Below are 144,179 nucleotides of genomic sequence, written 5' to 3' on the forward strand. Positions count from 1 at the left end.
CCAGAATGGTCTAACACTCCAGTGTAACGCTGTATTTGGGTTGTGGGTTTAGACCACTCTGACACTAGAATCTAGACCAGAAAATATTACAGAAACTATATGAAACTCGGTTGTTTTTTTCTAGGTTAGACCACTCTGCTTCTAACCCTCTCAACTGTCACCAACGACTTCCTCTTATTTACCATCTCACATTGTTTTCTATTGTTTTATGAAGTGTATTCACTGCTCTGAGCTTGGTCTTTTTAGATGCTAATTAGCTGCTTGCTAACTCTGGCACAATTACTTTTAATTGTGTGCAGTCCCTGCAAAATAAACAAATAGTGAATGAAAGAAACAAGCAGGCCGATTCAACGGAGGTGGCCATATGATGCATTTTCATCTGATTACACTATTATTGTGGTTATTACTGGAATACTGAAGTAAATATAAGCGCAGCTGCTGTCTCCATTAGGCTGTTAGTGTTTGTTGTGGAATTAGGACACCATGTCTCTGCAGAGCAACAACAAAACTGTCTTCTGTCTCCTGTGACTGATGACGAAGGTCGTCTCAATAATTTGTGTATCTGCAGTCAAATCACACACAGACGCAGGATTTCTATTCAAAAGCATCATTAATTCATCACCAGAAGTGGAATATGCTGTAAAACGGGAGCAGAGGAAATAAAAAGGAACATTTCAGTCAAATGACACAGCAGCACTCGGGGAGTACATTAAAAAAACATTTTTTTATTTTGTCCGAGACCAAAAGTAGCCTCTCAGCGTCTACATGCAGAATATTAACATGTCAAACACATTCTAGTCACATTTAGAGAAGTCACGGCTGCGATGGTCGACAACAAGTAGAAACACGTCGCTCGGGTTTGGGTGAAGGTTCAACTACGACCTGCAAATGTCCAGACTAAAGACGAACAGAAAATCAAAGTTACAAACATACGGAGACGACAAACCTCCCTGAACTCGCAGTTTGGACCTCAGCACGGCCTCAAAGGTTTCACAAATCTGGTGTCGCTCGTTGGTAGTTCCTCTCTAACCTCCCCTTCCACTGCACAACTAACTATTAGAGATTAATCTGCAATTAAGCCAAATTACAGGAACTTCCCCTGAAGGTTAAGAGTTATTTTAGTGCCCTTCTACCTCTGTTAGCGGGCTAGCTAGCATAGGTAACGTTAGCTCAACAGCTCTGAGCAGCACAATTAGTTTATGATCACATCAAAATACTTTCAACTGCTAATTTATTCATGTGGAATGTGTGGTTGGACATCGAGCTAAAATTGGACACATGAAAACAGCAGCTAGCTTGAATCTGGCTGGCTAACTGTTGAATAAGTTACACATTGTACTGAAGAGTTTTACACCAATTTAAGCTTGAGGACGCCTCCACGTTTATCTGTACCGTGTGTTTGAGGACGTGGGTCAGGGTTTGTTTGTGATTGACTGAAACAGATTGATTCATTCGCTGTAAAATCATTTAAACCTGTTAGCAGTGAATGTGAAAAAGCCAAAAAGAGTCCAGTTTCAGATCGCCAAAGTTAAATTTTGGATAAGAAGGCAGTAAGTTACGTTCAAACTTTCTTACAATTTGTGGCAAAACAGTTGAATGTGGACCACAACCTGATTTTTAGCTTTGGTTATCTGTGGAACTGTTTTGAAAACAATACGTGCAACCGCTTCACAACAATCTGACCCCAATTTGGAGTAGAAATATTCAGAAACGGAAACAAAATGAGCCTCCAAGACTTTGTAAATGTGGAAACCAAGAACTGGCCTCAAGGCTTCCAAATACTGGCACACAAATAGACTTAAATTACTGAAACGTGTTTTTAAATCTGAATTACATTAGCTAGCATGTAGCTTTGGGGCTAAATTAACCAGGTTCTGTATGGTAACCAGAAGGGGGCGCTGTTGCCTACAAACTAGTTAACAAAACTAGTTGAAGAGGAAACAACAGAAAATTGGAACAATGTCTTGAGGAATTATTCTTATTTCGTAAAGTTGTACATATTGTTTCATGTCAGCTGGTATCGATCGTGTTTTATGATGTCCGGAGACAAAGACAACAAAAGAAGTCAACAACAAAACAAAAGTCACAACCTTTTCAGAAAACGTCTCCATTTCCCATGAAGTGCATTAAACTGAAAAACCAACCAGAGCAACAGTTTTTCTGGGGAAATTGTGGTACTTTTTTAATATTTGACTTTTTTAAAGGATTTTTTGTAACGTAACTGTACTAAAAATGTTATGGAAATACATCTAGTACTTGTAAGACCTTTATCTCATCTTCATACTAGAAGACAAAGGGGTTGGGATTGTGTTTTAAATGCACTATACTGGATCACTGTTGGTTTTCTTGTGGGATTCTGAGTGCCGAAAACTCCAGCTGAGGCCCAAATGCAAAACAAACAAAAAAGACAAAATTATTCTCTCACATTCAAAGAAAAGTCCTTAATCACAACCATCACCAGCAACCAAGACTTCTTCCAATTAAAAAACATGACAGAGAGTTGATTTGCAGTCCTTCCAAACCCCCAAACAGCCGACTTGAGATTTACAAACGAAGATGCTGAAACATTCCTGCCTCTAAGTCTTACAATCGACACTAATCTGCTCCTGATCGAAGCGCCAGTGGCTCCACTCCAGAGTTAAAGCCTGCAGACTGGTTTCCAAAGCCTTATACATTCCATTTTTAAACACTGAATAACACCTTCCCTCCCTCAGAGTCCTCGGTTGATCCGTCCGTCCGAGGAGGCGTCGACGGCCTTTCCTTTAAAAAGTTTAAACTACAACCACAGTACACAGTTTTCACAAGTCATGCGAATATACAGGAACTAGAATTCAGAACGGAAGTTAAACATAAAGACCTCGAGTAAAAACTACCCTCAAGAAAAGAATAATAAATTATTAGCTCGTTTTAAACCACAGTGAAGTCTTTACATGGAATTTCATAGCAAAGGATAAACGACTGGCTGGCCCCGACACTCCTTCAACAGAACATTAAAAACAAACTGCATTTGGTGATCAGCTGCACATTAGTAGTTAAAAAACAAATAAAAAAACAGCGGGAGGCAAAGAAATTTCAATAAATACACATTCCACGGGGGCCAATGTTACTCTGTTAGCCAGTTTAGCAAAACCTCTAAAGAAGCAGTTAAAAGGAATTAAGACGGCAGACGTGGTTCTGTTGATCCGGCTCCTTGTTCTTTGAAATTGGAAAAAAAATTAAAAATAATCGCGCAAAATAAATGCGCAGAAATTCCATCCGAAACAAAAAAAGAGGGAAAATAAGGCCCCTTAAATAAATATTCTTCTTTTTAAATGGTTTTCCCAGGAGACAAAAAACAAAAATGAAATTATTACCACACCTACGGTTAAAAAAATGGTATTTCCCCGCGCCGTAAGAAAAAACTTATCAAAAGAACCAGCAGCCAACGTGGCGGCTATACCATCCGGGAGTTAGTGTCCGAAGAAAAGTGTCCGAGGTTCTGTTTTTGCCGGCGGCCTCTGTTGTTTTTTGGACATTTCCTGAAGAGAAACACAGCGAGAGAATACTGCCGTTAGTAAATTGATTAACACAGGAGTGGGAATACCGGCAGAAACTTAACAGACTAGAGGATATTGTTGAGATTATTGTCAGACGGAGCAGAGTTGATGGGGAATCAAATGGAAACAGAATGGAGACGGCGGTGCAACAACTTGTTTTAGTGCTAACGATACTTTAAAAAAGGATTCTGGATGACAAAATGTTTGAAGAAATGTAAAGTTTGCTCTTTGAAAAGAACTGGAGGTGAGATTTGAACCATCACTTTTAATACATGTATGCTAGCTAATGTTAGCATCAGTCCCTGGAGCTACTCCGAACATTAGTGTGATGATGCTAAACTCATGTCGTCCAGTTCTACAAAATCAAACTTGTTTCCAGCAGATTTGCAGCAAAGACATTAGTTTGCAAAAAAAAAAAAAAGTAGTCACAGATTTGCCATGTTAGCTACTAGCAACAAACGTTCTGTTACTAATAGATTAGCATGACTAGCTAACATGTTCACTGGGGGTTTGCTAAAAGCAGTTAGCATAGTTGAGTATATTTGTATAAAACATATTGTTGGGTCTAAAATGTAACAATGAAGTTAGTGAGGTGACTTTGAATAAAACAATATTGTAGGTTCTTAACTTTAATATTTAAATTAGTTAGGTATCTTTGAATAAAACATAATATTGTAGAGTCTTAACGTCAATATTTAGTGAGATAACTGTAGAAAACAATACTGTAGGGTCTTAACTTTAATATTTAATCAGGTACCTTTATGTAAAACATGTTATTGTCGGGTCTTAGCTATTTAAATTAGTCAGGTAAATTGTATAAAACATGATATTCTAGGGTCTTAACTTTAATATTAAATTTAGTCAGGTATCTTTGTGTAAAACAATATTAAAACATGATATTGACTAATGTTTATAAGTGATTAATTTTTAAGTCAAGTAACTTTTTAAGTATCTTCTTATCTTAAATCTTAAACACTTGATAATAAAAATGTGTACTTTTTAGCGGCTACTTCCTCACCTTGTGATGCACATCACCACGGCGACGATGATGGCGATCTGCACGGCGCCGATGATGGCGGCGATGAGGACGTAGTGCAGCTTCTGACCGCTGGGAACCACGTAGAGGATGTTGAAGTCCTGCGGCTCGTCGCACTGAGAACCTTTGTATCCGGCATCGCATCTGGAATACGAAGAACGATTTAACAGGACGACAAGAGAAACCTAAAATCTACGCAAATATGAGGAACGATTCAACAGGACGTCTATGAAACCTGGAATCTACTGGATCGACTTCACATAACCGACTCCTTCAGACCAGAAAACCTGCTGTACCTGTACAATCGTAGGCAGTAGTACTCGCTGTTCCACTGAAAACTACATTGATTTGATTTCATGCAGTTGAACATATTAAAATGTGGACTACATCCAGAGCGATACCGTCAAAAGGATTCTCAATAATTTACATGAAAGAAGCACTATGGAAGCCTGTTGCTCCAGGATAAAGTTGGTTTATTCGTCACTGTTTCTCATAATAAGAACAATCTTACTGTAACATCAAATGTGTCACGCTATAATGTAAAATATTAGCTGTAGGATGTTTTTCATCATTTTACCAAGACATATTCAGGATATTCTGAAAAATACATAAACTTTAAGCTGTTCTGAAAAACAATTTTACGTCACTTTAAACAAGTTGTGTTGCATTTTAGACAGTTTCTGACTCATTTTGGACGTGATTTTGACATCTTTGACAATTTTCAAGTCATTTTTTCCATTTTGATCCAATTTTGAGTAATTCTTGCAAATTCATGTTTAATTGTTTTACAAATTTTAAGTGTTTTTGACAAGTTTTGGGTCATATTAGATTGTTTTTGCTCACTTTACTCATTTCAGACATTTTCTTTGATGTCTTGGACAATTTTTACGTCACTTTAAACAAGTTGTGACGCATTTTAGATCATTTTATTTGAGTCAAATGTAATCCTTTCTGCATCACTTTAGACAGGATTTAAATCATTTTCAGTGAGTTTTTGAGTCATTTTGGACTATTTTTTTTTACATTTTGGACAAGTTTGAAGTCATTTTGTGTCACTTCAGACAAGATTCAATTATTTTAGAGACGTTTCTTTTTCTTGTTGAGTAATTTTGGCATTTTTCAAAATAATTTGGGCAATTTTAAATTTTGTTGACAGATTTTGAGTCATATTAGATCGTTTTTGCTCACTTTACTCATTTAGACACCTTCTTTGACGTCTTGGACAAATTTTCTGTCATTCTGGACAAATTTTGCATCACTTTGACGAGGTTTTAATGTATTTTAGATAGCAAGAGTTGTTTATTCGTCTTACTCTGACTCTGTAATCACAGTAAAACTAGAAGAACAGAAGATTTTCCTAGTAGTCCACTGACCTGCAGGTCGCCATGTTGTATTTGATCTCACATTTTCCGTGAACACAGAATCCGGCGTAGCTGTCGGCGCAGGGGATCGGCATGCCGGCGTAGAATCCGTCTCCGTGGTCCAGACCGGTGGTTTCTGGAAATAAAACACAAAATATACGACGAGGACTAACGATGTTAACATCTTTATTTTTGTTCTGGAGCTAAATCAGGATTCAGTAAATATACGGAAAAAATCACAAGAAACATTCAGATGTAGTTTTAGATCAAATTTATTAAACACTGTATTAATACATTTATTTATTAAACGTATATTTAATGTGGAACACTGTATAGTCCACCTTCTAATGCAGTGATCTTTTACATTTATTTGACAAATGAACTTATTCTTATATTTACAAGTGACAAATCATTTATACCATGTTGATTCATTTTAGACAAATTTTCATTTCTGACACATTTTGAGCCATTTTGAAATGAATTCCGTCATTTTTAACAACTTTTACATCACTGGTGTATCAACCAAGTTTTGGTTTAACTTTAGACAAATCTGGATTCATTTTGTACATGGCTGTGACATTATGGACGTGTTTTAAGTCATTTAAAAAGAATTTTGTGTCACTTTGGAGAATTTTTGCCTCGTTTAGACAAGTTTCAACTTATTTTAGACACATTTAGTTTAATTTTGGACTGATTTTGAGTAATTCTGGGTAACTTTTAACTCATTTTGAAGTCTTCAGTGGTCTAAAGGGTGAGCCGTCGTTATATTTAGCTGCTGAGTTTCCAAAAAAACAGAAATGAAATCAGGCTGATGGATGAAGATGAAGGAGATTAGTTCAGACAGAAAACATCCTGGATAGAGATCGCTGATGCTGTTTGAAAAATGGCTGTCACAGACGGCTAATTTCTGTTCCCTTTCAGTGAAAACTAAAGTCTAGAAACAGATTCATTTCTGTGCCGATTTCCATTTCGCTAAAAGCAGCAGAACGGCGTCATTAAAACGGACAGAAATGAAGGACGAAGTGACATTAAGGAGCCTCATAGTAACGGATGTGTTTCTTACCCAGGACTTTTACTTTGAAAGGGCTGCTGTCGTCTTTCTTCCCCAGTTTTTCTTTATCGGCTGTGAAGGAAAAACACAAAATCTGAGTTTCTCTAAACAACAACAAACAGATTTCACATCCATGTTTGTTTCCTGCAACTGTCACCGTCCGACTTCCTGTTTGTCATCTGTCCGGATCGACTGTGTGTGTGTTTGTTTGTTGTCTATGTGTGTATTTGTTGTGTTGTTTATGCATGTGTTTGTTGTGTTGTTTATGTGTTTGTGTTGTTTATTCCTGAGGACAGACTAAAGGAAGTGGAAGACGTCGGTGGATGTTTGAGTCTCGCTCTGTTTGTCGGAGTCGAGGTTTTGAAGAGTCAAAATCTGACCTGACAGGTGTGTGTGTGTGTGTGTGTGTGTGTGTGTGTGTGTGTGTGTGTGTGTGTGTGTGTGTGTGTGTGTGTGTGTCGGTGAACAAACAAACAAAGCAGCTGAATGGTAAACAGCACAAACACACACATATCTGTACTCGTTTGTTTCCATGGATGATTATTAAAGTGTCTTAAGTCGGATTCTGGTTTCTTTTCTCTTTTATGTTGAAAATCTTTGCTTGTTTTGTCATTTTGGTCTTCAGGAAACACTTACCAGCATATTTCACCGTTTTATAAACCAACTAATGTAGAAAATTATCAACTATTCAACAAAAATACAAAAAACCACAAGAATGCAGCGTCTACAAAGTTCATATAAAGGTACCAAACATGATAGAAATACAATAATTTAGCTGAAATAAGGCTGGAATTGGACAATAAAAGCAATGCAGGTAATTATACTGAGGTAATATCACATATTATAGTGAAATAATGAAATATTGCACCTGGAAAATGAAGTTTAGATTCATTTTAGTCGATTTTTGAGTCAATTTCTGACTCATTTTGGACATTCTACTCTCATCTTTGACAAGTTTCCAGTCATTTTGGATGAACTTTAGGTCATTTTGGATTATTTTTGCATCACTGTTTCAAGGTTTTCAATTCATTTCAATCAATTTTCGGATCTTGAGCAATTTTTAGGCCATTGTGGACCATTTTTGAGTCATTTTACACCATTTTGTGTCGCTTTGGACAGCTTTTCAATTATTTTGGACATTTATTTTGACATCTTAGGCATTTTTTCAGGCATTTCTGACAGACTTGATGATAAATAATAATCAGCAGATCATTTAACGGCATAAAAGTATGACACATAACAGAAACACAGTAATTATACTGAAGTAATATCACATATTATAGTGAAATAATGAAATATTGCGCCTGAAAATTGAAATATTGTCTTTTACACTGATAATGTTGTAGATTGAAGTGAATTACTGTGAAATCTACTAAAGGAAAGTCTGAGTTTACGTCTTAAATGAGGTCAAATATTAAAACCTCGGGTCAGATTTGGGGTTTTTCAGTAAAATAAGTGAGTATTTGACGCTGTGGGTTTGGTTTGTGGTGTTCGTTGAGGCGAATCGTTGGCCTGACGCCCTGAGGAGGCGGTGGATCGAGGAGGGGCAGCTGCTCTTCACCTCAGGGCTTCAGACTCCCACCGACCACCGCCTCCTCGACCAATCAGACACCTCGAAGCCACAACCGGTGACGAGAAAGCCATAAATCCTGCCGGGATACGGCCTCCAGCAGCGAGACGCTCTGTGATTCAAGGTGAGTCCGTCGACATAAATCTGAGAAACATCAGACGAGCCTCGTATCTCAGCTCCTCCATTAAAACCCACTCTGCATATTTACTCAACCAAACCAGGGACTAAGCATCCGTCAGGAGGCACAAATAAAGACCAACTGAAAGGAACTCCTGAACCCTAAAACCTGTTGGAGGGGTTGAAAGAAAAAACATGAAATCTGTAAAAGATAAAGCCTTTAAAACGACAGAAACTGGACGAATCATGACTGATGTACTGGTTCCACTAATGGGAAATAACAAAAACAAAGCTATAAACTGTGATGTTTCAGCAAAATCACTTTTTTCTCATTTAAAAATTTGCTAGAAACACACAAAAAACTGATTCTGTTCACAAAACTAAGAACAATTCTAACACAACTTATCAGAAAAAAAGAGGAAAAATACACTAAAATCACACCTTTTATCAGAGTCTGAAATTGTAAAAACTGAAAAAAACATCAGATTTTCAACTTTTTCTTGAAATCATGTGTAATGTTCTGTTTCCATTGCAAAAAAAAACAAACAAACAAAAAAATTATCCTTAAAATTGTGATATTTCACCAAAAATCACTTTTTTCCCTGCTTGTCTCATTTAAAATTTTGCCAAAAATAAGCTGGATTTTCTCAAAAATCTAAAAATTTTGAGCTCCTCTGCACAACTAAAAAGCCATGACTGACTCAGATAGGACCAATAGTCGAAAATGAACCTTCCGGTTCGTCCAGAACTGCTGGAAATAAGCAGCTATTTGCTTCCAAGTTTGCAATATATGTTCTGCTGCCCTCGAGTGGACAGAAAAGCTTGTTGTAAACCTGCATTCTCTTTAACAACCAGCAGGGGGAGACTCCTCTGGTTGCAAGTCTGAGAAAACTACTGACTTCCAACTTGATTTATTACCTCAGAGAGCAGTTTAGCTTTGGGTTTATGGACTCAATCAAAGGTTTAAAGCTTCCGACAACACAGCATGATGTTAGTTTTGTAAATGAAAGTCGTTTTTAAAGGAAAATGATCGATGAAGCAGGATATGTTTGACATGTTGGATGTGTTGGAGGATTTCTTACATTGTCCCGAACTCGAAGCTTCAAAACAGCAGAATACCAATGAGTGGGTTGCTGCATCCATCATTTATATGCAACTTTTGACATCAAATGAACTATCCGGTTAGTCCAGAACTGCTGCTAAACCTGCATTCTTTCTGACAACCAGCAGAGGGCGACTCCTCTGCTTCCAAATCTATGAGAAAAATACCGACTCCCAAGTTGATTTATTACCTCAGAGAGCAGCTTAGCTTTGGGTTTATGGACTCAATCAAAGGTTTAAAGCTTCAAACAACACAGCATGATGTTAATTTTGTAAATGAAAGTCATTTTTAAAGGAAAATGAACGATGAAGCAGGATGTGGTTGAGGATTTCTTGCATTGTATCAAACTCAAAGCTTCAAAACGACAGAAAACCAGCTGATGTGTCGCTACGTCCATCGTTTATAACCAACTTTTGACTCCAGAACTGCTAAAAATAAGCAGCTCTTTGCATCCAACTGTGCAATATATTTCAGATTTCTGCTGCCTACACGTGGACAGGAAAGTCTTTTTTTTCCAGACTTAAGTGACGTTTCTGAATATTTTCCACCGGTGGAACACGACCAGACGTGACTGAAGGTAAAACCTTCATTTTCAGCTGCACTCGGCGTCCCTGAGTGTCAGATTATGGCGGACGGTAACGAGATGAGGATTAATTTCCAGAGGAATCAAAGCGGCGTTCCTCCACGCTCGGTTTGAGTCGTAATTGAAAACACTGGTGATTAGACGCATTAATTTGTCAGACACGGTTTCAATAACGAGGCTGATTTATGAATCGGTCACAGTCAGCAGAGCTCAGCCAAGCCCAAACGCCATCAGTCCTGAGTTTCACTGCGTCAGCGACTTAATGTGGAATAATGAGCCGAGAGTTAAACATCGCTGGAGGTGAAGATTTAAACCCAAACAGAGGAGCAGTTCTACCAGTCCAGCAGAAAACATACTTTTAAAGGTCTGACAGGAAAAAAGGGGAAGAAAGATGAACTGAAAGATAGAAATCAATGAAAAATGAAGTACTAAAGGAGACGAGGAAGGAAAGAAACAAGTAAAAACAGAAATTACCGTAGGAATGATGGAAAAGAAAAACAGATCATTACCAGACATTCAAAGAGAAAGCAAGGACATGGAAAAGAGGTAAAAACTCTAAAGAAATAAGAGCTGAAATAAAGAAATAAAGCAAAAGAATGACGCAGAAAAGAAGAAAGACAAATGAAAGTAAACAGAAAGCAAAAATGGGAGCAAAAAAAGAAAAATGAAGAAAAAACATAGAAAAAAGGACAGAAAAGTAAGAAAAAGAAAAACAAGCAAATAAACAAAAACAAAGAAAAACTCAGAAAGAAAACTGGAAAGAAAAAACTGAAAGACTGAAAAAGGAAAAAAGACAAAGAAAGAAATAAAGAAATGAACAAAAGAAAGGCTGAAAGAAAAGAACTGCACAAAAAATTTAAAAAAAAGAAGAAATAACAGATGGAAGGAAACATAAAAGTCCAAAGAATGAAAAGAATGCTGAAAGAAAAACAACATAAAAAGATAAAACTGGAGAAATATTGGAGAAAATTACTAAAAAATGAAGAGACCTAAAAGAAAGAAGCCAAGAAAGAAAACAGCAAAGAAGTAAAATTAAAAATATAAGCACAAAAAGAATCAAAGGTGGAAAGAAAACAAGTAAAAACAGAAATCTGGAATGATGGAAAAGAGACCGAACGCAAGTAGAAATGAGGATGGACAAGAAAAACAGAAAATTATTCAAAGAAGTAAAAACTGAAATAAAGAAATAAAGAAAAACATTGACGTGAAGAAGAAGAAAAATAAAGGAAAGTAAAATAAGGTGGCAGAAAAAGAAAGAAATATGGAAATAAAGACAGAAGAAAGAAGAAGACAAGGTAAGAAGAAAGAAATGACAAGAAAGACGAAAAGAATAAAACAAATGACAAAAAGACTAAAAGAAAAAAACAAGAAAATAAGAAAGAAAAAAGAAAAACTAAAAGATGGAAGAACAGATGCAAAGAAACAAAGTAAGAAACGACAGAAGAAAAACACAAAGACATAAAAAGAGAAAACTTGAAGAGACAAGAGAAGGAAGCTGAAAAACAAAAGATGGAAATTCAAAAAGGAGGAAAGAGAAAAAAGAATAACCTAAGACGCAAAGAAAGAATGAATAATATAAATAACAAAAATAAATATAAAAACAAAGGAAGGTCTAAAGAAGGAAAGCAACCGTGAGTAAGAAATGAGGGAAACAAATCAAAGAAACCAGGAGGTGGAGAAAAAACAGAGGAAGAAGGAGGAAAATATGATGAAATATGAAGTAAAAACAGAGTAAAAGAGTGAAAGAAACCAAAACTAAATAACAAACGCTGGGGAGCAAAATGAATTCGAAATAAACCTCCTGTTTTTGTCCACCGGTTGAATATCGAGCTGCTTTTAAACCTCTCCAGTGAAGCTTTCTGAAGCTCTGGCAGTCGACGATGACGGTCGGATTTTCCAATTTAGACTCAATCAAACAGCGATGGAAGCAGATTTATCTGTCGGAGCTGAGAGGTCGGAGGTGGACCAAACTGTTTACTGAGCAGCAGAAAATGAATTTAGTCTCAGATTCACTAAAGCTCCTCTGGTCTGACTCCATCTTTTATATTGTTCAGTCTAGATCCACTCATGAAGCAGACGTCAGCAGACAGATTCTAGGAAACTTGTTCCTGTAAACGAGCTGATTAATTGATCTGAGACGCTAATTTGGGCGACGTTTTGTAACATTACAGAAAATTCCAGAGGTTTGGTGACATGAGGTAAGAGGGAGTAGAAGGTAAATTTAGAGTCTAAAATATCAGTTATAACGCAGACAAATCAGGCACAAAAGCAAGCAGCAACCTAAAGGGTTTTTTAAAAACTGCAGTTCCTCAAATGGCCACTAGAGGCTGCTTCTAAAAGTGAGTCGTCCCCAAGTGAGGTGAAAGGGAGTGGAAGGTAAATGTAGGGTCAAAAATATCAGTTATAACTCAAACAAACCAGACACAAAACTAATTAGCAACCAGCAGGGCTAAAATTAGCTGCAATTCCTCATATGGCCACTAGTGGCTGGTTCTAAAAGTGAGTCAGTCCCCATAGACTCCTATGTTAAAATGTCCAACGTTACAGAAGAAATAATCATGTTTAAAGCCTTAAAACTAAAATTGTTTTGGTCTCTACAGCTCATTTCACCTTTTATGACAACTGTACTTAATGTAATTTCTATAAAATTCTTCTGTTTAAATTATAATTTTAAAAAAACTGCAGTTTTGGTTCTAAATGTGAGTCAGTTATCATAGACCTCCATGTTAAAATGTTCAACTTTACAACAAAAACAAACATTTTGAATACTTTAAACAACACATGTTTTGGTTTCTACAGCTAATTTTGCTGTTAATAATGACTGGTTTAATTTTTAAACAATTCTTCTGTTTAAACTCTAATTAAAACAAATAAATAAAATGCAGTTCCTCTGATGGCCACTGGAGGCTAGGTCTAAAAGCGAGATTCAGAATCAGATTCATTTATTAATGGCCACACATCAAAGTTGTCACCTTTCTTGACTACAGTGCCACCTTCTGACAATACTTCACTTCATTGTAGTTTAATTTTATGTGGAAAAACACACAGGCGGTAACCTCTAACCCAGAAAACAAAGAGAAAGACGTGAACTTCAAACACAAAACTGAGCTCCCATGTCTCAGTAAATCGTCTTTATTCCACTCAGGAGGGACGCCTGCTCATTAAAATCAGCCACGATTATCTAAATATTCCTTTTTCCTCACTGGATGAACAACATGTCGGCTCAGATTTGCCTGCAGTGCTTTAAATCCTCCGCCTCCATGCGATCGCTGAGGCACGTCGTCAGTAGCAGCGTGACGAACAGATAATTCAGAAACCTTAAAATGAAGCTCATGTGCAGGAACCAGACAGGAAGTGCTGATGATGTTTACATGTGTGCAGCCTCACTGTGATCAGAAATGATTCTTTACAACAGCTCCACCAGACTGAAGCCAGGTTTCTGCTGTGCGTGTGATTTATCAGCTGTTTCCTACATCTGCAGCCTGATTTGTACCTCTCCTGTATTCACATCACATCCAGACAAACACTCACTCCCAGCCGCCGTCTACCTGACATGAAAATATTTCAGTGAAGCAGATCCACAGCTACGCCTGAACAAACTGACAGGACTCTGAGCCATGAAAACTCAGTCTGAGTCGAGTTTCATCTGGAGCTAAATAAGTCGTGTTTGAATCGGCAGCTGCTCCAGAAGTTCAGCACTGAAGCAGAAATACTCTAAATGTAAAGAGTTTTGTGAATAAATCAGGAAACCACAAGAACAAATCCAAGTAATGTAGTAAAAAGTGCGTTTATCCGGCTAAATGATCTGCGTTTATAGCCCGACATGCTAATATTTAATGCTACTTCATTAGCCAGCTGTGCTATCGATGCTAAAGTCAGCATACGGCTAGCTTCATCCACTCCTCATCTTGGAAGCTTATTTTGATATAAACGTAAACCTTATTATTGTATTTACTTACCACACAATAAAACGGATCATATTCTATTCAGTTTTATTCTATATCTAAGCTAACAAAAAGCAGCTAAACATCTCCTACATGTCTTACACCTCATTTCTATGTAAAACATAATGACTTGTTAGCTGCACTAGCATCAACCTTTTGGCATGGAAAATAAAACACCCACAGACGTTGGCCATTTCCCAATATGTGTTCTTGTCTGTACTAACGGTCTAACGTTCTCGTGAAACGTCATCAGTCAGAGACCAAGTACTGTTCCAATTCAAAGAACGCATCTGACCGAGAACGGCAGTCATACCCGGAAACGTTCTCGCTCCACTCACATTTATCGAGACTGCATCGGACCAGACTTTTGTGGACTTGGATCTCTCACAATGCATTTGCACCAACCAGCGGTCAAACTCTGAGGAGGAAACTTTCAGTCGTAACAGAAGTATTTTTACTGTTATTATGATACAAAATGTAGTTTTCAGATTATTTCAGACGAGAAAGTAGTTGTGTAAACGTCAAACATGTGGCCAGTTTATCCAGATAAAGCCTGATTAAAAATGAGCTCCAACGGTTTGGGAGATGTGAGGCTCCAGTATAAACGGCTGTGAGCGGCCGGTCAGAGAGAGCAGCCTGATGTCGGCAAGACTTTTAGAAATCTGCTGCTGGCTCTGACGGTTCAAAAGTGGTTAAACGGGGCTTATAAGTTGTTTTACGTTTTTCTAATGGTCACACTTTGGCCTCATGGTGTATTTTTTATTGTTCAGAGAAAAATGGACTTGAAAGAAGTTAAAGTTAATGTTCATAACATCATATTTTTAAAGTTTTACTCCATCGCTGTCTGTGTGCTACTGAATTATTGTCGTCTTCATTACCTGTAGTACGACTTTGTTCTATTCTTATGATTGTTACTGTGCATTAAAAATAACATTTAATAATATTTATCGGAGGAACATCTGAAGAAACCCAGATCCTCACTGAGTGCTGGGAGATTCCACAGACGGAACATCAGCAGCTCCATCTTCAGTATCTGGACCAGCAGGATGCTGTTCATGGAGACTGAATCATAGAAAATGCTGAAATGTGTTGAAGCATTTTGCAAGGAACTATTATTAAACTTTGTTCAAAATATGAAATGAACTGTTGAAACCAGAAGTAAATAATCTGTGTATGGTTCACTCATTCGTTTTTACGTTTCAAAATAAAATGAGAAAAAACAAACAATCGGTTTGTTTTTTTGTTTTTTGTTTTAAAAATGGAATTCGAAAAACAAAAAAATAGAGAAAGAAAAAAAATACTGCGTTTTTACCAGTTTTAAGGTTTGAACAAACATAAAAAGCCTTTTCCCATTTAGAAGCGACTGGCAGAACCGGAAGTCAAAGTGAGAACTCGTGGTGACTTGACTTCACTTCTCTGTCAAACTCCGCACCACTTACTGTGAAAACATGTTTGTCTTATTTAGAGCGAGTAGACGCATCACTCTGAGAACTCATGATCTCAGTGTGAACAAAATTGCTTTAATGGTCCAAGTAAGTATTTTTAAGTACTAAAATGTCAAGAACTCTGGTGACCGCTCTTCTAGTTTAACTGACAATCAGGTTGATTGGTGATAGTTTCCGTCTCCAGATGTTTCGCTGGCTACAATAAGATGTTTAAATAATTTATGTGAAATGTTGTGAGATGAACGAGTTTCAGGAGAGCTTTTACTCGATTAATCCATCCATTCAGTTTATATCCTCGACTTATGTTGGAGGTTCTACGGATTGATGTAAGTCGGGTCTCGCTGTAAGTCGGAACTCTGGTGAATGTAGGGCTAGACCCGAATATTCGGTGGTGACGGTGGTATCCGAATAGTTGTTTTGAGATCTGAATATTTTCCCCCCATCCCCCTTCGGACGATGTTGCACGATCGGTATTCGACCAGTCAATTCGTCAGTTCCCTCGTCGGACGCTATGATACGAACATATCCAGATATTCAGCCCATTCCTTTGTCGACCCGCCCCTTTTCTAGTTCTTATTATCCATTGTTGGGAAGTACTGACAAAAATGGGGTATAAATGTGAATAAATGTGCATTTAGTAGCATTTGTATTGGGTTTCCTTCATGTTTATGATACAATACGCCTTTATTAATCTTAAAGTGGAAAAATTTCCAGTGTTTAAGGGTTAGAGACTTTAAAAAGGTGAACAATGCATTTTACTGCGCATTCTGCGATGTATAATTGTGTTTGTGATAAATAAAGGTCTTGAATCTTGGTGACACCACTGCAAAAAACTCTGCCTTACCGGGACACCTGCCCAGGTGCTTGACGTCGATCTGCTCCTGCTTCATGCACGACGCCTCTCGGACCAGACAGGGGTTGTTGTAGGAGTTCCCATCGGTGGCGCAGACCGGGTTCTCGTTGTGGCCACTGCAGTCGATGTTACATATGCACCTGAGGAGGAAAAACCAATGCTGTAGCCTGAAAACCTGAACATGTTTCTGTCATCACCAGCTGAAGAACATCCAGAGGAACGAAGCTCAATGAACCGACACTAGGAGCTCATTTGGATCCTTCTGAAGAACTCTCTCAGACACAATCAACGGTTTCACACAGATTCCAGTTCTGGTACTTCTATTTTTTACTGTTTAATACTTCTATGCCGCTATGTTCCATAAGGAAGGTCTGTTTTATTTAAATGGTCCAATATAACACATTTTCCTGAAAAGGTTTTACAATCTATACATTAATAAACACTCAGCCAACCTTCCAGCTTTTATTAAAAAAAAAAACACTAAAAAAAAAGAAAGACTCACTGATCCCTCTTCTTGGACAGCCATAAATAAAATATTGCATTTTATACTACGCTACCAGCGTTTGAAGGCCACACTTAACAGCTGAACATAAAAAAATCATACATTCATAAAATAAAATGCACTGTTTCATAAAACCGCAGACGTTCATATTTTCAGCTTTTATTCTCACCTTAAACCATCAGTTTCTCCTGTTTTTTTCAAGAGCAACTTTAGAACTTTAAAATGGCGTCTATCTTGAACAAAGTTAAATTAATATTATGTCTATGTGTTTGTATTATTATATATTTAACTGTATTATAGAAGCTGATGTTTTCATTAGAATGCAGGTTATTAGCTGTTGTACAGACGAAGCTACGATGAATTTTTGATTTCATACAACATCAGGTAAGAAGACTGATCTCCCTTTTTGGCTGACTCGGGTACATTTCCATTGATTTGAATGCTGATTAATGTAAATTGGTCTTTATTTTTATATTTTTATTTTTATCCAAAAGCGATTATGTGCATCTCACCTCCTCCACAATAGCCAGTGTTAAATGTTGAAAAATGCAACTGACTAGCCTAGGAATGCTAGCTGTTAGCCTATATGTGCTAGAAAGCAGCATAGGAATGCTACTTGCTAGCCTTGGGATGCTAATGGCTAGCCTATGGATGATAGACACTAGCCTAAAGATGCTAGGTGCTACCTGAGAAACACTACTGACTGTCCAGGAAAGCAAGTGGCTAGCCGAGGGATGCTATTCACTATTCTAGGCTTGCTACTTGCAAGCCTAAAAATTGTAGCGGCTAACCTATTGATGCTAGTGACTAGCCTGAGGGATGCAAGTGGATAAAGATAAAAAGATAAGGATAAAGAGACTTTACTGTCATTGTGTAAAAGTACAATGAAATTTGTCTGGAAGAACACGACAATTAGCAGCTGTGCAAATAGGGATAAAAATAGTTCTTGTCTTTGGAAGCGAGTGGCTAGCCTAGGGTTGCTACTTGCTAGGCGAGAGGTAGCAGCGACTAACATAGTGATGTTAGTCGCTGTAGCTAGCCTTGGGATGCTAATCACTAGCCTCGGGATGCTAGTCACGAGCCAAGGGATGCTAGTTACTAGCCTAGTAACAACAGGGATTTTAGAGACTAACCTGTGGATGCTAGTGGCTAGCTTATGGATGCTGATTGCTAATGCAGGGATGGAAATAACTAGTGCAGGGATGCTAATGGCCAGTACATTTAGTTGCACATCCAGTAAGTTGTTGAAGGAAACTTTCAAATGACTTGTTGAATGAGTGACACAACTTAAAGAGCTAAGAAATCAATTCTTCTGGTCATGTATTAGCGAAATCAGTCACTGGTTTTGACACAAACACAAGCTAAGACCTTTCAACAGTCATATTTTCCTGCACCACTGTGACCTCATGGAAGAAAGTCAGTATTTGGTTCTCGTTGTTGTACTTATTGTGATACTGTATCTCATTTCCAGTAAAGCAGGATCCATAAATATGTTTATAGATTATCGTGTATTTTAGCACACTGAGCATTCCAGGCTCTGTCCACCATCCGTAAACTCACCAGACGTCCTCCGAGTCTTCGTCGCACTCGGCTCCATATTTACATGTGCTGCACTTGGTGAACTTCTTCCCAGCGTCAGAGCCTGAACCTTCGTCATCTGTGAGTCACAACAAACAAACTGCATCATTTACTGTCTGCTGCTCGTTTTTACAATTCTGATCAGTCTGCAGCCGGTCGTGTCCTTTAACCGCTGCTGAAGTGAATATTTCATTTCATGGAATGTTTATGGAGGTCCCTCATCAGTTTCATCATTTCCACGTAATTAACTTTTGAAATATTTGCCAGTCAGCAGCGACAATTAAAGAAAACACAACCTTCAGGTGTTCGTTAATCTGCAAATGAACGTAACCCAGCGAGATTCAAAAACCTGCACAGTAACCTCAGTGTGTTTGAACACTTCATGCTTCTAGTGTATTTCAGAGGAATATTATAATTCTTTTTCCGCTTCACTGCAGCTAATCTTTAAAGAAACCTTTTAGACATAAAAGAAGTCATCAGTCGGACCAAATATGCATCCTTGTACTAACAGTAGAGCAAAATGCTTTTCTACTTCATGCATTTAAATTCAACATCAAAACATTGTCTAGCATGTATATCATGTAATTTATATGTAAATGTGGTAGAAATACATCTTTTATATGGATATCCTGATGTTATGCATACAGTGGGGGTCAAAAAGTCTGAAAGCTCATTAGTAATATGCATTTCTTTACATGTAAACCTGGAAATAATCAGAAAGTAATAGACATGAAAACTAAAGAATAAATGTTTTGGTTCAGTTTTTACCCAAGCTGGATGTTGGTTTAAGTTTAAAACCTTTACAAATTTGTTAAAATGTTTAGATTCCACTGTGGATTTTTATTTAAAAGCATATATGCTAAAGTATGTCCCTTTTCAAATTAATAAACAGAAATTCAATTTAGTTTTTTATCCAAAAACAGTGATGTGCATCTCACCTCCACGTTATGCAGCATTAAATGTTAGAAATGCAACTGACTAGCCTAGGAATGCTAGTTGTTAGCTTATGCGGGCTAGCAAACAGCGTAGGAATGCTACTTGCTAGCCCTAGGGTTCAGTTCAGTTCAGATTTGTTTGTATAGCATCAATTCATGCTAGTGGTTCAATTCAATCCAATTTTATTTATATAGCGCCAATTACATGTTAAATTGTTTCAAGATGCTTTACAGAACCCACAAGTACAGGGATGCACTGTGGATTTTTATTTAAAGGTATGTTAACAGTGCATCAAAGTTATAATCTGCTGTTAAAACATTTTCAGATGAGTCTGCAGATTTAAATAATAGAATATACAGTTATTTAAAACTAAATGTGTCCAAATACCAGTAGTGTGTGTTTGTGATATTATCCTATTTTATTATTATTGTTATATATTTCAGTATTTTTCAGTGGTCCTTGAACAACTATCTTATTGGAAAACTTAGGCCCAGCATGGTAATATTTTATGAAAATTGCATTTGAAAAATTTTAAAAATTTGTCAAAAATATACCATTTGCACAAAACAAGTTCTGTTAGTAAGAATAAAATACGTGTTTTGTAGAGAAAACATGAACTCTTAGCAACTCATCTGCGACTGACAGTCATATAACAAACAGACTTTTCACCTGAACTGCAGATACACAAGTATGGAAACATTTTAAAAAGTAATTAGGAAAACAGATCTATTTTGTTTACATTTATACATACACTTTTCATGCATTTATTCCTGTATTGGTTCTTCTTTCTTTATTCTTGGGCACTTGGAAAAATATTGGACATATTGATTCTGTTTTTTTAAATTGTAATATTATTAAATAGATCTTCCGCCTCCAGTAAATTGTGAAAATTTTTACTGTGTAATTTTCAACCTCAAAACCCTGCTGGAGACTTTGACATGCAAGTTGTCTTTTAAAAAAATGCCAAACATGACATGAATTTAAAAACTGAAAAAAAGGAAGAATATTACTTTATTCACTGGTCCTTGAACTACTCATCAGTGATATGACATTTATTGGAAAAGTCAGGCCCAACGTGGTGATATTACAACAAAATCACTTTATGCTCCACTGAAAAATTTGTCAAAAATACATCGTTTGTGCAAACCGAATTCTATAAATAAGAAAATTCTGTTTTGTGGAAAAATCGTGAAGTCTTTAGTGACTTGATGCTAGTTGCTAGCCTAGGGATAGTAGTGACCAGCATATTGATGCTAAAGATTAGCCTATGGATAGTAGTGACCAGCATATTGATGCTAAAGATTAGCCTATGGATAGTAGTGACCAGCATACTGATGCTAAAGATTAGCCTATCGATAGTAGTGACCAGCATATTGATGCTAAAGATTAGCCTATCGATAGTAGTGACCAGCATATTGATGCTAAAGATTAGCCTAAGGATAGTAGTGACTAGCATACTGATGCTAAAGATTAGCCTATGGATAGTAGTGACTAGCATACTGATGCTAAAGATGAGCCTAGGAATGCAGAGTGGATAGCTTAAAAATGCTAGACACTCACCAAGGGATACTCTTGTCTAGGGATGCAGGTGGCCAGCCTAGGGTTGGTACTTGCTAGCCAAGGGGTAGCAGTGACCAGCCTATTGATGCTAATGAGTAGCCTAGCAACCACAATTTGCCAGACCTAGCCTAGAAATGTAAATTGCTTGCCTAGGCAAAGTCAAGGAAAGAGTTCGTAGGCTAGTGACTAGCCACGGCATGCAAGTCGCTAGCATGGGGAATGTTACTACTTGCTAGTCTAGGGGTAGTGACTAGCCTTTTGATACTAAAGATTAGCATAGGGATGCAAGTGGTTAGCATAGGGATTGTGGTCATTAGCCTAGAGATGCTAGTCAGTAGCCTAGGAAAGGTAGTTGCTAGCCTAATGCTGCTACTTGCTAGCCTATTGGTAGCAGTGGCTTTAGTGACTTGACTGCGACCGACAGTCACATGACAAAATTGAATGGACTTTTTGGCTGAACTGCAGGAAGTGTAGGAAAATAGATCTATTCTTACACTTGCACATACATTTTTCATGCATTTATTCCTTAATTAGTAACACTTCTGGGAATTTGAAAAAATATTGGACATATTGACTCCATTTTTTAAAAGATTCTTAACATAAAAATGGATTTTTAATGATTTGTGTCATTCAAACTGGACAGAAGACATTTCTGAGTTCTTCTTCGTGGTTGTTCTGCTTCTATAGAGGTGCAGGACTTTGAAAACTGAGCCTACAGTGAAGAAACATGTGACAGCAGTAAAGAAAACTCACAGAAATTAGAGGGTTAATGTGTTTATTGTGTCTCTATGGGTCGTGTTAACTCTATTCTCTCAACCTCCGTCGTGGAGATTCAAATAAAAGAGGACAAAACAGCTTGTATCAGGGCAAAAAAAAATGCGATTTATGTAGGCTTAAACAGAGCAAAGAAAAGTCCAGAAGCTGTTTGGGGTTCAGAGGGTTAATAAGGAGAGGAGCATTTTATGGTTAAAACATGTTGCTGTAGAGAAGAGACTTTTATTGTGGAGCTCAGATGTTCCTTCAGAGACTAATCGAAGCCTTGAAAGCTGAAATGTACGTCATTATTCACCTGTGACACTTTCCTTGTTGCATCTGGTTCCACTGTAATCAGGCCTTTCTCCTCCAAAACTCTTTTCTAATTTAAGCTTGTTGTTGCTCCGTCGACTGTGAAACTCTTTCTATTCGTATCTCTCATCCTTGAACGACATAATCAACTTTTATTATTATTATTTGTGCACCTCTTTCCAGAACGTCGACTTGATTTCATTCCCAAAAACCAACGTTGACAGCGACGGCGGCATTTTTCCCACCGCCGACACGCCTCAGACGCTTTTTCTATCAGACACAGCTGAGTGTTGGAGCCTCCTGAAGCCCGTCGGCCAAATGAAAACACAGACGACGCATTATCACCTCATGATATTATTATTACCATTATGGGGGATGCGTTTAATACCACCTCGCATGGCGGCGTCCGTTTTTCAGCAGAGAGTTGGGAGCAGATGAAGCGGCAACAGCCTCAGCAGCAAATATCGAAGAGCTGCAGGGATTATTCTGGGCTTCCTTTCATCCAGGGAGCCGTTTCCGTGATTCATCGGCAGCAATTTTGTCGCGTAATGGAGGAAAAGCTCAGCGATATCAAGGAGACGGAATTAATCCACGGGGAGAGTGATCCTGAAGTCATTAAAATTCCTATTGAAGCTAAAAATCTGCAGGAAAGAGGAAACTACAAGTCGAATGATCTCAAACTGTCAATATTCCATTCCAGGTGGCTAACTTCTGTTTACTTCCAGTTGACTGAAAGATGCATTTTATCAGCATAAAGTCAAACACATTTTCAGTTGGACTCTGTTGGTGTAAATGACTAGCCTAGGGATGCTAAAGATTAGCCTAGGAATGTAAGTGGATAGGCTATGGATGCTAGTTGCTCACCAAGAGATGCTACTGACTAGCCTAAAAGTGCTGCTGCTTGTCTAGGGACACATGGCTAGTCTAAGGATGGTAGTTGCTAGTCTACTTGATAGCCGAAGAGTAGTAGTGACTGGCCTATTGATGCTAAAGTTTAGCCTAGGGATGAAAGTGGACAGCCTACAGATGCTAGTTTCTTGCCAAGGGATTTTACTGACTATCCTAAAAGTGACAGGGCTTGTCTACAGGTGCAAGTAGCTAGCCTAGGGGTAGCAGTGACTAGCCTATTGATGCTAGGGGCCAACCTGCTAGCCTAGCCTAGAAATGTTGGTTGCTTGTGTAGGGATGGCAAGGAAAGTGTCCCTACGCTAGAAATCAGCCTAGACATGCAAATGGATAGCCTAAGGATGCTAGTCGCTGGCCTAGGGATGGCAGTCATTAGCCTAGGGTTGCTACTTGCTAGCCTAGAGGTAGCAGTGAGTAGCCTATTGATGCAAGTGACTAGCCTAGTAATCACAGTGACTGACCTTTCTCAAGCTGTTTGCTAGACTAGCCTAGAAATGCTAATCGCTTGCCTAGGGATGGCACAGAAAGTGTTTCTGGGCTAGTGAATTGCCTAGGCATGCAAGTGGCTAGCCTTAGGGATGCTAGTCACTAGCCTAGAGATGGTAGTTGCTCGATTAGGGTTGCCTCTTGCTAGCCTGGGGGTAGAGCTGGGCGATATTTCGAATTAATTCGATTTTATTTTGTCAATCGATGTGTAAAAAAATTAAATCTCAACATCGAGTTTAATGTTAATGTCCCTCCGTTATTTTTACCCGATGCGTGTAATACACACAGTCGCCATACCAGGAGGACTGGCGCTGTGGCACAGTCTACAGTCAACATTCTCTTACAATTGAGCAATAGACGAAGAACACACAAACAGATATGACAGGGATACGCATGAGAAGTGGAGGTGGAGAAAGGAGAAGAAAATGAGGACGATATTGTGCAAAAAAAAGGGTACCGTGACTTCAGTGGTATGGACTTGGTTTGGATATGCGAGGTCGGACACGGAACAGACCGAGGTGTTGTGCAGAGTTTGTTTAAAGACGGTGAAAACAAAGGGAAGTAGCACAACAAATCTCTTTCAGCACCTTAAGCAGAAGCACCCGGCAGAGTGGGAGCAATGTGTCAGGCGTCGCCTTACATGCACCGAGGCCAGCTCCAAGAGCGAAGCTCCAAAAAAAAACAGCAAAGTGTAGCTGCAGTGTTTTCTTTCTTTACACAGAAAAAAAATCGATTAAAATTGTTTATCGGATTTCAAGCCAAAAAAAAAATCGAGATTTAACTTTTTGGCTATATCGCCCAGCCCTACCTGGGGGTATTAGTGACTAGCTTATTGATGCTAGTAGAGTGTAGGGATGAAAGTGGAAAGCTCAGGGATGCTATACACTCGCCAAAGGATGCGAGGGCTAGTGCTTGTCTAAGACAAATAATCTCGAGCCAAAGGTTGCTATTCACTATCCTAGGGATAGTAGTGACTAGCCTATTGATGCTAAAGATTAGCCCTGTTTTACACTTTTGTAGAAGCAGCTGCAGTTTTTCTTTGCATCTTGTTTTGAAAGGCACGGACAGGAACATTCAGTATGAGCGGCTATAAAATGTCATGAAAATATCCTGCTGTCTAAATAATACCAATAATATTTAATATTAATTAGAACCACAACTTTAAACTCTGTAACACAGTCCTGGACAACAACACAAACAGATGAAGCATTAAACTAGAGTTAAATGGATGTCTGTTCATATTATTGTGTCCACCTCCTCTGGACTCACAGAACTGATCTGATCATTTCTCACTTATTGTGGGAGAAAGACGACTTTAGGAGCGACGACAACATTAAAAATTGCTGTTGGTGTGTTCCTGCCGGCCGACAGACCGGCTCGCTGTGTGTGGATCTATTGAACATGGAGAGCTCAGCTGGGCCTCGGAGGCTGCCGATCGATCGACGAGGATCTGCAGCAGAGAGGTTTCTTTGTTTCTGTCGGACTGAGCTGCCAGCAGGACGCCGCTACAAACCGACTCCACCCGCAACCAGACGCTCTGCAACCAAGCACCACTCGTATCCGATTCTTCACCTTTGACTGTTAAATGCATGTACTGTATACTATATCTGTCAAAAATAAAACAAAATTAACAATAAAAAATCCCCAAACGTATGCAAATGCGTCCAAAATGACTGTCACAAATGTTCAAAATGACTAAAGGTTTGTCCAACGTTGACAAAAATGCTACCCTAAATGACTCAAAAATTGTTCTACGATGAAAACAATGTTTAAAAGGAGTCAGACTTTGTCAAAACTACCCAAAATGTGTCCAAAATGACACAAAATGTCCAAAGTGGCTTAAAAATAGACCCAAATTACACAAAAATGGACCAAAATGTCAAAAATTTTGTCCATGGCGACAGAAGAAAACATCCAAAATGACTTGAAATTTGTCCAAAATTACTCAAATCTTCTCAAAATTACAAAAAAATGGTCCAAAGTGACAAAAACGACACAAAATTTACAAATGAAAACACTGAAAATCATACAAAATGTGTCCAAAATGACTCAAAATCTGTCCCAAGTGATGCACGAATGTTTAAAATGACTGAAAGTTTATCTAACATTCACATAAGACTTGTCCAAAGTGACTCAAAAATTGTTCTACAATGAAAACAATGTTTAAAATGTCTCCTTTGACTTTGTCAAAACTACAAAATCTTCTTTTGTCCAAAATGACAAAAGAAAACATTCACAATTACTAAACATCCATCCATTCTCTATACACCGCTTCATCCTCACTAGGGTCATGGGGGGTGCTGGAGTCTATCCCAGCTGACTCGGGTGAAGGCAGGGGACACCCTGGACAGGTCACCAGTCTGTCACAGGGCTACATATACAGACACACAATCACACTCACATGCACACCTACGGACAATTTAGAGTAACCAATTAACCTCAGCATGTTTTTGGACTGTGGGAGGAAGCCGGAGTACCCGGAGAAAACCCATGCATGCACAGGGAGAACATGCAAACTCCATGCAGAAAGATCCCAGGCCGGGATTTGAACCAGGGATCTTCTTGCAGCAAGGTGAAAGTGCTAACCGCTACGTGACTGTGCAGCCCCCCAATTACTAAACATTTGTTCAAAATCACTCAAATTTTGTCAAAATTACTAACAACTGGTCCAAAGTAGCAAGGATCTCCAAAATGACAAAAACTTGTTGAAACTGACAAAACAAAGCTTCCAAAATGACTCAAATCTTGTCGAAATTACTCAAAAATAGTCCATACCCAGATAGCAAACTATGGGTGAATCAATGTTGAATCTATGTTGAGACCTAACGTCGAAATTATACAGAAAGCGCAAGGTTGATAAAATGTTGAGTCAACGTTTGCTTACATAGATTACATGTTTGCAAACATAGATTCAACATTAATTAAACATTGACCTGTCAAACATTTTAATTAAACCAAAATACAACGTAGATTCAATGGTATCTTTTAAACACAAACTTCAATGTTGACAAAATGTTGTTGAATCAACATTGATCCAACCATCAGTCTTCAACCGTAACCACAATTCAACCTTCTTAACCCTAATTCAACATTGATTTAACATCTTTTGCTATCTGGGTAAAGTGTGATTTATGGTTGAAAAGCAAACATTGACTCAACATTTTATCAACCTTGCGCTTTCTGTATAATTTCTACGTTAGGTCTCAACATAGATTCAACATTGATTCACCCATAGTTTGCTCTCTGGGTAGTGACAAAAATGTGCACAATTGCAGACAAAGCCAAAAAAGACACAAAAATAACAAATGAAAACACCAAAAAATATACAAAGCATGTCTAAAATGGCTCAAAATCTGTCCAGAGTAATACACAAACGTTTAAAATGACTAAAAGTTTGGCAATATTGACAAAAAAAACCTGTGAAGAGTGACTCAGAAAATGTTCTACGATGAAAATTATGTTTAAAATGACTCAGAGTTTGTCAAAATTACTCAAAACATGTCCGTAATGGCTCAAATGAATCATCTGAAAGTTGTCCAAAATGACACAAAATGTCCAAAATGACTGTTACTCTGTTTATAATGCATGTGGATAAAAATGTCCTCACAAGGATACTAAAGTCCCTTTTATCTCATGTTTATATACTTAGAAAACACCAGAATGCAAACCTGTTAAAGGATTTATTTAAACCTGCTCCATTTTCCATTAATGTGTCTCTATGGGTCATATAAGGTTTGCAATATTTGCCTCAGTGGAGGTCCCTGCAATGGAAACACCTTCAGTGACATTAGATGATTATATTCTAAAATAATCCAGTGTTTAGCTTCGTCCAGACAATAAGAATGCATGCGGCTGCTGGTGGAAACACGAAGCAGAGGGTCGCTCGCTCAGCTGCAGTAAATACCACAGAGGAAGAACAGAAACGGTGAAAAGTAACACCGAAGATTTCCTGATCTGCCCAGCAGCTGTTAGCAAAGACAACAAGGTCAAGAAATGTATGTAATGTGTACTATCTGTTACTGCAAATGTCTTCCAGAGCTGATAAAGTCATGAGTATGTTAAGTTTATACTTTAAAAACCCCAGAATGGAAACCTGTTGGCTTTTAGCTAAATCCCCATTTAAAGGATTTAGTTAAATCTGCTATATTTTCTGTTAATGTGTCTCTTTGGGTCTTACAAGGTTTGTGATATCCACCATCGTTGTAGGATTCAAGGAAATGAGTTGCATATTGGACCAAAAGCACTAAATCAGATTAAAGCTTTGGTTTTAGTCTGTTTCCGTGTCTTTCAGAAGCTCTGCAGCCAAATTTAACAGTGGATCACCTCATGATCCTTAAAGTTTGATGGTCAGTTGTCTGAAATGACTTAAAATGGTACAAACCCGTCCAAAAAACTGAAAATGTTGTCCATGGCGACAAAAGAAAACATCCGCAAGGACTTGAAATTTGTCCAAAATCATTAAAATCTGTCAAAATACAAAAAAATGGTTCAAATTGACAATCCATGTCCACAATGAATGGTCCAGAATCCTATGAAACTTGCCCAAAATTACACAAAATGTCTAAAATGGATTAAAAACAGCCCCAAACTACTCAAGAAACGGTCCAAAGTGACAAAAATTTTGTCAATGGCGACAAAAGTAAACATTCAAAATGACCTGAATTTTGTCCAAAATCACTCAAATTTAGTCAAAATTACAAGAAAAATGGTCCGAATTGACCAAAAAAGTCCACAATGACACAAGATTATCAGATGAAAACACAAAAAATGATGCAAAATGTGTTCAAAATGTTATATGATGAAATCGTCCAAAATAAATCTAGAATTGTCAAAATGGTTCAAAATGACCAGAAAGAAATCAAAAATTAGGCAAAAACTTGTCCAGCGTGAAGCAAAGTGATCCAAATTACTATAAAATGACTTAAAAATAGCCCAGAATTTCTCAAAAATGATCCAATGTGACAAGTTTGTCCAAAATGACTCAAAAATCGTCCAGAATTATTCACTATTTGTGCAGCGCAGCAGCTCAGTGTTTGAATTTGATGAGCTAAAATTTCTCCCTTTGGGTTTTTTTTTACGTTTACAGACGTTTAAATGCACAAAAAACGTCTTTTAGAATCCACATGAGATGGATTTCACTGTCAGCGCAGCTTTAAGATGGTTGAGAACCGGATGATGGAGGCTTCATTGTTGTTCTCTGGGAGGCGACATTACGGAGGCAGGAGGAAGCTAATTAGACGTCGAGCGAAAAGGTTAAAGGATCAAAGTGACAGCTGAGGACGGAGGAATCCATCAGAACCCTGAATGAGAACCTCGGAGGTCTGACACGGTTAATCCAGACGGGTTCAGTCTGATCACACATCCTCCTGTGGCTCTAAAGATCAGGTGTGATGTGATAAAACCAGGGATAACATGCCCCATCAGAAAGGAAACAAACATTAGAATCAGATGCTGGGGAATTTACGGAATCTTTGCTTCGTGTTCGGTGGCAAAAGAAAAAGTCCTTAAAAAGTAAATCAGGTCGCTAAATGTTCTGTAATCAGCTCACAGCTATTTCTGCTACAACAGACATTATTGGATGAATTATTCACTACTCTGATTTGTTTGTTGCTGTTTGTGAATGTCAGGCCTCATTTTATCAGCCGCCAACAGATGCTCTTCCTCGTCTGTGAAACGATGTGAAAGCTGCAGCTACCTGCTGCTCCAGAACTTTAAACAGGAAAACATTTGTTTGTGGTGTTTGGGAAGTTTGTTTTCCAGCTGCTTCACTAGAAACTAGTTTTCTATTTAAAAAGCTGCTAAATATAGCCGTATATCATAGGATTTTTCTGAGAAAACTCCTGAGTTATCAGGTCTGCTCTTGGTGTCATCAAATTTTCAAGACAGAAGGAAAGTGGATTCTTGTAATTATCCAGAATTTGTCTAAAATGACTTGAAACTTGTAAGAAATGATGCAATAAATGGTCAAAAATGACTCCAAAGTGGTCCAAATGAACCGAGGAATGTCTACAAAGAAGGTAAAACATGACAATAACGATAAAAACTTGTCCAAAATGACTCAATAATTGTTAGAATGGTCCAAAATGATCAGAAAAAATCTAAAATTATGCAAAAACATGTCAAAAATCACCCAAAAAAGCCCAAATGGACAAAAAGAGAACAGACAAAAAAATTGTCCAAAAATCATCCAAAATGACTCAAATCTCAAAATTACTAAGAATGGTCTATAGCAGGGGTCGGCAACCCGCGGCTCCGGAGCCGCATGCGGCTCTTTCAGCCCTCTGTTGTGGCTCCCTGTAACTTTGGAAAATAAATTGTTCTGCCTTTCAGGCGCGTTTCAATGCGTTTTAATATAGAGAGTTTTATTGTGAAATTACCGCTCTTATTTTGACGTGTCACTTCACCGGATGTGCTGCTGGGGTTTTCCCCTGGCTGGGACATGAGAGCGCAAGGTTGATGCGGAGGAGATGGAGAAGCAACGCCTGTAGTTTCACATCGTTTTGTACTCAAGAATGACAAGCCTGTATATTAAAGCTCCACTCCAAGAAAGACACGTCTTTGAGTCAAAAGTACTCATGATAGGGTAATACACGTTACACGCAAGAACACGGCAGCAGGTCAGAGAGTCAGAGGAGTGACGTCTTGGAAAATAGGGCAGCGACTTACCGGAGAAAAGTTATTAGCTTAAGATAAATAGATAAATAGATTTTACAAGTTAAATAGACATTCGCAAAATATTGATTTCCAGCTAACATTATGTAACATTTGAGGTTCAGGAGCAAAAATGACATTAACCAGGTAAGATAAATATTAGTGGAAGGACACAATTTAAAAAATGAATCTAATTAGAGGCTTTGTAATTAATTAATCACGACTGATTAACAAGGGCATAGAAGTAAAAAAAAAGCAATATATGCAGTGTTGTCTTCATTTTAAATGCCAAAAGGATTTTGCGGCTCCCGGTGTTTTCTTTTCTGTGGGAAACGGGTCGAAATGGCTCTTTGAGTGTTAAAGGTTGCCGACCCCTGGTCTATAGTGACAAAAAATGTCTACTGTTACAAAAATGTCCAAACTGACACAAAATGTCAAAAAAACCCAAATTATGCAAATGATACAAAAACGTGTAAAAAAAATAATTACCCAAAACCTGTCCGAATTTACAAAAGAGAACAGACAAAATTATGCAAAATGTGTCTGAAGTGATGTAAAAAATTGTCCAAAATGGCTCAAATCTTCTCAAAATTACAAAGAATGGCCCATAGTGACAAAAGATGTCCAAAATGAACTGTCAAAAAACACCCAAATTCATGCTAAATGTGTCCAAAACGATGCATAAATGCTTAAAAGGACTAAAAGTTTGAGGCATTCAGGGAAATTTGTTTTCCAGCTGCTTTTTCTTAAAAATTCCTGTGGAGAAGACGGTCTTGTCATCTTCTTGTATCACCAGCAAAGTCCAAATTACTGCAAAGGATGATCTGTGAGGGAGTAAAATCCCTAAATAACAGTTTTAAATCAGTTGCCACCCAGACGTTTATCAGGTAGGAAGATGTGTTTGAAGCTGAAGTCAGTTTTAATAATTAATCTCTGAGGTCCGACCACCGGCCCGTCGACTCCGCCCTCATACAGATGGCGGCGGTACTGTCCCTCCAATTAAAACCCCTCCAGCAGCCAAATTAAACAACAAACTCTGCGGTTGGCGCTCACAGATGGTTGCAAAATGTCTCTGTTGCCAAATTTGGCAACAGCGAGGCTTTGAGCTCGACTCCCACCGGATGGAAAATATCAGCGTGTTCCTCAGGGAGGAGGTAATGCAGCGACCAAAACCCCCACAGCCTTTATCACAGGAGCCCATGTACGACGGAGACGCTAAAAGACACACCGAGGCGGAATAATAGATCCTGAACCGCTGTGTCGAGCCACGATTCGACCTCAGCGGTGATTAGTTTGTGCACATCAGAGAGGATTCAGAAAACAAGCAGCTAATGTTTGTGCAGGGCGGAAAAAGACTCCGCCGTAATTGATTTGTGTTTGACTTTCAGTCGCAGCAGAAGTGAAGCAGGAAATGAAATCTTTAAATAGCCCAAAGGAAAAAAATAAATAATAATGAAACACTCACCGTCTCCGTCTCCTGAACCAGAACCGGGATCTGCAAAGACACAAGAGACACAACAACTGTCAGTCTGAGAGCTGTTAGCAAACACCCAAACACAGAGTCAAGCTGCGTTTCTGAAGCTTCTCCTGTCGAGTTTGTTGTGTTTATGTTTGTGTTTACACGTAGGTTTCTGCAAGTCAGTCATCTAGTCGGAGCAGAGTGAATCACAGACGACACAGAAGATTCATGAGAGAGCAGACGCTGCAAACTGCTTTATGTTTGAGTAGAACTTCATGATGAGTAAGAATCGAAACATCTGAAAGACCTGAAACCTCTGCTGTATGTAGGCCACGATACGGAACACAACAAAGCTGAACAGAACGGAGTATCTCCTCTTATGACGCATCAAAAACAAGTACTGCAAAAAGGCTACATTGAAAATTTAGCTAGAAGCTGTGGTTTCAGATTAGCCAAACTGCACGAAGTCTAGTCTAAAATGAGCTGCGAACACCAGAACATGAACAGTGTCTGTTTATGTCTACATCATGGCTCCACATGGACAAGAAGTGAACAGAGGAAGTAAAAAATCTGATTGTGAGGCTTCACAAAGATGGAAAAGGACCCAGGAAGATCAACTAAAAACCGGTGAAACACAGTGTCAGCAGTCATCAGGGGGTATCAGGAGGTATGGAAGGAGTCATAGTACCACTAATTAGGAGGTTTACAAGGAGTCATAGTACCGCTAATCAGGAGGTCTGGAAGGAGTCATAGTACCACTAATTAGGAGGTTTACAAGGAGTCATAGTACCGCTAATCAGAAGGTCTGGAAGGAGTCATAGTTCCACTAATCAGGAGGTCTAGAAGGAGTCACAGTACCACTAATCAGAAGGTCTAGAAGGAGTCATAGTACCACTAATCAGGAGGTCTAGAAGGAGTCATAGTTCCACTAATCAGGAGGTTGAGAAGGAGTCATAGTTCCACTGATCAGGAGGTCTAGAAGGAGTCATAGTACCACTAATCAGGAGGTCTAGAAGGAGTCATAGTACCACTAATCAGGAGGTCTAGAAGGAGTCATAGTACCACTAATCAGGAGGTCTAGAAGGAGTCATAGTACCACTAATCAGGAGGTCTAGAAGGAGTCACAGTACCACTGATCAGGAGGTCTAGAAGGAGTCATCGTACCGCGAATCAGAAGGTCTAGAAGGAGTCATAGTTCCACTAATCAGGAGGTCTAGAAGGAGTCACAGTACCACTGATCAGGAGGTCTAGAAGGAGTCATAGTACCACTAATCAGGAGGTCTAGAAGGAGTCACAGTACCACTGATCAGGAGGTCTAGAAGGAGTCATAGTACCACTAATCAGAAGGTCTAGAAGGAGTCATAGTACCACTAATCAGGAGGTCTAGAAGGAGTCATAGTACCACTAATCAGGAGGTCTAGAAGGAGTCATAGTACCACTAATCAGGAGGTCTAGAAGGAGTCATAGTACCACTAATCAGGAGGTCTAGAAGGAGTCATAGTACCACTAATCAGGAGGTCTAGAAGGAGTCACAGTACCACTGATCAGGAGGTCTAGAAGGAGTCAACGTACCACTAATCAGAAGGTCTAGAAGGAGTCATAGTTCCACTAATCAGGAGGTCTAGAAGGAGTCACAGTACCACTGATCAGGAGGTCTAGAAGGAGTCATAGTACCACTAATCAGGAGGTCTAGAAGGAGTCACAGTACCACTGATCAGGAGGTCTAGAAGGAGTCATAGTACCACTAATCAGAAGGTCTAGAAGGAGTCATAGTACCACTAATCAGGAGGTCTAGAAGGAGTCATAGTTCCACTAATCAGGAGGTTGAGAAGGAGTCATAGTTCCACTGATCAGGAGGTCTAGAAGGAGTCATAGTACCACTAATCAGGAGGTCTAGAAGGAGTCATAGTACCACTAATCAGGAGGTCTAGAAGGAGTCATAGTACCACTAATCAGGAGGTCTAGAAGGAGTCATAGTACCACTAATCAGGAGGTCTAGAAGGAGTCACAGTACCACTGATCAGGAGGTCTAGAAGGAGTCATTGTACCGCTAATTAGAAGGTCTAGAAGGAGTCATAGTTCCACTAATCAGGAGGTCTAGAAGGAGTCACAGTACCACTGATCAGGAGGTCTAGAAGGAGTCATAGTACCACTAATCAGAAGGTCTAGAAGGAGTCATAGTACCATTGATCAGGAGGTCTAGAAAGAGTCATAGTACCACTAATCAGGAGGTACAGAAGGAGTCATAGTACATGGGCTGTATCTATGATGCAGCGCGGACGTCCACGGTTAGATATAGCTGTATAGTAAACGCTGACATCCGCGCTTACGATAGATCGCGGATGTCCGCGCTGCATCGTGCATACATAATATATGCACGATGCAGCGCCGACATCCGTCTGTGTTCCGCGCTCGTACGATGATTTCTGTTGCATTGTACGCTCACTTCCGCTTTTGATGATGTATCGTGCTCAGACGATTACTCGAGGCTTCGTTAGCTGCAGCCCTACATAGTACAACTAATCAGGAGGTCTAGAAGGAGTCATAGTACCACTAATCAAGAGGTACAGGAGGAGTCATAGCACTAATCAGGAGGTCTAGAAGGAGTCATAGTTCCACTAATCAGGAGGTTGAGAAGGAGTCATAGTTCCACTGATCAGGAGGTCTAGAAGGAGTCATAGTACCACTAATCAGGAGGTCTAGAAGGAGTCATAGTACCACTAATCAGGAGGTCTAGAAGGAGTCATAGTACCACTAATCAGGAGGTCTAGAAGGAGTCACAGTACCACTGATCAGGAGGTCTAGAAGGAGTCATCGTACCGCTAATCAGAAGGTCTAGAAGGAGTCATAGTACCACTAATCAGGAGGTCTAGAAGGAGTCACAGTACCACTGATCAGGAGGTCTAGAAGGAGTCATCGTACCGCTAATCAGAAGGTCTAGAAGGAGTCATAGTTCCACTAATCAGGAGGTCTAGAAGGAGTCACAGTACCACTGATCAGGAGGTCTAGAAGGAGTCATAGTACCACTAATCAGGAGGTCTAGAAGGAGTCACAGTACCACTGATCAGGAGGTCTAGAAGGAGTCATAGTACCACTAATCAGAAGGTCTAGAAGGAGTCATAGTACCACTAATCAGGAGGTACAGAAGGAGTCATAGTTCCACTAATCAGGAGGTTGAGAAGGAGTCATAGTACATGGGCTGTATCTATGATGCAGCGCGGACGTCCACGGTTAGATATAGCTGTATAGTAAACGCTGACATCCGCGCTTACGATAGATCGCGGATGTCCGCGCTGCATCGTGCATACATAATATATGCACGATGCAGCGCCGACATCCGTCTGTGTTCCGCGCTCGGACGATGATTTCTGTTGCATTGTACGCTCACTTCCGCTTTTGATGATGTATCGTGCTCAGACGATTACTCGAGGCTTCGTTAGCTGCAGCCCTACATAGTACAACTAATCAGGAGGTCTAGAAGGAGTCATAGTACCACTAATCAAGAGGTACAGGAGGAGTCATAGCACTAATCAGGAGGTCTATAAGGAGTCATAGTACCACTAATCAGGAGGTACAGAAGGATTTGGTTCAGGGGTTATCAGTGGAAACCAGAGTTTCTGTGAAGCTCGGAGAAGGCAAGGGACACATCAGAACATCAACCTTAACATTTATGTTTGACTTTCAGCAGAAAACTTCAGAAACAAAATGCTTCTAAAGAGCCTTAAAAGAAGCCTGATAGATGTTGGAGAACATTGTTTGATCAGATGAAGACACATTTATTTGGTCAGATGGAGTCCAGATGTTTGGTGTGAACCTGACCAGGACTACCACAGTGGATGCATGGTCCTGACAGTGAAGAACGGAGGTGAGAGTGTGATAATATGGGCCGTCTGAGTGTAAAAGTTGACATTTATTGATGAATGTCTGAGGATAAACCAAAACACTGGCTGACCGGATTGAAGAATAAGAACCATTCACAGAACATCATGCAGGAGTTTCTACTGAAGAAAAAAGCCTCACTTGAATGCAACAGAACACCTTTGGGATATTTTAAAGCGAAAGGCAAACCAACAAAAACCTTCCAACAAAGAACAGGTGCAGAAAGAAGTGTGCTGTCTCATTACTGAGAACTGTAGTTCTCTGTGTAATACTTGAATTCTGTTCATCTGTTGGTGCTGGATTGAAATAGATAGTATAGATATTCTAAATTTGGTGCAGGGGCCACGACAATTTTAGATATTTTTGTCGCCTCACACTTAACACAGACGATGAGATATGACTCCGGTAATAAAATGTAGAATTAAGAGGATGTTGCCCTCCAAAATAAAATGATTAAGAGTGAGTACAAAGCCCATTTTACAGAGTTTGACAGCTTTAAGATCCCAAATGGAGCTTTTAGTGATCTTGGATCAAATGTAAAACAATGAACAGAAGACAGGTTTAATGTAATGTCTTATTCACCCTTATGTGTAAACTTTATCCACCGGGCCTCATCTCTTGGTAATTTATGGTACATTTTTCTGTATATTTACTTTCTTTAAACAGCCTGGTCATAAAAAGCAACAAAAAAATGAAAAAAACAAGTGCTGTTGCTAAAATATAAATACAGTTTTGATTCATTATCATTTAAAAGTGTGTACAAATGGCACCAGACCAGTGATATTTTGTTGCACATATATATACATACATATGGACACACATTCCTTTTTTTTTGGACACACATTCCTGTATTGCAGTCGGTCTAAATAAAAGAGCTTGTCGTCGCGCCGCCTTTTGGCTCTGATCTGCGACTCGATCAGGAAATGGATTGACAGTATGAAACTTGGCGTGGCAACCTTGAATTAGCAAATGGACGCTGTATTTGGAGTTCCTGGCACGACGCTGCTGCATTAAGAAATGGACACCGGCTGCTTTGTTCAATTAAATTTCACCTTTAGCTGCCGCACTTCTTTACAAAGTCATGATGGGATTGTTTTTCATGGAAAAGGAGGCAGAAACGGTCCGAGAGTGAGCGCCGGTATTAATGGTCCTGTCACCGTCTTATTGACTAAACGCTAAGAGTTTGGTTTCCAACTACAGGTGGAACTCTGCGTTAACGTCCTTAAAGATAAAAAGTCTTCCTGGGTGTGGATAATGTTCGTTTGCTGATGAGAAAATCGTTTAATGTTGGGGTGAAAAGAGTTTCGGTTCTTTCCTCGGAATCTGCAAGCGATGGGGTCGCACATGAACGAACAGTTTTAATTAACTAGATGTTATCTGAACTTCTGCCCACTGAGTGTTGATGTAGACACGGTTACGTTGGAAAGAAGTTGATGTCATGCGTTGCCACTGACCAATCTTAACAAAATGAGGTAAGAAAATATTATGGAAAGTATGTCAGCATAGAGAGAAAACACAAAGCAAAGAATGTAGGTAAACAAAAAGGTTAAAGACAGAAATAAGGAGGAAAAGATGGCAGGTGAAGGTGGGAAAGAAGGAAGGGAAAGGGAGGAAAGAACCGAGAAAAGAAAGAAACGTAGTAAGAAAGAAGGTAGGAATAGGTGAGGAATAAAGGTAAGGAAGTATTAAGATATAAATGCAGGTATAGGTGGGAAAAGTAATGAGTGAAGAAGGTAGAAAAGCACTAAGAAGACTCTGTATGAAGGTACAGATAGGACGGTAAAAAGAAAAAGATTCTAGATATAGGCAAGAAATAAGGAAATTATAGGTAGAAAATAAAAAGATCAGTAAACAATAAGAAACAAAGTTAGGTGTAGGTAGGAAAACAATGAGGAAAAAAAGCTGGTATAGGCATTAAAGTATTAAGAAATAAAGGCAGGTTTAGGTGGGAAAGGTAATGAGGAAATAAGGTAAGGAAGAACTTATAGAATAAATATGAAAGTAGAAAGAAAGGAAGGCAGGTATAGATAGGATATTAATAAGATTCAGGAAAAAATGTAGATCTGGTGAGTAATAAGGAAAGAAAGATTGGTATAGTAACAAAGAATGTCAGGAGGTATTAGCAAATAACAGCAGGTAAAGGTAGGAAGGGTAATGAGGAAAGAAGGCTGGTAAGTACAAAGACGAATAGGCATGAAAGCATGAAGGAATGATGGACTGTATAGGTAGAAAAGTAAGAGAAAAAGCAAAAATAGGAAGCAAAGAATAATGAAAGGTGGGAGGTAAAGGATGGAAAGTATTAAGGACAGAAAGTAGACATAGACAGGAAGGTAATAAGGAAAGATGGAGGAATAGGTATAATAAGTAAAAGGGTAGGTGTGGGTAGGAAAACATTAAGAAAAGATGGAAGGAAAAAGGAGGAAAGAACTAAACAAAGAAGGAAGACAAAGTTAGAAAGTTAGAATGAAAGAAGGCAGATATAGGTAGGAAGGTAATAAGGGAACTAGAAAAAGGCTAGAAAGAATGTAGGTATAGATGGGAAGGAATTAAGGAGAGAGGAAGGAAAGATTAAACAAATAAGAGGAGAGTATTGGGGAAAGAAGGAAGACAGGTAAGAAAGTATTAAAGAAGACAGAAAAGTGACAAGGACGGAAGGTCGGTATAGACAGGAACTTTACGAAGGAAATGGGGTAGATACAGATAGGAAAGTAAGGAAAATGAGGAAAGATGGTTGGTACAGGCAAGAGAAGTAAAGAAAGAAGATGTAGGCATAAATATTAAAACATAAAGGTAAAATACTGATATAGGTAGGAAAGAAATAAGGACAATATTAGGTATAGATAAGAAGGAAATAAGGAAAGAAGACGGGTATACAGAGGAAGTTATTAAGGGAAATGGGCAGGTATATGTAGATAATTAACGCTGAAATAAAGCAATTATAGGTAGGAAGATAATAAGCTGGATGGATGCCAGCATCTACATTTTGCTTACACATGAAACAAGTCGTTTAGGAACTACACTCAGAGAAAAGACCCAAATCAGACGTCTACGGTTCAGGCAGACAGGAACGAAGAAAAAGGTGGAAAATATGAAAAGTAAAAGGCTCAGGAGGTTTGAATTCAATCCATGAATGAGACCGAGCTGCAAAAAAGAAGCTGGAACTTAGATGTTAAACACAGACTCTTTCTGATCGATAAAACTTCAGAGTTCGTAAATTTAAAAAGCGCTTCAACTCCGAGAACAGAAAACTGACAGAACAGCCTTCAGTCAAAATGAGGAAAAACACCTGCAGCAGCATCGTCGTTTCTGTTTTACCTTGAACACTGAAAGATAAAATTACTGCTATTGAAGCCTCAGACTACAGTTTGTGGTCCCATTAAACCCACAGTCTTTGACGAAGCCGAACAATCTCGACTCGGAGCAGAAATCAGCCTAAATGGATGCAGGTGTGAACATTTACAACAACGAAGCACAAAAAACTGTTCAAAGCAAACACAAAGGCTCCTTGTAGCTCGATGCCAGGTTCAGAGTTCTGTTCAGCTCACAGACAGCCACAAAACACTTCTTTGAAAGGTCTTTCAGAAAGAAAAAGAGCCAAATAAGGAAGTATCTTTTCACCACGCTGTCAATGGCTGACAATGGAGGAAGGAAATTAGTTTTGTTACAGCAACTTTAAACATGTTTCAGTTGAGAAGAAAAGTTCCGTCTGGGCGTCTGCGAGAACAGGGACTCAAAAAACCAAAGTGTGAAAAAGTGGAGTAGTTTGGGTGGGAATGTCATGAACCTGAAGAGAATCCATCCAACAGTTACATCAAGATATTTCCATAAAAACCATGAACTTTGTGGTGGCACCTTCAGGTAAAGTCTTAGTGGCAGTTAAGTTGTCCTTTTCTTTCTGATGTTGTTTAAACCTCACTCTGACCTGATGAGAAGCACAAAGAGACTTTTTGTATTTCTAAATTCTGTCAGGTAGAAATTTACCAAAAACAGCCAGAAGTTTAAAGAGTTGATGCGCCAAAGCAACGACTTCCACAACACCTCAGACGACATTCAAAAACATTCTAAGAAACAAACTCTAGACGCGAGTAAAAAAATCATTCATATGTTTTAGAATTCTCAATTAACTCACAAAAGTCAATAATATGTTTTTGTTGTAACATTAGCTAATGAAGAAATCCATTTTATTAAAAAATGTGAAATAAAATGCAGACCTTATTTGGTATTAATGATTCTTTACTCATTATTATAAGAATAGAATATTTCATTTTGGGAACATGGTACTTTTCTGAAAGTTTTTAGGTTTGTGTTGATGAAACTAAGCCATGATGTCAGTGCATCTTTGAACATTAGGTGGCGTTTCACTTCAGGAAGTAGAATAAGATGCAAATTGGTGCAAAGTTTTACAGGACGAACCACGAGCCAGCCTTTCTATTTCCATTCTGATGCTGAGCTGACAGTTTTTACCTCAATGCTAACTTTAAATGGTCCAAAACGCCAAAAAAATGGTAGCTCCAGGACTGACTCCAGTTCTGGGTGCACATATGTCTATTGTCTTAGTCTATATGGCAAATTGTATGCTGTTTATGCTGAGATTTGAGACGTCAAACATGCCAAAAAAATCGCATTTGTTGTCATTTCCGGGTTTAGAAATCAAGACCCACAAGCAGTTTACCGGGTCGTCTCGGGGTAAGTCCTTTTGTCCTGACTTGAAAAAGGCTTCTTAATGATGTTCTTCAGCTTGGAACACACTCAAAGGTTCAACAAAAATGGCTTAAAGTCGTATCTTTTAGCTTTTCCACAGAAATGGCAGCATTTGGACACATTTTGGATTTAATAAGTAGCTTTGCGAGACAAAAGTAAAGAGTTTTGATAATGTTTCCCATCAGCTGCAGATGTTCATGAACTTCAACAAACTCTTCGTACAACAAGTCCAAACCTGAGGGGAGTTTTCTTCTATGGATTTGAGAATTGACACGACTGGAAGTCTGTATTATAAGTCCTCTAGAAAGGACTCTGACTGCTTTATCCTTGAATGCTTCAGATACAAACTGTGAAATGTGGGATTAGATGTAATTCTTGTGGATGCTGGTTTGTCTGTCGACTGTTTCTGCATCTATAAACATGAAAGAACTTCTGTAAACTTGATGTCCTTCTGTGAGAAACAGTTAAAATCAGATGGTTTCGGGGGTTTTTTTCTAAACGGTGTAAATCTGAGTCGCTGAACAGATAAATGGAGGTTGGTTATAGTTCAGGTTACGAGCGTCTCAAAGGTCTGTAAAGTGGCATCATTTCCTTCTAATCCAGCAGAGTCAAATCTGCACTCTGAGCCAGTAAAGCCAAAACGCCAACGAGCAGAGTTTTACAGAGTAATAACTGGCCCGAGGCTGCTGTGGAAGTTCAGCTCTGCGGTTTATACTGAGCAGCCGCCTCCAGAGAGGATGCTGGGAGGTCGGACGACAAAGATCTCCCAGCATCCTCTCTGGAGGCAGCGGCATTTCCTCATCCTCTGCTGCCGCTCGGGGAAATAAACCGAGCCGAGTGTTTTGCGCCGTCGCCTCCAAAACGCTCCAATTACAGGAGGCATAAATCTCTGACGGAGGGCAACCAGCGGCGCCGGATCCCCGGTGTAACGCCCAATAAGAGCGGAGCGCCGAGCCTCCTGGGAAATCAGGTCGCTGCCCTGCAGATGGAGCTGACCGACGCCGAGGCGTGACTGAGAATAGAAACCCTGAGAGGCCACCGGTCATCCAGGCGAGGAACACGAGGAAATAAACCTGCTTCATCTCGTTACTCACAACATTTATGGCTTCTAGGGAAACGGAAGGCGGCCAAAAGCCATCATACGGACGAAACACTCCAGTCTGATCAGAGCTTAGAGTGTCTGAGGTGGTGATCACAGCAGGTCTTTTAAATTAGCTTTTAGGTCAAGGAAAAATCACATATGCATCATAAAAAATGTTGTGTTTTACACTTATCTCTCCATAAAATGCTGGTATTAAAGATATATTTTGGAACTGGAGAAGAGATTGTTTAGGAATCTGGTAAAATCAGAACAACTGCAAAGAGACACAAAAAGGCACAAAACAACCACACAGACTCAAAATGACCACAAAGAGACTCAAACGGTAACCAAAGAGACACAAAACACCTAAACAGAGACGGCAACTGAAACAAAGCCACACACAACAATGACAGAGAATCACAAAATGACCACAAAACAATCACAAAGATACACCGAATCACCGCACAGAAACAGAAAGTAAACCGAAGGAGACACAAAATTATGACCAAGTTACACCAAATAGCACAATGTGACGAAATGACCACAAACAGACTCAAACCCACTGAAAACAGACACAACATGATAATAAAGAGACACAAAATGACTACAGGGAGATGCAAAACAGCATGAAAGAGACAAAATGATTGAAAAGAGACTAAAACCATCCACAAAATAACCACAAATAAACAAAGAATGACCAAAGGCAGAGACTCAAAATATCAAGAGACAGAAGTATTACTTGGAGACACAAACTCAAAGAAAAGCAAAATGACTAAATAGAGATGCAAAACAGCTTGAAAGAGACACAAAATGACAGTGAAAAGACTCAAACTGTCCACACAAAAGTCACAAATACACACAAAAAGACCACAGACACTCACAAAGACTACAAATATACACAAGATGACAATAAAGAGACACAAAATAACTACATACAGACACAAACTGAAAAAACGCAGCACAAAATAGCCATAAAGAGATGCGAAACAGCTTGAAAGAGATGCAAAATAACAGCAAAAAGACTCAAATCATCAACGAAATGACCTCAATTAGACACAAAATGGCCACCAAGAAAACAAAATGACCTTAAAGAGACACAAAATGACGACACGAAGATGCAAAACTTGGGGAAAAAAAGCTTGAGACTAACAAAATGACTGTATAGAGACTAAAACCACCCACAAAATGGCCACAAATAAACACAAAACAACCACAAAGAGACACAAAATGTCAACAAAGAGACAAAGGTACTACTTAGAGATACAAACTGAATAAAAGTGACGCAAAATGACTACATAAAGATACAAAACAGCATGAAAGACACACAAAATGACAATGAAAAGACTCAAACTGTCCACAAAAAGACCACAAAGAGACACAAAATGACCATAAACAAACTCAAAATGACAATAAAGGACACAAAAAACTACATAGAGACTCAACCTGAAAACAAAACAACACAAAAATAGCCAAAAAGAGATGCAAAATGACAGTGAAAAGATTGAAATCATTCATAAATGACCTCAAATAGACACAAAACGCCACCAAGAGACAGAAAAAGACCATAAAGAGGCTCAAAATTGACTGTAAAGAGACTAAAACCGTCCATAAAATGGCCTCAAACAGACTTAAGCTCAATAAAAAGACACAAACCACCAACAAAAAGACACAAAATTACCATGATGAGATCTAAAACTGTCACAAAGACACATAAAACAGCAATTTAATCAAAATGACCACAAAGAGACACAAACCAACCACAAAATGCTACAAGGCAACAACGAGGCCCAAAACAATGGCAAAGAGGCTCAAAACAACCTCAAACACTCAAAATGACCACAAAATATCTAATCTAGTCAGAGTTTTCGTCTTTTAATATGATAATATCTGTTGTTTTTTAAAGGACCAAAGGTAGAACCGTTCTGTTTCCTTTCATGTACCATAAATCTGCAGCGTTAAAGACTTCGAAGGCGTACGTTTAGATGCTAAATGCACCAGTTGGTCTCTGAGGGTTAAACACTGCCCATGGACTTGTGTTTACAGAAATGGTTTCCCAGTTTGGTGTCGAGTCTTTCAGCTCCATTTATCACAGCAGCCTGAACTCCCTAATGCGAATAGAATCCCTGCAGCAGCTGCGACATCTGGAGGAAGCACAGCAAGTTCAGGGTTAGTTTGTTCTAACTGGATACCAGATGGTTCAGATCTGGCTCTGAGGAGAAAAGCAAACTGGGATCCTTTTCCGTGGTGGAATTATTGTCCCCGTGCCTCCATCTGTTTGGCTTCTTAAGGGGCTTAAAACAACCTAAAACTCTGAGTGATCAGGTTTCTGTCGGCAGTAATCAGATTGTCTTCGAAGGAGCTCAGAACAGAAACAGACGACGTGAGAAGAAGCTGCTCCAGGAACGAACTAGAACAAAACCAGCAGATCTGGTCTCAGAAACGTTTCTCCAGCAGAAAAAACTGAACCAGAAACACAAACCAGGACAGTAGCTTCTCTCACGGTGGCTAAAGCTAAGCTAACGACTACCGGCTCAGTCGATCTGACATCACGGAGAAGATGTTTAATGTAATCACTCCTGTTCATATTCTACAGAATTTGGAGAAATCTGACGCACTTTGGAAAAGATTTGAGTCATTATTTTTGACAAATTTTACGTCATTTTGGACTTTATTTAAAACATTTTGGAGAATTTGGAATCATTTCATCTAATTTCAAGTTCTTTGGAAACTTTGAGTGATTGTAGTCAGATTTTAAGATATTTTGGAGAACTTTTTGAAGATTTTTTGACCCACTTCGAAAAGTGTTGTCATTTTGGTCAGATTTTATAAAGCCATCTTTGAGAATTGTTCACCCATTTTGAAAAATATTAAGTCTCTTTAGAGAATTTTAATTCATTTCGTTGAATTTCAAGTCCATTTGGAAATATTTTTGTCAGTCGATCCTTTAACAGAAGAGATCATTTAAGAACTTTTATTTCTATTGCAAATATTCACTTATAGTCACCTTATTAATGATTTCACATGCTGATAAAATATTACATTTGATGCATGTTGGTTCTTAAATCTGCTATCGGATTTTCTGGATTACCAACAATCCTCATCAGCAGCAATAGCTCCCTAAGAAAAGCTGTTAAATCCTGTATTTTGCTGACTGCATACAAGCTTTTACTCAACTTATCAGTACAAATCAGCTTTCTGTACGGATTTCTGGTGCAGCTTCTGGTTCATGTTAGAGGAAGACGTTGGTCTGATTTAATACAATAAAATTCATATTTATTATAATTTAATCCCAACAGCCATCACTCCTGATCCTTAACCACACTTCAGACTGCAGCTCCTTTAAATGTCACAGAAACACCACGAACGCCTGCTCTTTAACTGCAGATCTGCTAATAAAAATGGATGTTGTTGTGTAAATGTGAACACAGCGATCCGTGACCACGTTAATCCATCATCACCTGACGCTCCGGAGACGATAAAACAGGTGAGCTGTGGTTTATAAGACGCAGTGAACAGGCTTTTATTTAAACAAACTCATATCAGTTTCCTGCTTGACCCACTTTCAGTAGATTTCTTCCTCACACTGAAATTTGAAGCTCTTTGAACAACAGTATCTCAGAAATTATTAAAGATAAAAACCTGAAATTTTTACTGCCAGAGAACTAACCGTTAATTTAACAATACTTATTTTTCTATATAGACACAGCATGACTTATGTCTGTTTTGATGTCTATTACAGAACATAACTAATATTTTTTGACAGCACCAGTTTAATTAGTCAACAAATCAACAAGGGATATAATATTATCAATAAATTCCAACAATTGGAACAACTTTGTTCCCAAAACCTAATATTAGAAGAAAATAACAAAAAAAATGCAGTACTTTCACAACCGAATTTGGTAAGAATAACAAAATGACACCAAACTCTTTTGATGTTTTTTTTAAATATGAAACTTAATATAGTTCTCAGGAGTTGTGTACTGTATTGTAAGTGACAATTTTGTGGTATTTTCTAAGATTCACAAGCGTCATGGTACTTGTGTCCAAACTTTTGGCCATGGCTGTACAATAAGGGCTATTTCCACATATAATTTCCTCTTACGTACAATCTGTGTAACATTAATACCTTCTGAGTATTTCTATTCATCAAATAATGTGAGCAGTACCACTAATATGTGCAGAAATGTTTTTTCTAGAAGTAGTTTTTATGTATATTTTGGTTTATTTTTTAATTTCTACTACATTCCTTGAATGTTTGCATCTTTGCTACTGTAATAATGAAAATGTCCTTACTGTGGGCTTAATAAAGACTCATCTCATGTCTTCTCATCTTATCGTATTTCATCGTATCTCATTTTCTCTAATGTCAGATTATCTCAGCTCATCTTATCTCATTTGATCATCTCAGGATCATCTCCTATCTTATGGTGTCTTATGGCGATTCATCTCATCTCTTGTGTTATCTCATTTCATCTCCCATGTTATTTCATCTCATTTTATCTCATCAAATTTTCTTTAGTCTCATCTTATTGTATCTCATCTTATCTGACGTTATCCCATGTCATCTTATCTTTTATCTAAGTTATTTCATGTCATCTCATCTTATCTCTTATCTCATGTTATTTCATCTAATTGTGTCTCATGTCATCTCATATTATCTCATTTTATCTATGTAATTTTATTTTACCTCATGGTATCTCATTGAATTTTATTTTGTCTCATCTCATCTGAGTTGATCTCATATCATCTTATCTCATCGCACCGTATGTCATCTCAACTTGTCTTATTTCATCTTGTCTCGTTTCATCTAACTTCATTTTATCTCATGTCATCTTATCTCATATCTTCGCTCATCTCATCTTTTCTCACTTTTTCTCACCTTGTGTCGTCTCATCTCATCGTATCTAACCTCATCTCATCTTGGTAACTTTTGCTTGTTGTTTACTTTCATTTTCAGTCATTTTCTGGTTTGTTTAGTAGAAAACATTGCTTTGTGTTTGACACTTTATTAAATAAATACATAAATACATCAAATGTCTGACTCTTTCACTGCTAATGTCTGAACTTCGCCTCCATTTTCTGGTTTCCATGGCAACGAGATGAAAACAAGATGAAAAGGACGCAGTGAAACAGTTTTTAAGAGAACAATGATGGTGCTTATGTGCACAGGAAGGTGGTTTTGTGTGGCTGTGTTGTATTACAAAGTAAAGAACTGCTCCTGCTCCTGCGTTTGGATCTTTAAATGGTTTAAAGCTCCTGAATCGAGAGGCTTTGTGTTTTTAAAACATGTCAAATGAGGCAGTCGCTGTTCAAAAAGCAGCGATTAACCTTCTAAATCTGCAGCGAACACACAGGAGATGAAGTCTCAGTGATGCTCAGAACGTTCTCAGACGGATTCATTTCACTCGCAGGTTGTTTAGTCCCAGCGATGCTCCTGGAGGGCCTCTGAAGGGCCCCGGACCGCGGCTTGAGGAGCAGGAGGACTTTAACGACTCTCCTAATTAAAATTGATCTGCGGCTGATTAAGCGGCTCTGAAATCAATCTGACTGATGACGCCTCTCAGAAAGAAGAAAATGGAGGACGAGCTCTCAGCGTCTGATGTTCAGTCAATTAAAAAGTGAAGCAACGGTGAACTGAAAGCTGCAGCCGTGATTAAAAACAGCAGAGAGCCACTTAGAGGCGCATTACACGGAGCTGCGGCCTGAATTATTACTTCTGAGATACTTTAAATAACACAGTTTAACCATGAAAGCCTTCATAAATACTGACATGAGCAGGTTTATTCTGGAATATGTTGCTATTTTCAGATAAAATGAACCCTCCCTTTTGTTTTTATGTCCGTATATATAACCAGGTTTGAGTTTTTCAGGGATAAAAGAAGACATTTTCAGCTCCAGTGACAATAAAAAAAGCACATTTTCTTGCGTTTTCATCCTGTTTTTGCTTTGCGTGAAGTAAACAGGAAGTAGAATGTTCCAGCTCAGAATCTTAATGTTTCACTACATTTTGGTGTCAGTTAGCGGTGACGTCTGTTTAGATTTAAATATTTCATCGACTACATGTTGGATTTACAAAAACAACCTGAGGAAAATGAATCCTTCACACTTTATTTCAAAATGTCACCATGAAGCTGAAAGTTTTTGCGTTAATAAAGTGAAACATCTCAACACCTTTGCTGTTGTTGTTTTTAGTGATGTTACCCGTTTAGTTAAATTTTAGCTGTGCAGCAGTAAAATCACAGACGATAGCATAAATTTTCATGTTGAATGCAAAACAACTAAACTGTCCACATCAAAAATCTGAATTTTCAGTCAATCTTTTAAAGTGCTTAACTATAAAATTGCACAGTTTTTACAGCAAACATAGTGCAATTTTATAGATATCAAATATCTATAATATTATTGTTACTCAAAGGAAAAAAATGTGTATTCAGGAAAAAAAAGGTAAATGTTTTCTAAATGTTACTTTACAGATTTTCTTAGTTTTGTTAAATTTACAGAAAAAAGTTGTAAAATCTTTAAAAAGGTCAACTTTCACTGCATTTAAATAATTAAAAATAGATTTTGTTGATACTTCCTGCTATTTGAAAGAAAAATGATGTTATTAAGGACTGAGAAATGGTGAATAATATTTTTAACTGACGTTTCACAGACTTTTCCAGTTCAGTGAAACTACAAAAAGTATTCCTAAAATAACAGAACAAAGTATTAACTTATAATTAACTATAAATAAAAAACAAAACCGTAAATAAAGTCCAGAACAAAATATGTATTTTTTGTAATTTTTTAAAAATTGTATATCTATCTATCACCTATCTATCTATTTTTTTTACTGCATTTAAATCAGTTTAATAAATTGTTTGTTGATATTTGCTGCCAGAAAATAATATTTTTCGTTGATGTTTCACAGTTTTTCCTACTATAATTAAATAATAATATTTGTAAAATTATACAACAAAGTATTAATTTATATTTAACTGTAAAAAAAATACAAATTTAATTAAGCCAAAACTGTAAAAAATGTCAACAACAAAAATATGTATTTCTACAATAATTAATCATTTGATTGTAAAAAATATACATAGTTTTTAATGTGTGTAAATCAGTTAAAAAAATTAAATATTGTAGATATGTGCAGTTATTTAAAAGAGAAGTTATGTTATTAAGGTTTGAAAACAACATTTTTAGTCGATGTTTCACAGATTTTCCTTATTTTGTTAAGTTATAAACAGTTTTTGTAAAATCACAGAAAAAAAGCATTTATTTTACAGGTTGAAATTTTTTAAATATCATTTTGTAGATAATTTGTGTTATTTTCAGGCTTTCCATGTTTGTTTAAATACCTCCGCATTACCATATTTTAATATTTTTTAAACATATTTCCCCTCCTGCTGGAAGATTTCTATGAATCTTTCTCCCATGTGCATTCAAACACGACCTGACTACTGATCCCTCCATGACATCTGGCTTCAATCCAAACTTCATGTTTTAAAACCTCCATTAGAAGATGACTGAATTATTTCCTCCATTAACCGTCTGGAACCTTCAAACATCCACTGACGTTCGGTATCAACAAACAAAGCGTTAAGATTCAGTTTTCTGATGAAGCAGGTTTCCGTGGCAACGACTCACCGGCTGAACACGGTCCGTCCGACACCCTGGAGATGAGGCGCTGCTGTTTGCAGGACGCCTGCCGCCGGTAGCACTCGTTCTGGTAGGTGTCTCCATTAGAGCCGCACACCGGGATGTAGTTTTTGTGGCACTGAAAGTAAAAAAACACAAACAAGTTAATGAAGTTTCCATGAGACCGACATCATAAAGGTACAACATGAAGCAAAGTTGTGTTTTGTTAACCGTATTTCAGTCTAATTTCACTCCTGTTAGAAGCTTTTAGTTGTTTATTATAAGGTTGAGTCATAGACGCTGCATTTTGTATTTTTCAGACCAGTTTGTTCAGAAGGAGACACAAAAAAACAACAAGCTGTGAAATGTTCACAATGCTATCAAATTAAGTTATAATTTACTGGTTGACTGTCAAAAAAACACCAAAACTAAATATTCTCCACATCAAAAATATGTATTTTACTAGAAGGAAGTAGTTTTGTTGCGATGTGTGGTCATATTGTATCATAGGATCATCACCACAACCCTTCAGAGGATCATCAACACCATCCAGAGGATCATCAACACCACCTAGAGGATCATCAACACCATCCAGAAGATCATTAACACCACCTAGAGGATCATCAACACCATCCAGAAGATCATTAACACCACCTGAAGGATCATCAACACCATCCAGAAGATCATTAACACCATCCAGAAGATCATTAACACCACCTAAAGGATCATCAACACCACCTAGAGGATCATCAACACCATCCAGAAGATCATTAACACCACCTAAAGGATCATCAACACCACCTAGAGGATCATCAACACCACCTAAAGGATCGTCAACACCATCTAGAGTAGGGATGGGAATTTCGACTAATTTCCGAACCGACTAGTCGCTAATTTTATTGGCGACTAGTCGGTTCGGAAAACTTGCAACCCTTTAAGCGCCAAAGTCGCAATATTGCGACAAGCAACATTGCTGAACATAACAAGCCATAGCTTCAAATATACTACCTCGTGTCCCTCATGTACTGTACACCAGGAGATGGCGGACATCTGGAACTTCAATCTGAGCATTAGTTGTGGGCGTGTTTTCATTCAAAGTTTTGGAGAACGGACAGGCGGTGTAGGTTTGGAGAAATGAACGTGTCATCCAGAGGTCGACCGCCCCTGCTACAAAGAAACCGATGCAGAGGCGCGAAGAACAAGGTGCGTGATGCTTAATGCAACGTTTAACCGACTAGTAAAATACTAAATGTTTAATAAATGAGTAGGCGGTTAAACGATTAAAAGACTAGTCGCACACATCCCTAATCTAGAGGATCATCAACACCACCTAAAGGATCGTCAACACCAAAAAAAGGATCATCTCCACCAAGATGATCCTCAACACCACCCAGAAGATAAACAACAACACCTAAAGGATCATCACCACCAAGATCATCAACAATGACTAGAGGATCATTGCGACACCTAGAAGACCATTACACCACCGAGAGGATCATCACCACCACCTAGAGGATCATCAACACCACCTAGAGGATCATCAACACCACCTAGAGGATCATCAACACCACCTAGAGGATCATCAACACCACCTAGAGGATCATCAACACCATCCAGTGGATTATTGACACCACCAAGAAGATAAACAACACCACTGTATTCTACAAAAGTTCACTGAATTCAAAACTGCCTGAATTTCACTATTTTCTAAATGCTTTCAGTTTATAAACAGTAATTTAATTTATTTTAACATTTTTAAAGATGTCCTGAATATTTTATGGCTTTTTTTCTGGCAGTCTTGCTGCTAAATTTATTATTAAGAGCTTTTTTTTTTTTTTTTTACAGTACGGTGATAGAAAATAGTTTTTAAAAAGCCGATGTAAGATAAACTAGCTTGGTCACGTCTCTAATGGGAGCGTTTGGTTCGTTCTGGTTCTGCATAAAGCAGCTGGATCCATATTCTATTAACTCTCAGCCATCAATCATTAGCAGGAACCCCAGAAGATCTGACCTCAGCGACCTGCAGCTCCAACCATTCAGCAAACAGATCCACCAAAACCAAAACCCACAGATCAGTCTGAGAGGCCAGCTTTAACTCACATCCAGCTGAGAACATTTTCTGTCCCGTCAGGATTCCTTCCAGCTCGCTTCGTCAGCGCTTTGCTTCACTAAAAACTACCAGACGTGATGTTTTCTTCTCCTGCAGGAGGAAAATGTTGGTATTTGTTGTGAAATGAACATGCTTTAGCTCTTTATCAGCACTTATCGACCAGCTGGACGTTTCTTTTTCTGTTTGGAGAAGTTTTAATGACCAGGAAGTAGACGGATCCCTGCTGGTTCCAGCTGAGCAGGTGCTGGTTTGATATCCTGACCTGCTGCAGCTGTAATGAGACTCAAACATGGAAACACAAACACCTGCAGCAGACGGCGTGAGGTTCTAATAGCTTCTCGTTATTTCATTCTCAACGGGAGATAAATCTGCTGAGAAGAGCTGAGTCAGGTTAAAGATCTGCTCAGCCGAAAACGCTGCGAAGAAAATCACCATCATCATCATCACAGAGGACGGTTTAAGACGAAGGAAATATCCTCACATCAGAGCACCACTTTCTGTCAGTTCTGTGTCTCATTTTTGTGCCATTTTGTGTCATTTAGGTTGTTTCATGTCTTTTTTTGTTGTTCTCTGTCTCAATTCTGTCATCTTGTGTCTGTTTTTTGCCACTTTGTGTAATTTTTTTGTCTCGTTTTGGTCATTTTTTGTGTCATTTGGGTTGTTTTGTGTCTTTTTTGCTGTTTTGTGTCATTTTTTTTCTAATTTTTGTCATTTTTTTTACCTCACTTTAGTGTTTTGTGTCTGTTTTTTTGCGGTTTTGTGTAATTTTTCTTGTCTCATTTTTCATCTCATTTGGGTTGTTTTGTTTGGGTTTTTTGCCGTGTTGTGACATTTTTTGTCTCATTTTTGTCATTTTTTGTCTCATTTTTGTAATTTTGCATCTCATTTGGGTTGTTTTGTGTGTTTTTTGCCATTTTGTGTCTTTTTTTTGTCTAATTCTTGTCATTTTTTGCTCATTTTTGTCATTTTGTGTCTCATTTGGGTTATTTTGTGTCTGTTTTTTGTCACTTTCTGTCTCAATTCATGTCTTGTTTGTCATTTTGTGTACATTTGCGTCTTGTTTTATGTCGTTTTGTGTCCTGTTTTTGTCATTTCTAGAGTCGTTGGGACAGCTTTGTCTTCTTGTGTTCATTCTGTGTCTTCTTTCTGGTGGTTTCCTCTCCACATACTGGAAATATTTCCATGTTTCCAGCCTCTCCACACTCGTTTTAGCCCATAAAATGAGGAAAAACACCACAAAGCTCCATCTGACGCGTCAGAAAGACTGAATTTAATCACTCCACAGTCGGCTCCGGTGTGTTTGTTGCTTATTTGGCCGACCGTCGTGGCGAATAAAAGCAGCTGCAGCGTGAAGGGCAGCGTCTGGGAGACAAATCCACCGCCGAGCTGCAGCTTCACCGCAACAACAGAACAGCCGTCACGCTCTGAGACCTGAAAGCAAAACCTGCATTCATCAGCAGACAAAGACGAGCCGAGCCGGTCGACATAATCACCGAGTTTCACAGCCGCCTGAGCAACGGTGGGGAGGCTTCAGCTGCACGGAAACAGCAACAGGTTTACAGTACAGCCAGATTACAGGAAACACAACGAGACGAGGGCTTCATGCGCCCACCATCCACCCCAACCTCCTCCTGATGACTGGACCCAGCCAGCGCTGAACCTGCACCGACGTCATTTAGGAATTCTGCAACTTCTCAAAGACAGGTTTCAGCTTCATTGACCCAGATTCCCCACAATGACTCAAACTTGTCAGGTTAAACAAAATTTCAGTCATTTTGAGCTAGCTTTCAGTCATTTTGGTAGGATTTTGAGTCATTGTAGACAATTTTGTGTAAATTTGGACAATTTTTTGAGTAATTCTGGACAATTCTGAGACAGTTTTTTTACATTTTTAGAATTATTTTGGGCAATTTTGCATTATTTTTGAGCAAATTTAGGTAATTTTGCATAATTTTGGGCAATTTCTTAGTAATTTTAGAGCAATTTTGGACAATTTTGAGTCATTTTTTGAGTCATTTTGGACAAGTAGACAGAGTAAAATGCAGCACGGCTCAGAAACAGTGAACAGAGGAGCAGGTTGTTGAAGATCCATTCAGCATGGAGAAACATCTTTCTACAGAAGATGAACAGAGTAGAGAGGGAAAGTTTGGAGAGGCTAAAAATTCTCCAGAATGACCCAGATTGTCCACAATTGCTCAAAATTGTCATTTTAAGCAAAATTTCACTCATTTTGAGATAGTTTTCAGTGATTTGGGGGAAATTTTGAGTCATTTTGGACACTTTTTGAGTTATTTTTGACAATTCTTGAGTATATTTGGACAATTTTAAGGAATGTTTTTGACAGTTTTGAGTTATTTTGGAAGTTTTTTGAGTCATTTTGGACAATTAGACTGACAGTGAAGTGCAGCATGGCTCAGAAACAGGGAACAGAAGAGCAGGTTGCTGGAGATCCATTCAGCATGGAGAAACATCTTTGTACTGATGATGAGCAGAGCAGAGATGACAGACGTTCATAGAGGATGGAAACATGCAGATAGTTAAATATCTGTAGCATGAGGAGACAAAACCACCACAATGAGACACAAAACAACAAAGACAGAAAAAAAAAAGACGTTTCTGATTTTCTCTGTTTTCACATAAAAGCTGGATTTCACGCCAAGTTGAAAAGTTCACAGAAAAAACCTGCAAGATTTATTTTAAAAAGCCTCATGGTGGTTCAAAAATAAGTGTCTAATTTAACCTAAATGTAAATAGTTGAAAATTATCTCATCTTAGAAGAGAAAAACTAAATTTAAAAAAAGCAAAATGACTGAAAAACTGGCCTAAATATCTAAATATTTGTTCCAAACGTAACCTAAAGCAAATCAAACACTGTCGTCTAAAGGGCTTTTCCTAAAATGAAGTGGAATTTGTCAAAAAAGAAAAAATACTAAACAATTGTTTAAAAAATGCCAAAATAGCTCAAAATGACTCAAAAATGTCCCAAAAAATAGAAAAATGACCAATTAATGGCCCAGTGTGAATAATGAAAATATTCTAAATGGTGAAAAATTGTCCAAAATAACAACAAAGTGAACATGGGAGCAGCTAAACCCTCGTCTTTTCAGAGGGAACCGATGAGTTTGAAGTCAGAAAATGTTCAGAAACAGCAAGTCGTTTGGTTTGAAGCCGGCAGAAGAAGGATGAAGTGATTTTTTCCTACCTGGAACTGACAAACACACTTGAGTTGAGCTCCGTCGTCTCTGCAGACGCCTCCGAACCTGCAGGTGGAGTCGTCACAGACCCTCAGGTCGCTCTTCTTCTCCGACAGATCTGCAGCAGAAACGCAAACGGAGGTGAAATAAAAGAGCTGCAGGGAGGAAACATGAACAGGAAGGACAACAGGGAGGTTTCTGAGGAAAGTTAAACAAATCCAGACTCCAGTAAATGAGTCGTTTGATATCGATCCGTATATAAACTGGATAAGCAGAAGGAATCACTGGATTGTGAATTCTCTGACAGTCCTTGAACTCATCACCACAGATGCAGCATCTCACAGGAAAACCTAACACAAACTTAAAAGTGTGGCCAATAATACAACTTCTGCTGCAACCAAATGACATTAAAACTATTCATTTCAGGTTGAACTGCAGGAAGTGTTTTCATAGAGAGACAGAGAGGAAAATCAAACCTACTGGAAACACGGAAATAGTAAAAAATGAAATAAGATCGTAGTAAATAAAAAAGTAACTCTACGATATGTGGACACAAAACTGTCACAAAACAACACGACACAGCAAAAAGACAGACACAAAATGAGGCAAAAAATGACAGAAATGAGACACAAAATGACAAAAACAAGACACAAAATGACACAAAATGAGACGTAAAATGAACAAATTGATCACAAAATGACAAACAAGACACAAACTGAGACGACCTAAATGACACAAAATGACCAAAAGAAGACGCAGAGCTCTATAAAACATGACAAAACAACACACAAAGATCTGTCTACAGCTGATGAGTGGAATAGAGAGAAGAAACATGAAGACAGATAAATATCTGTAATATGAGGACAAAACAAAACCACCAGAAAGAGACACGAGTGAGACAAGACATCACAAACATTAAAAAAAACAGACACAAAGCAGTAAAAACAAGACAAAAGGAAACACAAAACGAACATAAAAAGACAAAACTGTTCAAAGTCTCATAAAACGACCAAAACAAGACACGAAACAACAGAAACGGGACACAAAATGACAAAAACAACATACAAACAACATAAAACGAGGCGCAAAACGCCAAAAATCGAACACGAAACGACCAAAATGAGACAAAAAAATGACACAATGTGGCAAAAAACAGGACACACAACATATAAAACATGACAAAACGACAAATTTGACACAAAACAACAAAAAGCAGGCACAAAGTGAACACAAAAAGACAAAACTGGCCACAAAGACTCAGAAAACGACAAGAAGGGGACACAAAATGACAAAAATAAGATGCGAAAAGATGCGAGTAGGCAAACTAAAATGAACGATACACAAATAGAGACAGAAAACGAAAAAAACCCGACACGAAACGACCCGAATGAGACAAATGACAAAAAAGAGACAAAAAAACACGACACAGGGCACTATAAAACATTACAAAACAACACAAATTTGACACAAAACAACAAAAAGCAGGCACAAAGTGAACACAAAAAGACAAAACGTCCACAAAGACTCATAAAACGACAAAAGTGTAGATAAAATAAAGTGGAGGATAAAACTATGAGGCTAACAGTAAATAAACAACCTAATCTTTAAATGAGGAATAAAATGACCGGAGAACAGCTGATTAACGAGGATCCTGCTGACGTTTCCTTTGATCACTTGTTCCTGCATCAGTTTTCAGGTTTTTACTTCTGATCGCTTCTTAACCTGTTTCCTCGTCCTGCAGGTGGGACGTCTGTCTGATAATAACACGCCGTCGTCTCTTAAATTATCCACGTTTCCTCGGAGATAAAAGCCTCAGATTCCCGCCCTCAGAGCGGCTTTGAAGAGGAACGGCCTCTAATTACCCTTTACTAAAAATGGACACGGCATCAGCGAGGAGACGAGAAGCAGCCGAGGAACCAGAAGAACTGACCCTCAGAGTCAGAAAACTACAACATAAAAATCACCAGAAGACAGATCAGAGTTACAGCAGAACTTTAAATTATTAATGCAACTAAAAATATGAGGCAAAAACAGTAAATAATGACATACGAGGTCAAAATAATGAGAAAAAAAGTCTTAATATGAAATAAAAAGCCAAAATTATGATGTGAAGTCCAAAATACGAAACAAAAACATGCATTAAAATAGTAAATAATGACATAAAAAGTCAAAATAATGACAAAAAAGTCTGAATATTTAAATATATAATGAGACAATTAACATATATTATGATGAAAAGTGTAAATATGAAATAAAAAGCTAACATGATGATTGAAAGTCCAAAAAACAAGAAAAAATATGTATTCAAAATAGTAAATTATGAGATAAAAATAAAATTATCAGAGAAAAAATCAAAACGCAGAGTTAAAAAATATAATAAATGAGGAAAAATATTAAATTAAATTAAATATTGAAATATATTCTGAGATAATGCATCTAAATTATAATAAAAATGTAAAAATAAGAGATGGAAAGCCAAAATAATGATAAAAAATCCAAAATATGACAGAAAAAGTTAAAATGTAGAGTAAAAAAATAAGAAAATTCAAAAATATTAAAATACATTATGGCATAATTCATCCAAATTCTAATTACAATTCAAAATATGTCAGAAAGTATAAATATGCAATAAAGAGCCACAATTAGGAAAAGATGTTTAAAATATGGCTCAAAAAGAACATTGATGTAATAAAAATAAAAAATGTAGAATAAAAAATCAAATAAGCGAGGAAAAATCTAAAATATTAAAATATATTATGAGATAATGAATCTAAATTATGACAAACATTCAAAAATATGACATGAAAAGTGTGAAATATGAATTGAAATATGAGTGAAACAGAAAAGCGATGGCATAAAAAGTAAAAATTAATAAACAAGAAGTTAAAAATGTGATAGAAAAAGAGAATAATCATAAATAATAAATATCTCTACAGCTGTGAAGCAAGAAAAATATTATTAATAATGATCAGTTTCCGCCCTAAAAGATAAATATCGATCGATTTTTCGGTAGTTGTGATTAATGTTTAAATAAGTCGTTTAAAATGACGGACTTTAAGTTTGTTTTTGTTTATTATTATCCTGATTCTCTGAGGGTTTTTTTCTGTCTACCTGATCAGGAATTACAGAGGTAAGAATGTGTAAAAACAACTAAAATAAATGGAATCATTGCTGTCGATAACTCCCTGACCTTCAGTCTTTGGATCCACAGGAGAGTCTGACTTCTGTTGGATTTGTGATTTTATTTCAGTGTGTTTTCTTTGTTTTCGTCCCTGAAGCTTTTATTTTTAGACAGCAAAGCTAAAATAACCAGATGTCTGATATTTGTCATCTAATTTGATGCTACTCTGATCACTTCAGACCAGTTTATGAGATAATTGGGGCTTCATCCAGGATTTAAGGTGGAAAGTTTCCCAGTTTGATGCAAAAAAAATGAGTGGATCTGGTTCAGTTTCATCTTGTATTTATTGATTCTATAAATTATCTCCCACTGATGGGCTTTATGGTTTTAAGTTGTGTTTTTACTGTTTTTAAACCATTCAGATTGTTCTGTGGGTGGTTTTCTGTCTACCTGCTCAGGAACCAGCAGACGTAAAGGAATTACTTTGATTCTGTATTTATTTTTAGACCAGAACCCTGATAAAAAAACTTCATTTAGTTTTATGTTACTTTAGAGACCAGTTTATGGTTGTAATATCATGTTTTGAGGGTTCGTATGTGACATAAAGTGGCTAATTTCTCAGTTTGACAAGAAAAAAGAACAAAAATGAGTGGATCTGGTTCAACTTGTCAATAAAAATCTCATTTTGTGTTTGTTGTCTTTTGATTTCAGGACTGTTCTCTTTCTTTGGTCCCTGATGTTTTATCCAAGCTTTTATTTTCACTGGGAGGCTGCAATAACCAGGTTTCTAATATTCTTCTTCTAGTTTTATGTCAGTCTAATGACCTCAGGACCAATTTATGAGATCATTTGGGGGCTCATCTGGGATATAAGGTGGAAAATTTCCCAGTTTGAAAGCCAAATTGAGTGGATCAGTTTCAGTTTAAACAATAAAATCTCACCTCAATGTGTGCAGAGCTGCTATTTCTATTGGTTCATGAGGTGAACTGTGGTAAATGTATAATTATATTGTGATTTAATCTATTAATTATCTCATATTGATGGACTTTTAGGTTTTGCGTTGTGCTTTTTTAACCGTACTGATTGTTCTGTGGTTGTTTTTCCATCCATCTGCTCAGGAACTGCAGATGTAAGAATGTTGAAGCCTTAAAAAAAAGATTTCTAATATCCTTCATCTAGTTTTATGTTACTTTAGAGACCCGTTTATGGTTGTAATATCATGGTTTGGGGGCTCGTCCGGGATATCAGGCGGCTAATTTCCCAGTTTGACAAGAAAAAAGAACAAAAATGAGAGGATCTGGTTGATTTTTATCGGTAAAATCTCACCAGAATGTGTGCAGAGCTGCTATTTCTTTTGGTTTATGATGTTCTCGAGGTGACCTGCTGTGATCATAATTCCTCCTGAGCAGTGAGGATTAATATGTGAAACGCACATTTCCTGCTCAACAACCGGCTAATAAGACGAAGCCTCAGCAGGGAAGCAGCTGAACCTGCCGTCTAACTACAGACCCTCCTCACTGCGTCTAATTCGTCCAGGTTTGTGTGTTTTTCCTCCTCGTTTGGCTTCATCAGCTGCAGACTGATGTTCACCTGGAAGCAGCGAGTGCAGCGTGGAGATAACGGCTCGGATGTTTTATTCATGTCGGACCCAGACTCCCTCCGGCTCCGAGGCCCGGCAGGAAGTAATTGACCTCCGAGGGAAGACTGTCCAACCAGTGGGGTCGCCGAGGCCTCGGTTTGTCGCTAACGAGACAATTAGGCGTCACGACGGCAGCAAAAGAGACGCAAGTTTACAACGTCGGTGTTAGAGATTCTCAGCGAGTCCTGGAGTTTTAACACAGCGAGGAACAAAAAAGATCCTTCTGGGGAAACTCTCAGATCTTCTGACACCTCTGGGTTTAATGTTAGATGAGTGTCGACACAAATCATCACAGGAACACGTTTATGAACTAGAATCTCAGGGGTTTAAGCTGCAGGTCCTGGTCTTCTGAAGGGTTCTTTTTCTTTTTGAATCGATTTAAGATTTCACTACTGAAGAAGAGGAGGAGGAAGAAGAAGATTTAGAATAAAATAAGAAATGATCCCATCTTATTTTATACGCTGAATCACTAAATTCTTTTAAATCATTTCTTAAAACCAACTTTTAAAGACTCGCCTTCCAGTAAAGTTCTCTAGTATTTCTTTTTATCACTATATTCTACCTGTCAGTGTGTGAATGTTCTTCTGAAAGGTGCTATATAAATAAAGGTATTAGGAGTATTATCTCTTCTTTTTATTTTTTAAATGTCATTTTATTTTATTTCGTTTCATTTTATTTCATCTAATTTGATTTAATCTCATTTTATTTTATCTCAGATTATTTTATTTTATCTTGTCTTAATTTATTTTTATTCTATTTACTTTCTCATTTTATTTTCTTGTAAGGTATTTAATCTTATTTTTATTTTATTTTAACTGTATTTTTATTCTCATTTTATTTTATTTTATCTCATCTTATCTTATTTCATTGTCTCTTTTCTTCACTTTATACTCTAATATTCTGTCTTATTTTTTACCCCTTAACTCAACATCCATGCAGCTGCAACAACTTAACTTCCCTCCAGTGATTAATAAAGTTATCTAAGTCTACACTGTTGCTATATAATTATTGTTATTATTATTATTATTGAGTGTAAATAGAGTGTTGGAGTTCTTGTGTTCATCTAAATGTCAGAAAATGATAAAGATCAAACCCTAAAGTCATAGAAATATAATTAAATTAAAATGAATAGGCAGAAACTGCATTATGTCCACTAAAAACTAAATTAAAAAAATTCAGTATATTTACAAACAATAATTAGTTCTTCAAGTGTGTGTGAGCCTTAAAAAAAATACTGTTTTATTGTATTTAAATGAGCTAAAAATCTTATTTTTCAGATATTTTCTGGTATTTTCTCTGTATTTGAAGTCTTCCTCCATGTTTAAATGCATGTTATTGTTCAGCTCTCTTCTTCCAGACCTTCTTTGTGTTTTTCCAGATTATTTTCCTGGTTTTGTGTGTTCCTGACATTTCTCGGTGGATCTGCTGTTTGTTTCTGCAGCTGCATCCATCGACCTGCTTCATCGTTTCCTCCTCTTCGTCACGTCGCTGTGAATCAGCTCTTAAACTGCCGCCGCCTCCACACGGCAAACCGCCGAGTCATTTGCATAATTACAGCCCCACAGCTTCATAATCTGTCTCCATACGCTGACAGAATGAACACGGAGCAGCTACAGTTCCTGTTCCTCAGCTGGAAAATACATAAATATATAGGTTTCAATTTCAGGCAAAGAGGAAACATCAGCCGTGTTTCGGTCACACAAACAGAAACTAACAGTGATGTGACTTTAATTTGTCACTTTGAAAAATGAAGTAAATGTCCAGTTTAAACATTCTGACTCAAACACTAAATCCTACAATTCCCATAATGCAGCTGGAAGCGTCACATAAAGTGGAAAACATCGCTGGACCTTAATGAGATTCTACGACACACAGGCAGCTACACAAGAGATAGATGCTAACATTAGCATGCTAACAAATTTTCCCTGTCTTGTATATTATAATCAGAGAAAAAAAAATAAGAATTTGCATATATTAATTGTTAAAGAATAACACTATATTATATTACAGGATAACATACCATAGTATAGCATAATATAGTATACAATAGAATAGTTTAGTATCGTATAGTATAGCACACTATTGCAGAGCATATTATAGCAATGTATAGTATAGTATAGTATAGTACAGCAAGCTATAGCTTAGCATGGTATAGCATAGCATAGTAGCATTCTATAGCTTAGCATGGTATAGCATAGCATAGTACAGTACAGCATTCTATAGCTTCGCATGGTATAGCATAGCATAGTATAGTGTAGCATACTATAAAATTTCAGAGCATATTATAGTATAGCAAAGTAAAGTACAGCATAAAATACTATATCGTAGCATAGTATGACAAAATAGTATCATATAGTATAAAATACCACAGCATAGCATGGCATAGTACACCATTGCATAGTATAGTATATAGTATATCGTAGTATATCGTAGTATATCATAGTATAGCATAGTATAGCATAGCATAGTATACCACTGCATAGCATGGTATAGTATAACAGCATATTATAGTAGAGCGTATTAGAACTGATTCTTGAAGCCCAACCCTGCTGCAGAGAGGCTCATTGTTAGCGTGTTAGCATGCTAACATTAGCATGCAGGTCTCTTGTAGCTGCCTGTGTGTCTATAGAATCTCTGTAACGTTCAACAAAGTCCAACCAGTGACAATGAACTCATCGTTTAGTTTCCACTTTATGCGAAACTCTCACAGATCATCTGCAGGAAACAATTACATGAAGGTTGGGTTTGATGGAATGAAACGCTGCAGTCTGACTTTTATTTGCTTGTTATGATTGAAGGTGGCGGACGTGTTTGTCCTCTGCAGGCGGGTCTGTTGTGGCTGCAGTAAATCTGTGTTGTTTTTGTGGTGAAGAGCTGCTTTTACTGAGGAAAGCTCTTCAGAGGCGCTGCAGGCGGAGCCAAGCGGAGCCTCAGAGCAGCTTTTGTCCTGCAGGCGTTTCCCACCGACTGTTTACGGCCTCCCTGCATGTCGGGACTGTTTATGAGCTCCAAACCAGCCCAACCTGCCGCGACCTCCCAACGAAGAGTCGCTCAGAACATTCAGAATAATCACACCATCGGTTTGTTTAAAGCAGCTGGGTTTTCTGCATCGTCCTGCATTCTCAATTTCCAGCTCTCAGGTTGCTTCTGTCCCGCAGCTTTCCCCTTTTCAACCGTCTGTCAGGATCCTCATCCTCTCCAAACCTCGCCAATCACATAAATCTCACAGTCGGCGTCCTCGCTAGGATGGAAAATCTCTTCCAGAGCGACGTGAGCTTCGGTTTGAGACTTCGCTTCGACACAAAGGAGAGATTTAGCCGAGAGATGCTGGCGACAGAAACTCTCCTGCTGGGAAGAAAACATTCAGCGAGGAGATAAACAAGCTGCAAGATGCAAAACCACAGACGGGAAGAAGCCTGGCGAAAAGATTCACAGCTTCAGCATCAGGAGAAGCTTCTACCGTAATTTAGCAGAGAAAAGCTGAGCTGAGGTCAGATTTAAAAGACCACAGCAGCATTTATTCAGTTTGGTTTCTACAAATCAGCCACATTTTATTACATTTTGTTGGTTTCTTTTCTCTTCCAGAACTGAAACATGCAACATCACTTAAATAGTAATCAATAACTGCATTATTTTTACGTTGAGCAGGAGATTATTTCCTTTTAAAAACAATCAAATAACCATCAAAAGGCTAGATTAAAAATTCAGAGCCAGACAACCAAACTTTATGAACGTGGTTCTAAAATCTTAACTTCGTTTTATGGACTGTGACTATTTGTGTCTGCATCATGGCTCCACATGGAAAGACCTGAAACATCCAAAGTATTTTAAAAATGTGTCCAAACTGACTCAAAATATGTCCAAAACAAGAAAAAATGGTCCAAATATCACTTAAAAGTATCTCAAAATCACGCAAACTTCCTCCAACATGACTTGAGATTTGTCGAAAATAACAAAAAAACAATTTAAAGTAGCTCAAAATTTGTCTAAAACAACTCCGAATGTTCCCAAATTTACTCAGAACGTGTCCAAAATGACTTCACAGAGTAGAACTGCAAGAGGAACTGAAAAATCCGATTGATAGACTTCACAAAAATGGAAAAAGATTCAACAGATCAATTAAAAATCAGTGAAACACAGAGTCAGCAACAATCAGGAGGTCAAGAAGGAGTCATAGTTCCACTGATCAGAGGTCTAGAAGGAGTCATAGTACCACTAATCAGAGGTATAGAAGGAGTCATAGTTCCACTAATCAGGAGGTCTAGAAGGAGTCATAGTTCCACTAATCAGAGGTCTAGAAGGAGTCATAGTACCACTAATGAGGAGGTCTAGAAGGAGTCACAGTTCCACTGATCAGAGGTCTAGAAGGAGTCATAGTACCACTAATCAGAGGTATAGAAGGAGTCATAGTTCCACTGATCAGGAGGTATAGAAGGAGTCATAGTTCCACTAATCAGGAGGTCTAGAAGGAGTCATAGTTCCACTGATCAGAGGTCTAGAAGGAGTCATAGTTCCACTAATCAGAGGTATAGAAGGAGTCATAGTTCCACTAATCAGAGGTCTAGAAGGAGTCATAGTACCACTAATCAGAGGTCTAGAAGGAGTCACAGTTCCACTAATCAGAGGTATAGAAGGAGTCATAGTTCCACTAATCAGGAGGTCTAGAAGGAGTCATAGTTCCACTAATCAGGAGGTCTAGAAGGAGTCATAGTTCCACTAATCAGGAGGTCTAGAAGGAGTCATAGTTCCACTAATCAGGAGGTCTAGAAGGAGTCATAGTTCCACTAATCAGGAGGTCGAGAAGGAGTCATCGTATCACTAATCAGGAGGTCTAGAAGGAGTCATAGTTCCACTAATCAGGAGGTCTAGAAGGAGTCATCGTATCACTAATCAGGAGGTCGAGAAGGAGTCATCGTATCACTAATCAGGAGGTCTAGAAGGAGTCATAGTTCCACTGATCAGGATAGTACCATAGTATCATGGCTGCAGTGTATTGTCCATATTTCCAGTCTTCTTTGTCTTTACATATCTTGGACTATTTCAGACAATAAATAAAAAATAGCTTTGATTGAAGATAGAAAACTAATTCTCTGAACTCACTGTAGTTCATTGGTTGAACATAATGTTATTTTAAGTTGTAGTAACTCAATAAACTGCTGCGTTCAGAGTCCAGTGTTTGGCCTCAGCTGCTCACTGATGAAACCGAGGACATTTTATTAGGTGGAAATGTGAAGATTTTAGGGATTTAAAGGGTTTAGCTGGAACCAAACAGCGACCTGGAAGGACAACCACCCTGAAAACTCTTATTTCCCTGTTTTTCTTCCAGGCTTGGTCGGACTTGAGCCTCTCCATCGTGTGGATTCAGAGCTGTGAGCCAAAGCGGCGACAGATTTATATTTCTCCAGCCTCCCGGCGGCTCCTCCCCCCGCCCGCCACTCTGAATGGATTCGCCCAAAGAGTCGGCGATGCGAGACTAATCAGGTCCCATTCCAGTCCTGGGCACCGCCGAGGACGCCGGGCCCCGAGACCAACCAGAACCAGCAGGTGATCCACACTGGATGCATTTTAATTGGAGCACAAAGCAGAGCTGAGCAAGCCTTTTCTTTGGGGGGTTGTGAAATGCATCAACCTTCCTCCTCCTCCTCTGCAGGTTCGGAGGTAACAGCAGCCTTCAGACGCTGCTCAGGGTTTAGAACTCTCTGTGAAACTAGTGAAAGCTGCAACAAACACCAACAGTTTGACGCTCAGTGGCTCTGAATTATGAATTCTGCCGTGGAAATGTTGCTCCAGTCACTTCCTGCAGGTTAAATAAAAGCACCAACGGCTTAATTTCATCAAGCTGCTTGGTGTCTTCCAGCTCAGGCATCTCATTTCCAATCATTTTCAGTAGAAAGTCTGCAGGATTGAACCCTAACCTGCTGGAAAACCCTCAGAAACAGACTAAAGGGCATCTTCTGAACTAACTTGTGTTTAAATTAATCTAATTTAGGTATAAAATCTCAAATATGGAGGAAAATTATTACAAATTATGGTGTTATTATGAGAAACAAAGAAGTTAATTGGCTAAAAATGCATTTTAGCTGGGGTTTTGGGGCATTTTAAGGCATTTTAAGTAAAGCTCTGACATTAGTTATCAGAATAATAAATATTCTCTGAAATAAGGCTGCAAGTCAAGAATATTTTCACCGTCGATTGATCTTTCTTGATTAATTGATCAGTTGTTTGGGCGATAAAATGTCAGATAAATATCAGTTTACTGTAGCAGAGGGAGACAGAAATGTTGAAATCTGAGAATAAATGACTCAAAGTCATCAATAATTCAGATAGTTATTGATTAGTTTAAAGCTGAAAGCCAATCAATGATCACAGCAGATCTATGCTGAAGTGGAGAAATGAATATACTGTAAGATATTAGGGATTTTTAGGAAATAATTTGCCTTATTTTCTTCTGTTTTTGGGAGAAAAACATGAAACCTGGATATTAAAAATATGTTTTCATGACCTTAAAGCGAAAAAACACATTTCAATGATTTTATTATTAATTACAATAATAATAACAATAATTATCATTATTATTATTATTACAAGGATGATCATTCTTATTAAATAGATTATTTGTATTTTAATTAATAATAATAATAACAACAAGAAAAAGAACATTTATTATCATTACTATTATTATTATTATTAATCATAATTACAGCAATAATAATATTAATTGTAATAATAATAATACTAAATGTAAATAATAATAATATTCTAATATTCTATTATTATTATTATATCATAACATTTTATAACAATACCAGCAGAAAAAAATAATAATAATAATTGTAATAATAATAATTATTATTAAAATATTGTTTGAATCATTTAAAAGAAGAAATGATGGTAAAAATCCATTAAAATGTGAAGTGCTTTGAGTGCCCACAAAAGCGCTATTTAAATCTAATCCATTATTATTATTATTATTATTATTATTATTATTATTATTATTAAAATGACTTTAAAAAAAAACACTAAAGTTAATTCAAAACGAGCGTCTGGTTGACGTGCAAATGCTTGTCAGTGTTATTTCAGTGGAAAACCCATGAATTAATGAGAATAATTAATAATATAACTGTATTTTAATGGTTTTCTGGATGATTTCAGGGCTTTAAAACATTTTTTTAACCATTAAAGTCCTACTGAGATCTGTTTATTTAAGCTACGTCTGAGTTTTTACAACTTTAAAAGAGAAAATGAAAAGAATATTTATGGATTATAGTTATTTAAGGAGCATTAAGAAAGAAAAATGACCGAACTTACGGCTGTATTTTTACTTTTAGTCAAATCTGTGGTGATTTGAAACTACAAAAGTTCATTAATTTCATGTGCTTTTGGTTTCTGTATGTTTAAAAAATGGATTTTAGGTAGAAAAGTCTGACCTTTGATGCTGATTTTCTTTTTTCTTGAGGCGAATTAAAGCTTTGTTCATTTCCTGACTTGTTTCGAGGTTTTTAAAGGATTAAAATCAATTAGTTTTGACCAAACGAAGCACCGAGGCTCCTTCAACGTACCGATGTTTAACCCCGGGGCTTCTAATTCTAAACTATTACTGTAATTTAATTGGGTTCTCCCCGACGGTTTGAGGATTTTTAAGGCAGAAAAAAACAATAAAACTGCAGTGAAATTAAAGCCTCCTCTGAATGTGAATGAACGGCTCTCCTTTCAGTTCTATGGGAGAAATTAACGTCTTGAGGCGCCGATGAAATGAACTTTAATTAAAAAATAAGGCTCCTTGAAGGTGCAAATGTTTTGTTCTGGGGGAAACGAACGGATTCGCTCATGAATTAGGACATAATAAGATATTCAGAAGCAGCTTTTCACCAGCAGAAGAGGTTTAAAGACGACAAACTCGACCAGAACGCCGAAGCTAAAGGTTCCTTCTGGCTCGTGGAGGGAAAAGTCGACGTGTTGTTCTACAGATTAGAACATTTAACAGAAGTTTAATGGATTTCTGAGGGAGAAGAAGAGAAAACAGCATTAAAGCGCCTGCCGGATGTGAAGCACAATGAAAAATTAGAACAAATTCAGACACGGCTTTAATGTTATTTGGCAGAATTTAATGAGATTTTCTGTTTTTTTAACGGGGATAAAAACACAAAGTCAAACAAAAGGAGCTCAGACAGCTTGATCTAATAATGAATCCATTATTTCACCCTCGCAGATGAAGAACGGCCGGCTCTGACTGCGCTTAAACTCGGTTTTTCTGGTTTTATTTTCTGCTCTGAAGCGGCCCGTTTGGGAGCAGCAGAACAAAGGCGACGAGCTCACCGAGCGCAGACACAATACGAGGCGTCCGCTGTTGCCATGGCGACTCCCCCACAATGCCGAGCCGAACGAATGAATCTCCGGAGACCCTGATCAATAATTTATATCTGCTGTGGAGAGGAGACGCTCCAGCCTCTTTCAGCTCCTTGTTTTGGTTTTTCTGCTCCACAGGAAGTAGATAAATATCCAGATACATTGATTTGGATCAGTCAAGATCAAGTAAGCCTTCATGAATCCCACAACAGGAAGTCTGCAGTGTTGAAGTGGCAAAAGGTGGAGTGTCAAATGTAGAAAACATAGAAATAAGACTGAAGCATGTAAATATGTTCTAGTATCTCAAAAACAAAATTATAAACCTCAAACTGTGCATAAAATGAGATCTTTTAGTCCGATCTGTAGAATTTAATGATTGAAAGATGCAAATGTTCACAGAAAACAGGTCTAATGACATCAAACTTTGAGAAAATAATGTGCTTTTGGAACATTAAAGCACTTAAAAATGTTCTAGTCGATCCCAAAAATACCACCATGAATCTGTAAATGGCCACAAAATGGACTTTTTAAAATCAGAAATCAATTTAACGCCTTTCAGTAACATAAAATGATGTAAATGTTTGTAAAAAAAAATGCTATAGTGGCATTTTCAGTGTCTCAAAGTCACTATTATCAGCTCATGTTTGGTTTCTACTATTAAATACACCAACAAATATTAACATGATGCTGAAGAAAACTGAAAAACACGATGATTCTCAGGCAGGTTCTGCTCCAAAAAGGAGGATTTTAGAAAAGAAGTGCTGCAGAAATGTAAACTTTGAGTAAAATAATATGTTTTTAGAACATTAAAGCGTTGAAATCTGTTCGATGTAAATGTTTACAGAAAAACTGGTACAATGACATCATAAATGACATCATAAATGACATCATAAATGACATCATAAATGTGCCACATTCAGTGTCAGCCATTGAACATACTGACAAATATCACTGCAGTCATCTGATACTGAAGAAAACTGAAAAACATGATGATGCTCAGGCAGGTTCTGCTCTAAAAACAAACATTTCAAACAGACGATGAGAAGAAGTGCTGCAGAAATGTACAGTTTGATAAAAATACTGTGTTTTTGGAACATTACAGCACATAAATTTGTTCTAGTAGAGCCCAAAAATACGACCACAAACCTGTAAATGTGCAGAAAATGGGCTTTTAAATCTATTTTGCATAATTAAACCATTTAACTATTATGGCTTAACAGGAAATGACACAAACATTTACCAAAATAAACCACAACGATGCCAATTTAAGTCTACATTTGTTTATATTTTTGGAAACATTAATGCTCAGAATTCACAATGAGCAGCTCCTGTTTGGTTTTTATTAGTTTTTTACTAAAAATGTCCCTGAATTAGCGCGCTGCTAAAGAAAACCTGCAGAATCCTGTTTGTTAGTGGACATCTGAGGTGAAATAACTCAAACTGAGTTCTGGCTCTGAGGTTGTGACACCAGCTGGGAGGAAAACCCCGAAGCTGGCAGCTCAGATCAGAGGTGCTGTTGTCCAGACTGGAGCTGAAACCGGCAAAAAAACAGAGAAGGAAAAGAGAAACAAAAACACCTTAGACATTTCCAACTCATCATTTGTAATTTTGGACAATTTTTTGGTCATTTTGGGACAAACTGTTGACATTTTGGTCAAATTTGCAGATGGAGTTTAGCTTAACTCTGGTGCAGCAAACGGCAGCATTTCTGTTTATATTGTATATGGTCCCTTTTTAAATAAACTGATTAATAATAATAATACATTTTGAGTTATTTTAGGCAACTTTTAAACCATTCCGGACCCTTTTTTTGGTCATTTCTAGACCAATATTTTGTCTTTATGGACATTTTTTTCTCCGTTTTGGAGAATTTTGAGTCATTTCAGGCGAATTTGAATCATTTTGCACCAATTTCAAGTAATTTTGAAACACCTTATTGTCATTTGGGACCATTTTGGGACAAATTTTTTGATGTTTTGGACAAACTTTGAGTCACTATGGGCCACTTTTAACCATTTTGTCCCAATGTGAAGTAATTTTGGACATTTTTTAGTCATTTTTGCACAAGTCCTGAGTCATTATGGGCAACTTTTAAACCATTCTGCAGCAAATTTGGACCATTTTGAACCACTTTTTAGTCATTTTGGATGGCTTTTGTCGTTTTGGATCATTTTTCAGTTGTTGATTTGACAAAAGTTGATCTTACTAGTAGAGACCATGTTTATGATTCTAGTTTTCAGGTTAAAATGACTTCTAGAACTCTGAAATCATTGAAACACACGAATCCCCAAACCTGGCAGCTCTGGTGAGTTAAATAAAGCAGAAATCAGAAGTGCTGCTGTCCAGACTGCAACAGAAACTGGCAAAAAGAGAAGAAGATCCCAATAAAACCGCCGGAGCAGCTGTAAACACGCTCTGCGATAGGAGGTCTGAGAGTAAACAGACGATAAAACATCTCCTCCATCTGCTGCTCTTCAGCGTATTAGAACCCAATAATTAAACACCTAAAGACCAATTAAAGATTTACACTCACAGATGCACGTTTTCGCTAAATTAGGCATCAAGTGTGTTTTAAACGGAGCAGATCTGGAGCTCCATAAGTGGAAACAAGACAGAACTTTTACAGGCCGCTTTGGTTCCTGGTTTCTGTTAAATTTGCTGATTTCCATCTCAGTTTGGTTCTCCTGGTTTCTATCTTCTCGTTTATCTTTGACTCCTCCAGAATAAATTGGTTCAGTTCAACTAAATTTCTTGCCTTTCTGACACCAGCCTGACTGAACCATTTCTTTACCACTAACGGAGTCCTTTACAACCAATTTTGAGTCATTTTCTAACCATTTTAAAGTAATTTTGGACAGGTTTTGTCATTTTCGACAATTTTTGAGTCATTTTTGGGCAAATTTTAAACCATGTTGGACTGATTTTTAGTCACTTTGGACAAATTTTGACCAATCAATCAAGAATATAATCTACAGCTTAATTGACAGTAAAAATAGTCATTATTTGAAGCCCTACCTCAGAGTATACTGATTAATATCATAATTAAGGTTGTAGTTTTCCTGTGAAATGCTTTCAAATGCACAGAAAACCAAAGTAGAAATGCAGCTAAAAATCTTTTCTCCTTTTATCCAGAAGCACAGATAACAAATCTTGTATTTTCCCACTTCCTCACCTCTAAATGGAACATTTTATCCTTAAATCAGGTGATATTAAACTGCTGCACTTGAGAATGTTTCTGAGTTGTTTTCTGGCCTTTTAGTGACCAAATAACCAAACGATTAATCGAGAAAATAATCCTTACTGCAGAGTAGCAAACAGCTACCATAATGCCAGAACCAGAGTGAGGAAGCCTGCCTCCACACGCCTCGTTTCTATAAAAATCATTTGCAGTTTATTAATTAAAGCTGGGATATGACTGCAGCTCTTCTTCTCGTTTCCTTTCCTTCCTCTGTGGTTTGTATTTCAGCCACGTGTCGTTCTGCTGATGCAGTCCTGTTATTTGTATGACTGTTTGGGCGTCTGCCATCCAGATGGATGGCTGCTCCGTCACAGATTCAGCTGAGAAACTCTCTCAAGCCGGAGCTAAATCACCTCTTTTTCCTATTTAGAACCTTGATGAGGCCTTTTTCTCACATCAGGCCTGAGAGGAAGCGGCTCTAAATCTGACAAACGAGGCCTCTGCAGCTCCGCCGGCTTCATAAAGCTGCTGTTCACGGCTAATCTACCGTCGACGCATTAAACCAATGTCACAGACATCATTCAGTTCTCTCAGCGATGGAGGCGGGAGGTTGTGGCCAAAATCTTAATTATTTTTTCAGTTTGACGCCCAAAAACAGAGATTAAGATGCATCAGTTAAAAGACGCCGCTTTGAATTCAGACGTGCAGCGCTGTGGTAAAGTTTCAGTCTGTTTAGATCCACAGACTTCATCCTAAAACTGTCTCTGCTGTCGGACAAACAACCGACCAGAGTCTGAAAAAACAACCTCTGATCAGCCACAAGAAAAGGCAGGAGGTCTGATGAAGAGACAGAAACACCGAGACAAACCGAGTCTCCAGACAGCTAATGATCGGAGCTGGTTATTTACTGGAAACCAACGTAGTCCTGCAGATGTTCAGAGACACGGACACTTTAAACCACAACGCAGCCTCACAAATTCAACCTAAAACCAAACAAAAAGGACAAAAGAACTAGAAAACTGGTCGAGTTGCACATCAAAACACAAAATACCGACATGTTAATAAAGGAACAACCGCTAGCAGAGCAGTAGCAGAAACACAAACCAAACTGGACCAAATTTTTATGGAGATGAAACTTATTCTGACCAACAACGTTTATTTGAATCCTGGATGAGCCCCAAATCTGTCAAAACTTGACTCAAAGCTGGAAAAACAAGAGAAGGAGTAACTAAAAATAACCTTGTTTTATCAAATGTTTAAGGAAAGTAACATAGGTCCAAAACAAATGTCATCCCAAACAAGTTGGAAGAACAGCTCAAACCAAAAAAAGGACCACAAAAAAGAGGAAATTGAGCTTTTTGCCAAAGGAAAATTCATGTACGAGACTCCCCGAAATTTAAGCGTTAACTGCAATTAAAATACAAAACAGCGACTTTGAACTAAAAGAACGTCTACTGACCTTCTAGTAGCAGAAACACAAACCAAACTAGACCAAAATTCTAGGCTGGAAAAACAAGAGGAGGTGTAGCTAAAAATAAGCTTGTTTTAAGGAACGCTCAGTGAAAGTAACTTAAGTCCAAACAAATCTCATCCCAAACAAGTTGGAAGGACGCTTTAGACCAAAACCCTCAACACAAAGCTCAGAGTAACTTCAATGTAAAACAAAAAGGACCAAAAAGATTAAAAAAAAAAAAAGAAAGTCAGGTATGAAACTGACTGACTTTGCATCTTAAAAAGTAGGATGACTTCATCGACACAAAACTTCAAAACGGCTCATTTTAAAGCCGGACGAGCCCCCAGTGTGTCATATCTCTGTTCAAAGCTGAAAAAACCACACACGATTTAACTTAAAATAAGCTGATTTTGCAGAATGTTTAAGGAAAGCAATGTAGGCGTTAACGAATCGCATCCAGAACAAGTTGGAAGAAAAACTAGGACCATAAATAACAAGAAAATTTCCCTTTTTGCCAAAGGAAGATATGAAATTCATGTATGAGAGTAAAAGAAAAGTCATTGTCAGAGCAGTAGCTGAAACACAAACCTAATGAGGCCAAATGATCACAAACACAAAACTTCATCCAACCAACATGGTTAATTTCAATCCCGGACGAGGCCCCAATGTGTCACGATAAGACAAAACTGTTCCAGAGACTCATAAACAGGCTAAAAATGACTCAAAAAACAATAGAAAATGAGATTTAAACAAGAAAAATGATAAATAAGACACAAAACAGAGGCAACAAGAGAAACTGAGAGGAAAATCAAAGCTACCGGATCAATAAAATAAAGTCAGCATGGCTCAGAAACAGTGATCAGAGGATTTTTTGTAATTTTTCTAAAATAAACAATCAATGAAATTCTTTTAACTGAATCCCACTGACAGAAGATGTTTCTGAGCTCTTCTTCATGGTAGTGCTGTTTCCATAGAGCTGCAGGACTTTAGATTGTAGAGAAAAATGAACCACAGTGATGAAAAATGTGATGAGAGCAAAGAAAAACCCAGAAACTGCTTGTAGCTCAGAGGGTTAATACTGTTTATGTCCTCCGTCTTCATGTTAGCGTGTTAGCATGGTAGCGTGCTATAGATCCAGAGAGGTGAAGTGAGTTCCATCACAGTCCAGCCAGTGGTTGTTGATATGTTTAGAAACCTTCCGCTGTTCCCGTTTCCTTCAGTTCTTCCATCATCCTGACAGCCGCTGTGGGAAGAACAAACCTCCAGTTCCTCGGCTGTTTGTCAGAGAAGCAAAGAAAAACAAAGAAAACACGTGTTCTGTGGGAAACCTGCAAATCCCAGAAACCGCAGAGCTCAGATCAGAGGACGGCTGGTGGAAACTGGGACGTCTGTCGGCCCCTGAAGGCGTCGTCGGTCGACTGCAGCCTTCAGGTGCTTCACTTCAAACGGACGCTGAGGTGTAAATGTGAGCCGTTCCACTGATGCCGCTTTGATGTGTTGATGCTCGGAGGGTTTTCAGGCCGCTTCTGACGCTTCACTTCCTGTCGGGGTTTTTCTTGTCGGGTCGGAGGTCTGAGAGCTGAATCGCTTAATTCAGACGTCTGACGGCTTCATCTGACAAAGATTTAACTTTCTGGTTCCACATTCTGTCAAACAGGAGCTAATACTGATGATCCAAAATGGCTTTAAATGTGCAAAAAATGACTAAATATTGGTTCAAGAAGACTCAAAGTTGTCCAAAATGACAAATACTGTCCAAAATGACTAAAAGTAGTTCAAAATGACTTCAAATTTGGTCATAAATGGTTTAAAATTTGCCCAAAAATACTCAAAATTTGTCCACAATGTCAAAAAAAGTTGTCCAAAATTACTTGAAATGTTTAAAAATCACTCCAAAATTACTAAAAATGTGTCAAATTATTCAAACTTGTCCAAAATGACAAAAAAATGTTTTAACGTGACTAAAATGTCTTGAAAATGACTCAAAATTGTCCAAAATCACAAAAAAGTTCCAACACGATTAAGAGTTGGTTCAAAATGACTAAACTTATCCAAACTCAGAAACAACTTGAAACCTCTCCACAATTATTTTAAAAGTGCTTAAAATGACTCAAAATTGGTAGGAAAATGACTCAGAGGTAAAGAAATGGTTTAATCGGGATAGAGTGAAGGCACTAGACTCAAACCCATGAAGAACGTGTGGACTGATGGTTGGAGGTCTGAGAGCTTCATCGTTTAGTTCAGACGTCTGACGGCTTCAACCAACACTCAAAGATTTCAACTTTCCAGTTCCACATTGTTGTCAAACAGGAGCTCAGACACAAAAAAGTCCCTTTTCTTACTACAGTCCTCTGAAACTGAAGTAGTTTCTGCTCATTTTTCCTGGAAACAGAACAACCATGAAGGAGACAGAACCCATTTAGGACTCATGAAAAAAAAAGAGACGAAATTCAAAACTGCAAGAACTCGAATCAATATCTGCAACATTTTCCCAAGTGTCCACTGGAGTTACCAACACTAGAAAGACATATTATTAAATCAGTTATGTGTCTTTTGTCTTTTTGTGTTGTTTTTTTGCTGTTTTATGTCTCGTTTTAGTTCAATATCTGCAGTATGTGGAGACAAAACCACCAGAAAGAGACACAAAATGACCCAAGACACAACACGACACAAAAATGAGACAAAATGACAAACAAGACAAAAAACGGAGACAACAAGAGAGCCTGAGATCAAAAACAAAACCTACTGGATGAACACAAACGCAGCATGACTCAGAAACAGTGAACAGAGGAGCAGGTTGTTGGAGATCCATCCAGCATGGAGAAACATCTTTCTACTGATGATGAGCAGAGCAGAGAGGAAAAGTCTGGAAACATGGAGATAGTTACATATCTGTAGTATGTGGAGAATCACACACTAAGAAGGGACAAAAAACAACACAAATGAGACAGAAAATGACAAAAATGTGACTCAAGCTGTGAGTAAAACTGTTAGAGGAGCAAAGAAACATCCAGAAGCTGCTGCTCAGAGATCAGAGCTAAAAGCAAACCTCTTCCTAATTCTTCTGCACATGAGACGGTGATTAAAGTGGAGTTTACGGCACTGCTGTCATATGATGACAACGTAAGGATTAACTGGAGAAACGGCACAACTTAATCCTTCTGCTGCTGCTTTTTGGAGCTATTTGGATTAAAAAAAGGTCAAAAAGATGCTACTTTAGCTGCATTTATGGGCGATGACATTTCTGTTACCAGAATAAAGAATGTAAACACAAATACAGACAAAATGTGTAACTGTTTTTACTTATTCAAAACCAAGAAATAAAACTTTCTTTTTCTATGATTTCAATAGATATTATCTGTCATTCTACAAAAGAAGGAGAAACTGTTTAAAAAAAACACAGCTAAAAAATATTCACCATTTTCTAGTTCTTAATATACATATTTTATTATGTTTGGGTTTGTTTGTTGTTTTTTGGTTTTGTTTTTTACCAGATTTAAATACATAAAACTGTGTAATTTTACTGCTGTAATAGAAGAAATGCTTGTAAAAATATCGATATTTGATGTAAACATCATTTAGTTTAGGCTTGTTTTCTTTCAGTAAACATATAAATTAATACATTTTTCTATTTTAATATTTTATTTTAGTGGATTAAGTTACAGTTAAACAAAAAAGCCAATTGTTTTTTTTACAATTCTGAAAATACAGATTTTTTTTTTGGTCAAAAAGCAAGTATTCCAGAAAAAAACTAAGATTTTTTTGTGGATTTAAATACAGAAAAATTTTGCGATTTTATAGTTTTTCTATGATTATACCAGAAACTATTTGTAATTTAATAAAACCTAGAAAACGGCCAAGAAATAACAATTTGTGTAAATTATTTTCCTTTTTTTAAATTTAAATATACATATTTTTTCTTTCACAAAGCTCCAAGATCAACAAAATTATAGTTTTTAGCAGATTTTAATCCATCAAATTGTAATTTTACTGTCACATGTTGTAACAGAACAAATATTTGTAAAAACACTGATATCTGACATAAACATTATTTAGCTTTGGTCTGTTTTCTTACAGTAAACATAAAAAATTAATAATTTTTTCTGTTATTTCAGGAAATTAAGTTGTCGTTAAACAAAAAAAAGGATAAAAATTGTTTTTCTATTACAGTTTTCTCAATCCTTAATATACATATACTGTGAAAATAACAGCGAGCATCAGTAAAATAATTGTAATTTCACTGAATCTAAATACAGCAGAATGGTGGAATTTTACAGTGACACATAAAAAATAAATTACTGTTTGGGATCCTAAAATTAAAACAGAAAAGCTTCAAGAAAAAGGAAAAAAGTAGAAAAAAATGCTGCTAACAAAGATTTGTGGCAGTCTTTTCTCAAAGCACGTTAAGCAGCGTAGAAATTAAACAAAAAAGAAGCGTTTTCTACGTCAAAAAGCTTCGGGTTTAGTCAAATGAAGCGCAGCAGCTTGTTTTATTCACTACTTTAAATAGAATTCTGGAGGAAAAATGTGGAAATATTCTTCTCCGTCAGTCGAATTATCACCAGAGCAGATTTGTAAATGTTGAAATGTAATGACGAGTGAAATCTTCTAAATGAGAAGGTGGAAAACACGTCGCTTTGACAGACAGCGGTGGCTTCACCCTCACAGCTCCTTGACTTTACGGCGCGTTTTTATTATCCTCCAGGCTTAATTAAAGTCTCCCAGCTCCACAGAGTTCACATCCAGCCGGTTGACAAACACCTTTTTATTGCCTCATGAAAGACAATTAAAAGCGTCTGTCACCCTGCAGCGCCGCAGATAATTAGTTTGCCCTAAACTCAGCCGCTAAAACTGATCGGAGGATAATTCGCTCTCAGCTGGAGACAGAACATCACTGATCCGATCCGTCCTCCTCAATCTGCAGCCAAACACTCGGTTCTGACGCTTCTGAGGTAAAGTCAGCGAGCAGGCGGTCGAAAACCCAAAGAATAAACCTCATATTCATCCACGAGGTTCAGTTACACTCTGAGAAACAGGAAGGTCAGAAGAAATCAACAGAACTCAACAGTTCTTCTGCAGAGTCCTCGACATGTTTAATCTGAAGAAGCTGCTGGAAGAGATGTGACGCTGCCTTCAAATGATGTGGGAAAGAGACACAAAACAAGACAAAGAGGCACAAAACAACCTCAGAGAGACAAAAAACATGACAAAGACGCACAAAACAACCTCAGAGAGACACAAAACAACTCAAATAGACACAAAACAACCTCAAAGAGACACAAAACATGACAAAGAGGCACAAAACAACCTCAGAGAGACAAAAAACATGACAAAGACGCACAAAACAACCTCAGAGAGACACAAAACATGACAAAGAGGCACAAAACAACCTCAGAGAGACACAAAACATGACAAAGAGGCACAAAACAACCTCAAAGAGACACAAAACATGACAAAGAGGCACAAAACAACCTCAGAGAGACACAAAACAACCTCAAATAGACACAAAACAACCTCAAAGAGACACAAAACATGACAAAGAGGCACAAAACAACCTCATAGAGACACAAAACAACCTCAAATAGACACAAAACAACCTCAAAGAGACACAAAACATGACAAAGACGCACAAAACAACCTCAAAGAGACACAAAACATGACAAAGAGGCACAAAACAACCTCAAATAGACACAAAACAACCTCAAATAGACACAAAACAACCTCAAAGAGACACAAAACATGACAAAGACGCACAAAACAACCGTAAAGAGACACAAAACATGACAAAGAGGCACAAAACAACCTCATAGAGACACAAAACAACCTCAAATAGACACAAAACAACCTCAAAGAGACACAAAACAACCCCAAAGAGACACAAAACATGACAAAGAGGCACAAAACAACCTCATAGAGACACAAAACAACCTCAAATAGACACAAAACAACCTCAAAGAGACACAAAACATGACAAAGAGGCACAAAACAACCTCAGAGAGACACAAAACATGACAAAGAGGCACAAATCAACCTCAGAGAGACACAAAACATGACAAAGAGGCACAAAACAACCTCAGAGAGACACAAAACATGACAAAGAGGCACAAAACAACCTCAGAGAGACACAAAACATGACAAAGAGGCACAAAACAACCTCAAAAAGATGCAAAATAACATCAAAAAGACAACACAACCTCAAAAAGACACAAAACAACCTCAAAAGGTGCAAAATAACATCAAAAAGACGCAAAATAACCTCAAAAAGACACAACACGACCTCAAAAAACACAAAACAACTACAGATACACAAAACAACTTCAAAAAGACACAAAACAACCTCAAAAAGAAATAAAATGATGTCAAAGAGACACAAAACAACCACAAAGAGAACAAAACAACTACAGAGACACAAAGCAACCTCAAAAAGATGTAAAATAACCTCAAAAAGATATAAAGTGACCTGAAAGAGACACAAGACAACCTCAAAAAGTTGCAAAATAACCTCAAGACCTGCAGAGTCCTCGACATGATTAATCTGACGAATGTGACCCTGCCTTGAAATGATGTGGGAAAGACACACAAAACAACCTCAAACAGACACAATATAACCTCAAAAAGGCGCAATACAACCTCAAAAAGACACAAAAATTGCCTCAAAAAGACATAAAATGACCTCAAAGAGACACAAAACAACCACAAAAAGATGCAAAACACTCTCAAAGAAACACAAAAAAAATCACAGAGACACAAAACAGCCAAAAAGACATAAAACATCCACAAAGACACAACAGGGACAGAAAACAACCATGAAGAGAAACAAGACAACTGCAAAAACACACAAAATGATCACAAATAGACACAAAACAACCACAAATACACACACAACTACAAATAGATAAAAACAACCTCAAAAAGACATAAAATGACTAAAAACAGACATAAAACAACCTCAAGACACAAAAGAATCATAAAGATACACAAAACAACAGCAGAATACAAAAAAACAACCTCAAAGAGACAAAAACAACCACAAAGAGACACAATTCTGTTTTTTTCACTGTCAAAAGTTTTAAATAAGAAAAAAGCAAATATTATTTCTTAAACTAGTGATTTGTAGCCATGCTGTTTTGTTCATTTTCTCTTTGTTTATAGTCGACTTTTTCCTGCATATCATCAGGAAAAAAAGTTCTTCAGACCAGCTTTGGCTTCAATGTGAAGTTTTGACGTTTCTGAACCAACAGAATTTCCATCAATCAGCACAGAAATCCTTCAAATCCAGGAGGTGGAATCTGTGTCGGAGCCAAAAACATGATTAATGTTGTTGTTTCTGCCGCTGTGAATAAATTAATATTTTCTTCAGGAGGATAACGGAAAGCAGAAGGAACATCTTGTCGTTCGTCATCTGTTTGTTTCTGCTTCATTAAGAGGAATAAAACGCTCGTTAGACACAGATCCTCCTGAATCCTGTTGGTTTCTCACATTCACACGTTTTTATTCCAGAAAAACACTCTGAGACAAACACACTGACAAGGTTTCTTCACCTACATGTCAACGCAGAACTTAAATCAATCAATCGGTTCATTAATCAATCAGCTGAAACTAAACTGGTGCAGAAACAGGATTTTCCGGAAGGAGCTAAAACTGTTTCAGTTGGAGCTGAGTGAAAACGAATATTTGAAGTTTTCATCATTAATCCATAAAAGAGTGACTGAACTGTTTGAAGTGACTGAAGTTCCAGCAGAAACATTAACCATCACACAGCTACAAAGACACACAAAACAACAACAAAGAGACATGACGGGACAAAAGTATGTCAGACAGTGAGACACTAATAGACCAAAAACAAGACATAAAAACACTACAGACATTAAATGGCCCAGAAAAGACAAACTGACAACAAAAAGGCACACAATGACAACAGACACAAACATTCTATAACATTACAGAGAGCAGAGAGACGTAAAGACATTTCAAACAACACTAAAGGACAACAGACACTACAAAGAGACACAAAAGACAACAAAAAGACACAAAATGAAAACAGACACACAAATACTCTATAAAATGACACAAAACGAGTGCAGAGATGTAAAAACACTTCAAAAAGACAAAAAATAACACTAAAGGACAATAAAGAGACGACAAAGAGATACAAAAGAAGGACAGAAGGACAAAATATGACCAGAAAGAAACTGAAAACAAACAACTACAGCCACAACATGGCCACAAACAGACACAAAAGATCCTCAGAGAGACACAAAACAACCATAAAGAGACACAAAACACTCTCAAAGAGACACAAATAAACCACAAAGAGACACAAAACAACCTCAAAGAGACACAAAACAACCATAAAGAGACACAAAACAACCATAAAGAGACAAAACAATGACCACAAAGAGACAAACTCAACCCCAAAAAGACGCAAAACAACCACAGAGACACAAAACAACCTAAAGGAGACAAAAAACAACCACAAGAGATGCAAAAAACCTCAGAGACACAACCCAACCACAAAGAGACAAAAGACAACCACATAGAGACACAAAACAACCTCAAAGAGACACAAAACAACCACAAAGTGACACAACAATAACAAAGAGACACAAAACAACCTCATAGAGACACAAAACAACCACATAGAGACACAAAACAACCTCATAGAGACACAAAACAACCACATAGAGACACAAAACAACTTCAAAGAGACACAAAATCCCCACAAAGATGGGTAAGATAACTCCTCAGTAAATAGAATTAGCATTAGCACTAGCATTAGCGTGAGCAGCTATCTGCTATGTTCACACAGCGACTCATTAAGTCAAAAGACGATCCTGAGTTGAATCCAGAACTCAGATTTACTCAGTGATGGTTTTATGTGTCAGGTCTGTAGGAGACGAGCTCGGCGGCGCCCCCTGTCCTCCGTCCTGCAGCAGGAAGTGATTCTCTACTAAACGCTCTGAGTGTAAACTTTGAGCAGCATCGACAGCTCATCAATATTCATCTGCAGCTGCGTCAATGTCGGAGCCGCTGCTGAAAATTTAATCAGGCCTCGTACTCTTTATCTGAGCAAACGTGTCATGTCGGAGTCAAACGCCAACGCCACTGAGCGCGCTCAGTCAGGCATGAGGAAGACTGTGGAAGCATCTCCCAGGAGGCGGCGGTTTAAAATTATACAGTTTGATTTCATTTCTGTTGACTGGGTGAAGAACTCGAGTCAGCTGAGGGAAACTGCTTCAGACCCGACAAAATAAAAGCCTCCCGTCCTGTCAGGAAACAGCTATTAATCACAAACCGTCTGTTCAGGAAAGGCAACAGAAGCAACAAAAGCACAGAGTCTGGTTCACTGCTGCCTCCACTGCAGAAAAGGTACTGCTCAGCCTGGCGTCAAGTTCAACTAACGGACAGAAATAAACCACAAAAAGACAAAGAAGGACCACAAACAGACCTAAAAACGACCACAAAGCGACAAAAAAATGACCTCAAAAAGAAAAAGAATGGCCACAAAGAGACAAAAATGACCAAAAGAAACAAAAAATGACCACAAAGAGCCAAAAAAACGACAGGAAAGAGACAAAAAACGACCACAAAGCGACAAAAAAATGACCTCAAAAAGAAAAAGAATGGCCACAAAGAGACAAAAAATGACCAAAAGAGACAAAAAACGACCACAAAGAGCCAAAAAACGACAGGAAAGAGACAAAAAACGACCACAAAGAGCCAAAAAACGACAGGAAAGAGACAAAAATGACCACACAGAGACAAAAATGACCACAAAAAGGCACAAAATGACCACAAAGGAAAGACCACAAGGACACATATAATGATCACACAGACGTAACAAAAAAACTGCAAAAATGCATAAAATGACCACAGAAACATAAAATAACTTTTTGTGCCTATCTGTGTTGCTCTATTGACATTTTGTGTCTTTTTGTGGTCATTTGTGTCTCTTTGCACTCTTTGAAGGTCTGCTTATATCTGGTTGTATTCATTTCCAGTGTTTTTATGTTCAAGTCCACAAAAGTCCACAAATGGACACAGAAATACCTAAACTGAACACAAAGACACTGAAAAATATTGCAAAGAAACACAGAATGACTACAAAAAAAATGAAGCATGAAAAGACATTTAATGGTCACAAAGAGACGCAAAATGACAAAAGAGGGACACAAAAAGTCCACAAACAGACACAAAATACTTCAACTGAACATAAAAAGAGACCTGAAATTGCCAAGAAATTACACTAAATGACTACAAAGAGACACAAAAGACCACAAAAAGACACAAAATGACAAAAGAGGAACACAAATAGGCACACAAATACATAAACTGAACCTAGAAAGACAGAAAAAGAGTGCAAAGACATGGAGAAAGATCTGAAATTGCCAAAAAATTACACAAAATGACTACAAAGTGACACAAAATGACTGTAAAGAGACACAAAGATACCTAAATTGACAATAAAAACAGAGAATAAGAGCACAAAGAGACACGTAATGATTATAAAAAACAAAAGTTGAACACAAAAAGACATTTAGAGACATAAAATGACAACAGAGGGGCACAAATGTCCACAAAGAGACACAAAAATACCTAAACTGACCTTATAAAAGACAATAAAATGAGTGCAAAGACATGGAGAAAGACCTGAAATTGCCAAAAAAGTGACTACAAAGAGACACAAAGAGTCCACAGACAGACAGAAACCTTCATGAACTGACCCTAAACGGTTGGCTTCCTGTCTGATCTGCACCGGTAAAGTCAGAAGCTTCTCGTCGTGTTTTACGGCGGTTTTCCATCAAAGCTTCTCGTCTCCTGAGCCTCCTCCTTCCTCCACCGGGTTATTACCTGCAGAGTCTCTCCGACGTGTTTGGTTTGTGCGGCGACTCGGAACCTCTTCATTTTGTGGATCATCTGCGAGGAAAACGCTCCATTTGTCAACGCAAACAGCTGCTGGTGAATAAAACAGGAGCGAACACTCAGCTACAGCACGGCCGCTCTGAAAGTTTCATAGCAGCTCATGAATATCAGACAGAGGTTCCTCCGTCAGGGTTCGTCACATTAAGCAGAAGAGCCAAAAACGTTTCTGGAGACGAGAACAGCGGCTTGTTTTATATTTAAAGCTGTTTTAAAAGAAGAATGTTGATCATTTTTACAATCACTGTCCCCAACATGAAGAAATTCAACATTAGAACTATTAAAACACCACAATCTGCCTCCATAAACACATTTTACTTCATTTTTTAAGTAATTTTACACACAATCTTTGATTTCTCTTCACCTGTTGGTATCACAGACGATACTGTTTAACAGTAAATAAATCATTTAAAATAACATTTTTTAATTTGTTATTTAAAATAACATTTTAATTTGCTTTGGCTCCTCTTCTTTAGCAGTTCTTGTAGAAAACTGATGTTTACAGTTAAAAATCTACAGAATCACCTCCTCCTGAGGCCCACAGTCGCTGATTTTTGCTGGAATTTTGTCATTAATGACTGGTTTTCTCATGTTTTACTGAGTTTATCACATTGTCGTAGCCACGGTTCTCTTAGAAAACTGATATTTACAGTTAAAAACGGATAAAATGAGCTCCTCCTGAGGCCCAAAGTGACTCATTCAGTTTCTTATTTTGCCCTAAAGATGCTCGATCAGACTAAAAACACAAAAACAAGCAAATTCTTACGTTAGAGAAGCTAACTAGGCGACTACTACAGAGTGATGCTGTGATAAAGTTAGTGGGAATTACAGCAAACGATCATCATATTCAGCCACAAAAGGCTCAAAAATAATCAGAAAGCTTTCTTACAGCTAAAGTAGCTCCTTCATGTGACTGATTTTCTCTGGATTTGTATCTTTACTGACAGGTTTTCTCCTGTTTTACTGAATTTAGCACGTAGTTTCTTTCTTCTGCTGACATTTTTATATAAACTTAAAGTTAATGTGTGATGAAAAATGTAAGTTTGTGGCAAAAACAAAACTAAAAATTACATAAAAACAAAAAGAAAACAAGGAAAAATCTCTGCAGCTTCACTGAGAGCTTTAAAAATAAAATCAGAAGCGAGACAGAAACATGACTGAGGTTTGGAGCTTCTGAATTTTTAACGTCATTACACTCAGAAAACATTTGAAATGACGACATCTGTGTCTTTTTAGCCTCCTCAACCGTCTGCATGCGCTCAGAACGGCACAAAGCATCCAGACGCTGGAAATAAAATATTAAACTAAATTAATTTATCAAACTAAAGTCCTGCACCTCTATGGAAACAGAACGACCATGAAGGAGAACTCAGAAATGTCTCCTGACAGTTAGAACATCTGAGTAGAGAGAAAAAGTCTGCAGAGGCTGGACTAAAGAATTCTCCCAAATGACCCAAACTGTCCGTCATGACTCAAAAGTGTCATTTAAAAAACATTTCAATCATTTTGAACTACTTTTAAGTAATTTTTGCAGAGATTTCAAGTCATTTTGGAAATTTTGTGAGTCATTTTGGAGAGGAAAGTGCAGCATTCAGCGTTCAAAGTGACCACAAAGAGACACAACGACAAAATGAGATACGACAACCAAACACAAGACAAAATGACAAAGAAGACACAAAACAAGATAGAAAAAATGACGCAAAATGGCAAAAAACAAGACAAATTGCAAGAAATGAGACAGGAAACGTCAAAAATCAGACACTCGGTGGCCAAAAGTAGACACAAAAAGAGACGACAAGAGAGAATGAGAGGAAAACCAAAGCTACTGGATGAATAAAATATAAAATAAATGAATAAAATAAAGTCAGCACGGCTCAGAAACAGAGAACAGAGGAGCAGGTTGATGGAGATCCATTCAGCATGGAGAAACATCTTTCTACTGATGATGAGCAGAGTACAGCGGAAAATGCCAGAAAAAAGCAAAAATAGACACAAAACGACCCAAGCGAGACACAAAATGACAAAAAAATATTGAGAAATCGGCAAAAAACAAGACAAACTGTCAGAAATGTGGCAGGAAATGACAAAAAACAGGACACAAAATGCTATGAAACAACACAAATGTGACACAAAACTACCAGAGGAGACGACAAGAGAGACTGAAAGGAAAACCAAAGCTACAGGACGAATAAATAAAGTCAGCATGGATCAGAAACAGAGAACAGAGGAGCAGGTTGGTGGAGATCCATTCAGCATGGAGACACATCTTTGTAGGAAAATGCAGCAATAGTGTGTAGACTCGCCTTCTTTTTCCATCGGTGAACATTTAAAATGTTTTTTACATTTAGATTCTAGATTATTCTACTCAGCGTAGAATAAACATATTTTTATAAACAGAGCTGCAGTGAGTCGACCTGCTGCTGCTTGACCTCAGCATCAAATCAGTTCTTTCATCGCTTCTTCAGGACGAACGCCGGCCTCACTGTGACGTTCTTTTTGCAAATTTATGTTTATTGTGGAATAAATTTAATCAAAAGATCTGTTAAAGAAAGAAAAAGAATGCTCCACAGCACAAAATGTCTTTGCATTGTTCCTTTAAACAGTGTGGAGCTGTTAGATGAACAGATGAGCGGTACGCTGCAGAATTAATCAACTATCCAACAGGGGGAAAAAAATCTATTTTCTCTCTTTTCAGCTTTTGAAATGTTAATATTTTCTGGTACTTCCTCTCGTGACATTAAATATATTCTTTAGGTTTTTAATCTTCGGCTTTGGGGACATTTTTCATCATTTTCTTGTCTTTAATAAACTGAACTACTTATTGTGTCTTTGAGAAAATAACTCTAACTCTATCATTTAAAGCTTCTGTGTGCAGAACAACATTTGTTTAAGTCTTGTCCTTGAAGTCTCAATAATTAGAGGATGATGCAAACATCAGAACCACCGTATGAACCCATGATGAAAACATGCATACATGTGCAGCACAATCTGCCTCATGACCACAGACCACTAATCAGCACCAACAGTCCAAAACCAGCTCTAAAAACGGTCTAAAACCACGTACAAAACCAGACTCTTGTTTCTAAAAATGACATCCGGCTGTAGCTGAACATCTCTGGGTTACCATCTATGACTTTGGGGCATTTTTCACTATTTTAGTTTACAGACCAGATAAACAATTATTTAATCAAATATCTGTGATAAAAAAAATTAAAAAGTGCAGAAAACAAACAACAAACCGGTCAAAAACACAGTCCAAACCATCTTTAAACCTATCCATAACCAATTTAAACATGTGCAGAACACAAACCACATTAATCCTTCAAGTCCAGATAATTAGAGGATCATGCAAACATCAGAAGCACTAAGAGCCCCTGAACAGTGCTGCTTTAAATGTCCACAGTCTGCCACCAACAGTTCAAAACCAGTCCAAAAAGCACCAAACTAGTCCACAAACCAGTCCAAAATCAGCTCTAAAACAAGTCCACAAACCAGACCAAAACCAGCTCTAAAACTGGCCTGACACCAGTTCTAAAATGAATCAATAACCAATTTAAAAATGTGCAGAAAACAAACAAACCAGTCAAAAAACAGTCCATAACCAAGCACAAAACCAGCCATAAGCCAAGTTAAAATGTGCAGAACAAAAACCACAGTGATCCTTAAAAGTCCCAAAGATTAGAGGATCATGTTATCACCAGAATGAAGCCATGATGAAAACATGGAGCACATGTGCAGCACAGAGCAGCTTTAAACGTCCACAGTTTCACCATTTGATGTCAGGAAAATACTTCCAGAAAGCATAGTACAACGAACTATCACCACATGACCTCTTAACCACCAGTCCAAAAGCAGCTCTAAAGCCATTCCCAAAAGCGGTCAAAAACCAGCTTTAAAAGGGTCAAAACCAGCCTGAAGCCAGTCCTAAAACCAGTTCCAAACCAGTGTCAAACCGAGTTAAAACGTTCAGAACACACCACATTAATCTTGTAAGTCCCAGTAATTAGAGGACCACGCAGACAGCAGAATGAAGCCCATGATGAGCCCATGTGCAGCTCTACCATCACATGAAGCAGCTGCAGACTAAAGCTCAGCTCCTATCAGCATCGATCACCGACAGCAGGAATATTAATGTAGATGAAGACCCGACAGGCCTCCGGACACCTGATCGCGTAAAAAAGCCTCTAAAATTAGACTCCTGTGAGATGGGAAAGGTCAGTAAACGGAGTCACCACAGACCGAACCAGGACTCCCAGAGGAAGCGTTGGAGCAGCTCTGATGTGCTGCAGCATCCCCCTGACATGGAGCAGCTCTCCTGCAGCATCCTACCTGTGCAGTCCTTCCCTTTGCCTTTGCACTCTCCGCTCTGGGGGTAATAAGACGCCCGAGCCTCCGGCAGGTAGAGCAGCAGGGACAGCAGGCAGGCGGACAGCAGGTACCGGACAGCGGCGCCGGGACGCCCGTCACACCTCCCAGGGCCTGGCAGCATGATGGTGCCGGTGGCGCTCCGACCTCCAGACGTACGAAGCCGCTCCGACGTGTTCAGGTGGAAAGACGCGCAAACGGTGGAGCGTTAATCCGGCAGGAAGCAGCCCGGCCGCCCGCACGCCGAGTCCCGCAGAAAGTCCGCTGCAGATGGAGGAGTGTTCAGGAGGCGGTCCGGTGTGTCCGCGGTGGAAGCAGCGGCAGCATCCCCGCCATCCGTCCGTCCTCCACGTCTTTTCCGGGCTGATCTCTCCGCCGTCTGTCGGACGTCGCGCACGCAGCGATGCTCCCGCGTCCCGGATCCCGGTCGGACTGATCACCGGACAGCTCCGGCTCCGGTTTACGGCGCGGCGAGAGAAGCGGCTCGGTGCGTAACGAGGGCAGCAGCTGCAACCACAACAAAGAGATCCGGACCGAGAGCAGGACAGACGGCTGCTGGTCACGTGAGAGGATGCAACACTCCCTCCACCTCCACGCCCCTCACGTACGCGCGCATACACGCACACCTTAAGCACAAACACTAAACGCAGCAGCAGCAGCAGCAGCATGAGGGCCGCAGTAATGAAGGATTAAAAAAGCAGGAAAACAGCTGCAGGGAAACACTGAGATCTGTGGGAAGTTTATAATCCTGATGAGAAACAACATCACCTCAGAGACCAGCTCATCCTGACAAATCCAGTCTGAAAGCAGTCCAAAATCAGGATGAAACCAAGCCTGGAACACCTTAAACAGGTTCAGAACACTCCAAAAGAACCAGCCTAAACACAAACTCAAAACACCAATTTAAAACCTGTCTAAAATGAAATCAAACCATCCAAAAACCATCCAAAAACAAGTCAAAGAAGCAGTCCAGATAACCGTTAAAAAAACAATCCAACACCAGTCTTAAATACATGATAAAAGAAGTGCAAAACCAGTCTAAAACCAGCATAGAACACCTTAATTCAAAACTGTCCAAAAGCACTCCAAAACCTGCCTAAAATGAGTCCAAACCTGTCCAAAAACCAACCTAAACCAAGATTTTTAAAAAAACTGTCCAAATAACAGTTCAATACCAACTTTAAATACATGCTAAAAGATTTTTATAAAAAAGTTTTTTTTTTAAAAACTGCACAAAAAAACAGTCCAAAACAAGCCTAAGACCAATCTAAAAACAGTCCAAAACCAGTCTAGAACCTGTCAAACCACTTCAAAAGAACCAGCTTAGAAACAGGCTGAAGACAGTTCAAAACCAATTTAAAATCTGATAAAAATGAGGCCAAACCAAGCTAAAAAAAAAAAAAATAGTCAAAAAAAAGTCAAAACCAGTCCAAAACCAACTTTAAATACATGCTGAAAGAATTCCCAAAGCAATCCAACACCCAGTCCAAACCTGTCCTAAAATAAGTTTTATTTTAAAAAACAGTCACAAAACAATGTCTGTAATCAGCTGAAAACCCAACCTAAAACCTGCCAAAACCAGCCCAAAACCCAACCTAAAACTGCCAAAACCAGCCCAAAACCCAACCTAAAACCTGCCAAAACCAGTCCAAAACCCAACCTAAAACCTACAAAAACACTCCAAAACACAACCTAAACCTGCCAAAACTAGTCCAAAACAAAAACTCAAACCTGCCAAAACCAGCCCAAAACCCAACCTAAAACTTACCAAAAACAGTCCAAAACCCAACCTTAAAGAAGTCAAAAAAAGAGTCAAAAATCAGTCAACAACCAACCAATTCAAAACCTGCTAAAGTTAGTCTAAAACAGCCCACAAAGTAGGTCAAAGACCAGCCTAGACTGAGCTATGAAACAATCCATATGCGAGACCAAACACAGCCTAAGACCGGCCTACAAGCATCCTTAAATTAAACCTGCTTGCAATGAGTCCAAAAACAGTCAGACAGATTGTTGCAGCTTGTTGTTTATTGTACATGTCTGCAAATATCAATCTATGTATTTAAAAAGAAGAAAATGTTGTCATTTCTAGGCAGCTACAATTAATGATGATCACAGTGTCAACACTACACTATTTAATAAATACAGTATTTTATTGTAAAATCTAGTCTGTGTTGAACAGTGAACCTCATATTCAACTGCAGTCTATAATCAATCATACAGTAAATAATATTTAAATAAATTAAGATACAAACACTGAAAGAATCCAGTAAAATACCAGAGACCACAGCTGCCAGTATTTAGTTTGTTACAGCGACATTTATTCCCTCATGTGTAGAAAGAATTTAATAACATATGACATCCTGTTTAGATCTGAGTCCAGCAGAAAGTTTGATCCTCAGTATCCTCAGTTTCTTCTCAGACTTTCATACCTTCCATCCGATCTCACAGTGATGCTTGGACTGATACCTACCAGAGCTGGTTGTAGAAACAGGACCCAAAACGACTCATTAAACCTCCACGTTGACTGGATTAATATTTATTCAGCTCTGATTGGCTCACAGTTCCGTGTTGGCGCCGCTGGCTCTGCACCAGGACGGACTGGACTCATTTGGCAACAGGCCGCTCAGCCAGCTGCTGGCAGTTTGTCGTCTCTCCATCACAGTTTTTTTTCCTGACACGCTGGAAGCAGCAGCAGCAGCAGTGATCCTCTGCGGTGCTGTTGGACACGGTTGGTTCCACGCCGGCGGCTGAACAGCTCTCCGGGGCGCTATCACCGGCTGCCAGACGGAGGAGTGGAACGAGGCCGTTCTAAATCACTCAGAACTCTGCTGATTAGCTTCTTGGACGAGGTTAAAGACCTTCCAGAAAGTGTGGAAAGACAGACCAGAGCAGTGATAAAGAAGTCCGCTGATTTATTTCACATCACCCTGACACTGAGAGAAGCAGAAAACACCAGCAGGTTCAAATCCACCAGACTAAGACTCTCAATCAGGACCAGGACGCTCCTGAACCTGCAGCAGTGAAAGGCTCTGTTCCTGCTTCTGTTAATGCAGATTCACAGCAGAGACTAAAACCGCACTAGTATCAAAATCATCGTATGAACCCAATGATGAGAACATGAGCTAAATATGAAACATAGTGCAGCTTCAAATGTCCAAAAACCCAACATCCACAAGTTGTCCATCAGCACAGTACGAAGATCTGCCACATGACCACAGACTGCGTCACCACTGGCAGTCCAACACCAGTCTAAAACCAGCTCAAAACAAGCCTAAAGAAAGTCCAAAACCAGCCTAAAACCAGCTCAAAACAAGCCTAAAGTAAGCCCAACACCAGCCTAAAACCAGCTCAAAACAAGCCTAAAGAGAGTCCAAAACCAGCCTAAAACAAGTCCAAAACCAGCCTAAAACTAATCTAAAACCAGCTCAAAACAAGCCTAAAGTAAGTCCAAAACCTGCCTAAAACCAGCTCAAAACAAGCCTAAAGTAAGCCCAACACCAGCCTAAAAACCAGCTCACAACAAGTCTAAAGAAAGTCCAAAACCAGCCTAAAACAATTCCAAAACCAGCCTAAAACCAGCTCAAAACCAGCTCAAAACAAGCCTAAAGTAAGTCCAACACCAGAAAAAAAGTAAGTCCAAAACCAGCCTAAAACTGGCTCAAAACAAGCCTAAAGTAAGTCCAAAACCAGCCTAAAACCAGCTCAAAACAAGCCTAAAGTAAGTCCAACACCAGCCTAAAATCAGCTCAAAACAAGCCTAAAGTAAGTCCAACACCAGCTTAAAACCGGCTCAAAACAAGCCTAAAGTAAGTCCAAAACAAGCCTAAAAACAGCTCAAAACAAGCCTAAAGTAAGTCCAAAACCAGCCTAAAGTAAATCCAAAAGCAGCCTAAAACAAGTCCAAAACCAGCCTAAAACTAATCTAAAACCAGCTCAAAACAAGCCTAAAGAAAGTCCAAAACCAGCCTAAAACCGGCTCAAAACAAGCCTAAAGTAAGTCCAAAACCAGCCTAAAACCAGCTCAAAACAAGCCTAAAGTAAGTCCAAAACCAGCCTAAAACCACCTCAAAACAAGCCTAAAGAAAGTCCAAAACCAGCCTAAAACCAGCTCAAAACAAGCCTAAAGTAAGTCCAACACCAGCCTAAAACCAGCTCAAAACAAGCCTAAAGTAAGTCCAAAACCAGCCTAAAACAAGTCCAAAAACAGCCTAAAACAAGTCCAAAACCAGCCTAAAACTAACTCAAAATAAGCCTAAAGTAAGTCCAACACCAGCCTAAAGTAAGTCCAACACCAGCCTAAAACCAGCTCAATACAAGCCTAAAGTAAGTCCAAAACCAGCCTAAAACAAGTCCAAAACCAGCCTAAAACTAGCTCAAAATAAGCCTAAAGTAAGTCCAACACCAGCCTAAAGTAAGTCCAACACCAGCCTAAAACCAGCTCAAAACAAGCCTAAAGTAAGTCCAAAACCAGCCTAAAACCAGCTCAAAACAAGCCTAAAGTAAGTCCAAAACCAGCCTAAAACCAGCTCAAAACAAGCCTAAAGTAAGTCCAAAACAAGCCTAAAGTAAGTCCAACATCAGCCTAAAACCAGCTCAAAACAAGCCTAAAGTAAGTCCAAAACCAGCCTAAAACCAGCTCAAAACAAGCCTAAAGTAAGTCCAAAACAAGCCTAAAGTAAGTCCAACATCAGCCTAAAACCAGCTCAAAACAAGCCTAAAGTAAGTCCAAAACCAGCCTAAAACCAGCTCAAAACAAGCCTAAAGTAAGTCCAAAACCAGCCTAAAACAAGTCCAAAACCAGCCTAAAACAAGTCCAAAACCAGCCTAAAACTAGCTCAAAACAAGCCTAAAGAAAGTCCAACACCAGCCTAAAGTAAGTCCAACACCAGCCTAAAACCAGCTCAAAACAAGCCTAAAGTCAGCCCAAAACCAGCCTAAAACCGGCTCAAAACAAGCCTAAAGTAAGTCCAACACTAGCCTAAAACAAGTCCAAAACCAGCCTAAAACCGGCTCAAAACAAGCCTAAAGGAAGTCCAAAACCAGCCTAAAACAAGTCCAAAACCAGCCTAAAACTGTTCCAAAACCAGCAAAACCTAGTCTAAAACCAAATACAGAACAGGTCTAAACCTAGTCCAAAGCCAGCCGGAAGCCAGTTCAAAACTGATCCAAAAACATTCCAAAATTAGTGAAAAATCAGTCTTAACTAAATACAAAATAAGTGTAAAACATGCCTAATATCAAGTCCAAAATCAGCCTAGAACTAGCCTCAAATCAGCCTAAAACTAGTGAAAAACAATGTCCAAAATCAGCATAAAATCAAGTCGAAAACAGATCTAAAACAAGCCTAAAATCAAGTCCAACATCAGCCTAAAACTAGTCCCAAACCAGCCTAGAACAAGCCTATGGTAAGATCAACACCAGGTTAAAAATAGTCTAAAACTAAGTCCAAAACCAGCTGAAAACTAGTCCAAAACTAGTGAAAAATCATGTCCAAAAAGAGCTGAAAACAAGCCTAAGAGTAGCTCGAAACCAGTCTAAGACCATGTTGAAAACCAAGCCCAAAACCACTCCAAAACTAGTCCAAAACAAGCCTACAGCCACTCCAAAAGCAGCCTAAAACCAATCTAAAACTAGTCCAAAAATCACCTACAGCCAGCCTAAAGTAAGTCCAACACCAGACTACAAATAGTCCAAAACTTCTCAACCGGCCCCAGCAGTGTTTAACTGTCTGGAAACAAACATGAAAACACATTTATGAGATTTCTGCATCACTAACTGAAGGCATGTTGGTTCCTGTAGCAACACAACAATTACAGTGTTTGTATTGAAGCCCTCCAGTCATGAGGTTTATCTTGGTTTTCATCATATTGGGACATTAAGTTTACACATAACTGAGCTCATGTGAGGTTTGCTCACTTTTCTGCTGTTCCTTTGAACAAATAATGCTACAGTTCCACATCATATTTCAACAGACCAACAGTCTGACAGCAAGTTGAAGCAGAATCTGAATCTTTTAACCTTAAAATCCTGTTTTTAGATGCAGCAGCACACAATGAAGACAAGTTACAGCCTTGCTAGTGTGTAAAGCTGCTTTTATGGCTCAACGTCCTCTTCAGAGCTCCATAAACACCTTTAAAGGAAAATAAAAGGTTCACAAGTCTGTCCGATCGACTGTTTGGTTTGTTCTGGAGACCAGCTGCTTCTCTTTTCTATGTTTTGATCTTTATTCAAGCTGATTGATCTCCTCTCACCAAAAACTAAAGAAGCTAAACACTACAACCAGTTATGAGGCCTATTAGAGGCATTTTGCTCTTTAATTGGCCTTATAAGTACAGTCAGTGCTGCTCTGAGGCCTCATCTCACAGGAGGTTTTGTCTTAATTTCTCTCTAAGCTTCATCAGCTTTGGTCGCCTGTTTGGGGTTTAAAGTGAAGCCCGGCGGTCGTCAGATTATTCCTCCAACCATATGTTTCTATCCACAGAATCACAGCTGACCTGGCACTGCTGCAGCTCATTTCACAGGCTCATAGCTGTGTCGGAAAATATCCGTATAACGGACGCAGAACAAGCATGTCAAGGAAAAATCTCCCCATAGAACATGAATACAGAGTGGTAGATTTTTACAATGATTGGGTCAGTCCAACGGAATAACAACCTAAGGGTTTAATGTGGTGTTTGTCTTCCTGTTGTCGCTTTGTTTTTTTTGCTGCAGGCATTTGCTCATTTAGAGAAAACATGGCTGCCAGTGGGGCAGCTGAAAGTTGCTTAGGCTAAAATAAAACCTCCATAAAAATGTGGTCATGATAAAAAATAAGAACTGAAAAAACATTCCAACGTGTAACTTCAACTGTAGAGACCAGAGGAGGCATCGCTCAGATGACAGGAAGTTCATGTTGGCAGGAAGAGAGCATTGTGGGAGTTTAGCTAGCAAAGGGGCACCATGACAAAGACTTCAGTGGTGTTTAATGACCTCTGACTAGTGCTAGAGCAAACTTGGGACTGACTAGGCAGTTGATATGTCCCAGTGATGGATAAATTGTGATAAATTATGTCAGCAGAGATCAAATATTTACTGTTTTTGATTAATAATGCCGCCAATTATTCCTTTAAAATGTGCATTTCTAGTGTCCTGCCACAAACTGTGCTCTTCTTTTGTGTCACAGCAGACGATAACAATAAATTGGGTTTGAAAATGCCTTAACTGAGATCTGACTGGGACATTATTTAATTTCATGAACAGTTCATGAACTTTGACGGTGAGTTTCATGTGTAGGTTTCTGTTTTGTGTTTGGACACAGATGTACAACAAACTTAATTTTCTCTGTGTTTGTAAAATTTCACAGCCGATATCATTTCATTCAAACATTCCCAAAAACAATCATCTTCATCTTCAGCCGGCTCACTAACTGGAATTTCTTGTGGGTTTCTCAACATCATCCGGGAGTTTCCCTCCAACATTAAACCCACAGATTCCTGGAGGACGTCCCTTCCTGTCCCTTCTTTCCCATCACACTGCATCACTAAACATGGACATGTTTGGTGTCACAGAACTCAGGAAGCCCTCATGTTTGCAAAACCAGCATCAGTTTTATTTCATGTCTAACATATATATGACAAACTCAAGCTAAAAACATCTCACATTAAGTATCCGGCTTTGAAGTAACCTCAGTTTAAGCGTTAACCACAAATGAAGTTCTGCAAATGTTCAACTAGGAGAGTAATTTCTGAAATATGACACTCATTTAAAAAGCTCTTCCATCATAAGATAAGGCAAAACCTGCAGTATTTGTCTTTGAATTCTCAACGTCTTCAAGCAAAAACAGGAAAACCTTGGAATAAGACTTGAATTCTTTGGTTTCATGGAAGCTGCATTCTGTTAAAACATTAGAAAACAGAATCCATGCTCTTTGATTTCTCATATATTTTGCACAGAAGATGCCTAAACACACGATGGCTGCTATAAGTTGGTCTTCTAGCAAAATTACCGGACTACAAACAGCCACAGTGACTGAAAAATGCTGAAAAATATAAACCTTTTTTGATTTTGGATGCACAAAAACATTACATTTTTACCGACTGCTCCTTTTTCTGGCACTTTCTCATGAAACTTTAGTGGTTTTCTTCCTGGTATTCATGCATGTCGTCAGACAGAGGCTGCAGCTTATTTTAATTTGTCCTTTTGGGCGTTTTTCGCTTCACAGCAGTGGGAAAGTGGAGCCACAAAGGCTTTGTTGGTGGGCTGCCTGCCTGCTGTAATGGAGTGTAAATGGGAGGGCTGTATGTGGATTGCAGGGCCTAAATGGAAGGAGAGGGATGGCAAATCAGCAATGCTAATTCGATTAAGTTCCATGATAGTTATCTCTAATTGGCTTAGTGCGTTTGTTGTGGATTGGCAGACGCTGGGAGTCTGTTGTCTCACCGCAGCATCACTGCGAGGATGGGATGAAAATATAAGAGCAGGAAACAGAAAAACCAGCAAAGCAACAAGTCCTAAAGAACAAATTTCACCCAAATAAAGGAGTGTTAACCTGAGCACGAGTGAAACGGAGTAAGGTCAAATGAAAAGTCCACGAGATGATTAGAAGCCTCCACCTGAGGGGAGCCCGGCTGTTTTTTGGGGTTTTAGCTCTGATCCTGATCGTGGCGTGCAGACTGTAATTTCCTCCGCCATCTGTAGCTGCAGCTCTTCTACGGGGGAGACCGACCCTCTGCTGACGATGGCGGGGGGAGGGAGGATAATCCAGAGGGGAAGTGAGGAGGGGAGGCAGAGTTTAACCCTTCACTAATCGCCACAAAACGCTGGAAAAAAGTCTTAATGAGCCACTTAATCTCAGATCGGCTGAAACGAAGCAGGTCACAGCTAATTCATTTAGCAGGAGACTGAGTGGACTTTAACCTCATCTCGCTAATTTGTCCTTTGAAAAATCTCCTTCAGGACCACAGTTCAGGAATTCGACATGCTGCAGTAGCCATGGGCACAAATTATGGGGGGATATTCACAAAAAAACGCTGCAGAAATCCCACCCAAAAGGCAAATATTCAGGAGAAGGTGTGCATCTTTTTACAGACACTAAGATACAGTTTGTGTTAAAGTGCAAAATTAATGCAGTGTGGCAGTTTTCATGCTACAAAATGGCTCCATTTCACACCATATATTAGAAAATAGTTCAACACCTGCAGCCTTTGTGGGCTGAAATTACTCTGAAATTTGGCATTTTTATGTTTACTAATAACCGTGCATCTGATTCAGCAGCTAAATCTAGAAAAATTAACTAAATAAAAGCTTTTTCTTTTGCGTGAACAGCTTAAAGAAAGAAAAAGGACGAGGCACCATTTTTATGAAGTGCAGAGCAGCAGGGAGGAGCTCAGGGCGGATGGAAGGACTACAGAGCTCATGTCTATGGTTCAGATTGAAGATAGATGATGGTCATTGTATTTCAAATCACTGTGGACTCCTTCTGTTTTAACCAGGCCATAAAGGCGTGTTATCTATAAAATATTGCCACAATAACACCATTTATCAGGAACACCAACTGTAAAAAACAAGAAGAATCATTGGATTTTTTAAATCTTTCGGCCAGTAATCGACTTTATCATGTGAGACTTGTGGTTCTATCAGGAAAAATAACTAAATCCAAGCTGAAGATCATCAAATGTCACCAAAATGTGTTTACTCAGCATGTATTCTTTTAAAAATACATCAACCAAAATCCTGAGCTCAGAGGTAGTTTTACTGCCTTGTACTTTGCATTTTTCTACCACTTTATATTTCTGCTCTTCTGCTTTTATTTCATAACTTTGCATTTTTAAACCAATACAAAATTGAATCAACAAATAAGCTGTGATCTCTAATAATTAGATTAAGATGAAACTTATTATTGATCCCCAGGCAGGAGGAGATTATCCAGCAGTAATTATTCAGTTCAGTTTCATGTTTACCAGCTCCATCATTAATGTTATGAACTCATTAATGCATCAATACGTAGAATCCAGTCATGTAGTAGATATTATTGTGTATAATGAGTACATTTACTTTAAGTAAATTAATTTCAGGGCTAATACCTTTTACATGTGTTGAATGTAGGATTTTTCCATGAAACAGAGCATTTCTTCACCGTGGTATTTGTAGTTTTCCTTGTACGTCTTCATTATAGAAATCACAATCTGTATATGAGCATGGTAAGTTAAAGTTGTATTTTGTAGCTGTGCACCAAATCTTCAGCTCTTTTAGATTCTCATTCAGGCAGCAGCAGCTGTTTAATCAAACATCCTGTTCAGCAACAAACGGCGGAGATGAGCTGCAGAAACTGCCAAAGAGCCAATTAAAACAGTGATACATTCAATTACAGCTGTAATTATTTTGTTTCTTTCATCTTATTTCACCTCCAGCTGTTGTTTCTCCATTCTAAATGTTCTAATTACTCTGAATGGTTGTATTATTTCATTAATTTTGCCTTTTACTACTTTATTGTCCTTCTGCAGTGCCATTAAAACATTAAGTGTGTTTATCCCACTCTGAAGTTGACAGACGATGATAGAAGAACATTTCCAGGTTCCTGAACATCACTTGGAGTCCAGTTAATCCATCATTAAGAAATGGAAGGAAGATGGAACATGAATGTCTTGGAGGCCACCAAGAAACCTATGACTCCTCTGAAGGAGTTCCAGCTTCAGAGGCTGAGATGTTAGAGACTGTTCATCCAACAACCGTTGTCTGTTCTTCACCAGTCAAAGCTTTATGGAGACAAAGAGGAAGACTGCTGGGAAAAGCTCCAATTAAATCTGGACTAGAGTTCACCAGAAGACATGTGGAGACTCTGAAGACACCTGGGAGAAGGTTCTTTGGTCTGAGGAGACCAAAATTGAGGTTTTTGTCCATTAAACTAGAATGATATGTTTGACGAACAACAAACACTGAACATCATCACAAACACACCATCCTCATGGTGAAGCACGGTGGTGGCAGCATCATGATGTGAAGCACGGTGGAGGCAGCATCATTATTTGAAGCACGGTGGTGGCAGCATCATGATGTGAAGCACGGTGGTGGCAGCATCATGATGTGAAGCATGGTGGTGGCAGCATCATTATTTGAAGCACGGTGGTGGCAGCATCATGATATGAAGCATGGTGGTGGCAGCATCATGACATGAAGCACGGTGGAGGCAGCATCATGATGTGAAGCATGGTGGTGGCAGCATCATTATTTGAAGCACGGTGGTGGCAGCATCATGATATGAAGCATGGTGGTGGCAGCATCATGACATGAAGCACGGTGGTGGCAGCATCATGATGTGAAGCATGGTGGTGGCAGCATCATTATTTGAAGCACGGTGGTGGCAGCATCATGATATGAAGCACGGTGGTGGCAGCATCATGACGTGAAGCACGGTGGTGGCAGCATCATGACGTGAAGCACGGTGGTGGCAGCATCATGACGTGAAGCACGGTGGTGGCAGCATCATGACGTGAAGCACGGTGGTGGCAGCATCATGACATGAAGCACGGTGGTGGCAGCATCATGATGTGAAGCATGGTGGTGGCAGCATCATGACATGAAGCACGGTGGTGGCAGCATCATGACGTGAAGCACGGTGGTGGCAGCATCATGACGTGAAGCACGGTGGTGGCAGCATCATGACATGAAGCACGGTGGTGGCAGCATCATGATGTGAAGCACGGTGGTGGCAGCATCATGATATGAAGCACGGTGGTGGCAGCATCATGATGTGAAGCACGGTGGTGGCAGCATCATGACGTGAAGCACGGTGGTGGCAGCATCATGACGTGAAGCACGGTGGTGGCAGCATCATGACGTGAAGCACGGTGGTGGCAGCATCATGACGTGAAGCACGGTGGTGGCAGCATCATGACGTGAAGCACGGTGGTGGCAGCATCATGACGTGAAGCACGGTGGTGGCAGCATCATGACGTGAAGCACGGTGGTGGCAGCATCATGACGTGAAGCACGGTGGTGGCAGAATCATGACGTGAAGCACGGTGGTGGCAGCATCATGATGTGAAGCACGGTGGTGGCAGCATCATGACATGAAGCACGGTGGTGGCAGCATCATGATGTGAAGCACGGTGGTGGCAGCATCATGACATGAAGCACGGTGGTGGCAGCATCATGACATGAAGCATGGTGGTGGCAGCATCATGACATGAAGCACGGTGGTGGCAGCATCATGACGTGAAGCACGGTGGTGGCAGCATCATGACATGAAGCACGGTGGAGGCAGCATCATGATGTGAAGCACGGTGGTGGCAGCATCATGATGTGAAGCATGGTGGTGGCAGCATCATTATTTGAAGCACGGTGGTGGCAGCATCATGATATGAAGCACGGTGGAGGCAGCATCATGATGTGAAGCACGGTGGAGGCAGCATCATGATATGAAGCACGGTGGTGGCAGCATCATGATGTGAAGCACGGTGGTGGCAGCATCATGAAATGAAGCATGGTGGAGGCAGCATCATGATGTGAAGCACGGTGGTGGCAGCATCATGATATGAAGCATGGTGGAGGCAGCATCATGATGTGAAGCACGGTGGTGGCAGCATCATGATGTGAAACATGGTGGTGGTTTCATCATGGTGATCCTCAGCAGCAGGTCCTGGAAGGCTTATAAAGGTAGAGGGTAAATGAAATCCTGGAGGACAACCTGATGCATCTTAAGAGAACTGAAGTGAAGAAGATCAGTTTCCATCCAGACGATGAGTCAAAGCAAACAGACAAAGATCCTCAGAGATGTTTGAAGACAACAAGGTGGAAGTTCTGGAGTCCAGACCTCAGTCCACCTGAGAATGAATGAAGAAAGCTCTTTACTCATCTCTGTGGAACCTGACAGAACAGCTTATAAAGAAGAATGAGGTAAAACTGCAACATCCAGATGTTCAGACTGATGGAGACTAACAGGATCAATGATGGAAGTGCAGCTAAAGGTTCCTCTAAATACTGACAAGGAGGTGAATACTCATGAAATCACTTATTTTACATTATATATTTTTCCTGAAGTAGCTGAGATCTGTTTCTATTTTGACATGAGAGAATCTTTTTTTCGTAAATTTTTTGTCTTTTCTTTTTAAATGACAGTGATTTAAAACTAAAAAGCATTACCAGGGGAGAGGATAGTCTTTATCGGCACCACGTCTCATGTCTTTGTATATATTAGTACATTTTATTTCTGCCTTATCTGGAATTAAATCATTATTAATTGATTGCCCTTTAAAAGATTATAGTTTTCCTTCCTCTCTTTATCTCCCTGTGCATGTTTCTGCTGTTACTGCTGCTATACGGAGAAGAAGTCGCTGCTGATGAACATAAACTCAGTGTTCCTTGAATATTTCCTCCTCCTGTGGTTTCCTTGTGCAGCTGCAGAGGATTGTAACGGAACACTGTCGGTCTGCAGCTCCGTCCTTCATCTATCGAGCAGGAGAGTAACTGTAGAGTCATCTTCCTGTGCAGCGGGGCATGATTCTACATAATTAATGACTGCCATAACATTTTAATAAGCCGACCCCGTCCTCTCCTCCAAGGCTCTACACAAAGACCATAAACCCAGTGAGTTCATAAAATTTCATTGTCGTAAAAATACACAAACGACATGTTATAAATCAGGTTTTATGTCGAGACTGTCGCTTTTTAAAATAAGACATTAGACGAACTGATTTATGGAGGCTTTTGGAAAATGACAGGAAAGAAGTGAGTTCAGTTGTACCTGATTCCTGCAGATGTTCTGCTGCTTCTTTAGTCAGGTTTACAGTAAAATCTGATTTTGCTTTTGAATGAGATCAGTCTAGATAAACGCTGATAAGCACCCAAGTCATATTACACGTTTACAAACTGCACGTCTTTAAAAAAAGGAAACAAAAAGGAACATTTAATTTCTTAGAGAGAAACTGCAGATCTAAAAAAGCGATCAGTCACATAAAATATGTTTCTGTTGAAACCTAACTGAGAAGCAGTTTAGTTGTTGGGATTGTAATTTTGTGGAGATGAAGTTGGTACATCTCAGCTCATTTCAGCCCTGTTTCCTAATTTTTACATCTCTATACAGCTAAACTCTCAATTCACTAAATTTCTCATTGATGTTTGTAACCGGGGCTGCACAGTGCAGTAGTGGTTAGTACTGTCGCCTTGCAGCAAGAAGATCCCCGGTTCAAATCCCGGCCTGGTCCTGGGATCTTTCTGCATGGAGTTTGCATGTTCTCCCTGTGCATGCGTGGGTTTTCTCCGGGTACTCCGGCTTCCTCCCACAGTCCAAAAACATGCTGAGGTTAATTGGTTACTCTAAATTGTCCGTAGGTGTGAATGTGAGTGTGATTGTGTGTCTGTATATGTAGCCCTGTGACAGACTGGTGACCTGTCCAGGGTGTCCCCTGCCTTCACCCGAGTCAGTTGGGATAGACTCCAGCACCCCCCATGACCCTAGTGAGGGTAAAGCGGTGTATAGAGGATGGATGGATGTTTGTAACCTGAATGACTTTTTAGATTGTAAAGACACAAAGTCTGTGTTGGGAGGAGGCTGGGTCGGATGGAGGGGTCAGTAAAACACTGGACATAAATGTCTTTTTTAACCTTAACCATGACATCAAATTTCCTCCTGTGAACACCTTCCATGTTTTCACATCTTAGTTTTTCACTTGGAAAAAAAAAACAGGTCTCCAGGTAAACCAAGGTAAACCAAGCACAATTCCTTGTGTGTATATTCTTAAATTCTGTGTTTTTACCATCCTGGTGTGTATTTTTTAAATTATTTTCTTATTTATATTGTATATACAGGATATATGCCTGATGTCTTTAATTTATAGATGTGCTCTCTTTTTTTACTGTCACTTTGCTGCTATGACGTTGCAAATTTCCCCTTGTAGGACGAATAAAGGATATTCTTTTCTACATTCTATTCTATAAACACTGAACATTTACCTGGAGTCCAAACTAACTCATGTCAAAGGCCATAAAAGACAGCCAAACATTTGGTTTTTTTACTTGTTGATTGGTGAAGTTAAGCATCAAAACTATGTATTCTCAATAACAACATAACCACAACAAATCACTTGAATGATTTTTTAGAGTGTGAAGACACAAAGTTGGTGTCAGGAGGAGGTCGGGGTGGATGGAGGGGTCGACAATACAGTGGATGTTTCCTTTGAAAAACATCTCTTCTAACTTTAACCACCTGATTATGATTGTAACCATGACAATGAAGGTATTCTACCTTTATTTTTGAACCAGACTCTGTTCTTTCCCTTGGCCTGAAGTACTTGCCGGTGTGTCTAAACCTCTCCCGACCTTTACAGTAGCTCTGCCACACCGTGAAAGAGTTTCTAACAGTTTGTCCTGAGGCTCAGTCACTCTTGTGGGTCACATCAGAGATTCAGGCTCGGACTTGTTGAAACATCCTTTCTAAGACGGCAGGATTAAAACACCATGAAATTATTCCGTCTGCATTGAGATGGGCTTCGGTAAACCCGTGAATAAAAAGCCGACATCACTCATCCTCCTGAGAACGCCTCGGGATTTTAATTCCGATAATTCAACTTCAGGTGGGATCCATCCCCCCCCCCCCGGCCCTCCTTCACTCATATCACAGCCTGAGAAAGGAAATGACTTTTTTCCTCCATCTGTCGCCGTGCTAATTGAAAGTTGAAAGCGTGAATCTGTTCAAAAGAAGCCACATTTCCATTTCCACAAAAAAAAAACCCGTCAGATCACAATGGCTGACGAATCTCATTTCAGAAATGAAATCAAGATGAGTCACAGAGGACGTGGAGTGCAGGAGGCTCGTCTCCAACTTCACCTTTGATTCCACGCTGCCGTCTGTAATTAAAGGCTGCGATGACGGACAAATTAAACTCCTCTGGAACATTCACACCTTGATGACACTGATTACTATCAGCTCTGGATGGATGGAAGAAAACTGAAGGAAGTCTGTCGGCTTCTTTCAGACCCGTAAGACGACGTCAGGAGAAGATTCCTCAACGAACAACATGTGATTCATCCCCTCATAGACTCTGTTTTTCTTAAATAAAAGCACCGATACATCCATGTAGGCACACAAGCATGGAAGAAAACAGCAGCAAAATGTGGTTAAAGCTCCTCATTTGGTCCGTCTGACTGAAATGTTATTAGATTAATAGTAAAGCAGCAGAGCTTCTCTGTTTGAACTACTTTCTATCCAGTTTAATATTCAGGGAGAGAAGATTAAAAAAAGCTCTGAACATGATAAATGGTAGAGGAAAGAAAAGACGAGATTCTGATCCGCAGATCCTTTCCTGAGATATTGGATCATTTGAACATTTATTGAAATGAAACCATGTGAGACATTTAGAGGCAAAAATCACTAAAAGATTGAGATGAGTTGATTTTCAGACTCTGCTTTCGTCTTGGCGTTTTTAATAACATCACTGCTGTTGCTCCATCATTAAAATGACTGATCAGATGGATGGCAGCTACGGTGTGATACATTCAGACTAGACTGAGGACGCTGTCCAAAATGAATACATTAAAACAGATTATTTTTCTTTGTTTGTGTTGAGATACGTCACCCTCATAGACTGTATATAAAGATGGACGTAGCATCTGGCTCCAAAAATGAAGCCCACCCGGAAGTGTCAAAAACTTGCAATATCACGCCGTCCGCTAGGGTTGGCTCCAAAAAGCTTTTTCTCCAGAGACCCCAATTCATTTTAGGAAAAAATAAAATTTGATAGACTGATGTTCTACAGCTCAGGATTTTTTTCCTGTTAGTTTTCATGGTCAAAATGAGAGATCAGGTGGCCGATCTTAAAATAAATCAATACTGAATTTTAAATAAATCGTTAAAGTTGGCGGAGTCAGGGGGCGTGGCTATACTTGATAGGCAGTCTTGTCTGGAATGATTGACAGATCCTTTAGGGCGAGGCTTTCAGCAGCAACAGAAGCCTCTGCGGTAAAATGTGGGCGGGATAAGAGAGTCTTCAGCTCTCAGTCTGGCCCGCCCATACACTGGTCCTGCCCCTAGTTGCTCTCCGGTCCAGTCTGTTTGATGACGCTTTTTACGTCACTGGCTCCAAAAAATCCAAAATGACGACCAGGAAGTAGCAAAATCCGGGCTTCATTTTCTCGGCGTTGAAACCAACGGGTGACGTCACGGTTAGTTTACACCGAGAAGATTTATTCCACAGAAAATACTTCTGTACACTGTAAAATATGCCTTAACACAATAAAATAATATAACTTTACGATATAAAATACACTACCAGCCAAAAGTTTCTCCACTTTCTCCTTCAATGCTTTTTATTTGTCCGTATTATTTTCTACGTTTCAGGTTAATAATGAAGACTGACACTTTTTTGTTTACGACATAATTGCATATGTATTCTCTTATAGTTTGAGGTCTTCAGTATTAATCTATAATGTATAAAAGAATTAAATAAAAACCACTGAATGAGAAGATGTGTTCAAACTTTTAACTGGCAGTGCTGTAGGTCCAAATGTTCTAAAATACATCTTAATAGTATAAAATTCATCTAAACAGTATAAAATATGTCTGAACAGTATAAAATATGTCTTAATAGTATAAATTATTCTTAATGCCATAAAATACTTCTAAACAGTACAAAATGCGTCTTTATGATATAAAATACACCGAAACACGATAAAATACAACTTAACACTGTGAAATAGGTCTAAAAAACATATTTTAATGCTACAAAATACTTCTAAATGCAAAAAAATGCATCTTAAGTGTAAAATACATCTAAATGTTCTAAAATATGTCTTAACACTACAAAATCTGAACTCCATAAATATTTCTTAATGTAAAAAAAATGCGTCTTAAAGCTGTAAAATCCGTCTTAGCGCTATAAAAACACAACTTAATGCCATAGAACACATTTAAACGTTATCAAATACAGCTTAAGACTATAAAATCCATCTAAATATTATACATTTGGCTTATTCTAAAAAAGAATTGTTGCACTTTGTGGGTGATGGAAACACCTTTTCTGGACAAATTCTGACTTAACGAACGTTTAAGTCACATGACTGATCAGCTGTTGGACAAAGATGGCCGACGCCAGCCTTCAGGAACACAAAGTGTCCTCACAGTCGCTTCTTTATTCACGAATCGCAGCTCAGGAGGTCGGCAGGTGTTTGTTTGTGTCCGCCATGCAGAATGATTTCCCTGTTGTTTCCCATCAGCCCCTGCTGCACTCGTCCGTCTGCTTTATTGATCCTCCTTCAGGCTTTGGGCTCGATCGGACCGTCGATCCGTTAATGAAGTGGACCTACTGGAGACCTGCAGCTTTAACCCCTCGCTGCAGCTGGAAGCTCATCGACGCCGCTGTCGTGGCCGTGCAGGTTGAGTTAATTTTTTTGTTGTTTTTTTGGTTGGTTGTCATATCAGCCCTCCACCTCCCACCGCCTCCGTCTAAATCCTCCTCCTGGCGACAATCGATCGGGCCGAGCCGCGGATCAAAGAGCGAGCTTACCAAAGCAGCTCGTATTGATTCGGCCCCTCCACCATCACCACCATGTTATGAAGTCAATTCAGCGCTGACCTATGAGAAACAAATCGCCCACGTCGTAATCATGGATCAGAGGCGCAGATAAAGGAAGGCAATAACATGGTTGGAGAGCCTTGAAATGCTGCAGCTGGTTGATAAGGAGTCCCGAGAAACACGACAACGCTCAAGACTTCATCTGGTTTCTGTGGAAAAATACCTAAATTATGCATTTTCACCGTGCTGCTGGACAGGAAGACGAACATTATGAGAACAGATATCAGCACGAATCTGCTTTTATTGAAGGTCTTCTGCCGTTTTTAGGACTTTTTAAAAAAAAAAATCAGTTAAAGGACCTTAATGACAAAAATATGTGTATTTTTGGTTATCACACTCTGGGATGTGTCAGTTATTAGCACTAACACTGACCCTGAGTCATTATTTTTTAAAGCATTATGATTTCTTTTTTTTTTCAAAAACAAACACCCTCAGGACCTTAAAGACAAAAAACAACCACAAAAATGTTACATGCAAACCAACTGCAAAGAGGCACAAAGGAGCACAAGATTACCACAAAGACATGCAAAATGACCACAGATATAAACAAAATAATCACAAAGGACCCAAAATAACTGCAAAGAAATGCAAAACAAACCACAAAAAGATACAAAACAATGGCAGAGAGAAACCAAACAAAGGAAAATATGCAAAACAACTGCAAACAGACACAAAATGACCACAAAGAGACACAAAATGACTGCAAACAGACACAAAATGACCACAAACAGACACAAAATGACCACAAACAGACACAAAATGACCACAAACAGACACAACATGGCCACAAACAGACACAAAATGACTGCAGAGATGCATAACAGCAGCAAAGAGATGCAAAAGACCACAAAATGACAACAGAGACAAACAAAACAATCAAGAAATGAAAAAAAGATACAAAACTACAGCAAAGAGATGCAAAACAACCACAAAAAGACACAAAACAACAATAAAGAGACGCAAAACAAAAATAAACACTGAATTACTGCAGAGATGCAAAAAAAAATCACAAAAAGACACAAAACAACAGCAAAGAGACACACAAAAATTACAAATAGACGCAAAACAACCACAGAGACACAACACGACCACAACGAGACGCAAAACTACAGCAAACAAACACAGAATGGCCACAAATACATTCAAAACACCTGGAAAGGGACACAAAACCATCTGCAGTAATCAGGATAATGAAATGTTTCTACATGACGGAAACATTTTAATGTGTTTGAGTCACACATTAAGTGGAGGATCCACGTCAGGCTGGCCTTCCTGATCGACCCTCCACTAAACACTGAAGCAGAGGTTTGATGTTGTGTTTTCAGTATCCTCAGAGAAAGTCCTGACTAAGCCGACAGACGGCTGAATGTGACTCGTAACGCTGCGACGTTTCACCGCACGAGTCTGAATCACTGAGTTGAATAATTGTCAGACTCGTTTACATATTGAGTGCATTTCTTGGAAACGCGGCGGTGAAAAAAACATCAAAAACAACATGTGTGGGCGGACAGTTTCAGCTAAAAGCCATTGTGCTGTCTCTCACACGTATAATGAGAGCGTGAACAAACAGCGCTCTCACAGCTGGCTCAGGACCCGGTGGAATATCTGAATAATAATGTGACAGAGCAGCAGCTCACCTGAGACGAGCAGCAGGTCTGTCTGGGAGAGTTCAAATTAACCGTTCGCTTTGCAGCTCCGCCGACACAGACTGGTTCTGTCGCTGTGTGACGGTTTGTTGGAGCAGAGCTGGAGAGAAGATCAGGCCTGAACCGACGAGAAACCGAACCCTCCATGTTTAGACTGACGGCTGATGGTTTGGTTTCATCCACCAGATTCTGAGGTGTCAAAACAAACTGCAGTCAGACAGCAAACAGCTCTGTTCAGCTGCTGCAGTAAACCAGATCACAGCTAGAAAGCCTCAGGTAAGGACAAAGAAACCACAGTCCATCGCTACTTCAGGTCATAAAGGTCAGTCTGTCCAAAACATCTGCAAAGAGGAACAAATTGACAGCAATGAGACCTAAAACAACCCAACACGGTCTCACGGGGATTCATGAAACTGTCACGTCAGTTTTTGTTTCGGTTTCGTGCGCACCAACACGATGTCGTCATGTTTTTCGTGCCGCTCACCACGAGCGAAACCCGCTGTGGTAATCACATCTGAAAGTGGTTTATACCGGTGGATTCATGACGATCTAAGCTGTCCATCGGCGTTTGAAGCCGCCGCGGCAGCCGCTGCTGTGGCTGGATGTCTGGCGGCCGCAATGGCGGCCGCGGCGGCCGCAAACGCCGATGGACAGCTTAGATCGTCATGAATCCGCCAAATTTGCATAGGAATTTAAAGAATGTCCGGCGGCCGCAGCGGCGGCCGCAAACGCCAATGTACAGCTTAGATCGTCATGAATCCGCCGGTATAAACCACTTTCAGATGTGATTACCACAGCGGGTTTCGCTCGTGGTGAGCGGCACGAAAAACATGACGACATCGTGTTGGTGCGCACGAAACCGAAACAAAAACCGACGTGACAGTTTCACGAATCCCAGTGAGACCGGGCTGAACAACCACAGAGATGTAAAAAAACACACACAGGGACACAAAAAAAACAACAAAAAATGACCCAAAACATCTGCAAAGTGACGATAAAGACCTCAGAGAAATGCAGAATGACTGCAGAGACAAACAAAATGAGCACAAAAAGACACAACTTGACTGCAAAAAACACAGAAAATTACCACATAAAGATACAAAACGATCAAAAAAGATGAAAAAACAACCACAAAATGATGCAAAACAACCACATGTGGACAGAAAATAACCACTAAAGAAAGAAAATTTTCATATTGATGGGCACTAAAAGCCTTTTAGAGGCACCTCTGCAACAGAAGACAGAAAATGACTGCAAGGAGAGGCAACACAACCACACAAAGAGCCTTAAACCACTGCAAGGAGAGGCAACACAACCGCACAAAGAGCCTTAAACCACTGCAAGGAGAGGCAACACAACCGCACAAAGAGCTGCAAACCACTGCAAGGAGAGGCAACACAACCACACAAAGAGCCTGAAACCACTGCAAGGAGACGCAACACAACCACACAAAGAGCCTGAAACCACTGCAAGGAGAGGCAACACAACCACACAAAGAGCCTGAAACCACTGCAAGGAGAGGCAACACAACCGCACAAAGAGCCTTAAACCAAAGCAAGGAGAGGCAACACAACCACACAAAGAGCCTTAAACCACTGCAAGGAGAGGCAACACAACCACACAAAGAGCTGCAAACCACTGCAAGGAGAGGCAACACAACCGCACAAAGAGCTGCAAACCACTGCAAGGAGAGGCAACACAACCGCACAAAGAGCCTTAAACCACTGCAAGGAGAGGCAACACAACCGCACAAAGAGCCTGAAACCACTGCAAGGAGAGGCAACACAACCGCACAAAGAGCCTGAAACCACTGCAAGGAGAGGCAACACAACCACACAAAGAGCTGCAAACCACTGCAAGGAGAGGCAACACAACCGCACAAAGAGCCTTAAACCACTGCAAGGAGAGGCAACACAACCGCACAAAGAGCCTGAAACCACTGCAAGGAGAGGCAACACAACCGCACAAAGAGCTGCAAACCACTGCAAGGAGAGGCAACACAACCACACAAAGAGCTGCAAACCACTGCAAGGAGAGGCAACACAACCACACAAAGAGCCTTAAACCACTGCAAGGAGACGCAACACAACCGCACAAAGAGCCTGAAACCACTGCAAGGAGAGTCAACACAACCGCACAAAGAGCTGCAAACCACTGCAAGGAGAGTCAACACAACCGCACAAAGAGCCTGAAACCACTGCAAGGAGAGGCAACACAACCGCACAAAGAGCCTGAAACCACTGCAAGGAGAGGCAACACAACCGCACAAAGAGCCTTAAACCACTGCAAGGAGAGGCAACACAACCGCACAAAGAGCTGCAAACCACTGCAAGGAGAGGCAACACAACCGCACAAAGAGCCTTAAACCACTGCAAGGAGACGCAACACAACCACACAAAGAGCCTGAAACCACTGCAAGGAGAGGCAACACAACCGCACAAAGAGCCTGAAACCACTGCAAGGAGAGGCAACACAACCACACAAAGAGCCTTAAACCACTGCAAGGAGAGGCAACACAACCACACAAAGAGCCTTAAACCACTGCAAGGAGATGCAACACAACCACACAAAGAGCCTGAAACCACTGCAAGGAGATGCAACACAACCACACAAAGAGCCTGAAACCACTGCAAGGAGAGGCAACACAACCGCACAAAGAGCCTTAAACCACTGCAAGGAGAGGCAACACAACCACACAAAGAGCTGCAAACCACTGCAAGGAGAGGCAACACAACCGCACAAAGAGCTGCAAACCACTGCAAGGAGAGGCAACACAACCGCACAAAGAGCTGCAAACCACTGCAAGGAGAGGCAACACAACCGCACAAAGAGCCTTAAACCACTGCAAGGAGAGGCAACACAACCGCACAAAGAGCCTGAAACCACTGCAAGGAGAGGCAACACAACCGCACAAAGAGCTGCAAACCACTGCAAGGAGAGGCAACACAACCGCACAAAGAGCCTTAAACCACTGCAAGGAGAGGCAACACAACCGCACAAAGAGCCTGAAACCACTGCAAGGAGAGGCAACACAACCGCACAAAGAGCCTTAAACCACTGCAAGGAGAGGCAACACAACCACACAAAGAGCCTGAAACCACTGCAAGGAGAGGCAACACAACCACACAAAGAGCTGCAAACCACTGCAAGGAGAGGCAACACAACCACACAAAGAGCCTTAAACCACTGCAAGGAGAGGCAACACAACCACACAAAGAGCCTTAAACCACTGCAAGGAGAGGCAACACAACCACACAAAGAGCCTTAAACCACTGCAAGGAGAGGCAACACAACCACACAAAGAGCTGCAAACCACTGCAAGGAGAGGCAACACAACCGCACAAAGAGCCTGAAACCACTGCAAGGAGAGGCAACACAACCGCACAAAGAGCCTGAAACCACTGCAAGGAGAGGCAACACAGCCACACAAAGAGCCTGAAACCACTGCAAGGAGAGGCAACACAACCACACAAAGAGCCTTAAACCACTGCAAGGAGAGGCAACACAACCACACAAAGAGCCTGAAACCACTGCAAGGAGAGGCAACACAACCACACAAAGAGCCTTAAACCACTGCAAGGAGAGGCAACACAACCACACAAAGAGCTGCAAACCACTGCAAGGAGAGGCAACACAACCGCACAAAGAGCCTGAAACCACTGCAAGGAGAGGCAACACAACCGCACAAAGAGCCTTAAACCACTGCAAGGAGAGGCAACACAACCACACAAAGAGCTGCAAACCACTGCAAGGAGGGGCAACACAACCGCACAAAGAGCTGCAAACCACTGCAAGGAGAGGCAACACAACCGCACAAAGAGCCTTAAACCACTGCAAGGAGAGGCAACACAACCGCACAAAGAGCTGCAAACCACTGCAAGGAGAGGCAACACAACCACACAAAGAGCCTTAAACCACTGCAAGGAGAGGCAACACAACCACACAAAGAGCTGCAAACCACTGCAAGGAGAGGCAACACAACCACACAAAGAGCCTTAAACCACTGCAAGGAGACACAACACAACCACACAAAGAGCTGCAAACCACTGCAAGGAGAGGCAACACAACCGCACAAAGAGCTGCAAACCACTGCAAGGAGAGGCAACACAACCACACAAAGAGCCTGAAACCACTGCAAGGAGACGCAACACAACCACACAAAGAGCTGCAAACCACTGCAAGGAGAGGCAACACAACCACACAAAGAGCTGCAAACCACTGCAAGGAGAGGCAACACAACCGCACAAAGAGCCTTAAACCACTGCAAGGAGAGGCAACACAACCGCACAAAGAGCCTGAAACCACTGCAAGGAGAGGCAACACAACCGCACAAAGAGCTGCAAACCACTGCAAGGAGAGGCAACACAACCACACAAAGAGCTGCAAACCACTGCAAGGAGAGGCAACACAACCACACAAAGAGCCTTAAACCACTGCAAGGAGACGCAACACAACCGCACAAAGAGCCTGAAACCACTGCAAGGAGAGTCAACACAACCGCACAAAGAGCCTGAAACCACTGCAAGGAGAGGCAACACAACCACACAAAGAGCTGCAAACCACTGCAAGGAGAGTCAACACAACCGCACAAAGAGCCTGAAACCACTGCAAGGAGAGGCAACACAACCGCACAAAGAGCCTGAAACCACTGCAAGGAGAGGCAACACAACCGCACAAAGAGCCTTAAACCACTGCAAGGAGAGGCAACACAACCGCACAAAGAGCTGCAAACCACTGCAAGGAGAGGCAACACAACCGCACAAAGAGCCTTAAACCACTGCAAGGAGAGGCAACACAACCGCACAAAGAGCCTGAAACCACTGCAAGGAGAGGCAACACAACCGCACAAAGAGCCTTAAACCACTGCAAGGAGAGGCAACACAACCACACAAAGAGCCTGAAACCACTGCAAGGAGAGGCAACACAACCACACAAAGAGCCTTAAACCACTGCAAGGAGAGGCAACACAACCACACAAAGAGCCTTAAACCACTGCAAGGAGAGGCAACACAACCACACAAAGAGCCTTAAACCACTGCAAGGAGAGGCAACACAACCACACAAAGAGCTGCAAACCACTGCAAGGAGAGGCAACACAACCACACAAAGAGCCTTAAACCACTGCAAGGAGAGGCAACACAACCGCACAAAGAGCCTGAAACCACTGCAAGGAGAGGCAACACAACCACACAAAGAGCTGCAAACCACTGCAAGGAGAGGCAACACAACCACACAAAGAGCCTTAAACCATTGCAAGGAGAGGCAACACAACCACACAAAGAGCCTTAAACCACTGCAAGGAGAGGCAACACAACCACACAAAGAGCCTTAAACCACTGCAAGGAGAGGCAACACAACCACACAAAGAGCCTTAAACCACTGCAAGGAGAGGCAACACAACCGCACAAAGAGCCTTAAACCACTGCAAGGAGAGGCAACACAACCGCACAAAGAGCCTTAAACCACTGCAAGGAGAGGCAACACAACCGCACAAAGAGCCTGAAACCACTGCAAGGAGAGGCAACACAACCGCACAAAGAGCTGCAAACCACTGCAAGGAGAGGCAACACAACCGCACAAAGAGCCTTAAACCACTGCAAGGAGAGGCAACACAACCACACAAAGAGCTGCAAACCACTGCAAGGAGGGGCAACACAACCGCACAAAGAGCTGCAAACCACTGCAAGGAGAGGCAACACAACCACACAAAGAGCCTTAAACCACTGCAAGGAGACGCAACACAACCGCACAAAGAGCCTTAAACCACTGCAAGGAGAGGCAACACAACCGCACAAAGAGCTGCAAACCACTGCAAGGAGAGGCAACACAACCGCACAAAGAGCTGCAAACCACTGCAAGGAGACACAACACAACCACACAAAGAGCTGCAAACCACTGCAAGGAGAGGCAACACAACCACACAAAGAGCCTTAAACCACTGCAAGGAGACACAACACAACCACACAAAGAGCTGCAAACCACTGCAAGGAGAGGCAACACAACCGCACAAAGAGCTGCAAACCACTGCAAGGAGAGGCAACACAACCACACAAAGAGCCTGAAACCACTGCAAGGAGACGCAACACAACCACACAAAGAGCTGCAAACCACTGCAAGGAGAGGCAACACAACCGCACAAAGAGCCTGAAACCACTGCAAGGAGAGGCAACACAACCACACAAAGAGCTGCAAACCACTGCAAGGAGAGGCAACACAACCGCACAAAGACCCTGAAACCACTGCAAGGAGAGGCAACACAACCACACAAAGAGCCTTAAACCACTGCAAGGAGAGGCAACACAACCACACAAAGAGCCTTAAATCACTGCAAAGACACACAAAATGACAAAAATACAAAAAGATCCATAAAGAGACACAGAACGATCACAAACAACAAAGAACCTCAAACGACCTTAAATAGAGAGAAAATGACCAAAAGAAACACAAAACCACCACAAACAGACACAAAATGACCACAAAAAGACGCAAAAGGACCACAAAGAGCTACAAAATGACCATAAAGAGCTACAAAATGACCATAAAGACACACAAATCACCACAAAGAACCACGAAATGAGCACAAAGCCCAAAGAGGTACAAAACTACCACAAAGGGACACAAAAACAACACAAAACAACTGCAAAGAGACGCAAAGTGACCACAAAGAACCCCAAAAAGGCAACAATAGACACAAAACAACCACAAAGAGACACAAAACAACTTAAAAAATGAAAACAACCACAAATACACAAAATGTCCACAAAGAACCAAAAAAAATCATCACAAAGGCACATAAACAACCACAATCAGACACAAAATGACCACAAAGAGCAACAGTGACCACAAAGACATACAAAAAGGCTACAATAGACACAAAACAACCACAATGAGACACAAAACAATCCAAAAAAACTGAAAACAACCATAAATATATGAAATGACCACAAAAAATTGCCCACAAAGAGACACAAAACCAACGTAAAAAGAGACAAAAAAAACATCAGAGAGATGTAAAACAACTGTAAAGAAAGGGAGAAGATCCAAAAAAAACCAACATGAAATGACCATGAAGAGATGCAAAACACCTGCAAGAGACAACAAATAAACAACAAAAACAGCAACAAAATGTCCATCAAGTGTCTACGTAAAGAAGCAGAGCATCACTGATTATTATTTTTATTATTATTTTTGTTGTTTTTGTGTAAATGTAATGAGGCAGTCTTTGTTTGATCGCGTTGTGTTCCTGTGGAGTCGACATGATGAAACGTGGAGCAGCAGAAGTCCAGCAGGGAGCAAACAGAGGAGGTAAGAAGAGCTGCTGATCTGCAGAGCTGAGCCCAATACATAGCAGAAGGTGGATTTTTTCTGAATCTACTTAAGAAAATCTCCGTCGTACCGTATAAGCCATTTATTTTCTGATCAGACGGCACAGCTTCTGCTCCCATCACTTCGTTTCTTTTAGTTTAATCGCATGAACTCGTATTTTGGGTTCAGACTGGTCAAAATGAAGCAGATCGACTCTAATGTGTCTCAATAAATCTATAAACAGCAAGCAGCTTGTTCACTGCTGGTAACTATGCATCACTCAAACATATTTAGGGTCTATTTTCCTCTAAAACGAACCATAATTTATGAAATGAATGTTAAAGGAGACTTGAAACTAAAGACTGAGACTGTAAACCCACCATAAAAATATTTGCTGACATAATAAATGAAGTGAGAAGTTATTTATTGTCTCATTGTCTCATTCTATACTATTCTGTTTCTTTTAGCAGCCTGAGGAGTCGCCCCCTGCTGGCTGTTGGAGAGAATGCATGTAAGGTTTGTGTAGATGTAGACAGATTACACAGAGACACAAAACAACCACAAAAAACAGAAAATGACGACAAAGAGAGAAGAAATGGAGACAAAGAGACACAAAACAACTACAAAGCGATACAAAACGATGACAAAGAGACACAATATGACCACAAAGAGAGACGAGATGATGACAAAGAGACACAATATGACCACAAAGAGAGACAAGATGATGAAATATTTGCAAATCAACTGCAAAGAATCATAAAACAGTCACAAATAAATACAAAATTACTACAAAAAGACAAAAAACAACCACAAAAAGACACAAAATCATGACAAATACACAAAAAAAATACACAATGCAACAGCAATGACACACAAAACGACCACAATGAGACAAAAAACAATCAGAGAGACACAAAACAACCAGAAAGAAACGCAAGTGACCAGAAGGACTCATGAAACAATCACAAATAGGTAGGCAAAACAACAAAAACACACAAAAAACAGCAAAAAGACATGTGAAACACCAAAAAGACACAAAACAACAGGAAAGAGAAACAAAGGGACACAAAACAACCACGAAGATACAAAAATAACACAAGAAGACGCAAAACAACAGCAAAGAGACACAAATCGATCACAAACAGACACGCAAAACACCAAAAAGACACAAAACAACAGGAAAGGGACACAAAGCAACAGCAAAGTTACACAAAACAACCACAAATAGACATAAAAAACCCCACAAAGGAACATGACGCAATCACAAATTGACACACAAAACCAAAAGAAGACTCAAAACAACAACAAAGAGATACAAAAAGCCACAAAGAAACACAAAATGATCACAAATTGACACACAAAAGCAAAAGAAGACTCAAAACAACAGCAAAGAGGCATGAAACGATCACAATCAGAACCGCAAACCACTAAAAAGACACAAAACAACAGGAGAGAGACACCATGAGACCACAACAAGACACAAAAAAGCACAAAGAGACACAAAATGACCAAAATTAAATCAATGACCTCGACTGAACTGAGCTACGTCCACAAATACGTCAAAAAACCCACATTGAGACACAAATACACACAAGTAAACACTAACAAACTGCATGAGACGAGGCCGTTCCTCCCGCAGACACACAAAACGTCAAAGCAGAACCAGCAGCAACAGTTTCATCAGCGCCTGTCGTTTCATCACATCCATCACATGAGAGGCCGTTGATGAAACCGGCAGACAGACTGTAGAACCTTTAACTGGGTCACACAACCAGCTAAAGGTCTGATTTCACTCGCTGTCATTACTCTGAGCGAACCGAAGCTCGTCTGGAGCCGACGCCACGCTCTGCTCTGCCAAGTAACGGTTTCACACCACAACGTCTTTTCTGTGCCGTTAGAAGAGCGGAACTGTACAATTTAAGGTTTATTTCATCTCAAATCACCACGATCCTGCTGCTCAAACGCCTCAGATTTACTAGAAAATGTTTTAATTCAAAGTGTGAATATCTAAAGTGAAATATTCGGTTCATTTATCAGATCATTTCTGCGATCATTTAAAAGAAATTACCCGTCGACTCACTTTCAGCAGGCTTTTCACACGTTGAAATTTAAACGGCAACATCTCAGCTATTAAGCCATTAAAGATTAAAACCTGAAGCATTCACTCTGATTTCTCATCGTGTCACTGATTCAGAAACTGCAATATTAAAAGAAAGGTGACACAAAATGACCACACACGATTAAATAAAAAACATAAAGACTCACAAAACAACCACAAAAGACACAAACAACTGCAAAGACGCAAAAAAAGCACTCAGTGAGCTGCAAAGTGTCCACAAAGAGATGCAAACCAACTACTAAGAAACACGCAAAACACCCTCAGTGAGACACAAAACAACCACAAAATGACACAAAACCAGATAGAAAACAACATCAAAGACTCACAAAATGGACTCAAATAGATGCCAGATTTCCAAAAATAGATCAAGTTCAACCACTACGACACACAGAACAAACACAGAAGACAGAAAGCAACTTTAAAGACACACAAAACACACTCAAAGACACTAAAACTATTGGAAAAGACAGAAAACAACTGCAAATAAACCGAAAAAAAAGGTTTTTCCACTTAATTTTCACTAATTGCACCTTTTTTTAACAAGCATATTTAGTCTAAAACTTCAGTTTATCAGTTTTATTTATTAAATAAATAAAGAAAAATGTGTGAAATCAAAATGGAGCTTTTTAAATGCTATCATCAGACATAAATTTACAGTTTATTGTTGCAGTTTTATTGACATTCATGCTGTATAATTATCCTTATTGTCCTTTATTATACTGCATCTACTGTTATTATTACATAACATTTTAGATTCTATTAGTTCATATTCTCCAGTTATTTAATGCTATTTCCTGTCGATATCTGCATATATGAAAGTTGTATACAGCATAGATAGTTTTTATTTTCTTTATTCTTTGGTTTTTATGTTGTTTTCTTTTGTTCACTTCTTCTGTCTGTTTGTTTGAATTTACTGATAAATGATCAATAAAGCCGATATCAGTCAATCTGTTGTAAAATTACATAAAAGCAGGGACCAGAACTACAGACTTTGTACAAAATACAGATGTGATTTATTATAATAAATGAAAATTTACACATTCAGAGGCTGGAGTTCCTGCACTGAGCAGGTTTTGCTGTGAAGCGTCGCCCCCATGTGGAGATCTGCGGTACTGCTGCAGGTATTGGAGTTAAAATAAAACCTCCAGAGTTAAATATTCTGCAGCTTGTGGAGGTTTAATCAGAGAAAAACATCCCAATCATTCAGGAAAATAATATTAAGTATAATTAAATGTGTGGTTTCCCATGTTTTATGCACTGGTTAACTGGAAGAAAATTATTTTACTTATTCTAATGCACTTGTGGTTAAATTAGTGTGTAATTAATGATATAACACCTCTTTTACATATTTAATCTCAATATAAACAAAACCTGTGTGACACAAATGATTGGTTTTCATGTGAACAATCACCTGGGGAGGTTTAATGGGGGCAGATTATTGTTAAAACTGCAACTTCCAGTAAAAATGTTTGTAATTTTATGATGCATTTCTTCAAAATGATTTAGATTTTCTCCTAAACGGAGACAGAAATTTCTACTTTGTCGTCCATAATCTGAATTTTGAAGATCTTTGCAGAAACATTTTGACATATTTCATTCAAAGTCAGATTTATATGGCAGTTTATTTCTAAAAACAATGGATACATAGATTTTTCAGCTTATAAACTGATGAATAAAGATACCAAAACCTCCCTGTTTAAAAACATTTGACTCTGATATACCAACAAAACAAACCTTTTCACATTTCTGTTGTGGAAATTTACTCACATATTAAATAAGACAGTATCTCATTTGCATACTTAGGTTCATTATTTATGTCTCTGCTTGCAAATTTTGCAGATAAACTTGATTTATTAACTGATGCAGCTCAAATTCTGTGATTTTACAAACAGTAAATGCAGCTATCGTTATTATTATAATAATAACTATACAAGATTAGGCATTTATACAGACGCACTATCAATGTTTTGTAATTAAAAATATCTTCCAGCCCGTGTTCTGTTTTTATTACAACCAAATGCATCATTAAAGGCAGTTTAGAGGCGTTTAAAAAAATCAACATTCATCATCAAAAATCTGCCAAAAAAATGAGAATGTGTCTTAATGTGCTACACTTTCATCAGGTCAGTAAATAAGTATTAAAAATAGAAGTTTTTGGATAAACATAATCAAAAACTGCAGCAGCAAACAGTAAACAGAAAGAGAAAAACTTTTGTAGTTTGTAGCCTTTTTTTGCAGTTTTGTGTGGAATAAACTTTAATTACTTACACATAAAGCAGTATTTTGGCTAGAATAAACCTTTAAAACGACAGGCTGCTAGTTAGCTGTAATCTGTTCTGTGTATAATTAATTTAATTAGAAAACAAGGATTGTACATTATAGATGAATAGAAACCCTGAAGTTTGGTGTTAAACTGTCACCATCTTGGGTTCCTTTTTTAAAAACTGTCCGTGGGTTTACCTGACTTTGAACTCACTGATGTTCTATCGTCTATTTTCCTCTAAATGGGAGCATAATGTATAAAATAAACACCATGTTGTATCAAATGAGCCATAAACTAGAGACTGAAACTGAAAATCTCTGGGAAAATGTTCACCGAGGCAGCGCATCGAGTTAGAAGTCGACTGGTTTCCTCATCGCCTTCTATACAATCAGACTTCTTAGGTGTCGCCTCCTGCTGACATTTAGAGAAAATGATATAGAATACCAGCTGGTCTGAAGTATTGGAGGATCGGGTCGTTTTACTGTCCTGATCTTGGTGTGTGAAGATGATTTCATGCTGTCCAACAACAGGAACACGCCCAACCTGTGGCTAAAACAATGTTGTTCTTCTGGGTTTGGTTACAGCAGCTCTCAGCTTCTTCAAAACAGAAGAAAAGCTTTACATGTTCTTATATCCAGGAGTCTGCTGACCTGTACAGGGAAACCACAGTTTTATGAAGGGTTCAGTCGATATACAAACTTCATGTTTATCAGCGTTACATCTGTAAATAAAATGACTGAATCTCTCTTTTCTTTTTATTTTGGTATATTTTCATACAATTTACTGATATTTTCCACATTTCCTCAGTTTTGTTGAATTATTAATCAGATTAGGACATTTTAACTGATCAGTGTTGAACCTAAGACGGATCTTTAAGGTGCCACAAAGACAGAAGATAGTTTGTGGAGGACACTAGTGACACTAGTACTTCATCAATAATAAATGATTGATAACGCCAGTTGAATACAGCAAATATTTGTGCTGATGTTGTTTTAATGAATGAACACATGACATGAGTCACAGTTCTGCTACATCACAGAGAAAAAAGAACTCCCAGTTCATAAGATCCAAGTTCATCTCAATCACAGCAGCTATAATCAGAGGTCATTAACCAGCACATGAGTCTTAGTCACGGTTCCTAGCTAAACTCATGAAATTCTCTCCGCTAAGCTTTCCTGATCAATTCCAGCTTGTCTTCAGCACATTAGCTCTAGTCGGAGGTCATTAACCTCCACACAAGTCTTTGTCATGGTGCCCATCGCTAAATAAACTCTTACATTCTTCTCTGAGACTGTACTCTCCACAGCCACTTAGCTAAAGATGCACTTTACAAGTAAACCACAGCTCATCATAAATACATCAGCTCTGTTTGGACGTCATTAAGCTTCACAGAAGTCTGTCATCGTGCCCTCTTCTAGCTAAACTCCGATACCAGCGTTGGTATTGACATTGAACGATACCAGTGTCATAAGATCGATACTTTAGCTTCGGTGTCTCTCCTGTATGTCAGTTGCAAAGACTAGCGCTGTCTAAGCAGCATCTACCGCAGTCTGCACCGTGAGGCATTTAGGGAACATCGGAAAATGTAGTGTCTGTCAATAAGCAAATGTTCAGCTAGCGAAGTGTTTCACCGGTAACCAGGTGGGTGCGACAAACTGGCAGTGTCTGTCACGCTTTACTATCAACGACAATAACCACAGGGGGGATTTTTTTTCATATTTATCATTACAAAAGTAACTCTGTTCAAAAAATGTAAGGTAAAAATGCATCGTAAAAAGCATTTCCTATTTCAGAGACAGATGTTTTGCACAAATATTGACCAAACTGTTAAAAATGAGCACTGTTTAAGGAGGTTATCCCTCACTTTGTGTTTTCATCAGCAGCCCACATTCTTCCTAGTCTGACCCAGGAATTAGTCTGATTCTTAAACCCTGTAAGCATTTATAACCCATCTTCATTCCAGATGTGGACAGCAGCAAACCTTTGCTCTAACTCTTTCTGTAATTGGTATACCAATTACAGAAAGAGTTAGCCTGGAGCAGCAGTATAACTGGCTCTGTATTTATTTAGTATCAGATGAACACCAAGTCTTGCAGCATTGCACAACACTAGCTTCGTTTAAGCACATTAGCTCTAACTGGAGGTCATTAACCACCACTAAAGTCTTTGTCATGGTGCCCGTTGCTGACTAAACTCCCACAATTCTCTCTGCTTGGCAACATGAACTGTAGTCTGAGTGACGCCTCCTCTGGTCTCCACGGGGTTAAACAGGAACTACAGCTGCTCTACGATGCTTGAAGTGTGTTTTATTGAGGAAAATCCTTCTTTCCTTTATTTTCTACTTTCCTTCATTTCAAGTATTTTTAAGCTGCCATTTTAACAATTTTTCATGTTTTGTTAAATTATAGACATCTTTATTAATTTACATATTGATTTTAAAAAAAAGAAAACAAAAACAGACCAAGACTCTAAATAATGTCCACAATAAATACCTATATTTGCCGTTTTCTCCATTTTCATAGTTTCTGATTGTTGAAGAATTCCACACTTTTTTCTGTTTTTTAAAATGTATTTTTACAGTGTACCTTTACATTACTAGAACACCATGTCACAAGATTACATTTTAAATGTTTTGCTCATGTATACATCACAAGTTGAAGTAAAAGAAAAGCCTTTTAGTATTTGAGCCAAAACGCTGTGACCGATCTTCCACTGCAGAGGATTACAGGTCAGAAAAAAGGAACATTACAGCCTGAAAAATCACCATGCTGCATCTAAAACACAATGTACTGGGACATTCAACCACAGAAACACATGACAATAAATCAGCTCAGACTTCCTTTATTTACCCAAACAAGGAAGCAGATCTCAGAACAAAAAGTCTGTTTCATTCCCCTACATGTTGGTTAACTCATAATTCTGGTTAAATTTTATCGTTTTCTGTTTGTAAATGCATCCTCAGTGCAAATTTAACAAACAAGTCTGCTATATTTTTGTCCTTTGAGCTCCACTGTTGTCCAAAAACTGCTGACACACATCAGCTCGTTCCCATGAGCACAAACAAACACTTTGGCCCAAATACTCACCGGAGCAGCAAACGTGAGTCAGAAACTACAGACAGCAGCTGTCGTAGGAAATAACTGTGTTGTTTTGGCACGTATTTAGTGTTTTATTTGTCAGTTATGAGACTACCGAAGAATCCGCTTCAGCTTTTCTTCCTCTGCACCTAGAGCTGGAAAAAAGAAACAGGTTTAATCTTGTTTGAAGCCTCTTTAGTGGAAATACGTCACATTAACATAAACCCTGGTAAATATTAGCGGTGGTGATTGGCAGCAGGATAACAGCTTCAACAACATATTCAGTGTTTGTTCCTGCATTTGCATCACAAACAGAAAACAGAGAGACGCTGGAGGAACAACTGAACCACTGCTTGTGTTTGGTTACAGATTCATCTGCTGCTTTATGAATCCAGTCTGGAGCTTTCAGCAGCTGATACGTTTCATTCCAGCACATTTTCTGTCTCATCTGTGGAGCTTTTTACACTCGTACGAGTCTTTAACACGCAGAACTGCAGCATAAAGTGTTTTAAAAGCAGGCGACGGGTGCAGGAGCAGCATCTACGGTAACACTGGTTTATTTTAGGCATCTGAGGGAAGATTTTCATGTCCAGAAACACCTGCCAGAGCTTCCCAGTTTGAAGTCATGGTTAACGAGAAATGCAAAGAAACCACACAGAGAAACCGCTAAAAAAACTGAGACAAAACAACTCCAAAGACACACAATATGATGCAAAACAGTCTAAAAACAACCACACAGAGATGCAAAATGACAAAAGAAAGACAAAACACATCAAAACAAATATTCAAATGAGCATAATTAGATGTAAAAAGGCCACAAAAGATGGAAAACAACCAGAAACAGATTAAAACAGATGACAATGAGATGGAACTGACTAAAAGGAAACACAAATAGATATAAAATAGCCACAAACAGATACAGAACATGACAAAGGTGTAAAACAACCACAAAAAGATTCAAACCAACAAAAAGAGACATGAAATGAACAGAATTAGACGCAAAATGGTCACAGAGGCACACAAAGGAACCAAAATCCAAAAAGATTCAAAATGCCCAGAGAGAAAATCAGAGGACAAAACCCAGAACAACCACAAAAGACACACGCCTGTTAACAGAATGAACACAGAGAGATGCAAAAAAGGCCACAAACTCACACAAATTAACCATTATGAGAAGCAAAAGTGTGTAAAATGACCAGAAACTGATACAAACAAAGACAGAGAATATGAATGATCACACAAAAACCTTTCTTTCACTCATGGTTCGTGTTCTGCTATAGTTATTTATTATCAAACAACTGTGTTTATTCTTTTTAAATTATAATGATAATAGATAGTACCCAAATGGCCCTGATCAAACGTTTACATACCCTGGAGGTTTGGCCTGATAACACAAATTGACACAAACGGGTTTGAATGGCTGCTAAAGGTAACCATCCTCACCTGTGATCTGTTCGCTTGTAATCAGTGTTTCTATAAAAGGTCAGCGAGTTTCTGGGCTCCTGACAGACCCTTCATCTTTCATCCAGCTCTGCACTGATATTACTGGATTCTGAGTCATGGGGAAAGCAAAAGAATTGTCAAAGGATCTTCAGGAAAAGGTAATTGAACTGTATAAAACAGTAGTGATGGTGAGATGAACCCCTTGAGCCAATTGGTTCAAAAAAGGGTTCATTTCTGGAAGCTTCCTGAGCACACGAAACCCCCTACTGGTCAAGTGTATAATCACAGGCAGCTGTATCTGAACCACATGCCTGATGCACTGAATCATTGTTCATTATAGCTGCTGGGAATGACTATGAAAAACAGAAAAATGTATGATCAAATAATTTCTATAGATAAATGATCACATATGTGTATAATAAAATATATTTTCATGTCTTCTCTATGTGTAAATTTCCCCAAAATGGTGTTATCATATAATGTAGCAGGTTGTGTAATAATGTCTTTCTGTCACCTCAGGAAAATGGCATGGCCTTATGCAGGCAGAGGACAGAGAAAGTGTTTGTGGAACTAGGAAGATTGTACTGAATATGCTTGTGTAACTTAGACAAGGATGTACAGGAAAGAGGAGATTTTATTCATTTTATTCAGAAGTAACAGGTTTTCAACAGTTTCTGGTTTTAAATTATTCCTTTTTTTGACACACAATAAACACTTCACCTTTGAATAAAATAAGAAACAGTGAAAAATACAGTTCTTGATAAGCAAACCTAATGTGTCTGTAATAATGTTAGATTTAGCTTACTATATTATTAGTTAAAAATCTAAATGTTCCCACACAGGGGAAATTTTCCACTTCCTGGTTGGCTCCTTCCTGTCACCTATCTTTCTCTCCTCACTCTCCTAATTCTCCAAACTATCTCTAAACTCTCCAAACCATGTCCAAACTATGTAAACACGATCCAAACTCTAGTATCCACACTATCAAAACTCTATCCAAACTATCCAAACTCTCGACTGACCACAACTCTCTATCAAAACCCACATTTTGAACAGAGCCTGAGGGGTTTATTCTGCTGTCAGACCTCACGGCAGAATCTGAACCACTTTCCGAAGCAGTCACGTGGTTCAGCCAGGCAGCGAGGCTTCGGACGTCATCATTTTCGATACGCACTTTGCTTTAAACGCCCCCTCCATTACTCGACACGCTTCGAAGCCTCGGCACATCTCGTAACATCACTATAAAACAGGAAAGGCATATAAAAAGATATCCAAGGATCTGACAATGCCTATCAGCAGTGTTCAAACATTAATTAAGAAGTGGAAACCGAGAGGTTCTGTTGAAACCAAACCCCGGTCAGGCAGAACAACAACGATTTCAGCCACAGCTGCCAGAAAAATTGCTCAGGATGCAAAGAAAAACCCACAAATAACTTCAGCTGAAATACAGGAGTCTCTGAAAAAAACTGGTGTGGCTGTTTCAAGATGCCCAGTAAGGAGGCACTTGAACAAAAATGGGCTCCGTGGTCGAGTCGCCAGAAGAAAACCTTTACTACGGAAATGCCACAAAGCATCCTGCTGACAGTATGCCAAACAGCACAGAGACAAGCCTCAAAACTTCTGGAACAAAGTCATTTGGAGTGATGAGACCAAAATGGAACTTTTTGGCCACAACCATAAACGCTACATTTGGAGAGCAGTAAACAAGGCCTATGATGAGAAGTACACAATCCCTACTGTGAAACACAGAGGTTGATCGCTGATGTTTAGGGGATGTGTGAGCTACAGAGGCACAGGAAACTTGGTAAAAACTGATGGCAAGATGAATGCAGCATGTTATCAGAAAATACTGGAGGAAAACTTGCACTCATCAGTCCGGAAGCTGCACATGGGACGTACTTGGACGTTCCAACATGACAACGATCCAAAGCACAAGGCCAAGTCTGCCTGTCAGTGGCTACAACAGAATGAAGTAAAGGTTCTGGAGCGGCCATCTCAGTCTCCTGACCTCAGCATCATTGAGCCACTCTGGGGAGATTTCAAATGTGCAGTTCATGCAAGGCAGCCCAGGAATTTCCAGGAGCTGGAGGCTTTTTGCCAAGAAGAATGGGCAGCTTTACCATCTGACAAAATAAAGAGCCTCATCTACAACGACCACAAAAGACTTCAAGCTGTCACTGATGTTAAAGGGGGGGGATACACGGTATTAAGAACTGGGGTATGTAAACTTTTGATCAGGGTCATTTGGGTAGTTTCTGTTGTCAGTATGATTTAAAAAGAGTAAACACAGTTGTTTGATAATAAATGGCTTCACCCAACCACTTACCACGCGTGAAAGAAAAGTTTTTGTGTTATCATTCATATTCTCTGAAAAATGACCAAGAAATCATAAATGCTGACAGGTATGTAAACTTATGAGCACAACTGTAGATGCAAAAATGCCAAAATTGATGCAAAAGAGTCATTATGAAATGTGTCAGTGTGTAAAATGACCAGAAACGAAATTAAACAGATTGCAAACAGACGAAACTGACTGAAACCCCACGCACAAAGTGAACATAAACAGATGAAAAACCACTAGAAACAGAGAAAACATTGCTCTAAACATTTAAAGCAACCACAGCAGACTCAAACCAGTAAAAAAAAGATACAACATGAACACAAACAGATTGAAAAAGGCCAAAATTGACACAAAAGAACCAGAAAATAAAACAGAATTGACGACTAACACACACCAGTAGATGAAAAAAGGCCAAAAAAAAAAGAAGCAAATGAACGATTATAAGACGGGAAAGGATGAAAAATGACCAAAAACTGATTCAAACAAATGAAAGAAACATGGAAGTGACTAAAAACACACACAAAGTGAACACAAATGATGCAAAACTGCAAGAAACAGAAAACAACCACAAAAGAGACTTAAAACAACTCAAAGAGACATAAGCCAATAAAAGATGGAGAATGAACATAAATAGATTGAAAAAGGCCAAAACTGGCACAAAAGAATAAGAAAATAAAACAGAACCAACAACAAACAGACACCAATAGATGCAAAAAGGCCAGAAACTGATGCAAAGGAGCTATTCTAAGATGCAGTAGGAAGTAAAATGAGCAGAAACTGGGCTGCACAGTGGAAAGTGGTTAGCACTTTCACCTTGCAGCAAGAAGATCCAAGGTTCAAATCCTGGCCTGCATGGAGTTTGCATGTTCTCCCTGTGCATGCGTGGGTTTTCTCCGGGTACTCCGGCTTCCTCCCACAGTCCAAAAACATGCTGAGGTTAATTGGTTACTCTAAATTGTCCGTAGGTGTGAATGTGAGTGTGATTGTGTGTCTGTATATGTAGCCCTGTGACAGACTGGCGACCTGTCCAGGGTGTCCCCTGCCTTCACCCGAGTCAGCTGGGATAGACTCCAGCACCCCCCATGACCCTAGTGAGGATAAAGTGGTGTATAGAGAATGGATGGATGGATGACCATAAACTGATTCAAACAAATAACAAAAAGATGGAACTGCCTTAAAACAGACAGAAATCAGACATAAATAGATGCTGAACTACAAAAAGACATGAAAGAATCACTTGAAGCTGCTGTTATTCTGGAAACAGACAGAAACTCGGCTTCGTTTGTGGTCATTCTGTGACTTTGGAGGATTTTCTCACAGGTCTGTCGTCTTTTTATCCTTTAGAAACTGACAGAAACCAGAGCTTTGTTCTCAGCGTGAAGCCAAAGCGGTGCTGACAGTAATCTGCTGCTTCAGACATCACACCAGGACAGTCACATGTTCTGCTGGGTCACATGCTGAGCTGCTGTCCTGCTGCATAGCAAGCTTCAAGTCCTCTTCAGAGGCGTTCAGGCGCTGCTGGGAAAATGAGCCTCTCTGGAAATTTCACAAACACGGAGTCTTGATTTCACCTGCAAACCCCAGGAAACAAAAACATTTTCTGTGCTGATGTAACTCTGAAAATATACATTCTGCAAATGTTAAGATGATCTTTAAGCCTTTTTAACAGAACACAGTGTGACTCTGTTGGGTAAATACTAAAAGCCTATATTTCAATTTATGACTCTCCAGGTCAAATATTTGAATTGTAACTCTGTCATTGTTAAAAACAACCTTGAAAGCTCATTATTTGTTTTTGTAACTGGAGGACGTGAACACATTAAAAACCTTAAAACACAATATTTCTTTTTTTCTGGGGATTTGATGCAGAACTCTTCCCTTAGTTTCCACTGTTGCCTTTTTTTATAGAGCATAGAAGAAACAACAACGACAACAAATTGTAATATACACTTACCCTGACAAGTTAATCAGTTAGCCTGACAGTTAGTCTATAGTTAGCCTGACAGTTTGGATGGCAGTTAGCCTGAAAATTAATCTATAGATGGCCTTACAGGTAGCCTGACAATTAGCCTGAGAGTTAATCAGAAAGTCACTCAGTTATTCTGATGGTTAGTTTAACAGTTAGCCTAACTAGAGGGCTGTACAAAGCGAGTTTATTAAATTAGAAGGTATGTTAAAATAAGCCCCGCCCCATCCAAGATGGCTGCACAACGAATGTCTCTGTAAGATGTCTGTCTGTTTTTAGTGGCTTTTAGTGTTTTTTTAAGTCCTTTTCTATTGGATTTTAGTATATGTTTTTAAGCTCTCTTACCTAAGGCTTTTGGGATTAATTTGTGGCAGTGGACTGGCAACTTGAATGGTGATACTTGGTGGATTTGAGCTAGGCCTGTCTAGCAGCCAAGCCAGCAGCCTCCTGGGCTCCCTGCTGCAGCCCATCCATCCATCCGTCCATCCGTCCGTCCGTCCATCCGTCCATCTACCACCAACTACCACTACCTACCACCACACTTAGGCTTCAGCTGTAGCCATCCACCACCAGGACAGCTACTTACCACCAACTACCACCAAGAAGGTGCCAGAAGTTCTCCCTGGTTAAATTACAATTGCACTATTGAGTTGGTGGCCTCTTACAAATACCTTGGCGTCACAGTTGATGATGGCCTGTGTTTCGACACCCACATCGAAAATCTTTTAAAGAAATTGAAATTAAAGTTATATTTCTCTTTCAGGAACAAACCTTGTTTTTCTTTTAGTGCCAGGAACCGGCTTGTAGCTTCCACCTTCTTGCCTCTTGTTGATTACAGAAATATTGTTTACGTGAATGCCCCAACCCACTCTCTCAGACTGTTGGATGCTGCTTATCATGGAGCTCTTAGATTTATAACGGACTGTAAACCCCTCACACACCACTGCACTTTGTACTTCCTGGTTAACTGTTCTTTACTGTCCACACCAAGACTTCTCCAGTGGTATCACTTTATTTACAAATCCATCCTTGGTCTGCTGCCCATATATTTATCCTCTTTCATGTAACTTAAACAATTCAGTCATAGTCTACATTCCCAGGACTTCATTACTTTCACCGTCCCCTCAGTTCACACAGAGCTCGGGTAAACAGCTTTTTCTTACTCTGCCCCTTCAACCTGGAACTTACTACAGCAGAGTCTGAATCTGTCCCACCTGATTCCCCTGGAGGACTTCAAACGTCTTTTAAACCCAATGGAAACATCATCTTTTAGGACTTGTTCTTGTTCTTAGTGTTTTTTTACATTATAACTGCATTGCTTGGCGCTTTGCACATCCATTTATTGTCTGTGTTGTGCTTTGTCTTGACCTTGTTTGTCTTAAACTCAGTGTTATATTGTCCAGTACAGGTCACTTAGTGTTGTTTGTCAGTGACTCAGCGTTATCTTGTTGTGTTATTTTAGGACAGGTCTCTCTTGAGAATGAGACTCAGTGTCTCAATGAGATTACCCGTATAAATAAAGGCTACATTAAAAACAATAAAGATAAGATAAGCTTTTATTAATCCCACAGCGGGGAAATTTACTGTTACACCAGCAAAGAAGGTTCAGACATATAGGAAATGAAGTACAAAATAAAAAAAATATCCTAAATAAAATGAGGATATACGTAAGTACTAAGCAGAAATAACATTCTTACACATGCCAGTCTCATGGAACAGATTATTACATAAATGGAAATACTGACATAAGTATTGATGTTGCACTGGTTGTCTGTATTGCACAGACCTTTATATAAAGTAGAAAAATACGACATATTCTAGCTACAGTGCCTTGTGAAAGTATTCGGCCCCCTTGAACTTTTCAACCTTTCGCCACATTTCAGGCTTCAAACATAAAGACATAAAATTTTAAGTTTTTGTCAAGAATCAACAACAATTGGGACACAATCGTGAAGTGGAACGAAATTTATTGGATATTTTAAACTTTTTTAACAAATAAAAAACTGAAAAGTGGGGTGTGCAATATTATTCGGCCCCTTTACTTTCAGTGCAGCAAACTCACTCCAGAAGTTCAGTGAGGATCTCTGAATGATCCAATGTTGTCCTAAATGACTGATGATGATAAATAGAATCCACCTGTGTGTAATCAAGTCTCCGTATAAATGCAGCTGCTCTGTGATAGTCTCAGGGTTCTGTTTAAAGTGCAGAGAGCATCATGAAGACCAAGGAACACACCAGGCAGGTCCGAGATACTGTTGTGGAGAAGTTTAAAGCCGGATTTGGATACAAAAAGATTTCCCAAGCTTTAAACATCTCAAGGAGCACTGTGCAAGCAATCATATTGAAATGGAAGGAGTATCAGACCACTGCACATCTACCAAGACCCGGCCGTCCCTCTGAACTTTCACCTCGAACAAGGAGAAGACTGATCAGAGATACAGCCAAGAGGCCCATGATCACTCTGGATGAACTGCAGAGATCTACAGCTGAGGTGGGAGAGTCTGTCCATAGGACAACAATCAGTCGTACACTGCACAAATCTGGCCTTTATGGAAGAGTGGCAAGAAGAAAGCCATTTCTCAAAGATATCCATAAAAAGTCTCATTTGAAGTTTGCCACAAGCCACCTGGGAGACACAGCAAACATGTGGAAGAAGGTGCTCTGGTCAGATGAAACCAAAATCAAACTTTTTGGCCACAATGCAAAATGATATGTTTGGCGTAAAAGCAACACAGCTCATCCCCCTGAACACACCATCCCCACTGTCAAACATGGTGGTGGCAGCCTCATGGTTTGGGCCTGCTTTTCTTCAGCAGGGACAGGGAAGATGGTTAAAATTGATGGGAAGATGAATGGAGCCAAATACAGGAGCATTCTGGAAGAAAACCTGTTGGAGTCTGCAAAAGACCTGAGACTGGGACGGAGATTTATCTTCCAACAGGACAATGATCCAAAACATAAAGCCAAATCTACAATGGAATGGTTCACAAATAAACGTATCCAGGTGTTAGAATGGCCAAGTCAAAGTCCAGACCTGAATCCAATGGAGAATCTGTGGGCAGAGCTGAAGACTGCTGTTCACAAACGCTCTCCATCCAACCTCACTGAGCTCCAGCTGTTTTGCAAGGAAGAATGGGCAAGAATTTCAGTCTCTCGATGTGCAAAACTGATAGACATACCCCAAGCGACTTGCAGCTGTAATTGCATCAAAAGGTGGCGCTACAAAGTATTAATGCAAGGGGGCCGAATAATATTGCACGCCCCACTTTTCAGGTTTTTATTTGTTAAAAAAGTTTAAAATATCCAATAAATTTCGTTCCACTTCACGATTGTGTCCCATTTGTTGTTGATTCTTGAAAAAAAAATTAAATTTTACGTCTTTGTTTGAAGCCTGAAATGTGGCAAAAGGTTGAAAAGTTCAAGGGGGCCGAATACTTTCACAAGGCACTGTATGTATAAAGAAATAATAGTATCACACAAGGTATTTTTAAAAATCCTGAATTTATTATTAACTAGCATCATTCAAAGAAGTCCCCACATTTTTTTGGGAGTGACTTGTAAGCAGCTTAATTATATGTCACTTATTTGCTTTCCCTCCTTCTTCCGTTTGGTGTAAACTGACGTTTAAATTTCCGGCGGTCCCTGAACGCGCCATCAGTCCACCTCCATCCGCTGCTGTTACCGGACAGAAGAGCACCGAGCGGCCCCGTGAAGTTCACTCAGCCCCGGAGAGGATCCAGCAGAGCAGTCCGGTTCACTGTAAGTCACCTCCACACGTTTACCGCCGTGTTTTGGTCGTGTTTTCAGCCGGCTAGAGGCGCAGCGTGTCCGCTCCGGTCCGCTCCGCACGGCGGCGGCAGCGGCTGGCTGCAGTTTCCGGGTTTGCCGTCTTTGTGCACACGGCACCGGGCTGGTGCAGAGCGCACAGCCGCAACGTGTTTCTGTTTACCTCCAGCGGGCTCCGGTCCGACACGGACGTGGGTGGCCGCCGCTCGCAGTACCGGAGATGGATTTAGTGTTTTTGTTTGGTTGGTTTGATCGGCGGACTGAGGGAGAGTCTCGGCGGGAACTCGAGGCCCGAGTCTGGGCCGCAGCCACCTGGAGGATGCCGCCTGTCAGCATCCTCTGGGACATTTAACCAGCTAGCCGGTTAGCAGGGAGGCTAACCCGGCTAGCTGTTTCTTCAAACCGCGGAGGTAGAGGAGGCGCTAACAACACAAACATCATAAATAATGGAGGATGAAACAGCAGATTTAATGTTAATGATTGTTTGATGGAGCTAGCAGCTAAACAGGCTACACAAGCTAACGTGTACAGTTTTAAATAAGTATACAGCTGCTTTTCTTTACAACAAAAAAGACATTAACAAAAAAAAGATGCAAAATGATAATAAACACTTGGTCAATTAGCATGTGTTTCGACAAAAGCTGGTTTGTGGAATTTTAAATGAGTGTACAGCTACTTTTATCTGAATCAACGTTAAATGGTTAAAGGTTGTTGCTAGAGATACGGACCGTACCCGTAGCCTGTGGACTACGGGTACGGTCCGTATCTCTAGCAACAACCTTTAAATATGCATAACTTTATTATGGTGATCAGACCAAATTAAGAAAGTCTTGTCTTTTGCATTCATTATTTAATGTGCTGTTTTTCTTTGGTAACAATAGAACATAAATACATTAACACACTCAACCAAGATATTTTTTTTCTTTTCTGAGGATTTGGCGCAGAGTTCTTCCCTTTAGTTTGCCTTTTAAATAGGAGAGATCAACAACAAAAAGACACAAATCAACAAAAGATGCAAAATAAAAGCTTAATTAGCATGTTCTTTGTTTAAAAGCAATTTTAAATAAATATGCAGCTGCTTTTGTCTGAATCAAGCAGTCATAATGTTCAAATAAGTATAATTATTGTTGTCATTACAAATGTGTGTATTAATGTTAATACTGGAGTATTTTTTCCCCACTGTTTTGGTTAAGGGTTAGGCTGTAATTAACATGATTTCTAGATGCCTTTTTATACATAAAATGAAGAAATAGTCTTTTTTGCAGTCATCCTATGAGCTATTATCTCTAAAATGTGACATCAGAAGTGAAATCAGTCTTTTCAGTCACAGTCTTGGTGCTGCGTTCACATTTTAGCAAACATAAAACTAACTGAATGAGTCCTTTACAGCTGTTTCAGCTGGTAAAAACAGCCGGATTCATTCCAGGACACAGAGCAGGTTAAAGGAAGTGCAGACTGAGTGACTTTTGGCGAGACGTCGGAAACCAGACTGTTCAGAAAACCCCTAATTTTAGTTCCTGGTTGAAGGTTGGTGAAGCAACACGTGGAACTTCTGCCCGACACGTTTTCTAGAAGCTGCTCTTCAGTTCGGCTCCACACAGAACAAAGCAGGAAACCGTTTCTTCCCCATCTGCGTGGGCTTAAGTGTGATTAAATAGGATTTATTGAGTAAGTGGTGTGTCTATAGTGAGCTACATCCTGCAGTAACACAAGATGACACACGTTCTGTAACCATGTCATTGTGTAATGTTGCTAATTCCTCTGATTAAACTGTCGGATGTACTTCTACTCTGAGTAAAACTTACTACTTTTTTACTGAGTTACTTCTATCAGACAGCTGCTGTTTGACTATAATGACCTCGTTAAATGTGATAAGAACATGAAATGTCCAGAATTGGCTCCATTAACCCTAAACTGTATTAAAGTGCTGCTATTATCTCATTTTAGTTTTATTTCAATTGTGTAAATGTATGATAATAAACTGGCAGATACAGGAATTGTACTTTTTTTATTAAGTGTTTTTTTATTGTAATTAAAAAAGACATTTAAACAGATCTTCAGAGGTTTCTGGTGAATGGAGTGAATACTGCAAATTCTGGAAAACAAGACCCTGTTTTGTGCTTAAGACCTTTCAGCGTCAGAATTTGTTTAAAAAATGCAAAGGAAGTGGATTTTCAAATTTAAAAAAAAAAGGTCAAATACACAGGATGTATTTGATCAATGTTACCGTGAGAATACTGTCTGAAAGACTTTACCGATGCTTAGAAAGCTTTCATATGTTAGTAGAAATGGGAGTTGTGGCCAATTGAAGATGACACAGGTAAAAAAAATTATTAATTTTCAAATGGTTAGATGGACATCTTGAATCGTTGGAAGGCTGATGAAATTTGGGATCGGAAGAGTTGGAAGTATCATCTATCTTTGTTAGGCTTGGGCGGTATTACGATAATACCGTATACTGCCGGTGTTTAAAAATAGCAGCGGTATCAGTTCCAATACGGTCATGAAAAAAATAATGCAATGCTCTTATACAGGAGATAAGGATTAAATAAAAGTCATTTAATGCCTAAAATTGATTCTATGTCCAGTAGCACTTATGTGTTGTTGAATTTTCAGTTTTACTTAAACAGTTATGTTTTAGCCTGCTTTTGGAGACTTTCCATAAAGTTTATGAACGTGGCGGGCGGGGGGGGCAGATCCCGCACAGAATGACTTGGTGTCAAAAAAGAACACAACTTCTGCAGTTTGGGAGAATGTGTTGGCTACATCAGAAAACGACCTCGAGCTAACAAAGTCAATAAAAACTGCAATTCTTAAACAGCTGGAGACCAAGTATGAATCTGATTCAGTGCGCAAATTAATGCGAAAGTGCACTTTTCTCGACCCTCGTTACCATGGAGGATATGAGACCGATGATGATAACGCACTGAGTGAAATCAAGGCTGAATTACAGGCTGAGATCGTGAGCTTAGAGGGGCAAGCAGCACCAGCAGCAGTGGCCATCAGAATGGAAGAGGAAGAGGCACAACCCGGACCCCCATGAATAAAGATGTCTCTGGGAACCCCCCTGAAAAAACGACCTGCAGCAGCCGGTCCAGTCGGCACTGCAGACGAGCGAGCCGGAGCTGAATTAACGGCCTACTGTTTGGAGCCTGTCATTCAAGGAGACGAGGACCAAATAACATAACATGCATATTATAAGCAGCTTTTATTTATGCAAAAATGCAGATTAGAAAAAAGTGCAAAATACAACAGGACCTGCGGTGCTGAAAACCCTCTCTGATGGTGAGCTTGTGGCACAGACACACAGGTACTTTCGGGCCAGTCGCGACATCTGGGGAAAACGACTGGTAGCATATTTCCACCAGAGAAGTGGATAGTGTTTGGTATTCAATTTCCGAACGTGAAGGCACAAGCCAGTAACAGTAATAGTCACGATAATACCGTATACCCCGGCAAAATGTGAAGGAAGTTTGACGGTATCAAAATTTGGATACCTCCCAAGCCTAATCTTTGTACAAAGTTTCAATATCCCTCTATGTTTTCTTCAAAAAAGCCTTAGCAAAATAAATTGAGTTGATTGCCAGAATTTGCTGGATTCTCTCCATTCACCAGAAACTTGTGCACTTCTCCTGACAGTCTGAAGACTCTACGACGCAAACTTCAAGAGAAATAGACCTCTGAAAGGGGCATCTCGTTCATTTTCCAACTCATGAATGATTTATTGAACGTTTCCATTGGGTGAACGTTTATGAAAGCGTTGGAATTTCAGCTTAAAAACTGGGCAGATGCACTAGGTGGTCTACAACCACGGAGGGTTCATCTTCTGTCTGTATTTGAAGGATTTTCTGTTTTGCCTGCAGAGACGATGAAGGAGGAGATGAGCGCCGTCGTCCTGGTCTTGGGGTTTCTGTTCGCCCTGAGCGACGGTTCGGCCGGTCCGGACTGCAGCCCGTCCACGACGGAGGCGAGCGGCGCGGTGCGTTTACTGTCGGCTGGGGTCAACGCCCAGAAAGCCGAGGAGAGCCAGAGGCAACACCTGGAGGCTCTGTTCAACAGGTGAGCAGGAACACTTCACCTGATGAAAACCCCCGAGATTCTCTGGTTGTATTTCTGCAAACTTTCAGTCGTTTATGGGGCGTTTGTCACAAGAAGTGTCAGAATTCTTCAGTGGAGTCCTGACTTCTACAAATTAGTACTCGGAGTTGTCTCTCAAGTCAAAGCATAATTTTATTTGCGCAAAGAATCAAATGCGGAGAACCCAGTCTGAACAAGCGACCGGTGAAAGGTGAAAACAGCACAGCTTTTCTGCAGACACATAAACATGAGTTCCACATCTTGGTACGTGTTATCTCTAGGTCGCTACAGGCAGGCGGTTAGGACTGGTTTCTTATCCTTCATACTCCTGTGTGAGCAGCTCCTGTCCTTGGTCCTTTTTCGGCACACATCACACAACATTACAAGGAATAAAAACATTCAGTCATCAGGTACAATCATTTTCATAACAAATTAGAAATGTTAAAGGATGAGTCGAAGCTCCTGTTTGGATCGTCAGAAAAACGGAAAGGTTTCACATACCTCCACTGATGAAAGAGAGTTGCGTTATTCGAGTTCCTTAATTTTCTTTAAAGGATAATTCTGGTTTATTTCAACTTATTTCAGAGAGAAAATCTTGCTAAAATCGCAGGCGCACAAAAATCAACAAGTTATCTGTGATGAACTGAAGTGATTCTACCTGCAGCCTAAATTAATTCCAAATCAACATAAAGATCTAGTGTTTGCAGCATTTTAGATGATTAAAACCTGCTTCCTTTCTACTGAAACGATGACAACTGACTCAGAGCAGCTGCACAGTCATATAGTTTTCTGAAAACACATCACCTGGTGATTCAGCACAGGAACTACTGAGGAATACAGCACAGACAGGTTAGCTGCTGTTTTTAGATGGCGGTTGTTGAGCTGTGACACACAAATGTCACAGACGTCTTCTTTCACTTGGTGTCAGTTAGTTTGGAGTCGACTCACAGTAAAAGCTCAGTTAAATAAGTTAAAACCAGCAGTTTGTGAAGAAAACGGCGATATTCAAAGTGCAACGTTAGCCGGAACTACAGTCCCATTACTGGAAAATACGCCTAATTATAATTATTCTTTAAAAGCTACTATTAAATGTGTTCCTTCATAGTTTTAAAAAAATCTACAAGCTCAACAAACAAGATTAATGTTTCTTTTGTTTTGAAATCCTCATGACACGTTGGCAAGATATCGTTACTGTAGGTTAGTCCTCAGGTTGGACGAAAACCGAGAGAACAAGATAAATCTGAAGACTTTCAGATGTTTGTACAGAGAGAAACTGAGGTATAACTTCTTTGTCTTTCAGTTTTCTTTGTTTGAAACCTGCAGCTTGGACCCTCTGGCTCCCTCTTCTGGCAGTGAGAGTAATTACACAAAGTCTGTGCATGTTTATGACAGATTTCTCATCATCCGTCGCCTTCATGTTCCGGCTCTAATCCTTCTTCTGATTCTTTATCTGGAGCTTCAGAAGTTTTTCCACCGGCTGCTGCAGCTCCTTTGACTCCACAGTTTCTCTCCTGTTCAGCTCTGACAGACCAGTCGTTGCCGGTTGATACATCTTTACCGGTGCGGAGAAAAGTTTAATATTAAATACAGAGACATTCACTTGAGCAGAATTGTGTGAGTAATTGCCTCAAATCCAGCTGTTGTGCCTTTGTATATGAAAGCAGTTAAACTTTAAACCTTGCAGAAAGATGGCTTATTCCATCCCAAAACACCAAATATTCAGGAAGGTGGTTGCAGCACCATCTTAAATTTTTCTGTGGGTGCTGGTGGTGGAAGATCATGATAAAAAAAAAAAGCTTTGTGTGCAAAATTACAGGCTTATACTCCCAATCATTTTTGAGTTATGGCATTTTCAAATTTTAATAATTTAGGCCAAAATGCCCTCCCCCCCAATCCTCGCCTGGAAATTTTAGGTTTTAAAATGCTTATATCTCTGCTTCTGGGTATCACAGAGACTTGAAATTTTTTCTCCAAGCTCTCTACATGTTGGTGAAGTCCTAGACACAACACACACACTCAGGAGAAGTCTCTACAGAGCAGGGGGGCTTGCCCAAAATGTATAAATTATTTGTAAAAACCACTCGCGAGTAGGGTTAAGGGTGTTAAAAATACCAGAAATCTTAAAATTGAGCAGTGATGCAGTGATGGCTAGAAGTTGGGACTTTGCATGGCTACAGTAAGAGGATGGATGAGTTTCTGTGCAAATTTGCAGATCTCTACCACCTGTGCTACATTGACTTCAGGGTCCTTGAAAATTAGTCACTTTTCATGGGGGGCAATATTCAGCAGTCCATATCTCTCTAAATAATGTGCCTAGAGGGCTCCCCCTGTATAAGTTATAAGCCAGTCTGGTCTAGAGCAATACTAAATGGTGCTAAGACATTAATCTGTAAGATTTCTAGTATTTTTAGCACCCTTAACCCTACTCGCGAGTGGTTTTTACAAATAATTTATACATTTTGGGCAAGCCCCCCCGCTCTGGAGAGACTTCTCCTGAGTGTGTGTTGTTTCTAGGACATCACCAACATGTAGAGAGCTTGGAGAAAAAATTTCAAGTCTCTGTAATACCCAGAAGCAGAGATATAAGCATTTTAAAACCTAAAAATTCCAGTCGAGGATTGGGGGGAGGGCATTTTGGCCTGAATTATTAAAATTTGAAAATGCCATAACTGAAAAACTACTGGGAGTAGATGCCTGTAATTTTGCACATAATTTTTTTTTTTTTATCATGATCTCCCACCACTACCTTCCAAAGCCAAATTGAAAATGGTGCTGCAACCCCCATCTGTGAATTCAGACGGAATTGGTCAGATGTAACTCACTCTAACGTTGCAGCAGCTAAACTACATCGACCAGCCACAACATTAAAACCGCTGACAAATAAAGTGTGCAACATTGATTTTTTTTTCCGTAGTAATGCAGTGCTTTGCTCGGAAGCCTTGAGTCTTGGCATTCAACTGGAAGTTAATTTGACATGTACCACCTACTTAACCATTGTTCCAGACCGAGGACACTTTTTTAGGGTAACAACAGTAAGACAGTGTGCCCCACTATACCTTAAAAACAGCTCGAGGAACACAACCAAGAGCTCAAGGCATTGACACAGCCTGCAAACTTCTTAAACCCCAATCTAATGGATCATCACTGGGATGCTTTGGAACAAGTCCTATCCATCGAGGCCGAAGCCAAACCCTGCAAAAGATCTGCTAGCTTCCTGATGCAGCTGCTCACCTTTTAACTAGAACTAACCGGAGATCCCACATCACCCCGGTTCTTTCCTCTCTTCTTTGGCTTCCCATCAACTTTTGTATACATTTTAAAATTCTGGTGATTACTTTTAAGGCTTTACGTGGCCAATCACCACGGTATATCTCTGACCTCCTTCAGCTGTACGACCCGAATAGAGCTGTCAGGTCAGGCCAACAAAAATGACTTAACTGTGGTATGCTCTTCCTGTACAGCTGAGATTGGTCGACTCCTATGAAACTTTTATGAGGCAACTGGAAACATTTGTGTTTCGACAGGCCTTTTGTTGACCTGTAACTACTTTGATTGTTTTGATACACTTTATTTTAGCTGCTGCTTCCCTGTTTTCCTTGTTTTATTTTTGTTGTAAAGCACCTTGTGATTTTATATCTGTGAAAGGTGCTATATAAATAAGTTTTACTTACTGACTGATGCCTGAAGGACGCCACAGGATGGCACCAGAGATGGTCTATCTTTGCTCCAACATGTCACAACTATTTTGGTTGCATGGAGAACTTAATGTTGTAAGTTTTGTGTTAACGTTGTGTTCTTGTATTGAATCCATCAGATATGGTGAAAACGGCACCATCTCTCTGGCCGGGTTGAAGCGCCTCCTGCAGAAAGTGGGGTTGGGTCGCGTCAGGGCCATCACTGTGCAACATCACGAGCAGCCGGGCCACCACCACCACCACCATCATCAATACCACGTGCACCACGACACAACGCATCACCACAAACATGGCGATGTGTCACCGACGAAGTTTCCAACGAACCAGGACGGTCACGATAAGAAAACAACGATAGCGGCGACTCAGGAGGTCGAAACCACGGCGGAGAGTCCAAGCCCTGCAGGGGAGGAAACTACCGGAGGGAACGCCACCCGGGTCGTCACTGAGAGTCAGACTCAGGCAGCAGTTAGCCAAGGCGACCACCACGACCACAACCATGACCACGACGACCACGACCACAACCACGACCACGACCATGACCATGACCATGACCATGACCACCATGACCACCATGACCATGACCACGACCACGACCATGACCACCACGACCACGACCACGACCATGACCACCATGACCATGACCATGACCATGACCATGACCACGACCACATGAACCAGGATCATCTCCGTAACCGCAGCCTGGACAGTGTGGAGGTACGAACACCAAAAACAGTCGTGTTTTCTCCAATACAAGATGTCTATGACAAGACTTGATAACATTTTATTGAAATAAAAATCCACTTTCTGTGTTGAAATCTGGCCAGTGACCGGTTATCAGCCTGATAGATTATCGTGGGCGATATTTGGCATTTCCCCAGTAATCGGTATTGGTAAATTATTGACAGTTTATTGATAAATGAAATACTTTAGGTGTAATGCAGCCTTCTCTCTCTATATATCGTAATTCTCTGGCCTCAGAAATGTCTGTCAAGCAGCAAAAACTGAACAAGAAACACAAACCAGGAAATTAGCTTCTTGCTCAGTGGCTAACTATGCTAACGCTAGCGGCTAAGTTAAAAAGATTAACCCGAACAGCAGCACATTAATTAATAAAGCTTTAAGATCTGGACCTTACTGGGCAACAGAAATAATAAAACAGTGAAAGATTAGGAAAATAGTGAAGAACTGCAGGAGACAACTGATTAACTTCAGTCAATCCACGTAAACAAAGGACATCATTTAACCACTCCTTTTTCTGTTTCACATATTCAGTTAGGGTGTCTTTTTTTTAATGCAACAAAATGTCAAAAAGTTGGATATTTTTGCATCAATTTTCAAAAAAATGGATATTAATGCACTAAAATGTCAAAAAATTTGAAACTTTTGCATCAATTTCTAAAAGTTGGATATTTTTTCATCAAAAAGTTAAAAAAAACTTGGATATTAATGAAGAAATCTGGGTTTTCTGTGATCACATGCTGTTAAAACATTACATTTAATGTATGTTGGTTTCAGATATCTGTTATTGGCCTTCATGAATACCAATAATTACCATCGGCGCTTAAAAAGACAACGAATAACAAAAAAACCCAAAACAAAATCCTTGGATTTTCTGTACTGGATCCCCGCTCAAATCCTCTAGAATTCCTTGTTAGATGTCCTGATCCGAGTCGTACGATACCGAGTCCCAGTACGGTACCATTTTCTTGGATAATACAGACTTCGGTAAACGCTGAATGAGTTTTTCTGTTTTCTTCCAGTGCCTGAACGCCTCCAGCATCCTCTCCTCACATGGAATGTCTCAGGGAGTGGGCATCACCCTCAAAGACTTCAGCTTCCTTTGCCCCGCCCTCCTCAACCAGATCGACAGAGGAGCCTGCATCATGGACGGAGACGCCCCCGAACACGAGCACAGAGGTAGGAAACGTCCGGATGTTGAGGAGTCTACTCTTTGCTCCCGAAGTGATCCGAGTCATTAAATATTTAGTATCTGCTAAAACCCTTTTCCCTAGATGGGATACACTTAAACATTTGCAGATTAGCTGTGAAAGCTGCCTGTGTGGTCAGCAGAGAGCATTGTGGGACTTAAGCTCACATGGGGGCACCATGACAAAGTCTTCCCGGATGCTTAATGACCTCTGACCAGTGAATGGGTGTTAAATGAAGCTGAGATAAGCAAGGATAGACGGATAGATAGTTTATTCATCCCTTTGGGGAAATTAAAGGTGTTCAATACCTCACGTTACATTTAGTAAAAATAAGGAAACGGGTGCAAAAGAACTTCCAATTCACATGCAAATCAAAGACATAAGGTGCAAAAATTACAGGTATTTATAATAATGGTGCAAATTTGGTGATATTTACCAAAAAATATTATTAAAATGTTTAAGGACAATATATAAGTGAATGAAATTTCATTGTGTATGAAATTGTGCAATGACAATAAAAGTTTGATTGATTGATTGATAAGTAGCTGAAGTGATCAGTTAAGCAGCTGTTAAAGAAATAATCAATGTTTTTAGAAGTAAGCTGTTGATGATGAGTTTTTACTGACAAAATAAGAATGATGATGAAATGTTTAGCATCATTTGTCTAAGAATAAAAACTGAACGTTAATGTTAAAGGATGGACGAACAGACAGATAAACTAAAAAGTTGTTAAAGGCCTCGTCAGTGTTGACGCGGAGTGATTTTCCAGCCAGAATGCTAACTAACGGGTGGTGTCATTTATCTTTTAGCCTTTTGAACAGGCGTTGGCGTCTTTGAACGTGCCTGATGCTGAAGCTCAGTGTCGGCTTGTGAGCTGACATTCCTGTTTAATGCTTCATGTAGTGTAACCGCTGCTGAACGTCGTTATTGTCTGAACTGAAAGCTTTTTAATTCCTTGAGTAATTACAATATCAGATATTATAATTTGTGAGTGTTAAAATAAATATGTCTGTTAGTAAATTCCTCTGACCAACCGCCTACCACTAACATGCTGATGCGAGCCTAGAAAGTTTACCCAGAATGCACTCTTTTTATAGTTTTTTCTGCTGATTTATCAAAAACAGAAACACATCCAGGGAACCCATGGCCGTTTCTAGGACCGTTTGTCATTAAACTGCTGCAGTTTGACCGTTCAAACTATGATACATCCCATAATGTTGATGCTCAGTGTGAGAGAAAAATGAGCTCCAAAACGTTCATCATGTCTTCTTATTGATGCAGTAGCTTTGAGTTGTTCTGTTCAGACATGAAGTGAATAGGTAGATGTTGAGAAACAGGACGGTGGGTGTCGGCATGCCTGGTGGGCCGGTCAGGTCTGTTGGACTCATTACGGCGTGGGCGTGTTTGGCTCGGTGAATCTGGCGGCTCTACTGGGCGTGTCGTGCATTCCAGCTGTCAGAATCTGCTTCCTGACGTCACACACTGTCAGTGAGATGCTCCTGAAGAAGGTTAGAGCTGCCAAGATGATCAACATCTATCTATTCATGTCTGAACAAAAGAAAACCGGGTTTATTGTTTAGACTGTGACTGTAGGAGGGATGTGAAACTGATCCGGTTGCTGTGTGTGTTTTTTTGTTTGTTTGTTTGTTTTTTTTAGGGCACAAACATCACACACATGATCACAATCACCATGGAGACCACAACCACTCGGGCCACGGCGAGCGATCAGCTGGAGAGAACGGCAGAAACATCACAACAGGTGACGCTGTTTTCACTGGTGCTGAGGCATCATTCTGCTGTGTTTCCCCTAAACGTGGCGACTCTGCGTTGGGAGAGATTCAGGAAAGCGAGGAGTCGAACAAAAAACAGTTAAAAGTGCAGCTTCACAAAGTTTCCTCAAAGTTTCACTTCCTCGTTTAGATGAAAACATTTTGCTGTTTTTTTGTGCATATTTGCTGCAAAACAAGCAAACGCAGAGCTCATGTAAATCCAGATAAAAGTGCCTGTTATTAACAAAGCTGCTCTAATTCTGGTTAAATATCAGCCTTCACATGCTGTTTGAGAACAACCCGCTTTATGAGACGTTTTTTAATAAACTCAGTGCAGTGAGCAAAGTGATTCTTTTCAAAAACAAACTACATCCACCGTTGAAGCGTGGTGTCTGATTTGTGAGTCCGCCTGTCGGGTTTGTGTGTTGCAGCGTGGGTCGGCGGCTTCCTCTCCATCACCATCATCAGCCTGCTGTCGCTGTTCGGCGTCGTCCTCATCCCGCTCATGAACAAAGTCTTCTTCAAGTTCCTCCTCAGCTTCCTGGTGGCGCTGGCGGTGGGAACGCTGAGCGGCGACGCCTTCCTGCACCTCATCCCCCACGTGAGTCCAACTCCACCAGCAGCGACAAATGTGTGCCGCTCGGGTTTTCAATCCGACCGAGTTTGAAGTGATTTAAGGCTGTTAAAGTCCAAATGTGATCGACCTCGACCCCCGACGCTGAATCTGTCACCAAATAACACCATCTATCGCCCACAAATTGTATAAATCATCCTTTTCAGCTTTGCAGCAGTCCTTTAACTAACATTTAACCAAAAAATAGCCCAAAATACGCACAGGCCAAAAGTTTGGAAGCAAGATCACATT

The 144,179-nt window shown here is 39.4% G+C and overlaps 3 protein-coding genes and 2 long non-coding RNA genes across 11 annotated transcripts in view; 4 read left to right on the forward strand and 1 right to left on the reverse strand.

Annotated features, from left to right (window-relative positions):
• Positions 1 to 705: 705 nt before the first annotated feature.
• tmeff1a (transmembrane protein with EGF-like and two follistatin-like domains 1a) lies at positions 706 to 87,889 on the reverse strand. Its single transcript, XM_051953216.1, has 10 exons — positions 87,319 to 87,889; positions 54,341 to 54,450; positions 49,038 to 49,167; positions 31,748 to 31,777; positions 18,661 to 18,757; positions 16,590 to 16,738; positions 6,997 to 7,056; positions 5,946 to 6,069; positions 4,555 to 4,716; positions 706 to 3,518 (listed from the first exon to the last, which is right to left on the reverse strand). The coding sequence occupies exons 1-10, from the start codon at positions 87,476 to 87,478 to the stop codon at positions 3,434 to 3,436; spliced, it is 1,107 nt and encodes a 368-aa protein (XP_051809176.1). The 5' UTR covers positions 87,479 to 87,889; the 3' UTR covers positions 706 to 3,433.
• LOC127535383 (uncharacterized) lies at positions 32,318 to 34,874 on the forward strand. Of its 6 annotated transcripts, XR_007944227.1 has the most exons (5): positions 32,318 to 32,850; positions 33,089 to 33,258; positions 33,599 to 33,734; positions 34,405 to 34,506; positions 34,711 to 34,874. It is a non-coding gene; the product is annotated as an uncharacterized LOC127535383 (long non-coding RNA). The 6 variants fall into 6 exon arrangements; XR_007944228.1 differs by lacking the exon at positions 34,405 to 34,506 and having other exon boundaries at positions 32,322 to 32,850; positions 34,575 to 34,874; XR_007944225.1 differs by lacking the exon at positions 34,711 to 34,874 and having other exon boundaries at positions 32,324 to 32,850; positions 34,405 to 34,568.
• On the forward strand, positions 61,884 to 65,607 carry LOC127535384 (uncharacterized). Its single transcript, XR_007944230.1, has 3 exons — positions 61,884 to 63,384; positions 63,652 to 63,887; positions 64,024 to 65,607. It is a non-coding gene; the product is annotated as an uncharacterized LOC127535384 (long non-coding RNA).
• A 43,664-nt stretch (positions 87,890 to 131,553) lies between the features above and the next one.
• Positions 131,554 to 140,193, forward strand: LOC127535491 (zinc transporter ZIP10-like; the record flags this gene model as incomplete). Its single annotated transcript, XM_051953652.1, has 3 exons — positions 131,554 to 131,818; positions 135,709 to 135,904; positions 139,737 to 140,193. Coding segments are annotated over exons 2-3 (648 nt in total), but the record flags the coding sequence as incomplete, so codon positions are not given.
• slc39a6 (solute carrier family 39 member 6) overlaps positions 140,180 to 144,179 on the forward strand; it is a 50,824-nt gene continuing 46,824 nt past the window's right edge. The window contains exons 1-5 of one of the 2 annotated variants that reach the window (XR_007944183.1): positions 140,180 to 140,223; positions 140,275 to 140,331; positions 141,378 to 141,534; positions 143,203 to 143,304; positions 143,746 to 143,915. Coding sequence is in view for 1 of the 2 variants with exons in the window: in XM_051952972.1 (XP_051808932.1) it covers positions 140,287 to 140,331; positions 141,378 to 141,534; positions 143,203 to 143,304; positions 143,746 to 143,915 (474 nt within the window). In the remaining variant the exon portion in view is untranslated. Of the gene's footprint in view, positions 140,332 to 141,377; positions 141,535 to 143,202; positions 143,305 to 143,745; positions 143,916 to 144,179 lie in introns of both variants that reach the window. The other variant, XM_051952972.1, reaches the window with a different exon arrangement.

Source organism: Acanthochromis polyacanthus, chromosome 9, assembly GCF_021347895.1.
Source record: "Acanthochromis polyacanthus isolate Apoly-LR-REF ecotype Palm Island chromosome 9, KAUST_Apoly_ChrSc, whole genome shotgun sequence".
Classification (NCBI taxonomy): domain Eukaryota; kingdom Metazoa; phylum Chordata; class Actinopteri; family Pomacentridae; genus Acanthochromis; species Acanthochromis polyacanthus.

Coding starts and splice junctions, on each gene's coding strand:
- tmeff1a (XM_051953216.1), bottom strand. CDS start 87,478: ATGCTGCCAGGCCCTGGGAGGTGTGACGGGCGTCCCGGCGCCGCTGTC. Junction 54,451..87,318: donor CAAAGGGAAGGACTGCACAG/GTAGGATGCTGC, acceptor TTTCTGCTGCAG/ATCTGTCGGAGAAGAAGAGC. Junction 3,519..4,554: donor GTGGTGATGTGCATCACAAG/GTGAGGAAGTAG, acceptor GTTTCTCTTCAG/GAAATGTCCAAAAAACAACA.